General features: G+C 42.1%; 2 protein-coding genes across 2 annotated transcripts; one reads left to right on the plus strand and one right to left on the minus strand.

Moving 5' to 3' along the window:
* Positions 1-9,173: 9,173 nt before the first annotated feature.
* On the plus strand, positions 9,174-10,049 carry LOC148018486 (uncharacterized). Its single transcript, XM_087661575.1, has one exon. The coding sequence runs from the start codon at positions 9,174-9,176 to the stop codon at positions 10,047-10,049; it is 876 nt and encodes a 291-aa protein (XP_087517701.1).
* A 14,494-nt stretch (positions 10,050-24,543) lies between these two features.
* Positions 24,544-46,099, minus strand: LOC148018487 (mitochondrial phosphate carrier protein 1, mitochondrial-like). The gene is made up of 6 exons (XM_087662014.1): positions 45,762-46,099; positions 40,158-40,519; positions 40,007-40,050; positions 38,825-39,039; positions 25,089-25,213; positions 24,544-25,009 (listed from the first exon to the last, which is right to left on the minus strand). Exons 1-6 carry the CDS (start codon positions 45,894-45,896, stop codon positions 24,901-24,903), a joined length of 990 nt encoding a protein of 329 aa, XP_087518140.1. The 5' UTR covers positions 45,897-46,099; the 3' UTR covers positions 24,544-24,900.
* Positions 46,100-144,179: the final 98,080 nt, after the last annotated feature.

The following is a 144,179-nucleotide window of genomic DNA, read 5'->3' on the forward strand; positions in this document are numbered from 1 at the left end:
AGGCTCCCTGGCTTTCCTTCTCGCATCGTATACCGGCACAGGGCGGGATGCACAGTTGCACCATCAAATGCGCACAAGGCATACAACCTTTGCACAAGTGATCGTGAGGATTACATCAATGGGTTTCAGGACATGGCTGCCCTCCTGTATCTATCAATAGAGCATGAGACAGAGGGTGGGCTGAGTGTGACTGGAGTTTCTTCAATCAAATTACCGAGAGGTGAGATTGAGGGACGTTATGACACTTGGAGTTAGGTATGTTTCCGTTTCCCTATGCACCCACGGGATGGGTCTCTACCGTCATCACAAGACACATCACCCTGTTCTGTACACTGCACTGTAAGGCTCCCTTGCCTTCCTCCTTGCACTTATGCCAGATGGGTTGGACGCACTAATGCACCATCAATTGTGCACCCTGGCATACTTCTTCTGTACCATTCCCTTGTCGATTCCTAAACCGGGTACGAGATATGGGTTTCAATCCTTATTCCTCGAGTGATATTAGTCATGGGGCGAGTGACAGTTCTTTCATTTCATTTGAGTGATTGTGAGTGGAGTGCAATATCCATTGCCATCGACAAATTTCCTGCGATTCCTTCAATCAGCTACCTCCCTGGGTGCTGCCGCGTGGTCCTTGCCATGACGGATGTGTGCTGTGAAGATGCCTTGGTCCCTCCAGCGGCCAACAATAACACAGGACATGCCATCGACAATCAACCGTGATCCTCAACAAAATGGGCCAAGTTTTCTAACCCTACAACTTCTGTTTCTCAGTGACGTTTATGTTTTAAGTGTGGGAACGTTAGTGGATGGTCTGTGGCGTGGTTCTAGGTCCCTGTTGTTCGGTTCACCCTATCCGTTAAGGTCTTAAGTGTGGGGACACGTCCCTGCGCGTCTACATTGCATACCCCTCTGCATATGCCTCAACCTGCTAATGCCTCTATGCCATGCCTTGTTGTTACCCTAATGGGGTCCCTTCCCACCCAACCGTTCATGTTCCACCCACCCTTGGGGCTGTTCCCTTGCAGTTTTCCTTCATTCCCTGCTTTTGTGGTCTTGCCATGTGAATGCACACTATGTTTACTGAAGTCCAAATCCAACCTTATAGCCATGTTCCGTTTGAAGTGACCATTTTTCCTTTTTACCTACCTCTGTTCCGGTGCACGGTTTTTGAGTTATTAATTTTTGAAGCATTTTACGCACATTAGCCGGGTTTTCCATGTGAACGCACTTTTCTTGCTTCGGAACCGTGATCTGACATCATAGCCTTGACAATCACTTTCTCCCTGACATTTTTCCTTTTTACTCTGAGTCATTCCGATGCACGGTTTGTCCAATATTAATTTTCTGATTTTTCGAGACTTTTTCGTGCGTCTTTAAGATATTTTTCCATGTGAACCTGCCCTATTTGCATTGGAATTCCAATTTGATTTGACAGCCGTGTCCCCCGTGCCTTCCCCTACCTTTTTCCTTTTTCCTCCACCCTCTTTCGCCTTCTGGATTTTTTATTAATAATTTTTAAATACGTTTCGAGTGTATTTTTGGTGTTTTTCGCATGTGAATCCCTCCTACTTCCACCGAAACTGCGGTTTAACATGACAACCCTGTACCCCCCCTTCCTGCGGACATTTTTCCTTCTTATTGCATGTCATTCTGGCGAACGGTTCGTCCAATATTAATTTTCGATCCCATTTTCGAGTTTGTTTTTTGGGTTTTTTCCACGTGAATGCATCTTATCTTAGTCGAAACTATGTATTTATGTGATAGGATTGTCGGGCATGTCTTTCTGCACATTTTTCCTTTTTCCTGCACCTCGTTCCGATGCATGGATCTTCCGATATTAATGTTTAATGGCATTTTGGACCCGTTTTTTGTGTTTGTTGCACATGAACGCCCTGTCTTTCCCCCGGAACCCTCGCTGCATGTTTTCCCTGTCTTCCCCCTGCCGTCCTGCCCAATTTTTGTTTTTACGCCATTTCGTTTTGACATCTGGATTGGAAATTATTAATTTTTCTTTATTTTTCTGTGTTTTCGCGCGCTCGTCCCGTGCATGAACGCGCCCGTTTTCGATTTTACACGTTTTAACGCGCCTTGGTCGCGTCCGTGTGCCCCGTCCCCGCATTCGGGCGCCCTTTCAATCCCGTCACGACAAATTTTTTTACCCCCGCCTCGCGTACGCGCGCAGGACGGGGGGGTACGCCTCTCCTTTATGGGCCCCCCGCCCATTTTCCCCCTTTGGGCCCCTGCCCATCTTCCCACCCCTACCCTTCCCCGGGCACCCCCAACCCCTACCCCACCCTACCCTACCCCCTGGGCACCCCACCCATTCCCACCCCTAGGTACTCCCCATGGGCTCCCCTATCGGCACCCCCCCTATGACCTAACCCCTACCCCTACCCCTACCCCACACCCTTCCCTATCCCCCACCCTTCTCTCTCCCCGACCCCTCCCCACCCCAACTACCTCCCTCCCTTTCTCCCTTCCCTCTGCCTGCGTGCCCCCCCCTCCATATCCTTCCTCTCCTCCCTTCCTATTCTCCCGCCTGCCCTGCTCCATCTCCTTTTCTTCATCCCCAACTCCTCCTCTCCTTCCACTCCTTCCCCTCCCTCTTCTCCTCGAGCAACGCCGCCACTGCACCCGCCTATGGCCTCACTATGGCCTTCCCCCTCCTCCATGACGCACAACGCCCTCTGCCCGTCCTCAGTCGCGACACCCGCTCCCCACCCTGCTCCAGCCTTGGGCCGCCGTGACGCCGCCGCGCCGCCCACGCCGCCCGCGCCAGCCCCGTAGCCACCCCGTCAGCAGTGCCCCTCGCCCTCTCCTTTCCTGCTTCCCGCTGGCCGTCCTGTAGCGCCCTTTGACCGTGACGACGTCGCCCTCCCGTGCCTCCCGTCCGCCGCCCTCCCGTGCCTCCAGCCCGCCGCCTCGCCCTCCAATCCGACCCGTCGCCCTCTGCCAGTTGCTGGTGCCGTGGACGCTGCCACGTGGCGCCCTCCTGCCCTGCTCCCTGTCGTGAAGCCCGCACTGCCCTGTTGACCTCCCCTCCGCCTTCGTGACCTCGCTGCCACGTGTCCACCTGCACCCTCCACACACCCCCCCTCCCCCCATCCTAGTCCCCATTCCCCCAGCTAACCTATACACCACCCCACCCCCACACTAATCCCCTTTCCCCCTAGTTCACTTACACCACCCACCCCCGACCAGGCCCCCTTTCCCCCCCAGCCAACACACTCCCCACCCACCCCCACACTAATCCCCTTTCCCCCCAGAACACACTTCCCCCATTTCCCCCCACCTAAGCCCCCATTCCCCCCAGAAAAACCCACTACCCCCACCTCCTACCTAGCCCCCATTTCCTCCACTAAGCACAACCCCCCTCTAAGCCCCCTTTTCCCCCCCAGAAACCTGCAGAACCGCTGAACCGCAGCAAACTTCCCGTAAGCCCCGTGTCATCCGCGGAAAACCCTATTTACTCCCCCTTTCCTCTGCGGACAACCAGCAGTCCCACGCAAAACCCACAGATAACCTTTTCCGTCCTTCAACACGCGCGCGGGTGTGTACGCACGTGAATGTTCGTGCGAGTGTGATTGTTCGTGATTGATCGTGCGCGGGTGCGGGACTTTGATCGTTGGTTGCTGACACGCAGCTGCCACGCAGCTTATTTCTGGATATTTTCCCAGATTTTTAATTCAAACACCCGAAACCTTTAAAACACTAAAAAAAAAACAACAAAAAAATAAAAATTAAACAAAAATCAACCTTTAAAATTCTGCCAAAAAAAAAATCTAGAAAAATTCCTATTATTTCTGCAACCCATGGCCATATTTTTCTACACCTGTAAATTTCAAAAAAACACATTTCCGACCATTTTAAAATTCCTCAATCTTTTAAAAATACCCAAAAATTTTGAAAAAAATTCATTAAAAATGCTAAAAATTTCCAAATTAATTTTTAAAAAATTCCTAACACTTCCATTAACATTTTTATTTATTTTTGGCATATTTTTTTAAGCTGTCACAATATTTCATTTCACACCTCAATTCCTTAAAAATAAAAAAGAAACAAATCAATAAAATAACAAAAAACCTTTTTCATCCAACACGAACTAAACATCTAGAAAAACCATCCAGATATTTTTGGATTGAGGAGAGCGCATTCTTTGCATTTACATACATCCACTACCAGGTATTTTTCCTTTTATTTGTTATTTTTTTCAGCTACCCCAAAATCCACGATTAATATAGAAATAAAAAACAAACAAGACAAAAAAACCAACCACACAAACAAACAATAAAAAAAATGAAACCTAAACACCACCATGGCACGCGCATTCGTGCTAAACACACCATTTTTTTAAAAATAAAAATAAACTCGCCGTTCACTTAGCACGCGCTACGTGCGCTAAAGAGGCACTTTAATAATTTTTAATTAAAATGTACAGCCGTCACAAGAGCACGCGCTGGCAAAAAAGCGCTCCACATCACCTTAATTTGTAATCAATGAACTTGCATTTAGAGACCCAGTCTGGGTATCGAAGTCCGGGATTCGACTTAAAGCACCGCTTTAACCTAATAATTGGTAATTAAATTTATAATAAAGAACCGCCGTTTTCTTGCTAAGGTTTATCACTTAATAAAAATTCACCCATTCTTAATAATTTATTAAAATAAACCCTTCATTAAATTAATTCCCCCTCACTTCACTTATTTCCCCTTTTTAACGAACCCGTTTCGTGGGATGGGTATGCGTAGTCTTTGGAGTTGTTTCCATGGTCAAACATTGGTTTATCAAAGTTGTGGTCTTGATATGTGTAGGTTGTTGTGATATTTTGATTTAGTGTCTTTGTTACGGTTAAGGGTACGGTGTGTAGTTTTTTTCTTTATTGCCTGATACAGGGATTTGGGTGTTTGTATGATGCATAGCGTGAAGCTTTCGGTCGCATAAGTCTAGAGGTCATGTCGAATTTTTTCTAAGCTGTGGTTTGTTTGGGGTTAGTTGGTCGAGTCACGTTTTATCGTTTTGGTTGATATCTTATCTTTGGTTTTTGTCTGTTGCTTTGCAGGCATTCTCCTTGATTGTCTGTGTTTGTGGTGTGTGTGTAACCATCTGAATGGCGCCTTCTTACGCTCCTCCTCCTATCAAGTATGTCCCACTCGTCAGTAGGGATTACTCTTCCCTACTCACTTTTGAGCCTCTCACGAAGGCGGGACTCTCGCTGCTTTTGTGGCTACCTCCTTTCCATTGCTTCCAGAGGATCCATCGTTGTGTGACGAGTTTCTGGCCTCCTACAGCAAGAAGTTGAGACTAGTCCAGGGTATTTCTATGACTTTGACACCTCGAGGCCTAGGGAAGGCTCTTTCTCTTCCCTCCAAAGGTGAACCTTTTGTTACCACTCGTCAGCTTTTCTCTAATGAAGATATTCTGAAGCTGTTACAAAAGCAGACAAGGAAAATGCTAGATGTTAAGAAGGTGATAAACTCTTCAGGAGTTTCCTTTTTCATGATCACTGATCCTGTATGGAAGATGGTTTGTAAGTTTCTCCAGGACAGGTTTATGCCTGCCAAAACGCCATCCCAGTACTTGTCCAAAGAGCTTTTCACAGCTTCCAGGATGGTGTTGAAAGGAATTGCTATTGATTGGAGCACTTACCTCCTCACTAAAATGGATCAACATTTCGTCAAAGTCACCAGGGGTAATGTTACCAATGTCACATATGGATCATATTTGTCTGCCTTCTTAACCTATTTAGGTTTATAGAAGACTGTGCCTCCACCTCCTCCATCAGATCTAGTACCTCCTCCTCCACCTTCAGATGAGTCAGAACCTATTGACATAGAAGATGATGATTCTCCACCTCCCCTGGTTATCCAGCGCAAACGCTTGAAGTGGGTAGCGGATAAAGCTCCTTCAGTTCTTCCTTCAGTGCCCATTCCTGCTACCTCTGGCAGTGATCTCCCTGGGTATCTCACTTGTAATAACCTGTTCAGAGCACATCGCGAAGGATCATTGGATATATCAATTCCCTCACTGAATAGTCTAGTCTCGGGGGATGCAATTCCTTTCCTCTGTAAAGACATTTAGAGTTCCATTGAATTGTCAATGATAGCTTGTGTTCAACAACTGTACGCGTCCTTTTATGAAGAACTCATGCAGTCTAAGGACCAGTTGTATAAGGCAACACCGAGTTAGCTTCTGATAAGGATACCCTAGCAGATTTGTTTAAGCAGATGGAACAACAAACCCAACTAGTTGCAACCCAACGAGATGAGATCTCTTCTTTGAAGATCCAATTACTAGAGGCTCAATCAGAGGTTACTAGCCTTTCAGCGGAGAAGGAGAGGATGTCCACAGATACCATGTTGATGTCATACATGTATCTACGAGGAGACTTGTTAATTCCAGATGAGGTGGATATGGCATGGTATGTGGGGGACGTGGTTCTACAAGCTGTTTTGTATGTAAACCATTTGGAGTTGCGCATAGCTGACATGTTTCAGAGTTACTCCTCCAAAGTGGTTGATTGTCCTGATAATTCGTGGCATACCATAATTGATTCTGTGGTCCTGAATCAAAGATAAAACACAACTCCTACCTATGCCCAGAGTACTAATCAACTGAGAGTGGATCTCTTAGCTTATCTTTCAAAACATAATCCGTTTGATTCTACTTTTTTTGATGCCTATCATAGAAGATCTCTCTTAGGACCTTCTGTATTACCAACAAATGGCTCATCGATATGATCTATATCTTTCCCTTTGTCAAACTAATTCCACAACTATTTTACCCATTCTTTTCCAACCTTCATCTTTCCCTCAAATTCCCATTTTTACATACTGTTCCTTTATTGAAGATAGAGTATTTTCCCCTTCTCCACCATGTCCTTCTCCATCCATTCATGTACCTTCCACCTTTCCTATTTATCAGTTAACACCCTTCTTAAGTGATTCCATACAAATTTCTGCCACTCCTTCTTTAAATCATTCTTCATTTTATGACTTTGCCTATCCCTCACTTCATCCACTTTTCCTTATTCCACTACCCTCACCTAACACTTCTATATCTCAACCACCTCAGTTGGTTAGTGACTATGACAGGTTTGATAATCAGATTTCCAAAAGAAGGGGATGGAGTTCGAATGATTCCCTTACAGGACCTCAGATCAATTGGCCAGTAATTCCAGGAGAATGGACAGATGCCAGTCAAGCTTATCAGAACTATGTTCATTTTGCTCAGCAGTATTCACAGTCTGCAGATCCTTCAGTGCGATTAACTGCTCACTTTGCTTGGTACCTGGCGTATATGCATAGGCACTCTCATAATGATTCCAAGCCTATTCCAAAGTTGTGCATGAATGTCAATGTGAGCATTGATTCCCAGCAACTGGATATATTGTATTTTCATGCCCTTTGTTTGCCTAGCAGATACCTGGTCATGTTGGAAAGGATGTGCTGTCTTCAGTTTTTTCAAAATCCTCCCAAAACCTTTGTAGATGAATCCTTGTCTATGGATCATTTCCGAAATCATCAATCTTTCAAGCGGGATCATCTTCATTGATACCTTTCCAATGTATGGTGGATGCTTTTTAATGAAAATCTCTTTTTGGAGGAGTCATTCAGATGGTTGTGTTGTGTGTAGTGTTTGTGTTGTGAGTTCATTTATGTAAAAAGAACATATTGGATTGGATTTCTGTGAGCTAAATTTTTGAAGAATTGTGGTGATGGGGTCGTGGTTGCAGAGTTGAAGCTGATGAAGAAGAAGAAGAAGAAAACTCTTATATCCTTTACAAGTTTGTTGTGATTTCTATTTTGATAAGCAGTGTTAATGTATAAAGGGTTTTTCTTTCGTTGTATTTTTATATTAGATACATGTTATAAGATGGGGTCGTGGTTGGATGGATTGTTTTTGAAGAGATATTGAAGATTAAAGTTGCGCTTTTTACCTGAACTTGTATTCCCTTTTTCCTGGGTCGCGAGGATGCTTCCTTATTAAGTGTGGGGATATGTTGAGTGTTGAAATGACTTGTTTTTTGGCTGATTTTTGTTGTTTTTGAGAGCTAAATGGTTGATTTTATGAGACGATTGATTGGTTTGGAAGTGGTTTGAGAGTGTTTTGGATGATATTGAGTGTGTTTTGGAAGTTCATGATGTTTATCAGTGGTTCTGTGATGTTCTGATAGGTTCTGTATAGCTTCTGTTTTGTTCTGTTTTGTTCTGATTGTCTTCTGTAAGGAGGGATGGAGTATTGATTGATGATGATTGAGATCTTGTGAAAGCTTATTGAATGGTTTTTGAGAGTTTGGAATGGTTTGAGTATGAGTTATGTGGTTTTGATGACCTTCTGTAACCTTCTATAGGTCTTCTGTAGAGCTTCTGTCTCTGTTCTGTTCTGTTCTATACGGTAGCTGTTTTGGTACTATACTGTGACTGTTCTTTATGCTTCTGTATGTGTTCTGATGGATGAGAGTGTAGCTTGGGAAAGTTTTCTAGCCTTGGAAAGAGGTGAATACAAGTGTAAAGGAGCTGAAAGAAGTGAAAGAAGTAGCTGTTGAAGACTCAAGTAAAGACTGAAGTGAAGTGACAGTAGTGAGCTATGAAAAGACACTGTAGTGGCTCTGGTGACTCTTCATATCAGACATACCTCTTGGGAGGGGTATCCACGACCTAAGAAGGATTATTGAGAGTGATTTTGAGAGAATTGTAGTGAGGATATGATGTATTATTGATAGAGAGAGAGAGAGAGAGAGAGAGAGAGAGAGAGAGAGAGAGAGAGAGAGAGAGAGAGAGAGAGAGAGAGAGAGAGAGAGTCAGAGATAGTCAATTCTACTAAAACGGAGTAATTGTATATGAGAGATTGAGAGAGAAGACTATGAAGATATTGAAGATGAATACTATGTGATATATTTCCATTCAAAGATGGTGTATTCCTTTGCTTTCTTTGTTCTATTGATGGATTTTGTGAAGATATTGAAGAATATGGTTGATTCTATCAAATCCGTGGGAGATCTACATGATGCCGTATGAAGATTTGTTGTGCATGGTGTTCTTTTCTTCATTGTGATCATATGAAACATAATAAACAAGCTTGTTGATGTTACAAGATAGATTTTCTTGCAAGAGAATTCCCTTTTCCTTGGTGTTCCTCTTGGGGCTCCATTGTGGGATGAGGCTCCCGTGATGCATATGTATGCATTTGAGGCAATTGATAGAACTTTAAGGGATATTATGAGTTGTAATAAACCATTTGGTGGAAAGGTCACTTTACTTGGAGGTGATTTTAGACAAATCCTTCCTGTCGTGATGAAGGGCTCCTATGAAGATATTGTTAATGTGACACTATGTTACTCTCATTTATGGCAATGTGTTAAGGTGCTAAGGTTGTTTGGGAATATGTGGATGTCAACCGTTGGTGATGTAATCGATAATGGGTTTATTGGTTGGATTCAAGGGATAGGGCATGGAGTGGGTAATACAGAGAATTGTGATAGGTTAGATATTCCATCTGGCATGGTATTAAAAGGACACTCTATTGAAACCTTGGTTGATAGTGTGTATAGTGAAGTATCCACTGTGAAAAACTTTGGACCATATTTCAGCGAGCGTGCTATACTTGCAGCACGGAATATAGAGGTGGCCTCTTTGAATCATCATGCATTGCAATTGATGCATGGAGAGGTTATACAGTACTATAGTGTGGCTTCGATTGCAAAGACAGATGGCAGCTCATTTTTATACTCTGTAGAGTATGTAAATACACTAGATCTTGGAGGTGGGTTTCCTCCCCATCTATTGCTGCTAAAGATGAATGCACCTATTATTCTACTTAGAAACTTAAATTCGAGAAAAGGTTTATGTAATGGTATACAGTTGATATGTAAGGCATTCAATAGAAAGGTGATAGATGCTGAGATAATAACAAGAACAAATGTAGGGGAACGAGTTTTCATTCCTAGGATCACTTTTATTCCTAGTGCTTTGCAATTTCCATTTACTATAAGGCAGATGCAATTTCCTATTCGATTGGCGTTTGCTATGACCATCAATAAGTCATAGGGCCAGACTTTGTCTGTTGTTGGTCTTTACTTGAAGACACCAATATTTACACATGGATAGCTGTATGTTTCATTTTCAAGGGTGAAATCCTCATGTGGTGCGAGAGTCTTGCTAGATGAAAATGGGAGCATTATGAATGTCACAACGAACATTGTATACAAGGATGTGCTTCAGAAGATACAATAAGGTGTATTACTTTTTTGCAAGGATGCATGCAAAGATGTGCTTTTTTGGAGGGTGCAATGGTATGCTTGCTTTTTTGCAGGGATGTATCCATTGAAATTTGATAGCTTTGTAGTCATTGCTTGGATCATATGTGAAATGGCCTTTATGCCATGTTGAGTTGGTATATGCTTTGTAGTAACTAATTATTTCCTACACTATATTTAAGTGTTTACTCCACTTTTGCAGATATCTACTCCATGTTGGGGTTATTATCCAGCTTCTGAGTATCAGAAGGAACTACAATGTATATTGCACGTAGAAACAACGCATGATATTATAAGAAGAATGCTTGCAAGGGTCATGAGTGTTTATATGATTATGTTAATATAGAGATTATACTTCCAATTTTATTGAGGTGGTGCATTGTGGAGAAATTCGGTGTTTTTGAGTGCATATGGGTGAAGCTGAACATGATAAGAGGTTTCGACGATCTCACACTGATAGAATACCAAGGGGGTGGCCGACATATGAATTTAAAGGCCTCGGTTGCATCGTGATGCTACATCAAGCTATGACAATGCCTATTGAGTGGTTTGCAGGTGTTAGGCCAAGTATTGTTATTCTAAAGTTAAGTAATCTCTGTCAATGATTAGATGTGTTTACATTTACATTGTGGCTTTCTAAAAATTTAGGTGCAAGAAAGAGAGAAAAGATTGTCATGTCCCCTATACCAGTGCCAAGGTGAGGAGTGGCAATGGGACTTGCTTCACCTAACCATGTTGTGTTGAAGAGTGGAAATTTTTCCCGTGTTTCCTCAAAGAAAAGAAAGCTTTGTTTTGGTTAGTCTCCCTATGAATTTTTTGGTTTATTTGTTCGCATTGGCGCAATCTCTAAAACAAACTTTGGTTTTTGGCTTTACTTTATCTATATGCATTATTAATACCGAGAGTTTTTTGAAATGCTTGGACACACATAAACTTTGTAATTGTGACATCCAAGGATGATATAGAGGTACTTCTAACTTTTGCGCAAAGCAAGTATGGATACAAGTTTACAAGTTTGGTGCATGGTCATTGCACATATATACGAGTGTTTGTACATCTATGTACAAATGTATTTTTAGCCTTTTATACTTGCATATACGAGAGAGAGAGAGAGAGAGAGAGAGAGAGAGAGAGAGAGAGAGAGAGAGAGAGAGAGAGAGAGAGAGAGAGAGAGAGAGAGAGAGAGAGAGAGTGTGTGTGTGTGTGAAAGGGGGGGAGAGATGTAAAAAGGGTGAGAGATGGAGGGGTTGGGGGTAAAGGAGAGGGGTAAGAAAGGGGAGGGAGGGGGAGAGGTGAAAAAGGGGGCGGAAGGAAGACATAGAGGTTGTAGAGGGAGAAGAGAGATGAAAAGGGAGGAGGGAGGGAATGAGGAGATATGCGAGAGAGAGAGAGAGAGAGAGAGAGAGAGAGAGAGAGAGAGAGAGAGAGAGAGAGAGAGAGAGAGAGAGAGAGAGAGAGAGAGAGAGAGAGAGAGAGAGAGAGAGAGAGAGAGGATGCATTTCGTATGCCTTTTGTTTGTGGTCAAGTGCAATGTTATTTCTAATTGTAACATGCAAAGCAAGTATGGGTAAAGTTTAGAGTTCTAGTGCATAATGAGAGGTGTTGTATACATATATGAGTCTCTATACACCTAAATGCAAGTACATGTCTATCCTTTTGTGCATGCATACGAGAGAGAGAGAGAGAGAGAGAGAGAGAGAGAGAGAGAGAGAGAGAGAGAGAGTAAAAACAAAGGGGAGAGATGCAAATGTGGTGTGAGGGGTTGCAAATAGAGGAGAGGGATAAACGGGAGAGAGAGGGGAGAAGGCTAGAGAGAGAGAGAGAGAGGTAACATATATGTGAGAAAATTCACAAAGACGAGAGGTGTGAAAAGGGTGGGGAGAGAGAGAGATTGGCAATAAGTAGTGAGATAGATTCAAAAAAGACAGAAAATAGTGAGCACACATGTGACCTCTTATGCTCGAGGACGTGCAAAAGAAGAATATGTGTTCATGCTATGGTTGTGCAATTGTACAGATGTTACAACTATATAGATGTTATAGTTGTGCAATAGAAGCAAATTATATGGTGCTTTTACACTCAAGGATGGCAAAGTTACTATGCGATAGGGAAGCGTTGTCCACTTTGTGGCAATGAGGCTATCGTAAAGCGGGATAGCGTTCCTTCGCGCGCAAGGAACGCTAGTATATATTATACAAATAAACATATGTGTTTTTGTGTGAGCCTTTTGCAAGACCGTTCGTATCATCATACAGGCCTTTCATAAGACCTTCCCTATCTCATTATCTCCATAGCAACTTTCTACATCTATGTTGTTACAGAAGCAACATACATTCAAGCTTTACAGCTTCATGAGGCATAGAATGTTGTTGTCAGTCATTATAGTATTCTGAGAGCACTGTAGAATATTGATTTAGCCTGCGAGTGCCACATTTATCATTCACACCATGCCATGGCTTCATGGCCCGCATTTGTGTATCGTGGGGATAGTTCTTAGGATGCATCAATGTGCCAAATAGCAAGTTAAGGACAAAGATGATAGTTCTACACATTGAATATGAATATGGGAGTCGTTTCCGTTAGGAACAATCTTTTTTATTTATAAGTATGTCGGCTTCATTGTGTCATTCTTATTTGAATGGTAAAACATTGGGTGATGACCTATTGATCATCAATTCAAGTGTCATAAACAATTAAACCTTAAGTTATTAGTGCAACCCTTAATTCCAAATCTTAAAATCTCTATTTGTGCAAGCCTTATCTGCCTACATTAAAAACTATATTGCAACCATTACCTTAGGTTGACGAGCAAGGAGTAAAACTTTTGCACATTATAAATCGTGATGTTGATTTTATATATATAATGTCGATATGATCCACACATGTCATTGGATTCAAGTCATGCAACTATTCGTCTCCTAGGTTTCTCGATTCAAAGTTTAGAATGCTAGCACCACTACAACATAGATGCATTTACATATATTAATAGATTAGGTCCATGACCTCTATTCAAACCCATGTCATTGGATTTAAAGTCCAATGTGCTAACTACTACCATAGAATCATTTGATGTCGAGCGGCTTACAACTTTCTCTTTGAATGAATCAACAACATCAACTGCATCACTTGGACAAAAGAGCTATTCAATTGGACTAGGGAACCTCATTTATCACTCTAGAGATCACAGCCATTGTGTTAAGTCCCCAATCATTCCATTGCTCTTAATTTGGTCACGTTCTAGTTTAGCCACATTAGTACACTCTTCCATGAATCCAAGATTTAATTCCAACCCTCTTAGGTTCCAAGACTCACTTAGGTTCCATGAAGTAAAATGCAAGCATTTTGACATTTACAAGCTTGACATTTCAAAAAGTAAAATCCTAGTATCTTCACCTTTAGAACTATTACCTTTAGGTTCCAAGACTCACTTAGGTTCCATGAAGTAAAATGCAAGCATTTTGACCATTATAAGCTTAACATTACAAAAAGTAAAATCCTAATATCTTCACCTTTAGAACTATTTTACCTTTGAGATTGAAACAAAGTAAAAATTGCAAGTATATTACAACTAGTCTTGATGTAGGTATCAAGCTCTACATCTAGCTCACAATACATAATATCCTTACCACTAACATAATTGTTTGTTGGATCCTAAGTCCTACAACTCTTGGTTTTGAGGTTGCCAAAAGCTATTATTAATGTTGATTGACATCTATACTTATGACTAAAGTTAAATGCTTGGTGATTCCTAGCTTTTGCAAGAATTGGTTTTGAGAACTCCAAAAAGCTTCCAAAAAGATGTGATTTTTTGGTGAATCTAATGTCTACAAGTAGTGGCTTTGAGAACTCTAAGGCCAAAACCTTAGGAATGTCGATGGGAATTGATTTTCATGAAAGCACTTTGACATCCAAGGTTACACTCTTTTGTACGTGTACAATTTTTGTCAAGCAATTTTTATAATGTATATGTCCTTTGAGACTATTATATAATAATATAGATTGGTTATTATTTCACACACTCAAGTTCATGTGGATTAAGTTTAAGCAACATGCCTAACAAATAAATCGTACTATGGGATGCCACACATCACCTTTCTTTTACACATTTTCAAAGATGTGCACACACATAACGTCATGTATCTAAAAACTTAAAAGATAAATATAAAGATTAACCCTAATGATACCACATATAATGTATCAATGTAATTAATATATCTAACATGTGTACAAAGTTGTAGACAACACTAGCAAAGTTTAGGGTTTAAATATTTGTAACATTCACTAGTATGTATTTGAAGGTTAATATGTGTATGGCCAAAGCTAAAATTATCTTATCCGTAAATATTGACATTAGTTTTAGTTATTCATGGACACCCTCAATCACATTAACTCTCACCAACAATGACCCTTTGTAGTGTCATTGTTCAAGTGGACCCATATAAGAGAAGTAAGGACATTGGAACCGCCAATTTCAAGCCCCCACAAAATGACAATACAAGGGGGTTGAGATCTATATGGAGTGAATATCATAAGTACCACTAGCCATCTCACTAAGGCTCCCTTTTTGAGAGTGCTTAAGGATATATCTGACAGGTTGTCTTCAATTGCTTCTATTGAGGGCCTCAATAAGAAATGGAAATTGTCTTCCCTACTCTACTTATAGGAGGCAGCAAATGATTTTTTAATTGATTTTTTGAGCGATGCATATATTGCAGTTGCTCATGTACATTGAATTACATTGATGAATAAGGACTTTAGTATGGTTAGTAGACTTAGGTATAAGTTTGACAAAGTTTTGAAGCCTCTGCCAACAACTACTAATCAAAAGGCATTTGAAATCCTCAATATTCCACCCAAGGTGTCTAGAAAACGGAAGGAGCCAAAGGAGTCGCTAGCACCCAAGGTTGAGGATGTTACTCACTCTTATCCTACAAGGGTTGCAAGTCATACCCTTGTGACTACATCACCTTGTTTAAAATGCAAGAATTGTGTATATTATATTATCAAGTAATATTTATAGCTCCTTGAGGGTGCTCTTCTTTGTCTAGTGACCAGTAGATATTTGTAGGGCTTTTTTTGTCAATGCAATGACATTTTCCATCTATGTGACATCATTAATGTCCACTGCACATGCAAAAATCTATTTTCCTACTTCCCCTTGATATCATAGATAGATCTAGAGCAAAAGGTATTTTTTGCATTAGTTTATGAGAGTGCCATGCATAATCTTAATTGTTCTAGTATGGCCCTTCTACCCTACATATATTCTTCTCAATTTACTTTAAGAATAAATTTGGAAATTTGAGTCAGTTTTTATTTACAACTATGTATTTTTGGGAAGGCGTTTTCCCTTCACACATTGTGAAACTTGAGTCAACTCTAGGATGAAGCAAACTTGTCTTTCCCTGAACACTAGGATGTTACAATATGCTAATTAGGCCTAATACACGTTGAGTTGATGGATGTGGTACACCAAAGATTCATGATGGACAATTGTTATTTTAAAGGAAAGCACCTTTCCACCCCTTGAATGTGTATTGATGAGATGGCAAAACCATGGAGGTATATCTAACTAAGTTATGGGTTCAAATTTGCCCATGAGTAAATTGGGGAAAGACCATGCCTTGCAAGGATGGTGAGGTCACGATGGTCCCTTTGGACATCTCACAACTACTTTTTCAAAAGACTCAATCGTGGACAGAGCACGCCCCTCAATGTTTATGGTGGCCTAACCTTAGTTTGATATGGGACCATGGTTGATTACGCTAGAAGAGTGGGTGTGATTGGCACATATACCCTATGCCCCATGCCTATGATGTAAATCTCTCCTTGATAAGAAATCATTTTAAATTTTGCTCCCTATTGAATTTATAATGAAGCCTTGGACCATAGGACCAAAAATTAGTTCAAACTTTAGTTGAAAAATTGAAGGGATTTTTGGATCCAAATGGATGTTCCAATATATGGAATTCTTATTTCGTCTTGTATGCCAACCTTTAGTGGCACTAGAATAAATGCTAGCCCCATATATGATTTGCAACCCAACCTTATCAGAAATCGTATTTAAGGACCTACTCAAATGGGCATATTTTTTATTATCCCAATTCCAAGTTTATCACTACAAGAAATTGGGGGCATTTTCTTTGGGGGTTTAAAATCGGTGGGCATGGCATATGTGGCATAATGTTACAAGTAGCATAGATACAACTAAGTTTTGCGTCACAAATACATAAAAATCTAGCAATGCTTAAACAATATGCCAAGCAACATTGATAAGGACGTGTGCAAATTGAAAAGTGTCACTTATACGATGCTTTACTAGTTGTGTTCCATATGCGACGTTTAGCAATTGTATCCCCAAACAACACTCAGCAGTTGCGTCCCATAAGTGATGCTTAAATAAATTGTGTTGCATAAACGACACTTAGCATTTGTGTCCCATAAGTGACAAACAAATTATGTCAGATAAGTGATGCTCTGAATTTAGAACTGCCACAAGCTCAACTCGTTCTTCTTCTTGTTCTTCTTCTTCTTCTTCTTCTTCTTCTTCTTCTTCTTCTTCTTCTTCTTCTTCTTCTTCTTCATTGTTGGTTGAGGAGCTATGGAGTGAGTGGAGCAAGCATTATCATACCTCAAGCTTCAAGGTAAGGACTCTCTTAAGCACTCTCCAAACCCTACTATTCCTTTTTTTTTCATCACTTTCTTGATATGTTTTCTAAAGCTTTAAGTATGAAGAAGAGAAGATAGGGAGAGAAAGTGAAGAAAGCATAGAGAGGTCAAGAGAGTAGAGACAATGTTTAGAAAGAGAGGGAGAGAGAGAGAGAGAGAGAGAGAGAGAGAGAGAGAGAGAGAGAGAGAGAGAGAGAGAGAGAGAGAGAGAGAGAGAGAGGAGAGAGGGAAGAGAATACTTAGAGAGAGATTAATTGTTGTGACATATAAATTTTTTAAACATTAGCATACAATGTGATTGGTGTGATAGTTAGAAGAGTGCTTCGTTGGAGCATTCATCGTAGAACAAGTGTATCCAAGTATGTAATTTCACTATTTTTAAATTATTAGTCATCAACAAGAGGAAGAGTAAAATGGAGAGGGAGATTAAAGCGTGCGTGCATGCACGTACGCACGCACAGAGAGAGAGAGAGAGAGAGAGAGAGAGAGAGAGAGAGAGAGAGAGAGAGAGAGAGAGAGAGAGAGAGAGAGAGAGAGAGAGAGAGAGAGAGAGAGAGAGAGAGAGAGATGAGAAACATGAGAGAATATTTCGAGAGATATTAATTGTTGTGACATTAATTTTTTTTTAAATATAGAAGGTAGCTAGAAAAGAATTTTGATTAGAGTATTAGTCACCATTAAGCATATCCAAGTATGTAGATTCACTATTTTTAAATTATTAGTTTAACGCAAAATGAATATTACTTATTAGTTTAAAAATTGAAACAAATAATTATTTGTTTAAAATGCAATGCATAAAGAGAATTATTTTTAGATTGTTAATCTAATATGAAATTAATGTTTATTACTGGAGTACATTAAAAAATCTTCCATTTGTTTAATTGAAAATATGTCATATGAATCATTTAAGATGAGTAGAGAGAAGAAAGAGAGAGAGAGAAATAGACACTATAGAGAGGAGAGAAAGAAGAGAAAGGAGAGTAGAGAAAGTGGAGAGAATAGAGGATAGAGAAGAGAGATAGGGGAGAGTAGAGAGGGGAGAGAAAGTAGAGTAGAGAGAGCAAAGAGAAAGTAAAAAGAGGAGAGAATAGAGAGAGAAAAGAAAGGGTATCTAGAGTAGATAGTAGAGAGGAGAGAGTAGAAAGCAAAAAGAGAGGATAGCTAGTGTAGATATTACAGAGAGAGGGAGTAGAGAGAGGAAATAGTAAGGAGTAGGGAGAGAGAGCATGTGAGAAAGAGAAACTAGAAAGAGGAGAGAGAAACTAGAGAGTAGAGATCGAAAAGAGAAAGGAGAGAGAGGAGAGACTAGAGAGAAAAGAGATCGAGTAGCTAAAGGTAGGAGAGAGAGTAGATTGGGGAGATAAAGAGAGAATAGAGAGAGGGAGTAGAGAGAAGAGAGTAATGAATGAAGAGAAAGGCGTAGTGAGTGAAGAGAGGAGAGAGGGAGTAGAGAGAGAGAGAGACATAAGAGTGTAGAGCGAGAAAAGAGGGGGTAGCTAGAGGGAGTAGAGAAAAGAGAGAGAAAGTAGAGTAATAGAGAGGGAGAGAAAGTAGAGAGAGGAGAGAGGAGAGAGGAGATGAAAGAGAGAATAAGGAGCAAAAATAGAGGGTAAGTCGAGTAAATAGTAGAGAGAGAGGAGAGAGTAGAGAGTAGGGAGAGAGAAAATAGAGTAGAGAGTAGGGGGAGAGTGAAAGAGAGAAAGATAAAGAAATTGGAGAGAGGAGAGAGAAACTAAACAGAAGAGAGAGTAAAGAGCAAAAAGAGAAAGTAGAGAGAAGAGAGAGTAGAGATTGAAAAGATAGGATAGCTAAAAGGAGCATAGTAGAGTAATTAAGGAGATAAAAGAGAGGGTAGAGAGAGGAGAGAAAGGAGAGAAAGGAGAGTAGCAAGTAGAGAAGAGTAGAGGGACTAGAGGGAGTAGAGAGAGGAGAGAGAAAATAGAGAGCGAGAGAGAGAGAGAGAGAGAGAGAAGAGATTAAGGAGAGAGATCAAGGTTATCATATCTCATGGTATCCAATTAGTATTGTCCAATACTAGTGCAATATCATATAGCTTTGATGATAGAACATGAATAATTTATAACCACACATATTTGGAGGATTCATCGTGTTTGAATGGAGTTGATCCTGCTACACTATAGTTGGCAACTTGGAATTTACTATACTATGAGTTGTTAGCATTGATGCTATCATATAGGACATGTCGTGAATCAAGAGAAGATGTGGGTTGTTCTGAAAGAAGAATAGTTTACTACTATCTTGAAACAAAAGACTAATATATTGGGCTAATCGGGAATCTTCTTGATCAAATGTAGGGTAAAACAAGAGAATACAAATTGAACAAGAGTAGGAGTGTTCATAAACAAGAACAAAGTGATTCTTGAACAATAAAAACATATAGGGCTATCCATGGGCCACATGCTTGATCTAAACCCAGAGGCATAAAAGAAAAACTTGAAGGAATTTTACTCTCATGCATAGTAGACATAGTAGCATTAATGGAACCCTCATTCTTCCCCATATAAGTCTCAATCTTTGTCTAGAAAATAAAACTTTCTTTTGTGTACCAAGAATGATTACATCCTATTGCTCCTACTCTTTGGATTTCTTGTCGAACCATTGAGAAAAATCATCCCACAATGAGGCATCCATAACATCTATCTTGCTTGTAGCATGTCAATTGCTTATATGCATAATCACTCTTTCCATAATGTATAAGCTACAACTCTTCACCTTGAGCTCCACTTACATCCATCATCACACTCTTGTCCCATTTTCCCTCCTTTAACATATGCATTATGCATACCACTACTTTGACCTTCCCAAAAACTTTTTCTAACATTTGGAAACATGTCAACAAGATGGGCATACAAAGCAACAAGGTAGGATTCATCATACTCTTTTGAATCGTTCTCTTGATCATAAGTTTGTCATGCAATTTCCAACCCAATTTGGGATAGCATTATTTTTTGCAAACCACGAAATACCATAGGTATCTTGAGTGATGGCATCCATCTTGATAATAAGGAACCTTTCTGTAGACCATTTTATGTTATGCTTGTGGAGTGGATCAAGTTGACGGAGCACATATTGATTTCTTATGCTTGTAGGCTACCAAAACTCTAATTGCATAGCTTCTTTGGTACAACAATGTTTTACATCATCATATACAAGATTGAAAACATGACCAACTAATGAATGAGTGAGTTTAAGTTTACCCTGAACCTTCCTTGTCTTTCTTATGATATCTGCTTGGGCTCTATTGCATAAGGATTATTAGACCAATGGCAATTTTGCATAATAGAGAAGGCTAATTTGCAAAAGCTAGGCTCGAGTCATGAGTTTGCATCACTTTATCAAGATGAATAGTGCAATTAAAAAATGGGGTATGTTTCTCATTTGATCATAATTAGCATTTATGGGCTAACTTTGGAGTTGGCTAATCATCATTCTTTGAAGGTGTCAATTTCAATGGGTTATTGCTCCAATCAAGGTCACCAATATCATCGTGATGTTGCTCATGATGCCACATCTTAGTAATCCTCTATGTAATTTGTACTTTGAGGGTACTCTTGAAGGCACTTATGTCTTGGTAACCGTTTATATAATTTGTATATCTTTTTGCATTCAAGATTGCAAATTCTCTATTAACATTCCTCACACATTCCTTACGGCATGTGTAGAACTGACACGTGTAGCTACACCGTTTGTGACTTTAATGCAATGCAAAACAATGTCATTATGACCTACAAATTCTATTAGTGGATCAAGACCCATGTAGACATGAAGCTTTATCATAGTCTATCCCAACTTAATGGATGCATTGATTGACGCACTTAGCCCATTTTCAAGCACATTCCGTAGAGTGACGCAGAACTAGTGAGACCACTAAACTACTTACAAAAGAGAGAAATAAATCAAATGTTACAGGAAATGGTCAAGCTAGTACCTATTCAATCGGCCATAGCCACCATTGCTAGAATTATGCCAACATAGTGAAAGGGTGGAGCCAAGTGGAAGCACAAGCAAAGAAAAAGCAAGAGAGAGATGAGCTATGGAGGAAGGAGCAAGGAGAACAAGAAAGAGACTCAAGATGTAGGAACTCCAATAGTCGCAATTTGTGTGGCATGCCTTCCTTATTCATTAGTCACTGAAAGAATAAAGAATGAAGTGACAGTGATGGGCATCTGCCACCTATAGTGTACAAATGTGCAAGTATTATAAGTGTAGTAAATACATGAGCAGTATATAGGCATAGGTGCCTTTACCTCCAACAATCTCCCACTTAAAGGTAAATATGCCTCTAGTGAGGAGAGAACAAGAAAAAAGTGACAAAGTAAAAATGTACATAGAGTATAGTAGGATTAGGAAAGACGTCATCTCATCCTATGCATGTCATCTTCTTAAGAAAGGTAAAATGTTATAGTAAGGGACTTTTAGCTAGCAGATTTATAGGATTTTGGTCAATTGAGATCTTAACAAGCTCAATGGGCTTGTTCTCAATAACCTCTCTCATAAAGTGGTAATGCATCTCAATGTGCTTTGTCTTCGCATGGAAGACTGGATTCTTAGCCAACTAAATAACACTCATAGAATCTGAATGCAATGTAGGAACCACATTAGTAAGACCAAGTTCTGCCACCAAACAACCTAGCCTGAGAGCCTCCTTGCAAGCCTTAGTGGCTGCAACATACTCTATCTTTACAGTAGATAGAGTTATGCATTTATGCACCTTGGACATCCAAGAAATAGCACTTCGAACAAAGGTGAAGACATAGCCACAGGTGGATTTCCTAATGTCTATATGTCCTACATAATTAGAGTTTGTGTATCCCTCAACTCATGTATCCTAGCCACCACAACATATGTGCATATCTATATTGCTCTTAAGATGTCTCATGATACCCTTATGGCATTCCAATGTTGCCCTACCAAATGTAAGTACATAACATGCCGCAATTCTCACTACAAATGCTATGTCCAAACAAGTGGCTATCATGGTATACAAAGGACAGCCAATAAGCTTAACATCCAACATATGAAACTGATCAAGGACCTTTTGGATGTACTCCTTTTGTGACAAGTAAAGGAGACGCTTAGAGCGATGGCATGTGATGTATATCCTAAGAATATGTGAGGCCTATCCCATGTCCTTTATCTCAAAGCTCTTCTTAACCTAACTTTTCAAGGTATCCAACTTATCATGAGCTCTCCCAACAATCAACATATCATCCACATAGAGCACCAAAATTGTAAGATTGCCATCATGGACCTTTTTTATGTCTAAATACATATCCATATCATTGTGAGTAAATCCTTGTGAATGCATGGAAGTATCAAACTTGTGGTACTGTTCTCTAAGTTCTTACTTAAGGCCATAAATGCTCTTTCTCAACTTGCATAGTAGGTGTTCCGTGCTTTTTTCTTCAAATCCCTTAGTTACTACATATAAATCTTATCATACAAGTCCCCATGTAAGAAAGACGTCTTTATATCCATCTGATAAAGGTCTAGATCTAACTGAGCAACCAAAGCTAGTACCAAGCATAGAGCAGTCATCTTGACTACAAGATAGAAGACTTCATCAAAGTCAACACCATGCCCTTGCTTAAAACCCTTAGCAACCAATCTGACCTTATATGCTTGGGGTGTTCAAGGGTACTCTTCAACTTGTATACCCACTTATGTGGCAAAGCATGCTTTCAATTAGGCAAAGGAACCAAATCCAATGTATGATTTTTTTGCAATGAGTCATACTTTGACTAATGGCCCTCTCCCAAGAGTGACTATCACCTCTGTCCATGGTCTATCATAGATAAGAGGCTTACCAACATTTGCCACCATAACATAGTCCATAGAGGACTTAAACCACTCGAGAGAATGTCTAATCTCTAGTAGAACATCTCAAAGCAAGCTATGGGACCTATGCATCCTATCTAACATCATAATCATTAGCTATGGAGCATTAGTTTGCAAGCTATCTAGTTGATTGTAGACGACTCCTAAAATATTATCCTGCATATCTTAACTAGTGCTCATGTTACTTGTGCATATTCTCCTCATGGAAAACAATGGTATGGTTGTACGAATGAGCTTTCAAGCATGCGAATCCCATAAGTGATATCCCATCTCACCTATATCCCCATAACCAAGAAATATCATTTCATTAACTTAGGATCCATTTTATTGTGCTTGTCCTTGGGAATGTGGCAAAAAGCCCCACAACCAAAAACACGCAAATAAGCATGTGATGGAGGTTTTAAAGACTATACCTCTTCTATAACAACATGATAGCCAATCGTAGTGCATAGGATCTATCAATTCAATGTATGGTAATAGTAATTGTCTCAATCCACAAGCGTTACGGTAAGCCTATGTCTGGCTATAAGCATTATATGAACTCTCTCCTAAATCATCATGTTCGTGTACTTAGCCATATCATTCAAGGGTGAGGTGTACAAGGCAATCGATTGGTGCTTAATGCCCTTCTCATCACAAAACTACTCAAAAGCTTTAGATACATACCCACCTCGATTTTTTGATCATAGGCATTTCAACCTAAACTTAGACTGATTTTCAAAACAAAAGCAAGCCAACGTTGAAATGTAACCAATACTTCCAATTTTTGCTTTATGGCGTATGCCCAAACCTTATGCAAGTAATCATCAGTGAAAGTATTGAAATACTTTGTGCCACCTAATGACTAATAGGCAAAAGTCCACAAACATTAGAATGTACAAGAGTCAAAGGCTCACCCATGCACGTAATACCACACTTCTTATGTGAATTGTGTGTCTACCTACCATAAAGACAATGATAATAAGAATCAAAACATTCATAATCAAGGGACAAAAGATACTACAAAAGATAAGTCTAACATGGTCAATAGACCTAGATATAAGTAAGGAAAAAATAGTGTTAGACTTGGCACCTTGTGCAAGGACAAGATTCCCACATGTAATTTTTTTATGAGAAATCACCAAAAGATTCAAAGTAATCGACATCATCCAATTGTCTAGCAAAGAGTAGGCTTTTGGTCAAAGCCGAAACATGGCATACCTCATGCAAAGTTAAGATGCTACATGAAGCAAAGTATAGTTGTACATCTCCAATACCAACAATATCCAATGCCAAGTCATTATCCATTCGGACAGATCCTATCATGCTATAATAGGAGTGGAACCACTCTCGATGAGGGTTAACATGAAATGAAGCTCCTGACCATGAGGAGATGAGGCACCAAGCAATTGTGAAACATCAAGAGAAGAACAAGTATGTAATTATCATCAAAATTAGTCTACAATACATTAATCTCTTCAATCTTGATGCTGGACTTATTGTGCTAGACAATGCTACAATCATCATTCTTTTCCCAAACTTTTCCCTTTCCCTTTTTCATTGTGCTTTTCATCATGCATTTTATGGTGTTATGGTCGAATATGACATGGCTCCCCATAATAATGACAAGTCAATCAAACATCAGCAGTTTGAAGATGTGATTGTTGTGTTCCAAAGCCTCCAAGAAGCTGCCATGTAAACATCAAATTAAGTATTTGTGCTAGGCCAGTCTGGGTGTTTGTTGATGCTTGTCAAACGAATTCATAATGACATTGAGATTTACTCAAGTAGAACTCCTCCCCTTAGTAATCCAAAATGCAAAGAAAACACCCTCTTATTACAACTTCCTTACCTTTAACCCTAGCAAAGAAGCAACACTGTCCGTTCAAAATTCACTACATATAGAATGACATACAGATCTTGGCTTTAAACATGAGAGACAGCATCAGACAAAAATTTACTCCAGTTGTATCTCACTGTAAGAGGATCAAATAGTTCTTGAACAATGGTGCAGATTCCACTAGTCTCTTGGAGCTGATTATAGAGGAAAAGTGCCAGTCCAAGCAGTGAAGTTGCACAAGCAATTAAATATCTTAACATGTATACAGAACCTTTCATGTGCAGTGTGATTAGTATCACGCAATGGCTGTCTCTACAGCACTGGAGATATCCACCTCTTCGGATCCCAAAACGTCCCTTTTCACAACACTGGATATCTGATGTTCCACGCCACCACTTGTTGGTCTGTTGGTGAAAGTAAAGCATCAAACACATTACCCACTTAAAAACGTGAACCAAGTGATCCTTTGTAACACATACTTACAGGCCAATCAAGACCTTTATTGAGTCATAGGCAAACCACTGCATTGTGACCAATGGACCAACTAACATAATTCGCACAGGCAAGCTTCTTGTGAAGAGCCCTTTTAAACCGATGCTTCTCAGGGCCTGTTAAAAAGACAAAGCACTCACTCTTATCATCCCACAAGAGCTTCAAAACACAAGCCATGATTATTTGCTCAAATATACACTCCAAAGGAAAACCAACAACATATAAACAGTGACCAAACATAACAAACATAGTATCAGTTACTCCAAACCATATGATTTAACAATAACAAGGAGAGCACTTGCTGCTAGAGAAATGTTTGTACGTGCTGCAAATGTTTTGGAAAAAGCAAAAAGAGCATTTGCTGCTCCAGAGGCATTTAAGTTCTTGGCAAGCTAAACAACTAGAATCTGACACTTTCAACAAGATATAAACAGGGCAGTGCAAGATATGGATAAAGTCAAGGGGTGCTTCACTTCAGACTTGCAGGATTGCAATATTTCTCAAAAGTCTGCAAAACATGCAGCTCATGATACCAATCTCCCTTAATTTTATATATAAATCAACCAACTCTAAATAGCGCAGTCATTTGAGACATGTTATCTCGTGCATAAACCTCTTTTTTAAGTCCAGCTCTGATTAAACAGCAGACATTGAGACCTATTGTCTCATGCTCACAGACTCTAACCAATTATCAAGTCACAATTGCTGAAGCAAATAGAACCAACGATTAAGGCTTCGATGTACTTACATCTCACCTTAAATGGTACTGGGCTCATGCAACCCTGATTTGTCTATACTTTTTTTTTCTTTTTGCAAGTAAAATGTGGCTGATTATATTACTAAAAAAAAACTGATTACAACGGAGTGCTCATGCTCAACAAACTAGCTGAAGCTGATGCAAAGTCACAAATACAACATTTATACAAGCCTCTCAAGGCGGTCTGGGGGGGATGGGGGCAAGAAGCCATGGGGGGAGGGCAGGGGGGTGTATCCCCAAATGGAGTTGCCTGCCTGCATCACAAAAAACAGGCCCTGGCCGCCCCAAGTGCACGTGACATGACAATGGAGTTCCTGACGAGCCTTGGAGTCGCCTTGCACCTGATCCCATCAGCCGTGGAGGGAGTGGATGATGGAGGTACAGAGCTCTGCTAAGGTCGTCTGTACTGAAAGTCTCTCTCCGCCGAAAGCCTCCCGACACCACGCCTTCCAGATATGCCATCCAGTAAGACTCCCTTGATCTCCCATACCTTCGAGTGGTCTGCTGTGGACTCCAGTACCTGGCGCATGGGTAGAGTCTCCAAACCGACCACTGCACACGACCCTACCTCGATAATGAATATTGTGTCCTGCATCCCGGCCTCATACAAAAGGTGACGGCCTTGGCTGACTGCCTGCCAACAGAAAGCTCCCTAGGAGATACATCCAAGGCTGGGTGCTATACGGCGAAGGATGCGGCATGCTCCTCTCCACACGAGCTACACCTCCTCACATGACCAAAGGCAGTGCTTGGGGTTTCCAAAGGCTGTTGTTTGCAACGCTTACAAGCTCCCTCCTGCATTTGGGCAAGCCAACTTCCCACCGCCAAGCCTCCATATGCGACTAGTCATAAGAAATACGACACCCTCCTTGGCCTCCAACTATCCCATAGGCGGCGCTAGAAAGTCCGTCGGAACAGCTCCATGATGCTATGCTCTGCCCAGTGCTTGCTACATGACGGTGCCCAATCCATATCCTCTTGCATCAGTACGTGTCTGCCAATCCTGGCAATGTGCTTTAGGAACCTGGGTGGCTTCTTGGCGACCGCAGTGGCTGGCCATATCCACTCTCTTGGATTCCACTCTAGCTCATCAAGTGGTCTGCCCTCCCAGATCCAAAGGCGCCACAGGCGCCACTCCCTAAGCTCCTTCCAAAAAACATAGGGGTCCAGTCGCCATGTCTTCCCCTAAAGGCCCACCACTCAAATCCTTCTCCACGAAAGGGCAGCTATTCCCTCATCCTGCTGTCCTCTATCAAGGGCCAGACACCCCCCTCCTGAGCGGCGAAGAAAGTCCCCTGTGGGGCGCCGCCCACTCTACTTGCCACCTGTAGGGGGATGCCTCCCAACTAGCCCACTTGATATGCGGGTGCTCGCCAATCTATGTCCCTTCCCGATCTTTGACTTGGGGGTTCCAGATCATCGGCTAACGGTCTATCTCCTCCTGGCAGCCTGGGGGGCTCTGGATTAGGGCCTTACAGAGGCCTTGCTACACACAAAGCAAGCTGTGTAGGAAAGGTGATCTTGGGGGGCTGATTTGGGCTAACGTGAAGATCCATCTCAAGGACGGCCTCCACTCACCGCCTAGCCTCGGCCTGCAGTCTTGAAGGCCCTCCTACAATAAGACCTTCCAGGTCTGCCCGCCTGGTGTGAGGCTACGGACAACTAGCTCGCCCAAGAGGGCCATACTCTGATACTCTGGGTCTATGATCCCAAGCCCTCCCTCTGACCGATGCCGTATGATGGTCGCCCACGCCACCTTGGCCTTGGAATCCCTGGAACCATCTGACCCTGACCAAAGGAAATTCCGGACTAGTCGGCAAAGCTGCACTTCGCATGATGAGGAGAAGCACCAACACAAGGCGATGTACCAAGCCATCGCTAGGAGGACCTGGTTAACTACCAGGGCTTGACCAACTAGTGAGAGGTGAGTCCTGCTCCAGTAGGTCAGTTTCCTCCAAATAGAACCAAGGACAGGAAGAAACTGCTGGGAAGGAGTGATGTCCAATCCCACCTGGAACCCTAGGTACCGGACGGTCTTGCTCACCCATCTAAATCCCAGGTGGACGCCCCACTCCATGCTAGAGTCCAGGTCTGTGAGGAAACCAACCGACTTTCGCCAGTTGATTTTTGCTCCCGCTACAGAATAGAACATGTCAAGAGCCAACCTCACTCTCTCCAGCATCAACTCATCGTCCTCTATGTAGAGCGTTATATCATCTGCATGAGTCTAACAACTCAGTCTCCTCTCTCATTGGAAGTCGGAGGCCGCATAATCCGCTCACACGTAACCTGAGGAAGTGAGACATCGCCTCTGCAAAGAGTAGAGACAGGTAAGGGGCTAGGGGGCAGCCTTGTCGAACCGATCTCTCCAGCCGAAACTCCTCCCCTAGCCTTCTGCCTATGAGAACCCTGCTAGTGGCCGATTTGTAAAAGGCGGAGACCCCGGGAATCCAAACCTGGGGAAATCCCAACCTCATCATGGTGCCCTTTAGGAAATCCCAGTCCACCTTGTCATAAGCTTTCTTGAAATCCAAGAGTAGTTTGGTCAGTCTCTGCCCACTCTGCTGAGCCCACTCTGTCGCCTCAAAGAAGGTAAATACGTTGTCTAGGATGCTCCTATCCTAGACAAAGCTTGTCTGTGTGTCATGGATGATGTCTGGAAGCACGGGGCGTAATCGCCTACCAATCATCTTTGCCAATGCCTTAAAGGCCACTGACAATTAGGTGATCGATCTCCACTGGGAAAGCTCCAACCGGTCTCCCCCTTTGGGGAGAAGACTAATAAGGCCTGCCGAAAGACTCCCTCGCATCTGTCCTGAAGTGAAAATCTCCTAGAAGGCCATCAATAGGGGATCCTTCTGTTGGGATGTAAAGGTCCTTTATTCACCTCCGTGTATTTTACACGTGTATTATGTTGTACATGTGAATGCACCCTTACGGGCCCTAAGTATAAATACATTTTATTCTTTGTGTACCAACACATTGTTGGTGCACCCAAAATCGATTCGTCACTCTTACTCTCACTCTCACTCACCTGCTCACTTCCTCTGCTACAAATCTTCACGCTTCCGCTATCCGCGCGCTCCAACAACTGGTATCAGAGCCTACGGTTAAGGTGCTCGCGCTTCTCGGAGTCCGTGCGAGACATCTTCATTGTTCGCTCACGCGAAATACACAGGTCGTTCTTGACCTGGCAGCTCACAGGAGTGGTCGTGTCTGACCAACGGGCTCACACAGGTCGTATTTGACCAGCGACAGCTCACAGGAGTGCAAGCGACAGTTTCTCAGCAGGCGACAGGTCAGTTCGTTGCTTCTCCAGCAGGAGACAGGGCTCGTTCGTCACTTTCTAACCAGGCGAGTGCAGGCGACAGCTCACGAAAGTAGGCGATGACCAGGCGACTGCAAGCGACAGCTCACGCAAGCAGTCGACAGGTCGAAATTGTCAGCCGAAAGTTCACGCAAACAAACGACAGTCAGTTTTGACCTGAAAAATCAGGTCACGACAGTTTTTTTATCTTTTGTGTGATTTTTCACACTTACACAAGCCCCGGTTCATGCGTGCAGGCACAGTTTGCAGATTTGTGTAATTTTTGAGCCTGAAATTTGGGGCTTTTCCCAGTTTTGATGCTATTTATGCTTGACAGTGACATCTATGTCAGAAATTGCAGACATTGTGCGCATTGACCTCAATTAAATTGGGGATTTTTCAAAATTTGTTGGAATTTTGCTCATCCGAGTAAAATTTCTTGGCATTGGACCAAGAAAAATTGGGGCTTTTCATGTATTGATGTAATTTTGCTCAGCTGAGTCAGTTTGGCTGACATTTGCACACATTTGAACCTGGAAATTTGGGATTTTGTGCAGAATTTGATAAATTTCTGCATTATTTGCTTGTGTAGTGGCTGGTTTATGTAAAAAAAAAAACAGCAGAGGATTATTGCTGGTTATGCAAGAACAGCAGTGTATTTGCTGATTTAGCTTATGCTCTTGCAGTTCAGTGCTTTTACACTTGTACTTGTGATAAAATGGCTGCAACTTCTTTCAGTTCTCACATTAAAAGTTTGATGGAAATCAAGCGATTTGATGGTCAGGGCTTTGATCTTTGGAAAGATCGTATGCAAGGCATACTGTTCTTAAAGGATTGTGAGGATGCTTTGCAAATGGATAAACCCGCACAAATGTCTGAAGCGGATTGGGCCAGAGTCAATAAAAAGGCTGTGGCTTATATAAAGATGGGTGTCACTGATGACATTTTGACAGACATTAAGGGTTTAGACACTGGTCATGCAATATGGGAGAAGTTGAAAACTACCTATGAGATCACCACACCTGTTAATCAGGTGCATTTAATGCACAAGTTGGTGAATATGCGGCTGGATGAGTCCAAGCCTGCAGCTGAGCACTTGAGTGCATTTACTGGCATTTCAAATCAGCTCAAGGATGCAAGTTTGGATTTTGATGATAAGTTGAGGGCGATTTTTTTTATCATGACATTGCCTGACTCCTTTGGTTGTTTCTCTCAGTAATAACCCCAATCTCACATATGATGGTGTGAGGGGTTCGATTTTAAATGAAGAAATTAGGCGTAAGTCTAGTGGAGAAGGCAGCAACTCAGCTTATAATGTTAGAGGCAGGGCTGAAAAGAAAAATGCAAATGCTGGACAGAGAAGCAGGAGCAAGAGCAAAGGAAAAGAAAAGAGTGATGTTACATGCTATCAGTGTGGTCGGAAGGGCCATAAGAAGCTTGATTGCAGGTATTACAAGAAGGAACAAGAGAGAAAGAAGAATACAGGAGACAAAAAGAAGAAAGAGGAAAAGTCAGATGCATCTGAGGCAGGCAAAGGCAAGAAAAAGGCCAATGTGGCCTCCAGTGTTGTCATAGAGGAGCTCTCAGATGCAGAGGCTGATGTATTATGTGCAGTGGATTATAATGCCCTTGTATGTCACATGCAGGATATGCAGATCACCAAGGCTGATGTGATTGATGCACTTTTGTCAGTTGATGATGGTGTCACTCAAACTTGGATTGTAGACTCTGGTGCCTCTTTCCATGTGACTCCATGCTTGGAGTGCTTTGCTACTTTTGATGCAGGCTGTTATGGCAAGGTTTACCTTGGAAATAATCATGCTTGCAGCATTGATGGGATTGGTACCATACACTTGTCTTTGGATAATGGGCAAGAACTTGTGTTGAAAGATGTCAGATATGTGCCTGGTATCAAGAAGAGTTTACTATCTGTTGGACAGCTTGACTTGCATGGTTACACCACACTGTTTGGTGGTGGTTTGTGGAAATTAAAAAGGGGTTCCATGCTGATTGCTAAAGGAACAAAGAAGGGCACTTTGTATTGTCTGCACTGTAAAGCGTTGAATGGCAAGTTTCTTGCAGTTGCTGAAATTGGCTGTCATTTGGAGTTATGGCATAAGAGATTAGGCCATATGAGCCAAAAAGGACTTGATGTCCTTACCTCTTTGAAGAGGGTTGATGGAAAAGGCTCTAAACTTGATTTTTGTAATGACTGTCAGTTTGGAAAGCAAATGAAAAATTCCTTTTACTCTGGTGTCTCCCGTAAGTCAAATGTCTTGGACTTAGTGCATTCTGATTTATGTAGCATGCCTTTGAAATCGTTGGGTGGTGCTGCATACTTTGCCTCTTTTATTGATGATTGTTCCAGGAAGATTTGGGTTTATTTGTTGAAAAAGAAAAGTGAAGTGTTTGCTGTTTTTAAAACTTTTCATGCATTTGTGACCACTCAGACAGGTAGAAAGTTGAAATGCTTGAGAACTGATAATGGGGGTGAGTTCACGTCTAATGAATTTAAGTCCTTTTGTGACTTGCATGGGATCAAGAGGGAGCTTACTGCCCCTTACAGCCCTTCTTCAAAAGGTGTGGCTGAAAAATACAATAGGACTCTATGTGAGAGAGTGCGGTGCATGCTGTCCACTGCTAATCTCCCTCATGAATTTTGGGGAGAGGCACTTAAAACCGCGGTTCACATTTGCAACCGCTCTCCAAACAGGTCCTTAAATAATGGCATTCCTGAGGAGGTTTGGTCTGGCAAACCGGCCTCATATGACCATTTACGAATATTTGGCTGTGATGCTTTTGTGCATGTTAGATATGAGCTGAGGAATAAACTTGACCCGAAATCCACCAAAGGCATTTTCATGGGCTATGGTGATGAGGGTGAATTTGGCTATAGAGTGTGGCTATCTCAATCCAAGAAAATCGTTCGCAGCCGTAATGTTGTGTTTAATGAGGCAAAGTTGCTAAAAAGTACTTTAGCCTCTGATGAAGACATGAAAAAGGTCAAATTTCAGAATTCGCAGCCACCTATTACTTCAAATGATGAGCCTCATGGTGCTGTACCACAGGCTGAAACTGATGATCAGCCGGTTATCTTTGAGCCAGATGATGATGGACAGCAAATAGAAGCACAGGGAGGTCATGGACAACAAGATAGACTTGCTGATTATGAAAATGCAGGTGCTGGAAATGAAAATGAAGGTGCTGTACAGCATGAATAGCATGCTGAAAATGGCTTACAGCAGCCAATAAATGCTGAAAATAACATGCCTCCAGATGTAGATCCGATTCCTGAGAATGTAGATCATTGGGTACGCAGGTCTACATGCCTAAGAAGGCAGCCACATAGGTATGACCCCTCTTTGCATTATGTGATGCTCACTGATGAGGGTGAGCCTCTGACATATAAAGAGGCTAAGTCATGCAAATTCAGCAATAAGTGGGAGCTAGCTATGCAGGAAGAGATTAAATCTCTGTATGCTAATGATACTTGGGATCTTGTGTTGTTGCCCAAAGGAAGCAAGCCTCTTCCAAACAAATGGGTTTACAAAGTAAAGACAGTTGAAGGGAAACCCAAGTACAAGGCAAGATTGATTGCCAAAGGGTATGCACAGAAGAAAGGGATTGACTTCCAGGAGGTCTTCTCACCTGTCGTGAAGATGACCACACTACGTGTGCTTTTTGCTCTCACTGCTGTATTGGATTTAGAGCTGTACCAAATGGATGTGAAAACAGCTTTTCTGCATGGTGACATTGATGAGGAGATCTACATAAAACAGCCCGAGGGTTTTGTAGTTCCTAGAAAAGAGCAGTTGGTGTGTAAACTAAAACGCAGCTTATATGGGCTGAAACAAGCACCACGGCAGTGGTACAAAAAGTTTGACACTTTTATGCTCTCACATGGGTTTACATGCAGCCATGCAGATCATTGTTTGTATACGAAAAAGGATACAGATGGCAGCCCTATCATACTTGTTTTATATGTGGATGATATGTTGTTAGCTGGGAAGAGAAAGACTAGCTTGGATGCTCTCAAAGATCAGCTGAAATCAGCTTTTTCCATGAAAGATTTGGGGAATGCAGAGCATATATTGGGCATGAGGATTCATAGGGATAGAACGCAGAAATTGTTGTTCTTATCTCAAGAAAAGTACATTGAAAAGGTACTGGACAGATTTAACATGGCTGAAGCTAAGCCTCTCGGAGTACCCTTACCTCCATACCTTAAGCTTAGTAAAGCCAACAGCCCAAAAGATGACATGGGAGCCAATGCTATGAAAGGAGTCCCTTATGCATCAGCTTGTGGCTCTCTTATGTATGCTATGGTGGCTACTCGTCCAGACATTGCTCATGCAGTGGGAGTTGTCCGCAGGTTTCTGTCAAATCCTGGCAAACCACATTGGGAGGCTGTAAGTGTATTCTTAGATATCTGAAGGGTACACAAAGAAAGTGTATTTGCTATGGGCAGGGTGCACTTACTCTGCAGGGTTATTGTGATGCAAACATGGCAGGTGACTTAGACACTCGCAGGTCCACTAGCAGGTATGTCTTTACAGTTGCTGGAGGGGCCGTCTCTTGGTGCTCCAGGTTGCAGAACATCGTAGCACTGAGTACTACTGAAGCTGAATACATATCAGCTACTGAAGCTTCTAAGGAAGCTATATGGTTGAGCAGACTCGCAGAGGATCTCGGCATGTCTATGAGTACTCCAGTGTTGGGATGTGATAGCCAGAGTGCTATGGATCTGGCTAAAAATGCCATGTATCATTCACGCACAAAGCATATTGATGTACGATATCACTTTATCAGACAGATTTTGGAGGATGGTCTAATCACATTGACCAAGATCAAAACACAAGACAACCCTGCAGATGTTCTCACTAAAAGTCTAGGCAAGGCTCAGCATGAGCATTGCATACGACTAGTGGCAGTTGGCTAAAGGTTCACTCCGGACCTTTAAGTGGGAGGTTGTTGGGATGTAAAGGTCCTTTATTCACCTCTGTGTATTTTACACATGTATTATGTTGTACATGTGAATGCACCCTTACAGACCCCAAGTATAAATACATTTTATTCTTTGTGTACCAACACATTGTTGGTACACCCAAAATCGATTCGTCACTCTTACTCTCACTCTCACTCACCTGCTCACTTCCTCTGCTGCAAATCTTCACGCTTCCGCTACCCGCGCGCTCCAACACCTTCACCACTTCCCAATAGGTAGTGAAGAAGCCCTTAGAGAGGCCATCCTCTCTCGGGCATTTCTACCCATCCTATGAATGGAAAGCCTCCTCTAGTTCCTTCTCTGTGAAGGGGGCTAGGAGGGAGCGTCCCATCTTCTCTGTGACAAGGCACGGGATGTGATCCCAAACCTACTGTCTACATCTCTGTCCTCTAGCTAAAGCTGTCTCCTGCTGGAAAAGGCACATGTAATAGTCGGTAGCAATCTCCATCACCTTGTCTGGGCTAGAACGAGTCCTCCCATACTAATCCCGAAGGCTGCGTATCTACTCTCTTGCGGTGCAAGGCTGGTGCACCTAGAAGAACCACCTGCACATCATGTCCCCCTTCCGCACCCAGAAGGCGGCTGAAGTTTGGAAAGAGAACTCCGAATGCCTGTCCTGTAATAATCTCCTAGTGCCTCATGTAATAATCTTTGCATGGTTACAAGGTCCCGCCAGAGTGCTCTCTCCTCCCAGCTTTGCAGCCTGGCCTGTATGGCTTCCTCTTGGCAAATTCTGCTCGACTCGGCTAGGACCTCTACAACCTTTGCTATCTGGTCTCTCCTGTCCCACTCTCTAGTCCAAATATACTCTATCTGTCTCGTCACCTTCTCCGTCCTATAGATCAAGTCAAGAATCCGACAAGATCGTGTGTCTAGGGCGGATATTGGGGGATCAAGTGTCAGGAGAACCGGGCAATGATCGGACAACGTGGTACGAGCCAACTGCTCAATCTAACCTCCACGAGAGCCTCCCCACTCTCCCACATTAAACTTGTCCAACCACTCCAGTAGGACTCTACCTAGCCGCCTGTATCCCCAAGAGAAGTTCAACGACCTCTCCCTCCTGTGGAAGGCAAGGTCTCTCTAAGCATCACGTGCTCCTACTGCCAACAAAAAGACCTCCCATGCCTCTTGCTCCTCCCCAGCCATGCCCTGGTAGTTTCTGCCTCTGCCTCTGCCCTGCTGGTCCTCCAAAGCCTCCAGGTTGTTGAAGTCTCCTCCAACGATCCAAGAGTCCACCTCTGGGAGTCCATCCGCAATCTCCACCCAGAACCTACTGCGTGCCCTAACCTTCGTAGGGGCATAGACATTGAGGACTCCAATGCAGGAGTCCCCAATATCCAATCTGATCCATAGAACCCTCCCTGCCACTATCGTCCCATGGTCTCGTACACAAGCGGTGAGACTCAGGCCAATAGAGATGCATGCACCTCCACTCCTGCCGTGGGCACCTATAACGTGCTCCCAGTAAGTGTGCGAGCTGCCCGGAAGTACCTTCCCTCCCCGCTAGGCCTGGGTGGGAGTGAGCTTGTGCTCCCATAGAAGTAAGATGTTGATCCGTCCGGCAAGGGCAGGCTGCAGCTCCTGGTGAATAATCAACTTCCTGGAACCATGTGCTATTCACATTCCAGGATGCAAGGTGTAAGCTCATGAGGAAACTTGTGACTGACCAAACAGGCATTTGTTCGGTGTGGAGGTTGCTGATGAGGAGGAGAAACTATGAGGCATGCAAGCACGCTTTGCCGCCAGTTTGGACGGCGAGCTCCAATCGTGGTACTATCAATACATCTATCAGTCGTACTAAGAGTCATGACTCTGTACACTGATAGAAACGGGCCGCCTATGCCAGGGGCCACTCGATCACATCCCTCGGAGCTCTCCATTGTGGAGGGGCTCGAAAGATAATGCTCAAGTGAGAGACCTCGACACCGGCCCACCAGTTAATGTCCATCATGCAACCATGCCACTATTGTGCAAACAGTACTAGTTCGTCTTCTTCCATCCACTGGGAGATGTGGTCTGCCACTTGACTTTTCAACTCCTCTATCTATGTAGTCGTCCACTCCTTTGAGTGAGAGGATTGAAGAAAAAAGGCATAGTTTGGTCCATTTAGTCCATCCGGTGGTGCTAGTAGATGGACCTTGCCCCTCCTTGACTTACAAGCCACAAAGATCCCCATCTCTAGAGATAGTGGAAAATTTCCACGCTCTGCAACTGTCAAGTAGGACCATGGGCCACTGCGGAAGAACTCCTGTGGCAACAACTGTGCCTGTCTCGGGAAAGTGTGATAGGCGGCAGGCGCAGATGAGCCGGTGGCTGTATGGGAGGGGAAAGACTACTAGTGCGAGGAGGATGTAGATGTGTGTGGCTCATCACCTCCTGTGGGAGGAGGGGAGATGGGTCTGGGAGGGGATTACCTGAACCAGGTGCGGATCAGGGCGGGTGCTCTGTAGGGGAGGTGGTGGAGGGGAAGAGGATCAAGGGATGGTGGTATGGGAGAAGGTACATGGTGGGTATGGAGGGGGCTATGGGGCAGGGTCAGTGGGGAGGGGGAGGGGGCGATGGGTGTGGAGACTTTGGGATCTCAGGTGAGGTAGTCCATGGTGCGGGTAGTTGATGTGGAGGGCTCTGGTCCTACCGGGTGAAGCAGGCTGTGGAGTGCTCTGCCGAGGGGGCGTCGCTTGCCCACCCACTCCCTGCTGACGAGGATGGGTCTGAGGGGCTGGTTGTGCCCTCCATGCCGTCTCCCCTTCTATCGTCTCTGGATTCGTATAAGGCCATCAGCGTCCACCTGCGGGCTTATCGATGAAGCTGCCTTGGCTCCGAAACGCGTACAAACTGTTGCCTGATGCCCAAAGTCGTGTCAACGCAGGCACTGCCCTGGTTGCCCAATCACAATGACATGCTACCTAAAGGAGTGCCCACCCACCTCAATCTCTAGGAGCTGTGGGATATTCTTGACCTCTTTCACTGCCACCCGTACCTTTGGAACTCTTGCTGCTGTCACTGCATCCACGAAGGATGCAGGAAGGATAGTGCCAAAGAGCCATCCAAAGTCTTCCACCAACTGGTAATACTCTATCACCATGCCGGGGAAAAGAAGGGTGACTGGGTGCCGAAGAAACCTGTTGTAGAGTGCGAATGCCTCCATAGTAAAGCCACTGTACCAAGGGACCATGTATATGACCCCCTTCGTGGACACATATGGTGAGCTGGCAAAAAACTCGCAAGCTGCGTCTGCCACACTGAGCCAAACTATGAAGATCTCTTGGCCCATTAGGACCGCCTCCACAATCTGTGTTGTGCCGATGCGCAGCGTGGAGTAAAGCCAGTCCTGAAGCTGGGCCTTGGCTGGGGAATGTCCTACTACCTGACCATAAATCGATGTTTCTTTTAGCTCCAGCTCCTTAGCTCAGACGGCTAAGAGCTGCCCCTCAGAGAGGACGATTCCCAAGGTGTTTGACTTGGGGGCACTCGTTGAGTGCGCCGGCATTTGACCAGAGGTTTCCACTACGCGTCCCTTCTGAGAGAACTACCAATCACGTCGTGGTACTACCTGAGGAGGGAAAGTTGCTGCAAATAAAGGGAACAACTGGAGGGTGGTGGAAGCGATGGTTGTTTGGGGGTTGGGGGAAGACGAATTTGTTGGCCGAGTCCGTTGGAGTGGACTGAATCCGTTGGGGCGGGGCTGTAAACGCCCCGAACAACATAGTATGCTTAACAATTATGAAAATCATAATTGTTAAGCATACTACGTTGTTCGGGGCGTTTACAGAGGCCGAAAGCGGGACAGGGCGAATTGTCCAGGCAGGGGGGAGCGACGGCTGACAGGACACAATTGTGAGCCATTGGGGCCCGGGGGTGGGGGGGAGTTGTCAAACTGGGCGCTGACGTTGGTGCAGTTGAGCTGTGGCGGGCACGATCAGACAGAGCGGGGGGCAGCTTGCGACGTGACGGGTTGAGCTTTTTTCCGCAAGTTCAAACTATTGGAGTTGAGAGTGAAATTTGGGAATGATTTGTCTATACATTAACAGTATATGACAGTAGATGTTTTCACTCTCGAGGAAGTAACAACCCTAAAGCTAAGTTATGAGAACCTATTCTTTAGATCCTCTCCACTCCTCAGCATCTTCTAACAATAGCTGAAAACACCAATAGGTTCCACATTTGTGATTGTTACTGTCCACAGACCTGTCTAAAGCAGTTTACAAGGAAAGGTTCTCCAAAGTCTCTTCTTAAAGCATGGAAATTCCAGAATGTGTGACCTTGATAACTGGTGCTGTCTCATAAATGCCACTGCTAGTCAGGAAGCTCATGAAAATCAGATTGCTAAGTGGTTTATCTGAAGCATTGATAGGGATTCAAACCGTCTTCCCATTATTGGCAGCTCTTGTGACCAGTCATTAGAATATTGGGAATTTGGGTCACAAACAATTATCAGGATTCTCAGTTTTCAGAAGTAATATGTTCAAAGAAGAGTATCTAATCCTTGAAATTACAGACCACTCTACATTTCAGAGCATTCTCACACTTCATGATTAACTGAAAACAATGAGACTTTCAAACATTTATCATGTTGAAATTTCTGACATACATGCATCTGTAAGCGGGCGTCAGCCACCTTAGAATCCCAAATAGAAAGCTGAGTTAGATAGAACCTGCAATAAAGACTGATTCTTCTTGCTGTATAGAGATGTAACAACATTATCTGCAGGATTTGACAAGATGCACCCGATTGTACCAGCCATATAACCAGCAACACAAGTGACACCCAGTTGCATTCCCTTAGAGCAATCATTTTTCTGCCTTTTTAGGACACCTTTGTATAGCAAATCTACAGAGTGCTCAAAAGAAGAGAACATAACCATGCTGACTGCCACAGTTATGCAGAGTTAGTGACCAAGATTTGCAGGATATAAGTATGAAGTGTAGAATGAAACACAATAAACTACAGTTTGTACACAGAGATTACAAAACAATGATAGTGAAATATTTCATTCGATGTTTTTCTAGCTTTAAAAGCACACATACAAGGAAAATGTTCAAAATATTGAACTTACCATGGTGATCCCCCCACCCCCCGGGGCCCCCCAAAAAAAAACAAACAAACAAACAAACACTAAAAACAAAACAAAACAAAACAAATTATTTCTGTTGAAAATGATATCCAACACATGGACTGCAGTCCAGGTGAAAATCAACTGGTCATTTTTTCGAGGGAAGTTTACACACAGCTTGGTTACAGAAGACTTCCAATATTGCACATCATATGCAAAGTATCAGAGATGAGACCAAGACACAACTTTAAGGGATTGCCCTATGGCCTAGGAGGTGTGGAGAATAGCCCCTAGGATAGTCTTTCATGGTACAACAGAGACAATTTGGCCTAATCACTTCAGTCTTCAGTCTCCCCAGACTTCAATGTATGTTACTGGCCTTCTTTCTTCCACTTTCTCAAGCTTTTTCCTTCACATGTATGAGTGTTCAGCATGCATCCATTCAAGGCCCTCTGCAGACATGCGTGGCGGGCTACAAGTGTACCTAGAGATACAGCCATGGATACAGAGCTCTAGTGTAATCTTGTCAAAACGAAGAGAGAGAGAACACGTCCCTTCCGCCCAATGAATCCTGACACAGTACAACAGGTGCCTGTGGCACACTGCACTTCTGTCACAGAAAGCAAGATATCCAAATGGCTATAGAAAATAAAGAAGGCACAAAGAAAAATAGAGATCAAGTTCTAAACAATATCAAATTCAGTTTCAATTTTCTAACCCTGGTGCACTTGATTTGTTAAAACACACAGATCAATTAAAGATAAATCATGAGAAGAAACTTACAAGGCAAATTTCTACTCCATAGAGGTAATAGTCCCTTATATAACCTGTCACAAACAAAATATGGTAAACTATTAGACAACCTCCAATCTTCAAACTGCATCCCAGCTCCTTAATCTGTAAGTCCCTACTTTCATGATTCAAGGCACCTCACCCACATACTCCTCCCGACGAATACATTCTGGGTAGACCATCCAGTAAACCTTTTGCAAATCCAGGCTGGGCTTGCACCCTCACTTTAACAGCCTCAAATGGACACAATGCAAGATCAGCAATAACCTGTGCTGATGCACTACTTGCAAGGTATATGAGTGTCTTATAACAGCGAGTATTATCAGGTCCACTAGCATCACAATATGACTTCTTGAAATACTCATATAAGCTAAATCTGCAGGCCCCCTGGGCACTATACCCACAGAGCTTTCCACCCCATCCTTTCCAAAGCCCTGACAACCCATGTTCTGTCCAAAGTACTTGAAAACCCCCAATAATACTTCCATACTTTCTTGGATCAGCCTGATTGCAAGAAAAAAAGACCACAACCAGCACATCAATGAAACTACAAGCACAATAAATAATACTCACAAAAGCTGAAAAGAACACATACTTGTGATGTTGTCTTTCTAATGAAGCATTAACTTGAAAGAGAGAATAAATTCTTTTAGAGATATAAAACAGAATCTATATAAAAACCTTTTGAAAAGCTATCATGCTTATGGGTGCATTGAGCAAACAAAGTCATTAGATGCATTAACATTTAATTGTATTGCATTAATTCCTAATTCTGGTCTCCACTTTTGCCCCAAAAAGGCTTTACTTGCATTTTATGCATTAACTGTACGTGATAGGACAAATGCACCACAAATCCCCTATAAATAGGGTGGTTCTGGTCATGGCTCTCACCCCTTATCATTTCACTCATCCCACACACTTTCATCAAATCTCTTCTTCTTCTTCAGTCCCACAAACCTACCTCAACTGGTGACTTGATCTCAGCCTGGCAACATCAGTGCAGCTGGTTGCAACCTGTTTACTGCCCATCAGTCCTGCATTTCAGTCAGCTGTCCTCGCCACCCAGCATCCCATCATGCTCCCTCAACTGTCACCTTACCTGCAGCATCCGTGTCTGTTTTAACTGCTGCACATGTCAGTCATCTTCATCAGCAGTTGTGACTTCATTGAGGGGCATTCTACTGCTGCATTCTTCTCACCCATAGAAGTGGATTTCACTTTGCCTCCTCCAGCTGGCATTGTTTTGGAGAGGTTCCTATGGAGATATGCTAGGGTTTACAAAAGAAAACACGGAGTGTACGATCACGACTGAACATAGTGAACTCAAACACTAATGCAAAACGCAAAACTCAAAACCCAAAAATGCAAAAATGTAAAATGAAGATAACTGAATAATGAATGAAAATGTACAAAATGCTCAAGGGGAGAGCTGTCCAATAGTTTACAGCTCTCGTGGGAGTGGGCTGAGGGAGGTGTCCATGTGTGTTGTGTTAGTAGTATAGTCAGCTCATGAGTGAGTTTGGGATGTGATTCAGTGGGCCAGATATTTTAGATGTTCTTTGGCATTTTTTAATGTCCATTATTATGAGATTTATGGCATTTATTGCTGGCTGTCCTAATGCATTTATTGCATTACTTTTGGTCTATTTATTTGGCTCCCTCCTCCACAGTCATTCATTCATCATCTAGAGATTCCCATGCAAGCCCTACTGGAGAGAGGGAGCCGGTGCTAGTGCCCACACAGCCAATGACTCACTCTTGTACGCGACTGTTTTATGTTTCAATTAATGTTCTAATCACTCTTCTATTGGACATTAAATTGAAAAAAGTAACATTCTAACCTTTGACAAATAACGTTTCCAACGACCTAGCCATTATCCACATTGCTAATGTAATGCCCAACATGCCCAAAGCTCATGGTAACCACGAAACATGTTTCCCTAGCATCAAAACGCGAAATGCCTAAAACGTTTCTCATTAAAACACAAAATGCCCTTAGTGAAACGGCTAACTAAAACATGAATATTAAATTGAAAAAACATATATTTTTTCTTACTTTTTTGAGATTTTTGGACACTCTGTATATAGGATACACATCATTTGTTGATATGAAAGGACTTGCAATGTATAAATGTGTAAGTTGTAACTCATTGTTTATATAGAAAACCATCTCATATGTATTATTTAACCGTTTCACTTGGAGTTTCGCTTGGGACTTGCCCAAAGGTGAAATGTTTCAAGGGTGAAAGGTTTCACAGTTACCTTGCCAAAGCTAGAAGTAAATTCAAAGAATAGTGTCTATTTATCAAAGAAGCATGAACCTAGATATAGAAGCTCTAGGACAAGATAGTTGAAGGCATGTCTTGCAAGAGGTGATTGACTACCTTGTTTTAAGTAATACTTTTCATGTGTTCAATTTTTGCCAAGCATTAATTTCCTCATGCTCAATGTTTCAAGTTTTGGGAAATGTATTCAACTTGTGGACAGCCACTATCATCCACTGTTTCTTCAATATGGTGTTCAACGAGATAAGCTTTTGATCACTTCCCTATTCTAATTGGTAAGAGGGATCCAACCTTTCTTATGAAAAAACCACCACCTAAAACCTTCTACTGCAAGTTGCAAAGCCTAATCCTTTTAGAATATGGCTTTAAACTTTTAAGTTGTCTGATTGGAAATGTCTTAGGACAAGTCAAGGTTGATTGTCGGCATTTACCCCAAGACAACCCCAAATCTTGTTCTTCTAAAACACCACGATGACAAGGCTGTCAAAAATGGATGCAGTGATGGAAGCATGGAAAACTATTGTAATAGACTGCTGAACACAAGAGACAAAGGAAAGAGAAATAGAAACATTGTAAAAGAAAAGAACACTAACTCAAAAGCAAAAAATTCTCAAAAAATAGAATCCATATACCAAGATATGAGACAGTACAGAACCAATGTGAGTCACCGATTGTGAAAGCACTAGCACCTACTTCTCTCCCTCCACCAAAACCTGTCAGATGATGAATGATAGATGACGCATAATAACTGTGGAAAAGGAGTCTGAATAAATAGGCAAAAATAATGCCATAAATGATGTCAAGTTGGTCAGCAATAAATGCCATAAACACCATCAAAATGACAAATAAAAAATGTCTAAAATATCTAAAATATGCCCAACTTTCTAGCATGTACAGACTGACATAACTGCTAACACTCTCTCAAATCATGGGTGATGTGATGCAATACAATATACAATGATAATGTTTCATCATAGTATATACAACAAGGACCATGGATACCCAAGCAGTGGGTGTGCAAGTCACCACCAAGGTGTCTCCAAGAGAGCCTGATGCCAATATCGGTGTATCAGCTCCTAAAAACAAAGAACGACTCTCAATATCTATCAACAATGTCTCGCAATAGCATATAAGACCATCCTATTAAAAATGCCTCTAAACATATGTGACTATGGATTTAGACCGCTAAAGTGTTCTCTCATGTGAGCTCAAACTGGGAGTCAAACCCACTCTCTGTCAAAGAACCAGCTCATCATGAACCTAGATGTCAATCCCAACTCCAAGATTTGAACCTACCAAACTTCGATCGATGCGTCAGGAAAACTGCTAATGTCTTGTAGTCCTTCCGCAGATAAGGAAGACTTACCAAGAGAGTAGTCACATGTCGTCACCATCCACTCTTGCTCCAACCATAAAGCTGCTAGTGTCCTACAGGCCTTTTGGCGATATCCCATCTTGCCACAATGATAGTACTAAAACTTCTTCTTCCATCAAATGACACCCCTCTCTAAGCCTGGAGCGTTCGAAGCACCAAGAGATAGCATCCTCACAAAAACCTAAAGTTGAACACAACAGATCTCCAACATAACACTTGTAGATGAGTAAATAATGTCAGCATGTTGATCATCAAGAGGAGATTCCATAGGAGCCATGAGAAGGGAGATACAGAGAAAATGAAAAAAAAAAAGACAGGGGATCTTCAAGGAGAAAAGTATGCCAAAAATACAGATTCACAAGGATTGCACGAGTTCAAAGCAATAAAAAAAGCACATAGAGAAAAGATCGCCAATAACCAGACTATAGTGATGTGAACACAACAACTGATGCACATGAACCCTCTCTAAAGCTGAGCAGTGCATCACGAAAGGAAAATACAGACCAAACGCAACCAAAAAATAGCCTAAAACCTTTCGGCCAGCCCTGCACAAAAGCAAAAAAGGCAAAACACATATACTGATGGCAAAGTGCAGTCAGGAACTACAATAAATGTATTCAACCTGCAAGAAAACAAGTCGCCTCAGCCGGCTGTCCCCAACACCCAGATTTGGAAGGGTCAATAACAGGCCCCCAACCCTGAAACATCGCCTGAAAACTGTAAATGCAGATGGCAGACTGCAAAACACTGAGAAAAGAGCAAACAGATAGGCCGAAAATTAGCAAAAGATGGTCGTCTAGGCTGCAAATCGGGTGCAGCAGTTAGAAACAGGTCTAATCCGCAGATGAAAAGTCAAAACTCAAACCTAAAACATTGTAAAACAACAACAAGAACAATGAGCCTACAATCTGATACCATGTCAGAAGTGGATGCAATGATGAAAGCGTAGAAAACTGCTATAATAGGCCGCTGAACACAAGACAAAGGAAAGAGAAAGAGAAACGCTACAAAAGAAAAGAACACTGCACAAAGAACTCAAAAGCAAAGAGATACTTGGGAAAGATCCATGTACTAAGATATAAGACAGTACATAACCAATGTGAGTCACCGGCTATGAAGGCACTAACACTTGCTCCTCTCCCTCCACTAGAACCTGTCAAATGATGGACGACAAATGATGCATAATGCCTGTGGAGGAGCCTAAATAAATGGGCAAAAATAATGCCATAAATGATATCAAGTCGGCCAACATTAAATGCTGGTTGGCCAGCAATAAATTCCATAAACACCATCAAAATGACAAATTAAAAATGCCTAAAATATCTAAAATGTGCCCAACCCTCTCTAGCATGCACAGACTCAACCATGAAATGACATATCTTCTAACAAAGGCAACCTCTTTTGAACTAGATCATCTCAAATTTGCAATGTCAAGGCAGTTCTCTATACAATGAAAGAACAATATAATGATTGCAGTTTCACTCTTATCGATCTCTCGGCCTTTGAATTTACAACTTTCAAGCAAGTTTTGAATTTTGATAGAAGCAAGTCCCCAACCCATCAAATCCTTAGGTAGAGATACTTTTCAGGGATGAAAGCTAGATGTATGGCTTTGTGCTTGATTGACACCAAAACTCCAAATCTAGGCTATACAGACAACATTTCCGAGCTGTCCATTTCTCAATGTTTTTATCACTATCAATGTGCGCTTGGTCCCAATCAATCCCAAAGAGACATCTTTTCTGCAGCTCGTGACCCTGACTACTTCACGATTTTTCCTGGTTAGGACGTTGCTGGTTCAGCTGTATGTCAATAACATTTTGGAGGTACCTTCCGGTGTCAGATACATTTCTGTGTCAGAGCACGTGGCAATCGCCCCATGTGTTCTGCCTATGAGATCGTGGCCTTGCTGCACTTTAAGTCCACGAACATTTCGATCCTAATACTTGACGATATACATCTAAACTTCGCACCACTCAGGCGAGTCGCTCTCTCTCTCTCTCTCTCTCTCTCTCTCTCTCTCTCTCTCTCTCTCTCTCTCTCTCTCTCTCTCTCTCTCTCTCTCTCTCTCGTTAAGGTCTGTAACCTGCATGTTCACTTTGAGCACATCTAAGGGGGTTATGATGAGGTGAGAGGTTCCTGCTGAAAGCATTCCACCGATAGCACAAGCCGCATAGTAGCTGGTGGTGAACAATTGAATACTCTCTCGCCGATCCTCCATCGAGTTGAACAGGGTGACTCGTGGATGGTTGACCTTCGGTCATCGAGGGGGTGCCATCAGCCGTTTCCTCAGAGCTTCATCAAGCTACGTGCTGCCAAATCGCCACCCACCTGCTTTTACTACAGAGAAGCCAAGAACATGCACGATGCCGAATCTTAGGGTTTTGGCCATCGAGAGGTTTAGTCATTTTGGTCCTTAACAAAGGATTTGCTTTTTCGTAGGATAATGTCGGATGGTTAACCATTTTGTAAGGAAACTATCTCGTTGTTTGGATGATTATTAATTTTAATTATGATTAACAATATTATAAAGAAATGGATGTCTGTATAATTAGATTTGGATTATTCTTAATCCAGCTTCCTACTTTCATAGCTTAATTATTCTTTCTTTCTATTTGCATTGGCCTCCCGCTTTCTTTTGCTGCTTCTTTTCATAGTTGAAATACTAGCAAGGAAGCTCTTTGATGCTAGCAAACTATCTGTTTAGAGGAAATTTTGATTTTCTTCAAATCTAAGTCGAGTTGAAGAGGATTCTGTTTCAAATTAAGATGGTGTTGGAGCTCTTAAGGGATGATATCGATTGTCATCTTTCTTTTCTTCAAGTCTATCTTTCTTGAGACAAGATGGTGTACCAAGTCTCTCTATCAAAGTTGGAGGGTCCCTAAATGGTGTCTCTAATCATGCTATCTAATCATTGCTCCCCGTGATTTTCTTCTTTTGTAGTGTGATAACCAACATCAATCTTATACTACCTTAGTTTGCTATTAAATTAGTAATCCAACTATTTCTTTTGTTGATAATGATGATGCTTCCTCTATGTATATGCAAACTATTCATGCAATCCACTAGAGCATTTAGATCAAGCATGCATCATGTTGAGTTGAGATATTCTTCCAAATTCACTATTTTATACATTGATGGTAATCAAGGTATGTATGATGTGATTACAATTGATCATAAGTATGTTCAACTGGTAGTAATATTGTTATATTGAAATACAATTGATTTGGATCATAGAAGAGTTTCAATTGATGCATAGAGGTTTGCATGATGCTTGTCCTTCAAAAATATTTTCTGATGAGGCATTAAAATCCATGTGCATTCTATGCATTTACTATTCAAATATTCAAAGAATTGTGTGAGACAACTAGCATGAACAGAATGGAAGCAAAGCAATGTCACATAAAGAGTGAGCTAGAGGGTGGTTTGTGAGGTGCCCCCTCTATAATTGTTAAGGAGTCCTTGAGTAGTCAACCAAAACCCCGAATGTCCACATCTATCACCATACAGTCCCCGTTAGAGAAACAACAAACTTAGCTGAGTGTAAGAGTTATGGTTCTACTTCACAAAGGAAATGGAGAGGAAATGGTAGATAAGTTACCCTAATAGTAGTCTAACACTCATCTAAGAATGTCACTTTGCACCCAATCAAAGACAGCAATAACTAATACCACACATTGTTCACAGTGAGTGGGGCAATCTTTTGAACTTCCATGGCCTCAAGAATCAGTACTCTACCATACTTTGTACCCCTAAACTAGTGGTAGTAGTAGCTCTATTTAGTATTAAAAATTTCCCAACTTATAGGGCATCCATTTGTAGAAACCAATCATTGAGATTGGAAACTCCCACTTTCCTTGACCTTTTCATTTTCGATTGTCTAAATAGTTTATACTACCACTCTATGAGATATATAAAAAAGTAGTTTCCTTTTATTATCCCCTTAAACAAGGTTCCTTGGCACATTCTCTTAAGCACAAAATAAACACTTCCTCATTCGTGCATTTACTACACTTTACTATAGTTACGATACTCACACACTTGTACACTACAAGTGGCAGATACCCATCATTACCACTTCATTCTTTATTCTTTCAATGACTAAAGAATAAGGAAAGGCTAGTTACACATTATGACTGTTGAAGTTTCCATATCTTGAGTCTCTCTCTCTCTCTCTTGCTCTCTTGCTCCATCCTCCATAGCTTGCACCTCTCTTGCTTCAACTTAGGCTTCTCCCTTCAATTGGTATCAAAGCTGAGATCGAGGAGCTTCACCCATTATTGCTTCAACCTAGTTCAAATACCTATAGTCCATTCATTCATGGTAGCCATGGCTTCACCTTCAAAGGTATGCATTTGATATTTCCCACTTCCCAGCTTTGACCAAGGCTTCTTTAGGGCTTTGTAGGGCTTTATTAAGCTCAACTTGAGCTTCCTCGTGCCACATTTGTGATAAAAAATGCAAGAGAAAGGATGCATTATTAGAGATGGAGCATGGACAAGGAGTAGCATGCTCGCTTCTTCTTCCATTATTCTTCAGTCATGCTCAAACACTTCACTATCAACAATAGAAGAGAATCAAGCTAGGTCTTACTTCCTAACTATAGTTTGCTAACTCTAGTTAATCTAGTTTGCCCACTGACTTATTAATGACACACACATGGCTATTGATAGCTAGGGTCTGCAGTTGTCATATCAGGCTAAGCATCACAACAGATGAGCTTGACTCTCAACACTCCCCTTCAAGCTTAGGGAAGTTGGTCTTCTGTCTTAACATGCAAGAGGTCAACCTTCCTTGCAAGTACCATCTCTCATATGAAGTGATAGTGTACCTCTATATGTTTTGTTTTGGCATGATAAACAGGGTTTGTAGCCAGAAGTACACTACTCACATTATCACAATACATTGTCATTGGAGCATCTACTTGCATATTCAAATCGATCATCAACTTTAGCAACCAAAAGCAGTCTCACAAGCTGCTAATGCAGCACCTTTGTACCCTGCCTCAGTGTTGGAGAGTGCAACTGTTGGTTGCTTCTTGCTACTCCGGCTAATCATGCCACAGCCAAGGTTGAATGCATAACCATTAGTAGACCATCTATCATAAGGAAAACTTGCCCAGTCTGCTACATCAGTATATCCCGTGAGCTTTAGGTCCTTATCTTTCTCACAAAAGAGTCCATACTCTACCGTTGCCTTAACATAATGCATAATTCTTCTCACTACATCCAAATGGGCTTTCCTAGGCTTCTGCATAAACCGACTGATAAGCCCAACTGAGTAGCTAAGATCAAGCCTAGTGATGGTTAAGTAGATAAAACTTCCCACCATCTACCTATACATGGTAACATTTGCAATTTCAGCTCTAATATCCACATCCAACTTGGTGTTTTGATCCAATAGAGTATCCAATGTTTTACAATATGTCAAGCCATACTTCTTTAGCATTTCCAATGCATATTGCCTTTGCATCAGCCAAAGTCCATTGGCTAAATTTACCACTTCGATACCTAAGAAGAATTTTAGCTCACCTAAATATTTCATGTCAAACTTAGTTTTCAACATTGACATTGCATCTTATATACCAATGTCATTATCACATGTAATAATGAGGTCATCTACATAGATGACCAGAACCACAAGTCCTGCTCCTATCTTTTTGGTAAAGAGACTACGATTAGCCTTGCCAACTATAAATCCGAGACTCTACAAGTAACAACCAGCACATTCATTTCCTCATCCATTGCTTTGCACAAGTTCTTATCCATGTCTGCTTCACTAAATGTAGCAGGCTCTTTGTATTCTAGGACCTTAGTCATATATGCATAATGCTTTGCAAAGTATCCATTGAATGCAAGTCTATCAACTAGGTATCTCACTCTTTGTGAGGATCTCAATTGCGGTACACTGCAAGATTCCTCTCTTTCATGAGGTGGTACATATCTGCTATGTCTAACACTAGGATTATACACATATGGAATTCCAAGCTCATTATCCAGAATATCAGCCGAATCATACCTAGATGTCAAAAAACTAGGAGCATCACCAATAGCTTTTTCATTGCCCTTACTTTCTACATCATTTCTCCCCCTCACTAACATAGTGATGTCAATGGACGATGATGCATAACTCCATAATTTATCAATCCAAGGAGATACACTAGGGGAGACATCATCGGTAGGCCCTGACATAGTAGTACTTTGCTAGGGAGTAACAATGGATACATGATTTGAAGGCATATTAGTAGGAACACTAGTCGATGATTCAAACCACAAAGCCAGTTCATCAAAGATAACATCTCTACTGAAGATAGTTTCACGATTCAACAAATCAAGGCATTTTTAGGCCTTGCGCTCCTTAGCATAATGAATGATTACACACTTTTGTGTCTTAGGTTCCAACTTCCACCTTTTCTCATCTAGAATATGTACATATACAATGCAACAAAAGACTTTCAAGTGGCTGATGCTTGATTTGTACCCAGATAACTTCTGGTATGGTGTCATGAATGCATGCGGTCAGAGTTCGATTCAATACATGCATTGCTCTTGTAATAGCTTCAACCCAGTAGTACAGTGGTATGTTATTCTCATTCAGCATTGCATGAGCAGTCTCCATAAGAACTCAGTTCTTTATTTCAACCACTCCATCCTATTGTGGAGTATAACTACATGTGAGCTACCTACAAATGCCATTCTTTGCTAAGTATTTATCGAACTCATTAGATACATACTCACTGCCACTATCAGATCTCAGGCAAGAGATAGGGCAATCAAATACATTTTCAACTTACTATCTAAAGCCCTCAAAGACAGCAAACACCTCATCCCTATGCTTCAAGTTATACACCCATGTATACCTGCTAAAATCATCTACAAATGTCACATAATACCTGGATCTTCCAAGAGATGCATTATGGGCTGGTCCCTATATGCCAGAGTGTATCAACTACAGTGGCCTAGAGTTGTTCCATCCATGTTTCATAAAGGGTAACCATGCTTGCTTGCCGAACTAACACACGTCATAGACATGACCTAACTTAGTATATGCAAACCTTGGCAAACCGACCAGCTGCTTTCTTTGCATAGTCAATAGCCTTTGAATATTCACATGACCAATCCTCTTGTGCCAAATTTCAAGGTCTCCAACAATTCCTTGACCATGTTCAAACATGGTTGACTTCAGTTGAGGCAATGTAGTACTCCAATGTAAACATCCCAACCATGTCTTTTTCCTCGAGCAATTAATTTGTAGCCCTTGCCAAATTCCTCTATAAAACAACCATGCTTATTAAAGTGAACCTTTAAGTTGTGCTTTGTCATCTAACCAATTGACAGTAAATTCTTTGTATAGAGAGCACCTGTAATACATCATGAAGACTTTTTTTCTAGCCATCATGAATTACCAAGGGTACCACACCCTTATGCTCAATACTATATTGAGTATCATCCCCAATACAAACATACCCATGCTTATCTGGAACCATGTCAGTAAACCATTCCCCATGTGGTGTTGTATGATTGGATGCCCTAGATTCAATATACCATACATCATCTGACTTATTCTCTTTAGCAGCACGGTTCCAAACATACGTCATAGTAAACAATCTATCAGTAGTAGCATCCTCAGCATGACTAGACAAAGCATAATGACCATGTTGCTTGCCTTTCTGATTGGCTTGCTTCTTCCAACATTCCTTGGCAATGTGGCCATACTTTCCACAATTAATGGCAATCCTTATCCTTGATTGCATTTTCATGCATAGTCTGTGACTGCCATGATCCTCTACCTCTAGAGTTGGATCTCCCCCTCACTTAGGAGTATCCCACCACCTCTAGCATTCTATCCCTGTTGATTATTTACATTCTAGAATTCATTCGGTTGAGTTCCTCGTCCATGAGAGAACCTTCTGCCACGGCTACCATGGCCTCTTTGATTTGAATAAAAAACTGTATCCCTGCCTTTGGAGCTGCTTGAACCCATAGCTAAACAAAGATTAACCTCTTTGTCATGAACAAGTAAGGCAACCAATTCATTGAACTCAGGCATTTCTGATCGTACCGATATGGATGTATCAAATGACTTATACTCTAGTCTAAGGCCATTTAACTGCAACTAGATCCTTGTCATCAACCTCAGCTCTAATAGATGCTAGCTAATCAGCAATGGTATTTATCTCTGTTACATAAATCTTGTATGGATTGTCCTTTCCTATCCACGGTATTAAACTTCTGCTTCAACAAAATTTTGCATGCATTAGTGATAGTACCATAGTACCGCATCAAAATATCCCATGCATCTTTTGGTGTCTTACAATTCATAATATGCATGACCATTGCATCAAAGATACATAATGAAAGCCAATGTAGGACTCTACAAGCACGTTCAAGCCATGCATGATGTGCTCTCTGCTATTCAACTACGGAATTATGTTTTGGAAGCTTAGATTCAGCTTCTTCACATGTCATCAGATCCCAATAACCTTTTTTTATCAAGAAATTCTCCATACAGAATTTCCATATAGTATAGTTATTATTGTCCAATTTTTCACCCACTATCTGAGTGATGTTGTCAGTCCTGTTAGCATTTGCCATGGTCACAGCTCTATGTGCTCACTGCAGTATTCTAACTATCAATGCCTGACCCCCTACACACAACCGATAATCTTTTCAATGAGTTAATGCTTGCATAACACTCAAGCAAAACTCATATATTCTATACTCTATCTAGTTTAGCTCATTTCAGTCATCAAGCAGCCATCAGTACATCAAAATGTATTCAAGAATTTCAATTGCATATCACCTTAGTAACCTACTTTGCATCTCTAGACATCTGACATGATATCTAGGAATGATATCACGCCCTTGTAGATATGATTTATTGCATAGCCATTCAACATTAGATAAGTTGTTAGTGACATAACACTAATCAATTCTTTGTCATAATTGAGGCATTCTCAGTTTATAAATAGCTCAATGATATCTTGACATGTGCCACTCTCACTGAAACTCAATACACAGGTATATGAGTGTCGATGCTCATACACTTTCCAACCTTCAATTATGCTATAGCTAACCAACAACCTGTCAAACCAGCCTCATATAAGCCAAGATTGAGCATTCAATGCTCACAAACATCCATGGGCCTACCACTAATCATTTAGCACCAATTGCATATAGTCCATTACATGCAAGGAGTAGGTGATCAAAGTTCACCCAAATGCCACCCAGATACATGATTATTTTATCACAAGATCGCTAACATGGACATGAGTGTTTTTCCGCAAGATTGTTAACCATTACATGTTGGATGTGTGTGTCACAAAGCATACACCTGCTGAACTAGAAGACATCTTGAGGCAGCAAGAAAACATGTGCAGATTCACGTTAGCTCGATCTGCTCTTGCTATTGTTTTCTCAATGCTTGATGCAGTTGTTACAAGTCTCCCATAATGCACTTGATGCCTTCCATCTATGCTCAATATTGAGAAGTTGAATCATTGTCAGACACAATGAGCTAGAGTAGTAGACCATTTTCAATAGTTTACACTGATTTCTAGGCTGGTTGGCAAGCACAATCACTGCATCCATGAAAGAAATTATGCACCCCATGACTTGGAGCTACTAGCAATTATTCATGCTCTCACACTTTGGCGACACTATTTGCTTGCTTGTATGATGAGATTTTTATATAGTAGCCTAAGGGCTTTGAGGAAAAAGGAAGGGGATACCTAGTGTGCCAATTGAGAAAGGGCCTTTATGGCCTTAAGTAGGCACCTAGGGAATGGTACCATAAGTTTTATGCTTTCATGCATTCACAGGGATATACTTACAGTGAGGAGACAATGGGACTTAGTGTGACATGTGCATGCTCTCTTCATACTATATGTATGTAGTTGATGCCTACTGGAATGATTTGACTTTTGTTTTGGGTCGGCACCTATTTCTATCATGTTGTTATCAGTTATGTATTCATCCTACATGGCTATGTATTGAGCTTCTGTTGTCATTTCTCAGTTAGTTGTGCCTTTGGCAAGTCTCTTCCGTTATTTGGGAGACCTACTATATGCATGATGGTTATGCCTATGGGATGTATCTCAATCTGACAAATTGACCTTTGATAGTTCTCGATGCTGGTTGCATATTCACTCACAACTAGTTGCAGCTCTTCCCTGGCAATAGTATTTTGCATTTTGAATTTTCTCAATGATAGCTCATACTTGGCTTTGATTTGGTACTAGTATACTCTATTTTCAACATGTTGTAATTGAAATGCACTACACTGTTTACGAGAGGAGTCACCTCCTCTTGACATTCTTTTACTTACAATTTGTGGACATCTCATTACTTTGGAAGTATCTCTCATCTCATGCTTGATTTGGCAGTGGTTTTGGGACTGATTGCCAGAAATTACAGCATCATGTTTTGCCCTTCTCTGCACTTTCTTGGTCTCATTATGGCTAGTGGTTCTCATGACAAATCTATCTTCAAAATCGAAAAACTGGATGGGACCAACTACAGTTATTGAAAAACATTACGGTCAAGGATTGGACTAAGCTAGATGAGATATGTAAGTCCACAATGATTTTATCACTCTCTAAGTAGGTTCACTACAATGTTGTAACTAAAAAATGGACTACATATGAGCTTTGGACATAAATTAAGAATCTTTATGACAAGCAGAGTCTTACATCTCAAATGTATTGTTGAAATAGTTGATGGACCTTTGCATCATGAAGGAAGGGACTTCTATGTTTGCACATTTGAATGAGTTTCACTCCATCATTAGTTATCTAGCTTCTAGGGGATTGAGTTCAAGGATCCTTTGCATCCTTTATTTCTACTTCGTACTCTACTTGAGTCGTGGGACACTTTTCGTACAGCTCTATGTGCGAATACCTCAAAGGATGGGAAAAAAATGCAAGATATTGAGAGTGCTCTCTTGACAGAAGAGGTGAATACAAAGAATGTAGATGCTTCCTATATGTCACATGCATTGACTATGAGAGGTTGGTAGGATGGAAATGGCCGTGGTAGAGACTCTCAAAGGTCTCACTCTAGGACAATGGACAGTCTCGCGCAGTAAGTCTCATGGCTATAAGTTCGGTCTCACTTGTCATTATTGTGGGAAATTGGGTCATATTCAGCTACAGTGCCATAAAATGCATAAGATAAAGCATAAGGAAAAGGGAAAGGGTAAAGTGTAAGGAAAGAATGATGATCGCAACATTGTGCCTAGCAAGTCTAGTGTCAAGATTGAGAAGATTAATGTGGTGCAACCTAATGTATCTAATGATCTCATATTGGTATCCTCTTCCTTGGATGCTTCATAGCGTTGGGATTGATGCTTTGTTAGGATATACTCGGTGTTAGTTGATAGATTTAAGGGCTTTCTTTCATGTGTGTGTGTGTGTGTGTGTGTGTGAGTAAATGGAGCAGAAGACTTAAGAATGAAAATCTAAGGACAAAATCCCACAGACCTGATTCAATAGCCTAAAGACCTAAGAGTGCGAAGATGGAGTGAATCTAAGGATGTGGCCACCATCGCATACATCCACTAGCAAGGATCTACCAGTGAAACACTTGACGAGGTGGTGAGGTAGTCCTAGATGGAGGTGATGTGAAGTGGATGCATAGAGTGCAATGGGATCGGTACTAGCAAACCAATCAACTAATCCTTCAAGAGTAGTGAAAGATATAGGATGTTGAGGTTGTTCATGTGCCACATATCTAATAGGAACTAGAGTAAATGGTATAGTAGCGTGGTTAGGTCGTTTGGTTGCAGATCTTGGTATGCATCTATGACTCCTATATTGCATTCAAATTTTATGAGTGCTATATTCAATTGGCTAATAATTAGATTTTCCATGCGAAGATAAAGCACATTGAGGTGCATTATCACTTCATCAGGCAGGAGGTGGTAGAGGACAAGTCTATTGAGCTTATCAAAATCTCGATAGATGAGAATCTTATAAATCTACTCACTAAAAGTCTGTCACAGCGGAACATATTTCCTTCTTTAGAACGATGATGGATGTAGGATGAGATGATGTCTTTCCTCATCTTGTTTTAGTCTATTAATTTGTTGTATTTTTTCTCTTTTTCTTTCACTCCTTACTGAGGTACGTTCGCCTTTAAGTGGGAGATTGTTGGGGATAAAAATGCATGTGCCTTAGCTACCCTGTATTCATTACACATATTGTACATATACAGCTTTACACTATAGATGGTGGGTGCCCATCATTGTCACTTTATTCTTTATTCTTTCAGTCATTATTGAATAAGGGAAGACTGGTCACACACTGTGAATGTTAGAGTTTCCACATATGATCTCTCTCTCTCTCTCTCTCTCTCTCTCTCTCTCTCTCTCTCTCTCTCTCTCTCTCTCTCTCTCTCTCTCTCTCTCTCTCTCTCTCTCTCTACACACACACACACACACACACACACGACATAGCTCTTCCTTTGCTCTTGCTTCCACTTGTATGCTTCCACTAAGGCTCTACCTTTCGACATTAGCACACTATCAATTTGAACGATGAGAGGGAATCATTGGGTGAGGAGAGAATGATAGTGGTTTTGAATTAGTGTCCTTTTTTAATAAAAATCATTCAAAATTGATCTAACTCTCTCCCCCTTTAACTAAAAACCACTCTTCTTCTTGTAATACCACTAGTGAAAATGGTTTTAGGTTGTCAGCTATTCACAAACCTTTGGCTGAAGTGAATGTTGATTTTATACATTTGCAAGGTCCCTTTCACATACTTCTTTTGGTCAAAGAGAATGATATGGAGGTAGTGAAACCAAGTCTTTGAAAAGAAGACTACTATATAGACCTTTTACTTGGCAGATCATAGGAGGAATCTTGATGTTGATGATGGTAAAGCCTTCAAGATGGATGTATGCCTTTTGTTTGATGTTGATGCACAAACCAATCACCTTGCTCTAATACCAAAGTTGCTTGCCTTTACCATAGAACAACAATTTATTAAACAAAATTGAGAGAATATATAAATCAAATAAGAAAGAAGGAAATTGAGAAAGCATGCACGACACAAGATTGGGTACAATCTCCCCCTATGTATGGATGAGCACAGTCCCCATGCATGTATTTATAATGTTAGATTTAGCTTTTATGTTCAAAATACATTGAAACCATCTTTTTTGCGTTCTTGCTTTTTCTTACCTTGTATGACTTGCTTTTGTGCAAATAAATCAAAACACACTCTATTCTAATAGCTTTACCAAAAAGAAATTTCTCTAATAATTACATCAACATAAATCTATTGCGCATGCTAAGTCCTTTGTGCTAATAGATGCATACAAAATATAATACTTCTGATAATATTTTCCCATGCTGTGAAGTGTATGGATTGCACACATTAAAATGCACACTCCAAAATAATAATTTCACCTACATCTAATTATCTACTCATTATTGGGGGTAAAGGTGCCTCTACCTAACTACCCATGTATTCATTGCACTGATAATACCTGCATACTTGCATTGCAGGTGGCAGGTGCCCATTAATGTCACTTCATTATTTATTCTTTCACTAGCATTTGAATAAGGGAAGACTAGTCACACATTGTGATTGCAGCATGGATTCAAAGCTTCAACTCAAGGTTTCATGGTAGCCATTGTTTGTTTCTCTCGAGGTATGCATTGAGTCCTTCCTTCATCTGGCTTACTCCAACTTGCTCCATGTTTAATAAGGAGATTTAATGAGCCTTGTTGAGTGCTTATTGAGCTAAGGATTAGCCATTTTGTCCATTTTAAGTGGATAGAGAGCATGCTGTAAAAGTCGTGGACAACTATGGTAGCTTGATAGCACTGTCATATTTGGCCATAACTTTTGCTTACAATATCAAATTTAGGCATTCTATAGCTACAAACGAAGAGTGTGATAAGAGCTATAGATTTGGGCACTCACAGAGTTGATTCTATGTAATTTTTTATTCTTTGTTTTACATAGAATAGAACAATTCTAGTTTGGATAGCAAACAATAAATTCCATAATGCATGTTTGATGCTTCGGGGATGCTACATTGACATTTGGATGATATCCTTATGCTTTTGGGATGCTACTTGGATCCTTTAGAGCTTGATTAGCCTAGTTTTGTAGAGCTTTATTATTGCCATAACAATTTGGACAACAAGCATACACGAGTGAGCTTCATGCTTTGAATGCCTATTGTGCCTACATGGTATTTCGAGTATACTACATGTCTATAGTGATGTCTAGCATTGATGTATGAGCCCAGATATGGTTATGACATGCTTTGGAACTTGGATTTGAGTTACATTTGATGTACTTGAGCTTTTATGCTTAGTCACCTACATATATTGAAGTTTCATTTGACACTTATACTCTCGAATGTATTTGCGATATTCTTGGGCTTCTCGGATGCTTTGATATATATATCTTGAGCTTTGCTTGTTCACTTTGCATTCTAGATTCGCTTTCAATGGGAGACACTTGTACTTACTTGGTACAGCTTGGTTCTTTGAGATAGTGGGACACTTCATGTACATGCTCTCTTGATATGTATTGGATGCAATTACCCTACATTGGGCTGATTTGATCACTTACTTTGGACCTAGCACTTATGTATGTCAGTGTGTTGTCAATGATATTTATATGTTTCTAGGTTATGAATTGAGCTTTGCTCAGTGGATTATGCATGTTTACTGCAGCACAGAAGAGCGGAAAAATCGAAGGAGGAGATAACCGAAAGGGCATAGGACAAAGGAAGGAAAAGGCACCCTGGATGGAAGTCAGACCCTGAAAAATTTGAATGATGACCTCTCCAGAAGGCCTCAATGTTGCCTTGAGAAAATAAAAGAGTAAAAGCGCACCATTAATTGTGAAAGCGCTCCCGAATCCTTGTAAAAGAGTGCTAGGCTCACTTTTGTCCAAATTGTATGTACTAGTTGGGAATGGGATAAGTTAGAACAGTGGGAAATAGAAAAAGAGGGCCTAGGCTAATGGCCGGCCATGTAAAAAGTGGGGATGACCGCCCAAAAAGTAGGGTATGTATATAAAGTTCAAAAGTGAATGAGAAGATCATTCTTGTGTGTGGCCAAAGCTTCTTCTTCTTCTTCTTCTCTTGTTTCTTGCCTTCTTGCTTGTGCTTGAGTGAGGGATTGAGGGAGTGGGAGGGAGTGAGGGAGTGAGTGTGTGAGAGTGAGGGATCGTGGAGAAAAAGCTCCCCATCTTCTCCCTTCATCTTCTCTTCTTCTCTTCTCTTCTCTTTTCTCATGCGGCTATGGAGGATGGAGCTTGACGGAGAGGGCTTGAGGTTGCTTGAGCTTGCTGCAAGGATCGTGGAGCTACCAGAGTGCAAGAGAGAGGAGGGAACTCGATCGAGTATCAAGGTAAGCTCACTACACCCGTAAGGTAGGCATTGTGCGTCAGCTATGTTCGAGGTAGCCATGGCCGCTTGGCTTGAAACGCTTGATCAATAAGCGGTCCGTAGGTCTCGGGGTGGAGCTCTATAGCTCCCCTCCATTTTGGTTTCATTGCTGGGACCGACGGAATCAAGCCTTGAGCACCACACACATCGAATCGAGCATAGAAGTAGGGTTTGCAGTCCGAACCGGTGCTCAAGATAGTTAGGAGATTTAGAAGGTTTTAATCCTTAGAGCAAGTAACTATTTTGATTTGCTGTTGAATATTAGAGTAGGACCATCCATCTCCATCTCTGTTTTTGATTTTTGTTGCATTAGGTTAAGATTAAGATAGGAAAAAGAAGGAAAACACAAAGGGTTCTGTTGCTGCCGGAAACAGGGAAATAGGGGCACAGATTCAAATTTTTGGTTGGAAGAGTGTGAGGGATTAGCTTTTGAGGTTACAGCAGGCTCGGATGGGGCAATAAGCGGCCCAGGGAACCAAGAAAAACCACATTTGACATTCTGCTTTGTGAGAAGAGAGTGAGCTTGAGAGCCAGGGAGAGGGAGAGAGAGAAAGAGAGAGAGCTGCAGGGAGATCCTTGGAGTGCCAATCGATTCGAGCACCACAGTGATTCTAGGTATGTCTTGCATTTCCTTGTAGTGGTTTGCACCTATCTGCAAGGCACTAGGTGATTCCATGGAGTAGGCATTGAGCTTGAGGCATTGTGCGCAACTTGCGGGCCATCGTCTGCGCAGTCAGACCAGCCCGTCCGATTCCCAGAATCGAACCACCCAATTTCTGGAGTCCAACCGCCTGATTGCGAGAATCGAACCACCTTGTCCGATCCAATTCTGGGAATCAGACCACTGTGAGAATCGGGCCCAATCCCAAAATCGGACCACGTCTCCTACTCTCAAAATCGGACCAACTGAGATAATCCAACCACTTTTCCTAGTATGAGAATCAGACCAGCCCGGTCCGATTCCCAGAATCAGACCACTTCACAAGAACTTAAAATAGAGGGTTTTTGAACCTGTCTAACAGTCCTGGCCACCCTGTTCACATCTCTCACCCCCCTAGAAACCCAATTTAGCCCTTAGAAGCCAGAGACTAGACATGATAATCGAGGATTCACCCCAAATAGCTAGACACTGAGCGGACTGAATTTAGAACTTGACTCGACTTTCGGTAACCAAACAACCAACCCTGAAGCAGAATAGAGAACGCAACATGGACTTTTAGTAAGACCTTAGATAAGCCAAAACCTGTGCTTAGAGCCATATCAGGCTACGAATGTGAGGGGAAGAGTGGAGTTTGCATTGAGTATTTCTTGCATCTGCACCTCACTTTTGATTTTATCACCAAAGGTGCACTACAAGAAAAGAAAAAGCATGTTTTCGCACTGAGCACTAGAAAGCATAAAGCACAACTTGTGAATAAGATTGATAAAACTGCTTTCAATAACAAGGAACTCATAAGAAGACATAATAACATCAAGGAACCCACTATTAGGAGAAGATCCCAAAACATAGTTGGGTGCCTGAGAGCCCCATCAGTAGAACCTTAAGGGGGACACGAAGATCTAGAAGGCGACAACATAGAGGATCGGATGCTGCCCGAAGCTACTCAAATTGATAGATGACCTTATGGAGCTGGAAGTGGGAGCAATGTCAGGATCACAAGGCAGACAAGGAGAGGACTGACTGGACTTGGGAGAATTTCTAGTCTTAGTGCAGGAGTTAGTCAAAGAGTATGACTTGTTGACTAGGACAGTAGTTCAGGGCAGACCAGCAGAGGAAGTGGTAGCAAGCCTAGAAGAGGAAAGAAAGGCGATTAGAAAGGCGCTAGAGAGCATAATTACCTATAACCACGAGCAGAAGGCTAGGAAAATCCAACAAGATGTAGACATGTACAAAGCTCGGCGTGTGCTAGCCTTGGCTGGTGCAGCCAAAGCAGGGCCAAATGCAGAGAGAGAACGAGCAGTTGAGGTTGACTTATCGTTGAGTGAACTCGTAGCCAAGCGGCTCATGGACAATACGTCCGCTGAGCAGAACACAACGGCCTTAGCCACTGCATTACTCTCGGGATTAGGGTTCACGCAAGGAGCAAAGGGGCAATCTAGAATCCCTATTGTAGCAAAGCAACTAGACAAGTATGAACCTAGCAATGACCCATATAGGTTTGCAGAGCAATTTGAACAAGTTTGCAAAGCAAACGGTTTCACAGACCTTGCACAATACTCTAAAGCTTTCGGTCTGTGCTTAGGTGATAAGGGGAGAATTTGGTACACTAGTCTAGATGCAACTGAGCGCACGAATTTTGCCCGTCTTAAGGACCTCTTTATCAAGAGATTCTCTAAGGCAAGGTACTTTGACAATCTTATCGTCGGGATGAATGTCAGTCAGAGGGAAAAGGAAGACATAAGGGACTATTTCACTCATGTGCGCAGCCTCTTCAAGAGGATCCCTACAAATGAGCGACCTAACGAGAAAGCTGTGTCTACCGTATTTATAAATGGAATTCGAAGCGAGGAGCTCTACAAGGCTTTGGCTAGTAAGTCCACTCTACACCGAGACGTGTTAGCTAGAGTCTTTGAAGAGGCAATAAGGGTAGACGATCAGCTTAGGGAGCAAAGCATGAGGGACATCAGTCGGGACAGTACAAGTCAGAGAGCTCTAGAGCGGTCGACGGCTTCAGGAGAGAGAGAGAACTCTAGCATACAGGATAAGGGAAAGAGTGTTGACCAAGGCCAGGAGCTGGCTGAGGTGAGAATGGAGCTTGCATGATTGTAAGACCAAATGAGGAAACCTATGTGGTCGCATGTGCAGTGTATACACTATGGCGGTAACCACCTCCGAGCCGAGTGCCAAGATCCTAGATCTAGGCCGTGCTCGAACTGCGGTAGGTTCGGTCATGACGCATTACATTGCAAACTGCCAAGGAGATTCCCATATGCGCAGCAATACAACCCTCCATACTTAGGCAACAGGCTGCCTAACCTCTTTGGCAGGGGAGCCCAATTGACACTTCCAGTATCAAATGATGCAAGATCGGCCATTCCTAGGCTAGAGATGAACCCGACAGGCATACCTAGACCACCAGGGCCCTATGTAACCCATCCATCGAACGACGCTCTTGTTCACTATGTGGAAGAACTTAGTGAAGAGGAGACCTACGTGAACCCCTATATATCGTATGATGAGGAAGGCAATCCAGTCCTGATGGACTACTGACTAGTACCGGTGATGGTGCTAGGTAGAGGAAGAGGCAGAGGCTTTGGAGGACCAAGCCAAGATCCAATCTCATGCTGGACTTGTAGTCATCCAGGCCATATTTCATCACGCTGCCCGGAAAGGGAACATGTAAACAAGGACAAAGTTGACCTTCGATGCACCGAGTGTGGAATCACACACCTATTTCCTGACTGCCCTAGACGGAAGCCATCAACTAGTTTTGCCAACGTGCCCTCAATACCCTTGGGACTGTTTGGTGTAGAGACCTTTGACAGTGAGGATACGCCCATCCCACTACATGTCATGACGCGAGCACAGACAAAACAGGCAGGCATCTCATTACTTGGCCAAGTAACCTGGATGTAGCCTCATTGGGAAAGAAAAGCCGGAGGAGAAGGAGAAAGAGAACATATGCAAAGATTACCCTTAAGATTGAGGAAGCTACAACTAGTGATAGGAAAGAGGGTCACTAATGCAGAGGCAAAGACCTTAGCTCTTGAGATTGCAGAACTAGGGAGTGCCAAGGTAGGGGAATAGCCCCACCCCAAGCAACAACTCGAGGCTATAGCCAAAGTCAAGGAGTGGGTCAAGGATGCCCAAGAACACCTTAAGGACGTAGAGCCCATACTGGAAGACCAAATTGAAGACCTCTCTAGTGTGGGTACACCCATTTCACCATCGCGACCTCAATCGGGGAACCCACACCACGTGAGATGCCACTGAGGCAAGACCAGGAAGAAGCATGTCAGTAAGCTAACCAAGACATATGGCCAAAGAGTGATGACCAAGGAGGAAGGCAGCCACCCAGCAACCTCCTCACCACTTTAGTAACCACGCTAGTAACCTTGAGCCTAGGAGATATGCTTCGGCAGCACCCTTCCTTATGGCAAGAATTAAAGCACTGGTGGGTGGAGGGAAAAGAGGGGCACACTGCCGCCGACTTGCAAGAGTAGGATGCAGTCATGCAGATTCCAAGCCTAACGCTACACTCAGTACCAGGGTCACTGCATGTCAATGCTTTCTGGGAAGGCACTGAGATGCATGCAGTCTTACCTATCTTAGCCTTGGGGGATGTAACACGAAAAGGAATCGTAGACACAGGCGCCGGTGTCAATGTCTTGAGCCACACAGTTCTATAGGCTTGGGGAAACCCACCCATGGAAACGGCTAGGTTCAATGTCACATTGGCCAACGGAATGAAGGTCAGAACATTTGGGGTCCTAAAGAACTGGCCAGTGAAGGTCGCACGGGTGCTGTTTTTTGTGAACTTCATTGTCATGAAGGGAGTAGACTACGACATACTGCTAGGCCGACCTTGGATGAGGAATGCTCGAGTTATTGAAGATTGGGGTAACAATCTCATCTTCTTGGGGAATAGAACAGAAGTGATAATAAGGGTTGAGATGGATACCTGGAAGACTACCCCACCTAACCTTGATGCTATCTCAATCATGCTAAAAGGTGATGCACAGGCAAGCAAACCCTATGGGTCATTGACCAAGTACATCCCTTGCCTTGCGGACGAGCGGGATTAAATGCACGTCTTGGCAACCGTTGACCTACCGTTCTCAGATGAGGAAGAGCTATCTAGGCAAGTTGCTAACTCCCCAAGCATGCCAGCAAGGGAGCCCATCATGCCACTGTGCATGGTGGCAAGAAGCTCACGTAACCCAAGGAAACATGTCTCATTCCATATCCCCACCAACAAGCTCGAGCTAGAGAAGATAGCAGGCAAAGAAGCCTACAACTTCCTGGATGGCTTCTCTGGCTATAATCAAGTGCAAGTGCACCTTGACGACAGGCACAAGATTGCCTTCAGCATTGAGTGGGGTGTATTCACCTACATCGTTATGCCCTTTGGGCTAATGAATGCGCCTGTGACGTTTCGACGATTAATGTGCACCATCTTCAAGGATATGCTTAGACACGAGATAGAGGTGTTCGTAGATGACTTATGCATACACTCTAGTTGGGCCGAACACTTAGAAAAGTTGAGAGATGTCTTTGAACGGTGTTGGTCATACAACCTCTCGGTGAACCCCTTAAAGTGCCAGTTCTGGGTGAAGCACGGATGTATCCTAGGACATGTAGTGTCAAGGAATGGCATTGCCACCGACTTCTCAAAAGTCAGGGTCATTATCAACCTACCACCACCCATTAACTGTTGAGAATCAGCAATCACACTCACTAAACAGCCTCTTTGTATGGAGCTTCAGGGTCAAGGATATGCAGGCTAACTTATCCCATATGCACAATGGTGCCTACTGCAGTTTCCTACTTTCCTATAAAGCATTGTACTTGCTTCCTTTTCTTAATGCAATGATAGTACTCTTTTCTTTTCAGTGAAGTGTCAATGTCATTGTCCAAAATACACAAGATTGTGTTTATGAGTCCAAGTCTCAATCTTGGAACCTAATTCACTTGTGTAACAAAGGTGTCCTTGTCTTCTCCATCATGAGTCCACACTTCTCATTTCATCCTCCATAGCTTCTGGTTTTGCCATGCTCTAGATCCCGCATTTCTCACATGGTATCAGAGCCCAGTTGGGCATGGAATTTCTTCTCTAGCCTCTCTTGATTCCTCTCAACCTCAATCTAGCTCAATGTCAGCTCATGACTTCATCTCCCAACTCTACTCTCACTGAAGCTTCCATGGCAGCCATACCCAGCAGCACCCTGTCAGATTGAGATGCTTATATCTCACTCCACAGGTCAAATCTCTTGGAGCTTCCTTCTAGAAAAGTATTCCCCAACTCACAAAGCTTCCCTATATCACATCAATCTAGGACATTGGACCATCTGGAGCTCAGCATTGTGAAAATCCTCAATCTCTGCTCTGTGTTTGCCATAGCCAGATAGGAGTTGTTCCTCTGCTCAAGGCACTTCATCCTGGCACGAGAATCGATGTCATTACTATGCCTTGACTCTAGCATTGCGGAAATCGCGGAAATCTGTCAGAATTGCGCCTGCTTACGTTCGAGTTGCTGCCGCCATCGCTACAGGTCGCGATGTTGACGACCATGATAGGGCATTGATAGCCCATCACTCAAGCTTCATTTTGATAAAAAAGTTTTGAAAATGATCCACTGTAGCTCTTGCAATCAGCAAAAAACCAGGCTGCCCCCGAAACCCTAATGCAGAAGCCATAGCCAAAGCTTCAAAATTCTGACATTTTTCACCGTTTCTCTCACTGAAGTTATCAACAGTGATTTTAATCACTGAGCAATACTCTCTGAAGTTCATTAAAGTACTGTCACTCAGATTTGAAGGTATTAGCATCAAATCAAGAAGGGGAAGATTACACTTGGATTTAAAAAGAGTAAAGGACTTTGCAGATTTGATATTCATTGACACTCAGATAGTGTTTTTTAGCACTTGTGTCTCTCAACCAACTCTTCTGCTGCTCAAATCTAATAAGTCTAAAGTTGATTTGCTACTGTTCTCGTAAGTCTAACATGGGCAAAGACTCTCCAAATGCTCGATTCAAAGGAGTCGGGTTCCACACCTAGCAAACCCGCATCAAGCTCATCTTGATGAAAAAGGGTCTCTGGGCCATCACAAATGGCAAAGAGAAGAAACCTCGAGACGCGGACCTTGCAACTACTTGGCAAAAGAATGATGACAGAGCCCAGGCCATTATCAAACTGGAGCTAGACGACAGTTATATCCACCATGTGGATAACTGTGAGACCTCACAGGATACATGGAAAAGACTTGACACCCTGTTCGGTGCACAATCTAAATCATCAAAGTATGGTCTCCTGATTGAGTTCTTCAGACTTGAAATGAAGTCTAGTACATCACTTGCCACACATCTCAATTACATGGAAGGACTCCTAACCCGACTTGCAGGAATCAACATTAAAATGGATGAAGATGTCTGCATCGGTGTTCTACTTAAGAGCTTGCCTCCTGAATATAATAATGTATCAACAACTTTAATCAACATGCCAAATCCTGAACTTGTTGATATCCAGGCATCACTGTTAGAAGAGGAAAAGAAGCTAAAAACTAAGGAAGAACCAAGTACCTCTAGAGATGAGCATCCATTATATGTTGGCAACAGGTACAAAGGCAAGAAGGATCAGCTCTTCTATGACCTCTGCAAAAGGACCGGACACATCGAGAAGTTCTGCCACGCAAGAAAGAGATCCCAAAAGGCCTATCTAGTCGCAGTCAAAGAAGAAGAAGAAAATGGAGCAAAGGAAGAAGAAGATGAAGATGAAGACCACCAGGATCGGAAGGACAAGACTCATCAGTCCTTGTACTCTCATAATTCTGATAGACTGTTTTAAAAGCCTTGTACTTCCTTGCCCTAATGCTTCCTGCCATAAGCTTTGTAAACTCCTTATGTAACTTGGCATTACAGTCCCTGTACACTTTGTGAGGCCCCTGTTACAGCCTCTGGATGTCCACCATGTTTATGGTACCCACACTTAGCTTTTTTTGCGATAGCCTCTGGTGTTTTGCCATGTCTGTGGTATGCCCACACTTTGCAAGTGGTTCTCATTACAGCCTCTACACACTTTGTGCCTTTTCTAGTTGTGATTGAGGAGGGGTGTTGAGAATCAGCAATCACACTCACTAAACAGCCTCTTTGTATGGAGCTTCAGGGTCAAGGATATACAGGCTAACTTATCCCATATGCACAATGGTGCCTACTGCAGTTTCCTACTTTCCTATAAAGCATTGTACTTGCTTCCTTTTCTTAATGCAATGATAGTACTCTTTTCTTTTCAGTGAAGTGTTAATGTCATTGTCCACATACACAAGATTGTGTTTATGAGTCCAAGTCTCAATCTTGGAACCTAATTCACTTGTGTAACAAAAGTGTCCTTGTCTTCTCCATCATGAGTCCACACTTCTCATTTCATCCTCCATAGCTTCCGGTTTTGTCATGCTCTAGATCCCGCATTTCTCACATTAACTACAAGGGCGTTCAGTGTTTCTTAGGCCATACGGGATACTATCGACACTTTGTATTGAATTACGCAATGATTGCTAGACCATTGTACAAGCTACTGATCGTATTCGAGTGGAATGAGGAATGCCAGCGTGCATATGAAGAGTTGAAGAAGGCTCTCACCACTGCACCAATCTTACGAGCCCCAGACTAGAGCATAACATTTCTTGTACACATAGATGCCTCTAAGTTTGCTATTGGAGCTATTCTATGCCATCCTGGTGAGCATAACCTAGATTACCTTGTGAGTTTTGCCAGCAGGCAGCTCATTGAAACGGAGATGAACTATTCCACTACAGAAAGGGAAGGGTTAGCCATGGTGTTTGTTGTAAAGAAATTTAGGCATTATCTGTTGGCCATCCCCTTCGTCTTTTTCGTTGACCACCATCAAGCCTTGCTTTATCTCATGAACAAGCCGTGCACTATAGGTCGCATAGCTAAATGGTTACTTCTCTTGTTGGAATTCGATTTCTCTGTGGTTGTACATAAGGGAAAGCAGCACTACATGGCTGACCACATGTCCCGCATACCCACAGGAGAAGCTGCTAGACAAGGCATACCTGACGACCTACCGGATGCTCATCTCTTTGGCCTATCTAGCGAAAGAGACTTGTTTAGAGCCAATCTGATGCCACATTGGGCCGATGATGTAGTTCAAGTGCTAGAGAACGGTCTACCTGAGAGACCTATTGAGAAAGCCAGGCTAAAAAGACTTATCTTAAAGATCCAGCCATACCAATTGATCGCCGGCCAACTCTATAGGCTAGGACAATACAGTTTATTCTGTAGATGTGTGTGTGAGCACGAGATGCACAATGTATTGAGATACAACAACCCGTAAGGTGCTAGAATCCCAACTATGGTGGCCCACCCTATTTCATGATGCTGCTAAATTTGTAAAACACTGCAATGAGTGCCAGAGGACTAAGGTGCCTGTGCGCAAGGATAAGATGGAGTTGACCCCCGTAATAGCATGACAGCCCTTCGAAAAATGGGGCATTGACTTCATTGGACCTATCAATCCTGCAGCACAGTACTCCCAGGCACGCTATATCATTGTGGCAACCAATTACATGACAAAGCGGGCAGAGGCAAGAGCCACTAGAAAGAACGATGCTAGAACCACTGCAAAGTTCTTATGGGAGCAAGTCCTTTCATGTTTTGGTTGTCCAATTGAACTAGTAAGTGATCAGGGCATGCACTTCAATAATGAAGTGATATTCCACCTGCTCTCGACCTTCCTAATCATTCACAGAAGGTCCTTGCCCTACTACCCTCAAGCAAATGGCCAAGCAGAATCCACAAATAAAATCCTTGTCAACGTGCTTACGAAAATAGTATCCACATCACGAAGTGACTGGGATAACAAATTAATGGTGGCCTTGTGGGCCTATCGTACAACTTATAAGACGGCTGTAGAATAGATGCCTTTTAGGCTAAATTATGGAACGGAGGCCATTCTACCATTAGAGTTCTTTGTCCCTAGCTTAAGGATAGTAGCCCAGGAGCATTGGGAGGAAAGAGAGGCTTGGACCAACCGCTTGGTGGAGTTAGAGCATCTCATGGAGACTCGACTCTTAGCCACCCACGCTCTGATTTGTGAGAAGGCACAAAGAAAGATGTGGTTTGACAAGCATGTCAAACAGTGCAACTTTGATTAGGGGGACCTCGTTCTACTATACTCTGTGAAAGGTCATGAACAGAAAATGAAATTTTGAGGACTAGGACCTTTCTGAGTATGTATAATTAGTAGAACATGCAATGTTGAATTGGAGACGCTCGAAGGTGAATGAATAGGATTTTTCAATGGCAGTCGCATGAAAAAGTCCTATCCTCCTTCCCATCCGTTGCACGAGCCACCTATGCTTGAAGCCCCTATCAGCGTCTGCATGGCCACTATTACCGAACTAACATTTCAGAAGGAAGCAGTAGTGGCACCCGCCTACCTACGAATCATCGTCACTACAGAATAGACATATTCTTTTGATGCCTTGATCGATGAAGGAGCCGACTATAATATCTTGAAATATGACCATTGGACATGCATTGGTCAACCTAAATTACAACTCACAAACACTAAACTTAGCCCATTTGGGGGGAACACTTACTCACTCTTAGGAAAATGCAAAGTGGTTGTCTCTATCGAGTCTGAAAGTATACCAGTCTTCTTTTATGTGTTGCCAAACACTAAAGGGGCCAGTAATAAGTCACTACTAGGTCGCAATTTTAAAAAGCAGACGAACTGCAATGTGGACTATAACCTAGATTGCATCCATCTCGCTATAGGCAATGTGCGCATAGTGACTACTTTAAGCAAGGGTTATCTTGATCCTTCTACAATTCAAAGCCACCGCTAGAGACCCCTATGACCACGCCTATGACCAAGCCTAGGGAGAAGGACTGTGATACCTCACCCCATGCTCAAACTGCTAGAACCAAGCCCACCAAGGCCATTCACAAGGCCAAGGAGTCCACGCTCATATGGGTGCCAAAACGACAAGGGCCACCTCCTTGTAAATCGCAGAAATGTGCTTCTAAACGCAAAAACTATCAGTCACAGCCTAAGAGGCAGCTTCGACGCTATCGACGTAGGCGCACGACCATGCCGCAATGGGTTCCCAAAGATCTCTTGCGAGCACAAGAATACTATGAGGGCAACCCTTGGATATGGGTGCCTAAGAGTGGACATTCAAGAGGCTCAACTCTAAGCAACCTCACTCCAGCTAGAGAGGCTTGCACATACGGAGCCCAGGCTGCAAAGCAAGCTAGACCAGCATCGGGTGTGATTAATGAATCCCAACTCATTTATCGTCCAAAGCTAGATGCCCCAGAATTATCCAAGTCCGAGGAGTTGAGCACCCCCATGCCGGCTCAGATAGAACGCATCACACCTCCTATGCCATTGGAGCCCCTGCAGCATCTCAATGTGCTTTTGAGTGCAAAGTCCCATCTGTGACGCCATCAATGGAGTCACCACTGTCTAGCCCAATCGCACCATCACCACCAGCAGGTCTTAGGCCTCTGTATGCAAGACGATCTTTCCTTTCAGTGGTTGGCCAAGGATCTTGTTGAGACCTCGGGAGATGACATAGTGACATGCATCAAGGAGTTAGATAACACCTTCACCACATTCGCTAGGAGCTATGAGAGGCTTGACCTAGGACTTCTCGATGAACCCCTTGCTTCTGATGTTTGTGCATTGCCATGCACTTGGGAAGACTCCGAATTTATGATAGTCAAATTTTCCAAAATTGCCGTTGAATTAATCGCTAATGGAGAAATCTCAAAGGAGCAAGCCATTCTCAGAAGACTAATTACCTCCTACCACAAGCCTGCTCACTTTGCACTTGAACAAGAAGTTGAGGAGCTTACGCAGCTTTCTAGCTCTGATTCTTTGTTCTTACAACTGTGGTATGCCTTGTGACTCCAATGGGAGAAAAAAGGCTACCGCATCATGACCAATGCCAAGCAAATAAGGGCAATCAAAACAATTGAACATGACCCTACTTATGTGGCACCTATTTTGTTTAGAGTTTTGGCCATTACACGCAACATACACTTAGATGACCATGTGTTAGCCCACCCTTACATTGACCAATTCCTTACGGAAGAGGAACTACACGTTGCTAGCTACCTCAACTCCGGGGACATCTTTCATGATGTCTTGACCTATATCACCCAAGCCTCCATATGACCATGTGAACTTGATCGTCATGTCCAACTTGAATATAACCCTAACCTCTATACTTGGCTGTTGACCAAGTAACTCGCCCCACAAAGTCCATGTGAGCCCTCCTTCTTCCCTTGCTAATCCTGGAAGGATTCCTTTAAAACTTAAGGGGGGGGGGGGGGGGGGGGGGAGGGGGCAAAGTGAGAGCCAAGTGATGTAGCAAGGTGTAGTGATGGATGAAAATGATCAACTGAATTTAATTAGGAAAGAATGCAAGGAGGAAATAGATGTTGCTTTTGAATTATTTCTAAGTTTCATACCTCTGAAGTAGCATGACAAATTGTCACATGCATTCTTTCTTGGGTTTTTGTTAGTGATGAGTCAATTCATAATGCTAATATGGGCCTAGTGTAATGACAGGCACCTACCATGGCAGGACAAGAAAAGGGGGGTAAACTTCCATTCATCGAAGAGAAGCTGACAAAGTATGGGATTAGTGTTGAGACACATGGATTTAACTAGTTCACGTTCAAACATACCATGAATTTAGACGATGCCATCCTGGAAGAGCCAACAGTGAAGGAGTTGGTGGATAAATGCAACCTTCGAAAGTATGTGGAAAAGGTCGGACAGGCTGTAGATTACAGCATGTGCACTGACTTTTTTAGGAGCTTTGATGAAGGTAGGAGCTATGGCACAGTCATAGTAAGTACTAGTGACCACGAAAGAAGGGTGCAAGTGCCCCTTAATGCAGCTATCATCGAGAAAGCCCTGGGGCTTGTGTCCAAGAAGGAGAGGTGCCCAAGAAGAGATGTATATACCATGATGGGAGTCAAAAAAGAGGACATGCACACAGTGGATGGAATCGGTTTGCTTGATATTCCAGACCCCACAACAAGGATGCAAGCTAAAATTGTCCATGCCCTTTTCTCATGACAGAGATACAATGCTTTAATGAATAGAATCGGGATGCCATTACTAGAAAGCATCGCTATAGATGAAGAGCAAGTTGTGCATCAAAGCTCACCTCACCGCGAGGAAGAAGGCTCGAGTGAAAGGACAATAAGCAACAAAGGAGAGCCGAAGGTACCACCTACTCAAGTGGCTTAACCATGGGAGCAAAAGAAGAGTGACAAGAGCTAGAAGGAGAAGAAAGAAAGACTAAGAAAAGAAGAGCGAGCGGAGATGAAGAGGGCTCAAAGAGAGTCAAGAAGGGTGGAGGAGGAACGAAGGAAGAAAGAAGAGGAAGAACTCGAAAGAATTAGAGAAGAATCAAAGAGGGCAGAAGAAGAGAGGCAAAGAAGGGTTGAGGAGGAAGCCGAAGAGCTAAGAACTGAGTTGGCAGAGGCCACTCGTAGATCTGTTGAAGAAACCCATGGGGAAGGAGAGATTGATCCTTTGAGTCCTCACCATGAAGCTGAAGCAAGTGGGAGTGTGGAAGCGGCCCCAGTGGTTGTAGGCAAGGGTAAGTCCCTGCTGCACCCCCTGCCTTCCTCCTTTGTGACAGTACCAACCAACACCACAATCACAACCACCAGCTGATGAGGATGATGCAGCTACTTGCTAGTAAAGTGACTGAAATTGTACCAAAAGACAGAGCAAAAAGGCCCATTGCCGCCGTAGATGCTGAGTCTAGGCAAGATCCAAAACGATAGAAGCTAGAGGCATCAACCACTACAGCCCCTACTCCCATGCCACCTGGTGCCAACTACGATGCTTATGTGGCTGAGCTTCTAGCACAATTGGACAAGGCAAAAGAAGAAAAGAAGATGGCCCTGGTGGAGTTAGAGAAATAAAATGAAACTTTGGCATCCTTAAGGCTAGAAGTTTCAAAGCAGGGAGCTGACCGAAGAAGGGAGGTGAAAGTGCTACAAGATCAGCTGGAAGCAAGGACCAAGGAAGCCCAAGACAATGAGAGCCACCTAAGACAAAGGCTGGAAGATGAAGAGCAAAACCTGGTGGCAAAGCAGCGAAGCTTGAAGTTCCTAGTGCAGTAGTATGCTGACTTGGAAAAGAGAACTGCCAAATTGAAAAGGTACGGACATATGAAGCTCAGGAGGGCAAGCCAAGTGAGCAACAAGAAGATGCCATAGCTTTCTAGCTATGGTATGGACTTGAAGAAGAAGACAGATTGGAGAGGGAAATAGAGGTCCTAAAGCAGAAAAGGCCGGAGTCCTCGCAATAGAAGCACAAAGGCTGCAAAATGAGGCACAATGACCGTAAGATGCATTGGAGATTGCCAAGGGAGACATAGAGGCCCTCATGGCCATGGCCTTCACCCAAAGAAGATTGCACCTTGCAGAGATCCAAAGTCACGAGCAGCTTGTGCAAGAAAAGTTAGAGCTACTTACTGAGGCAGAAAAAAGATTCAGCATTGCAAATCAGGCAAAAGAAATTGCTGCAGAATAACTGGCTTGAAAATCTAATGAAAGGAACCAACTCTGATTCTTAACGAATGAGCAGCAGCAGGTTGTGACAACCTTGGCAAGTGAGCTGGAGGAGGGAAGAAAGAAGATGGACAAGAGATCTAGTGAGTGGGAAAGAAACAAATTTGAAAGAGTTAGGGACTTAACAGAACACTTGGCGGTGGCTGAGTGCGAGAGAGTGCTTGCGGAGTCCAGGGTAGAAGCTGCTGATGTATGTGCCAACACACAAAGGCAAGCCTTCCTCAGCACAGTACTACACGTCACCCATGTAGAGGTAATGATTTAGTGGAGAAGGTAAGAAGGAAGCTAGCACTGACCACCCGAGCACTAAAGTATGGGCTTCAAGAACGGGAGCTTCCAACATGCACAGGAATCACAAAAGAGCAGCAATTTCACTACCTACGCCATGCCAACCTATCCACTGTTGAGCTTAAGGAACTTGGGTTCGAAGAGCATGAGCAGCCACCACCACCACCACAAGCGGTTCCATGAGTTGCCAAGTAGAATGTCGAAGAGGGTCCGGACTTTGAGCATGATGCTGAAGAAGAGCAACAAAGAATGCCCAGTCCGCCTCTACCAGACCTCCCGCCTGAAGAGCCCGAAGATGCCCATATGCGTGAGCACATTGTGACAGCCAGAAGAAGAAGACAAGAACTAGCAAAGGAAGCCAAACACAGAGCACGATCACTGCCAAGACAATTCCCTGAAGAGCTTGTGCCACTACGGGGGGATCCCCATCCTATTGATTGGCCTCAAGAATTGGTCATATGGCGTGAATGGGAGTTCCAGACAAGGCCATTTTAACTTTCATTTGCTTATCCATGCTCTCTGGACCGTGCCTTGCCTCTAGGTATTCTAGCCAAGATCAAGGATCTGGCTAATGATCTTGCAAACATGTGGATAGAGGAAAGAAGCCTCATAATAACCTGATGGAGGCAAGAGCCTGAAGATTACTGGCAAGACAAAGTAAATAGGATTCCCAAAATCGTCCAAGGCTACAAGGCACAGCCAAAGTGGCAGAGGAGGATTTGATATACCAATTTTGACGCGTAGACCACCTTCTGTAGTTCGCTCCTTGAAGAACGCAATGAGCCCATCTACATGCCCTACCCCCATAGGCATGGAGTTGATTATGATCAAAATATTCATGGGTATTTTGACTTTCCTAAGATATATAACGTTAATGATTGCAGCCCCGAGGAATGCCTAGTCCTTAGGTTAGAGGATCTCCTCCCATCTATCAACTGCTTCCTTGCGGATTAATGCAGAGGCTCACAGTCGAGGAAGCCCACCTCCCTCCACTCTTTTTTGACATCAACCTAGGGATAGATAGTAGAGCCATGACTAGATTAATAATGAGGGCAACTCTGCTTCTCTCCTTTTGCCTAGAAATCTTAGAGGATATGAGTGATACCCCCTTCACGAGGTGCAATCATCCTTTCTTGTCATCCATACCCCTGAAGGCCCAGGCCGGTATTAAAGAATATCTACAAAGATACGCATTCCTATCCTAATGCTTGCAACCGCCTCGTACTCCAGCTGAAGGTGATAGGCATTAGCCAGGACATCTTTCTTGTATGCAATTCTTCAAAAAAAAAAGAGAAAAAAGAAAAACTAAAAGAGAAAGAAAAGAAAAAAAAAAGGGAGAGAAAAGAAAAAAAGCACGAGGGCTCACTTCATTCACTACACCTAGGGTTTACACCTAGCCCCTCCCTCACTTCACGCTTAGGGCACATCAAGAGGAGGACTTCCAGACCTGTCACCCTAAGTTTTGCACTGCACCTCCAACAACACACGAACTGGGTCCTCAAGTGTGGGACATTACCAAGGGCTTACCCAAGGTTAGACCCATCTCCCAGCTCCACTACACATGCACTTACACCACACTGTGAGACAGACACACCCCTTAGGGAGTGCATAACTTTCTCTTGCAAGCTATGATCGTGACTTAGTGAATGGCTACCCAGCTAAAGAAGATCATCCATGACATGCGCTAATGACCAAGAAATTTTCCCTGAGTCGGACAGGACACCACTACAGCAGCTTCAGGAGCTTTTGCATATTCCGATGGTTGGATGGACCAACATGCTTGATGTAGCCGACCATCTACCTGTTGATGGCTACCATGACTGAACCAAATCAAGTAGAAGGAAAAATCGGTGATGGACCCACCATTGGCATAGATTTTGGAACCTCATATTCTCCAAATGATTAGAGATGCCCATGCAAAACCTTTATCAGCCATTGCAAAATGGGAGCTACAACTGTGTGAGAAATGTCGAGCATCTTCATGAAGTCTAAAGCACGCTAGAATCTCTCTCGGTCATCATTAATCAAACTCCATCACCTCTCATTCACAACATCACCTTTTGATTGTGGTCATCTACCCACCAATTCCACTTAGCAACAACCCCAACTATCCCACTACTCCCCACCACAGCACCATGGGACTGACACTCAGCTAGGAGGGGGGTAATGTTTACCGTAGCAAAGAGGAGCGGGAAAATGGAAGAAGGAGATAACCGAAAGGGCACAAGACAAATGAAGGAAAAGGCACCCCGGATGGAAGTCAGATCTACCCTGAAAAATTTGAATGAAGAGTTCTCCAGAAGGCCTCAATGTCGCCTCAAGAAAAGAAAAGAGTAAAAGCGCACCATTAATTGTGAAAGCGCTCCCGAATCCTTGTAAAAGAGTGCCAGGCTCACTCCTGTCCAAAGTGTATGTACTAGTTGGGAATGGGATAAGTTAGAACGGTGGGAAATAGGAAAAGAGGGCCTAGGTTAATGGCAGGCCATGTAAAAAGTGGGGATGACCGCCCAAAAAGTAGGGCATGTAAATAAAGTTCAAAAGTGAATGAGAAGATCATTCTTGTGTGTGGCCAAAGCTTCTTCTTCTTCTTCTTCTCTTGTTTCTTGCCTTCTTGCTTCTGCTTGAGTGAGGGATTGAGGGAGTGGGAGGGAGTGAGGGAGTGAGTGTGTGACAGTGAGGGATCGTGGAGAAGAAGCTCCCCATCTTCTCCCTTCATCTTCTCTTCTTCTCTTCTCTTCTCTTTTCTCACATAGCTATGGAGGATGGAGCTTGATGGAGAGGGCTTGAGGTTGCTTGAACTTGCCGCAAGGATTGTGGAGCTACCGAGTGCAAGAGAGAGGAGGGAACTCGATCGAGCATCAAGGTAAGCTCACTACACCCGTAAGATAGGCATTGCGCGTCGGCTATGCGAGAGGTAGCCATGGCCGCTTGGCTTGAAATGCTTGATCAATAAGCAGTCCGTAGGTCTCGGGGTGGAGCTCCGTAGCTCCCCTCCAATGCATTTGAAAGTTCTTTTCTCTTTACCTTGAGATCTCTTGTGTGCATGATGTCTATGCCTACCGCATATATGGTTACCGACATATTGCAGTTGTGGTAGCCTTCAGTGCAAGTTGTTCCTGGTCTTTTTTTGTTGGTTGCTCACACCTAATTGTTGGCATATTAGTGCAGTTTATTATAGCAACCTTTTATTTCAATTTGATGCATTCTATCTAAGGGTAGTCACTTGGATTTGACAGTACCTTGAATAGTTAATGGATAGCTCATCCTTCTAGTGGTTTCTCTTGTTCAACCCTTGATTTGAATGTGATTTTGGGACTATTTTGCTATAATTTACAGTACCTTGTTTGTCTTGGATTTTGTGCTTTCATCTCTTACATTATGGCTAGTGGGTTAAATGACATTGTTATCTTTAACATTGAGAAGTTGTATGGCACAAAATTACAACCATTAGAAGGTGCAAATCTGGTAGGTTATAGTGCAAAAATTACAAATTAAGCCATTGAGACATGAGGGTGTAAAGCTTGAAAACTTTGATGCAGAGGATTGAGCTGAACTAGATGAGTTATGTAAATCTACAATCATTTTGACACTCTCTAAGCAAGTCTACTACAATGTTATCTTTGATGGGCAGGCCACATAGGAGTTATGGGATAATATTTACAATGTCTATGACAAGCAGTGCCCTGCTTTTCAGATGTATTAGTTGAAGCAACTCATGGACCTTCGTATGAAGGAGGGGGCCTCCATGTCCACCCACTTGAATGAGTTTCATTTTATTTTCAACCACATGTCTTTGCAGGGAATTGAATTTAAGGACAATCTTCCCCTGTTGTTCTTGCTGGTTACATTGCCTAAGTCATGGGACATGCAATTTTACCTTTTTGCTTTGATTTGGGACAGTATGGCTGGTCATTTGAAAGACACATCTCTCTTTAACATTTCCAAGTTGGATGGTACCAACTATGGGTATTGGAAGTCCCAAATATGGCAGGTTTTGGTGCAGAAGTTGCAAATTAAACCCTTGCATTTCAAAGGTGTCAGACCTGAGGATATGGATGATGATGTTTGGATGGAAGTTGATGAGCTATGCAAGTTTACCATTATTTTCTCACTCTCAGAAGAGGTCCATCATAATGTTGTTGAAGATGAGAATCTGAGTGCATGGGATTTATGGGAGAAGATTCAGGAGCTCTATGCGCACCAAAGTCTTGCGTCACAAATGTATTGGTTGAAGTAGTTAATGGACCTTCGCATGAAGGAGGGGACCTCCCTTTCATCTCATTTCAGTCAGTTTCATGCTATCAACAAGAGTCTGTTGTCACAGGGTATTGAGTTCAAAGACAACTTGCACCCATTGTTTTTGCTTGGCACCTTGCCTGAATCGTGGGATGTCTTTCGTACTGCCATATGCATGAACAAGCTTGATGGGCTGAAAATCAAAGATGTTGAGAGTGCTTTATTGACTGAGGAAATCAACAGGAGAAACAATGATGCTTCCTGCTCTTCACATGCATTGACCATTAGAGGTGGCAGACGTGACATGCATGATAATGATCATAAGGGCAGGGACTCTCAGAAGTCTAGGTCCAAGTCAAGTGGTCCCAGTAAGTCCCATGGATGGAAGTCTAATCTTACCTGTTATTATTGTCGGAAAGCAGGACTCATTAGGCCGTAGTGCCATAAAATGCATGATGATAAGCGTAAGGAAAAGGGAAAAGAAAAAGTGCAGGAAAAGTCTTCTGAGCGCAATATTGTACATGCAAAGTCTACTGTGAAGATAGAAGAGGTTAATGTCACGCAGGCCACTGATTCAGATGATGATTACACATACTTGGAGCTTCTTCATGCGATGCCTCACAGACTTCTGAGATACACTCTATATATGTGTAGTGCTGGCTCTTGGATTCGGGTGCATCATTTCATGTGACACCTTGTAGAGATTGGTTTCATACCTATCATACTATGTCTGGTTCTGTGCACCTTGGTGATGACAGGTCTCTTGACATTGTGGGCATTGGAGATGTTAGGTTGCAATTTCCTTCTGGCAGCTCTTTTGTTTTGCATGATGTACGCCTTGTACCTGCATTGACTTGCAACCTTATGTCAGCTGAACAACTTGATGATGTAGGGTATTTTGTGTCTTTTGGAGACTCTGCATGGAAGATTACTCATGGCAGGCTTGTACTTGCAAGAGGTGCCAAGTCTAGCAGCCTCTATCCCTTACTTGTATCAGGAGCTACATTGGATCATGTTTTGTCTGTGGGTTCTATTCCCCATGTATCCTTTTGGCATGCTCGTTTGGGGCATATGTCTCTTAAAGGAATGAAAATGCTTCGTGCTTTGCAGTATCTTTCGCCTTTTGACTCTTCGCATTTTGATTCTTGTGATCATTGTTTGTATGGCAGGCAGACTAGAAATATGCATAAAAAGTCTGGTAAGAAACACATGGGTGAGCCCTTGGCTCTTGTGCACTCAGATGTATGTGGGCCCAGGCCTTGTCAGTCTCTTGGTGGGGCAAAGTACTTTGTTACTTTCATAGATGATTCCTCACGTAAGGTTTGGGATTATCCCATAAAGATAAAATTTGATGTCTTAGACACATTTCAGTGTTGGCTTGCATTGGCAGAAAACCAGTTTGGGAAAAGGCTAAAATGCCTAAGATTAGATAATGGGGTTGAGTATGTATCACGTGCTTTTGAGCAGTTTTGTGATGAGCGCGGTATTAAGGGTCAACTGACTGCCCCTTACACCCCACCCCAGAATGGTATGGCTGAACGCATGAATAGGACCATTCAGGAAAGGGTCTGTAGCATGCTTAGCCAGGCTGGCTTACCGCATCACTTTTGGGCTGAGGCAGTTACTACTACAGTGAATCTCATTAACATGTCGCCTAGCAGTGGCATTGATTTTTAGGTTGCAGAGGAGGTATGGGCAGGCAAACCCCCCTCTTATGATCATTTGCGTGTCTTTGGCTGTGAGGCCTTCTGCCATGTGCCCAAGGACAAATGCAATAAGCTGGATCCTAAGAGTATCAAATGCATTTTCATTGGCTATGGAGATGCAATAGAGATAGGTTACTGTCTATGGGATCCGAGGTGCAGAAAGTGATCCGCAGCCATGATGTCATCTTTCATGAGGACAAAATGCATATGCAGCCTGAAAAAGTGGTTGAGGTATGTAGAGTTATCTTTCAGGAGGAGCCACGTGCTCTTGTTCAGCCCACCAGCTAGATAGCGTGTAGCATCACCTGATGCTCATGACCCAGATGTTAGACATGCTGATGTTAGACAGGATGTCAGTTAGGCAACAGAGCCTGGATTGAGGTGTTGTACTAGAGATAGACGACCTCTTAACCGTTTTGCACCCTCTATGGATTATGTACTAGTTACAGATGTAGGAGAGCCTCTCACTTATGATGAGGCTATGTGCCGAGGTGATTGTCACTCTTGGGAGAGGGCTATGCAGTCTGAGCTTGACTCATTGCATAAGAATCAGACTTGGGATTTGGTTTCCTTGCCTCAAGGTAAGAAGGCTTTGCCATGCAAGTGGGTGTACAAGCTAAAAAGTACCCTTGGACACCCCAAGGCGGCATACAAGGCTCAATTGGTTGCTAAGGGTTTTAAGCAGGAGCATGGTGTTGACTTTGATGAAGCCTTTTCTCTTGTGCTCAAGATGACCACCCTACACTTAGTCTTGGCCTTGGTTGCACAGCTTGACCTGGACTTGTATCAGATGGATATCAAGATGGCTTTTTTACATGGGGACTTGCATGATGAGATTTACATGGAGCAACCTAAGGGCTTTGCAGACCCTGGCTAGGGAACACCTAGTGTGCAAGCTAAAGAAGAGTCTATATGGCTTAAAGCAGGCACCTAGGAAATGATACCATAAGTTTGATGCATTCATGCAATCATAGGGTTACAGCTGCAGTGCTATGGATCCGTGCTTGTACAGGAAGAAAGCAGGTGACAGTTCTTTATTGATTTTGGTACTCTATGTGGATGACATGCTTTTAGCAGGGACATCTCATGAGGAGCTCGATGCTCTTAAGGCTTAGCTCAAGAAGAGCTTTGAGATGAAAGATCTGGGGCAGGCCTCTCATATACTTGGTATGCGCATCACACACGATAGGTCTCAGGGACTCCTCTATCTATCACAGAGGGAGTACGTACATAAAGTCCTCGAGCACTTCTGCATGTAGGATGTTAAGCCTATTGGCTATCCATTACCTTCTCATGTGAAGGTTTCACAGGCCGATTGTCTGTAGACTGATGAGTAGAGGGCCGAGATGACCAAGATTCCCTATGCATCAGCCGTGGGCAGTCTTATGTAGGCCATGATAGCCACCCATCCAGATATTGCTTTTGTAGTTGGGGTTGTGGCACATTATATGGCTACACCTGGCAAGAAACATTGGGATGCCGTGAAGGGTATCATGAGGTACTTGAAAGGCACAATAGATATGTGTCTTTGTTATGGCAGCCAAGATACATGAGTCGTGGGGTACACTGACTCTGATTATGCAGGACATGCAGATAGTAGAAAGTCCACTTTTGGGTATGGGTTCACTTATGCTGGAGGGGCTATCTCTTGGATGTCCAGGGCGCAAAAGTGTACTGCCCTTTCTACTACAGAGTCTGAGTATATTGTAGCCACAGAGGCTTGCAAAGAGGCTATCTGGTTAGGCCGTTTGATTGTAGACCTTGGTATGACAGATGCTATGCCTATACTGCATTTGGATTCTATGAGTGCCATTCAATTGGCCAAGAATCCGGTCTTCCATGTGAAGACGAAACATATTGAGGTGAGGTATCACTTCATTCGTGAGGTCATTGAGGACAGGTTTGTTGACCTTGTCAAGATTCTAAGTGAGTAGAATCCTGCAGACTTGCTTATGAAAAGCCTCACTACCGAGCACTTTGCCGTCCTTAGGAGATTAATGGGCATTGGATGAGATGAGGTCTTTTTCCTCATCCTATTGTACATGTGTATATGTTGTACTGTCTTTTCTTTTCTCTCTCTCACTGGGGCAGATTCACCTTTAAGTGGGAGGTTTTTGGGGGTAAAGGTGCCTCCGCCTAGTTGCCTGTGTATTACTACACTAACAGTACCCGTCACTGCACTACTGCAGGTGGTGGGTGCCCGCCACAGTCACTTATTCTTTATTCTTTTAGTGATAGCTTGAATAAAGGAAGGCCCAGCCATACATTGTGGTTGTTGGAGTTCCCATTTCTTGTCTCTCTGTTTCTTGCTCTTGCTCTCCCACCATAGCTCTCACGTGCAAGCTTCGATCCTTCTCACCTTTCAGGCTAGCTCGTAACTTGCATAAGAAGTTTGGAATTACACGCATGGGTAAGCCTTTGGCTCTTGTTCATTCTCATGTTTGTGGACCTATGCTCTACAAGTTGCTAGGAGGTGTGAAGTATTTCCTTACTTTCATTGATGATTACTCGTATAAGTTTTGGGCATACCCCATAAAGTAGAAATCAAAACTCTTGGCTACCTTTTAGCATTGGCTTGCTTTTATTGAGAACCAGTTTGAATATAGGTTGAAATGTCTATGATCTAATAATGGGGGTGAGTATGTATCTATTAAAGCCATTGAGTAGTTTTGTGATAAGAGGGGTATTAAGATTCAGTTGACTGCCTCATACACCCCACCCCAAAATGGTATGGCTAAGTACATGAATGGGACAACTCATGAGAAAATTCATAGTATGCTTAGCTAGGCAGGCTTATTGCAACATTTTTGGATTGAGGGAGTTACTACTATCGTACATTTGATTAATTGATCCCTATGCACTACCCTTGACTCTTAGGTTGCAAAGGAGATATGGTTTGAAAAACCTCCATCATATGCTCATTTACATGCCTTTGGCTAATGAGGCTTTCTGCCATGTTTCCAAGGACAAATGCAATAAGCTAGATCATGAGTCCATGAAATGCATCTTTCTTAATTACAAGGATGTAGGTGAGATGGGCTATCACGTATGATGGGATCCATAGGCTTGGGAGGCTATCCGCAACTTTCTATGAGGAGAAAATGCATAAACAACCTAAGTAGCTCGTTGAGGTATGCAGGGTGATATTTCAAGATGAGCCTCCTATTATTGTATATCCAACTAGATAGTCTACAACAACTGATGCTTCAGTGACCCAGGATGATGATGTTAGACAGGAGGTATAGGCTCCACAACTTATTTTGTGGTAGTCTACTAGAGATAGATGTTAGCCTAATCGATTTGCACTCTCCATCGATTATGTTATAGTGACAGATGCTCATGAGCCTCTTACCTATGATGAGGCCATGCGCAGTGGTGATAGTCACTCTTGGGAGAGGGCCATATAGTTAGAGTATGCCTCAATGTAGAAAAATCATAAAGTAGGATCTGATTCCTTTGCCTAGTGGAAAAAATGCTTTGCATGCAAGTGGGTGTACAAGTTGAAGAGTATCCCTGGATGGCCCAATTGAGCCTATAAGGCTAGATTGATTGTCAAAGGTTTTAAGCAGGAGCATGGTGTTGACTTCGATGAAGTCTTCTCTCATGCCATAAACATGATTATCCTACACTTGGTTTTGGCTTTGGTTGTAGAGCTCAATCTTGGACCTTTATTAAATGGATGTTAAGACAGCTTTCTTATATGGAGACTTTCATGATGAGATTTATATGCAGCAGCCTAAGGGATTTGAGAAAAAAGGCAAGGAACAGCTAGTGTGCAAGTTGAGAAAGAGCCTTTATGGCCCTAAGTAGGTACCTAGCAAATGGTACCACAAGTTTGATGCTTTCATGCATTGCCAAGGATATACCCATAGTGATATGGATCTGTGTTTATACACGAAAAAGGCTCGTGATGGCAGCCTTATGATTTTGGTACTATATATTAATGATATATTGATGGCTAGGAGTGCTCATGATGAGCTAGATACCCTTGAAAAATCAACTCAATAAGAGTTTTGAGATGAAGGACATGGGATAGGCCTTACATATTCTTGGGATACACATTACATACTCCTTTACTTATTGCAAAAGGAGTACATCTAGAAGGTCCTTGAATGGTTTCATATGTAGGATGTTAAGCCTAATGGCTATTCTTTACCTTCTCATGTGAGGGTTAGTCAGGTTGATTGTCCACAATCTAATGAGCAGAAGGTTGAGATGGCCAAGATTCCTTATGCATCTGCAGTGGGTAGTTTAATGTATGCAATGATAGCTACTCATCTTAACATAGCATTTACAATAGGAGTTGTGGCACGCCATATGGCTACATCTGGCAAGGGGCATTGGGATGCAGTGAAGGGTATCATGAGGTATCTTAAGGGCATTATAGATATGCACATATGTTATGCTCACCAGGATACATGAATCATGCAATACACCGACCTTGATTATGTAGGACATGTAGACAGTAGGAAGTCTACCTCTCACTATGTCTTCACCTTTGCTGGAGGCGCTATTTCTTGGATGTCCAAGGTGCAAAAATGCACGGTTCTATTCAATACAAAGGTAGAGTATGTTGTAGCCACCATTGAGGCTTGCAAGGAGGCTCTCTAGTTAGGCCATTTGGTTGGGCAAACCTTTGGTATTATTGATGTGGTCCCTATAGTACATTCAAATCCTACGAGTGCCATTCAATTGGCTAAGAATCTAGTCTTCCATGCAAAGACAAAGCACATTGAGATGCGCTATCACTTCATTAGGGAGGTGGTAGAGGAAAAGTTTGTTGAGGTTTTCAAAATCTCGACTAACAAGAATCCTATAAATTTGCTCACTAAAAGTCTTTCTGCAAAACATTTTGCTTTCCTTAGGAAGATGATGAGCATGGGATGAGATAACATCTATTCCTCATCCTGTTATTTTTTATGTACATTTGAACTTCGTCACTTTTTTCTTGTTCTCTCCTCATTAGGGACACATTCATCTTTAAGTGGGAGGTTATTGGGGATAAAGGCACCTTTGCCTAACCACTCGTGTATTCATTACACTGACAATACATGCACACCCGCACACTCTAGGTGGTAGGTACCCATCACTATCACTTCCATTATTTATTCTTTTAGTGACATTTGAATAAGGGAAAGCTGGTCACACATTGTGATTGTTGGAGTTTCCATGTACACACACACACACACACACACACACACACACACTCTCTCTCTCTCTCTCTCTCTCTCTCTCTCTCTCTCTCTCTCTCTCTCTCTCTCTCTCTCTCTCTCTCTCTCTCTCTCTCTCTCTCCATTTGCTATAGCTCTTTCTTTCACTTGTGCGCTTCTACTTGGGCTCTACCTTTCACTCACCACAACACAAAACACATTAGTCTCCTTCCTTATATCAACCAGACATAATGCAACCAAACCATAAGCACATATTCACACAATAAGTCACAGATTATGCGGCAAATAGAGAAAATATACAATAATAAAAGTCAATAAATATAAATCCATAACAATACCAATGATCCACAATCACTTAGATATAGAGACAAAGAAGATGCAATGAGAATTGTATAAGTGCCTCCACGAAGGTATTGACTATTGAGAAACAAACGAGCAATACAACAATCCATATATGAATGTTATTACTATATCATTTTGACACACATTGCTTAGTTTTACAATAAAAATAAAATTTTGTAATAAAAAATTTGTCTACTTTTAATGAGCACATAATGCGTCTAACATAAGAGATTTATAAAAAGGATACATGAACATGCAATAATGATATGAATATTAATAGCAATAATACTCTTAACATTGATTGCTTTTATATCACATGAACATGCATATACACATGTGTATACATTATATACACATACTTATATTGTAATGTACATAATTAGCTTACATTGTAATTCACATGTAATTTACATTGTAATATACTTAATTGTAATTTATTTATATTATAAGGTACATATATACATGTTTGTTGCATCCTTCAGGCTACTTTAAGTGATAATTCACATAAAGTGATATAAAATTATAATTTACGTAATATATTTACATTTTAGTTCACTTATATTATAATTCACATAAGTAATTTATGTATACAACTTGTAAGCAACGAAGATAACATTAAAGCACATATTTTAGCTAATGACAAACACTAATGAACTAATTAGTTTCACTGAAGGACAACATGGTCCAAATAGCATTAGACAATAATCATACCATCAAATAACATTACCCAAGCTAGGATGTTAGCCCATTGAAAAAACTTCACACATGTTTGATTGTTATTGTCTGATCCAATGCTTCATATCTAGGATACCTATAGCCATGAGAGGACCAAATACCCAATATATAAAGAACTTTGTGATTGCTCCAATGTTTATTCAAAAACAAGAACCAAAACTAGTAAACAATCAAGGATTACCTTTTGCTCTCACAAGAAGAAGTAACCTAATCTTATTCGCACATGCTTTGGTTCCTTGTCTTTAAGTATCTCTATGCAAATGAATCTAAATTCTCAAAATTGTCCACTCGATACACAAGATACTCTCAAGGTTGTCCCATAAGAGAGTTCTTCACCAAGAAGGATGCACTCCCTAGAGACTCACCCATAAGGGAGAATTGCAATGGGGGCCATCTATTTATAGTGAATTTTCAAGGGTTTTAAGCCTATTGAGTTTTGTATATATCCCGACAGGCATGCCAACTTTTATAAAATCCCATGGTGGGCTCATCGAGAATGCACAAAAATCTCTTCAAGACAACCAACATAGTAAGTTTCACTTAGCTAACATTATTAATGTAAAATTGTAGAGTTAATGATGTGTTATTATTACGAGATCTCAAAAACATAATCACATCATCACAATCCTTGATCTTGTCTCTAACTAAGCAACATGGTAGTCAAGATCCTTCTTCTTTCCTCTTGAAAATTTAGATGCCTAAAATTTGGGATTTTGTAGTGGTAGCTAAGACATTATCCTTGTTTTGGTTCCAATACCCAAAGGATTCAAACCAATTGACTTTGTACAAGAGGGCCAAAGAGAATAGTAACTATCATAAGGACATCTTGAATTCTTTTCCTCAATTCATCAGGAGAGGTTTGAACATCAATTGTGGGTTCAAGGTCAGCATCTTGTCCTAATGCACTTGTGGATGACACATCCTTCTCTACTACATCATCCTTTGGAACCCTTCCTTCAGTTTGATGTTCACAATTTCCAACTTGTAGAAAATGCTGCATTTCCCTCCTTAAATACTCTCTCCATTGTTGTGATTGAGTCCTTGTGACAATCCAATCCCCATGGTGAGGATGTTGTCTAGACATAAATGTTGCCCCACATAGGCACTTCAACCTTCATTACCACCATCAACATCCTACCCTTATACATTCTAATTTTCTTTCTTCCAGGCCCGATGCTTAAATCATGGGTATATTACATCATGAACTAGGTACGATCACCAAAGTATATTGGCCTATTCTACTAGACATCACAACCAAGAATAACAATCAACATAGAAACTTGCATGAATACATGCAAAAATTCATAATTCAATCCATAGGTTTTTTGAACAAGAAAGAGATAGAGAACAACAATTAACCTTTAAGAAAATGACATAAGATCTTAGGTAGCATCAAAGATTATCGAAAGATGATGTTGACCCAAACATATTGCATTATGATAGAATCAAGAAACCATATATCACATTTGGTTGCATAAGGGCAACCTCCTTTCTAGTGAAATACATAGGATGCTTTACACCTCTCATTCATATACCTAAAAACTAAGGTTATATAGTGGTAATTCAAGTCCTAACAAAGCAAGGAGGGAGAGAAGTACTAGAGGGAAGAGAGAGAAGTACTAGAGGGAGAGAAGTGCTAGAGAGGAGAGAGAGAAGTACCAGAGGGAAGGAAAGAAGAATAGGAAGAGAAAGAGAGAAGAGAAAGAGGATAGGGTTAAAGAGAAATGATAGTGAAAGGAAGAGTGAGGACATAGACCAGGAGAGAGTATACCGCCATCCTCTCACAACACTTTGGAGACCTAATATTCCTCCTTAGTTTTGATAACCTTGGCCTACATGATTAAGAGAAGACATAAAAATATAGAAGTGTTACGAGATATTTGAGCACTATCTAGTGCAAGAAGGGGATCCCCACAAATTTGAAGTGACAACATCCAACATCTCCAAGAATGATGGTGGCAAACCATTCCCAAGCCACACCTCCAAGTGTGCTATCCAATATGTCACTTTTTATTTGGATACTTAGGTATAATGGATGCTTTTATTTTTTGGGGATAATAATGTGTTGTATCATAGACTTGTTTAGAGGACAATGATAAGATCTATTTATTGTACAATAGTAAGGAGGCTAGAACTTGCATTTATATACACTAATGAGTACCTTAGTGAATTGTGCTTTAAATGACTCTAAGAGAGAGTCCTTGAAATTGTGTAGGGCATGACCAATCTAAGGGGAAGATACTCAAGTTTAGGCTAATGAATTATTACCCTTTTCTAAAAAATAGATTGAAAGGTGAGAAGGATCGAAGCTTGCACTCAAGAGCTATGGCGGGAGAGCAAGAGCAAGAAAGAGAGAGACAAGAAATGGGAACTCCAACAGTCACAATGTGTGACTGGGCCTTCCTTTATTCAAACTATCACTAAAAGAATAAAGAATAAAGTGATGGTGATGGGCACCCGCCACCTACAGTGTGCAGTGGCGGTGACTGTCCATTGCTTATTGGCAGTCTTATGTATGCCATGATAGCCACTCATCCAGATATTGCTTTTGCAGTTGGTGTTGTGGCACACTATATGGCTACACCTGGCAAGAAGCATTGGGATGCCGTGAAGGGTATCATGAGGTACCTGAAGGGCACTGCACACTGACAGCACCATGACAGCCACCAACACCGAATAAAGAATAAAGTGACGGTGATGGGCGCCCGCCACCTACAGTGTGCAGTGGTGGTGATTGGCTATCATGGCTTTACGTCCTGCATGCGGAAGCGCTCAAGGACTTTATGAATGTACTCCCTTTGTGACAACTAGAGGAGTCCTTGATGCCTGTCGCGTCTAATGGGCATACCAAGCATGTGAGCGGCCTGTCCCAGATCTTTCATCTCAAAGCTCTTCTTGAGCTGAGCCTTAAGAGCATCTAGCTCATCATGAGCTTTCCCTGCTATCAACATATCATCCACATAGAGTACCAAAATCAATAAAAACCATCACGGGATTTCTTTGTGTAAAGACACAGATCCATAGCACTCCTGCTGTAGCCCTGTGACTGCATAAAGGCATCAAACTTATGATACCACTCCCTAGGTGCTTGCTTCAAGCCATAAAGACTTTTCTTCAATTTGCACACTAGGTGCTCCCTGCCAGATTCTGCAAAGCCCTTAGGTTGCTCCATATAAATCTCATCATGCAAGTCCCCATGTAAGAAAGCCATCTTGACATCCATCTGGTATAAATCCAAGTCAAGCTGAGCAACCAAAGACAAGACTAAGTGCAGGGTGGTCATCTTAACCATAGCAGAAAAGACCTCATCAAAGTCCACACCATGCTCGTGCTTAAAACCCTTTGCTACCAATCTAACCTTGTATGCCGGCTTGGGGTGTCCAGGGGTACTTTTCAGCTTGTACACCCACTTGCATGGCAAAGCCTTCTTGTCCCTAGGAAAGGAAACCAAATCCCAAGTGTCATTTTTATGTAAGGAGTCTATCTCAGACTGCATAGCCCTCTCCTAGGAGTGACTATCACCCCTGTGCATAGCCTCATCATAAGTGAAAGGCTCTCCTGCATCTGTAACTAAGACATAATGCATCGAGGGCTGAAATCTATCAGGTGGAAGTCCATCTCTAATAGACTATCTCACGGCAGGCTCTACTGCCTGCCCAGCTGCCTGTTCAACACCCTGACCATGAGCATCTGCTAGAGCTGTAGGCTGTCCAACTGGCTGTGTGGGAGCTCTCAGCTCCTCCTAAAATATGACCCTGCGGATCTCAACAACTCTCTCAGGCTGTCGATGCATCTTGTCTTCATGGAAGCCTACATCATGACTGCGGATGACTTTCCGCACCTGCGGATCTGAGAGATGGTAACCCATCTTGCATGCATCCCCATAACCAAGGAAAATGCATTACACTCTTAGGATCTAGCTTACTTCTCTTGTCCCTGGGCACATGGCAAAATGCCTCACATCCAAAGACATGGATATGTGCATAAGAGGGAGGTTTTCCAGTCCATACCTCCTTTGCAACCTGGAAATCCAAACCACTAGAGGGTGATCTGTTTATGACATGCATATCTATACTAACCGACTCAGTCCAAAAGCTCTGTGGTAGGCCTACATGGCTAAGCATACTGTGTACACACTCCTGGATGGTTCTATTCATCCGCTCAGCCAAACCATTCTGGGGGGGGTGTAGGGGGCGGTCAACTGATGCTTAATACCTCTCTCATCACATAACTGCTCAAAAGCACGTGAGACATACTCACCCCCATTATCTATCCTTAGGCATTTGAGACTATACCCAGACTGGTTCTCAACCAATGCAAGCCATATCTAAAACACAGCCAATACATTGGATTTCAGCTTAATGGGATAAGCCCAAAATTTTCGTGAAAAATCATCTATGAACATAACAAAATACTTTGCACCACCCATAGATTGACAAGGTATGGGCCCACAGACATCCGAATGTACCAATGCCAAGGGCTCACTCATGCGTGGCCTACCGGACTTCTTATGCGTAGACCTAGTCTGCCTGCCATAAAGACAATGCTCACATAAATCAAAACATGTATAATCAAACTAGAAAACATTTTCATTCCCTTCAAAGACATATGGCCCAAACGGGCATGCCAAAGAGATACATGTGGGATAGAACCCAGAGACAAAACATGATCAAGGGAAGAAGCAGATAAAATCAAGGGATAGAGGCTGCCAATCTTGGCACCTCTCGCAATCACAAGTCTGCCACGAGTGATCTTCCATGCAGAGTCTCCAAAAGATACATGATAACCTACGTCATCAAGCTGTCCAGCTGACATGAGACTGTGTGTCAAAGCAGGTACATGACGTACATCCTGCATAACAAAACTGCTGCCAGAAGGAAACTACAGCCTAACATCACTAATGGCCACAATATCAAGAGACCTGTCATTACCCAAGTGCACAGAAACGGAAATAGTATGGTATGAACTAAACCACTCTCGGCAAGATGTCACATGAAAGGACACACCTGAGTCCAAGAGCCAACACTGTGCATACATAGAGTGTTTCTTTGTCATCTGCGAAGCACTAGAAGAAGTTGCAAGGATGTAATCATCATCATCAACATCCTCAGGCTGCATAACATTGATCTCTTCAATTTTAACATTGGACTTTGCCAGGCACTATGCTACGATCAGAAGACTTATCCTGCACTTTGTCTTTCCCCTTATCTTTGCGCCTTTCATTGCGCAATTCATGGCATTGTGTCCTGATATGGCCCTTTTTCCCACAATGGTGACAAGTAACATCTGCATTCCTGCCATGGGATTTGCTACGTGACTTCCCACGAGACTTGGATCGAGATTTTTGAGAATCCCATCCACGACCACTGCCACTGCCATGCTTTCCATATCCATCATTCCTGCCTCTAATTGTCATAGCATGCGACACACGAGAGGAATCCAAATTCTTACGGTTAATCTTTTCTTACAGAAGAGCACTCTCAACATCAGATAATTTCAAGGTAGCAGTAGAGGCACATAATGCAGTGCGGAATACATCCCATGACTCATTAAGAGTACCAAGCAAGAAAAGAGGAGTGACATCCTTTGCAAAAGTGATGTCCAACGAAGTCAAGTTCTTGAGTATAGCATGGAACTGACTCAAGTGAGCAGACATAGTCACATTCTCCTTTATGCGTAGATCCATAAGCTGCTTTAGCCAATACATATGACTCGATGGACTTTTCTCGTCACAGAGATTCTTGCTTTTATCCCACAAATGCCATGCACTCTGTTCTTTCTCAAATACATTGTAATGAACCTATTCTGTGAGAGATAATACAATAGTGGACTTGCATAACTCATCAAGCTCAAGCCATTCCTCATCTGGCATAGTTGCAGGCGAATGCCCGCTCAACCTCAATGGTTTGATCTGCGATTTCTGCACCAACACATGCCAAATCTAGCTCTTCCAATAAGAGAAACTCATACCATCAAGCTTAATGATGTTGAAAATAGCATGATCAGTGGACAAACTCGCCATAATGCAGGCTGGAAGATTGTAGAAAGCTCAAAATTGCTTGCTGGTTATTGTAGACAATGATTAAAAAATCACAAAAATCGAGAGAAAATGGCGAGAAAAGTGTAACCAAAGCTGTTGCCCACCAAGTACTAGTGGAAGTACATCATTTCAGAATATTTCAGCATGAAAAATCCATGTCAATCCGGAGTTATATGCTTGCTGTAATAAATGACATCATGGTACTGTGAGAGTCAATTTCTGACCAAGTCACTGCACCAAGTCAATAAATAACAATCAAGACATGACTAGCCATAAACATGCATAAATCAGCACAAAAAAATCATCAAGACCCTGAGCAAATACCCAAACATGTCACCAAAGCATCCATTAGTGAGTAGACATACCCCCTGGAGAATAGGGCAAAGTATACATAACACTGGCAAGACCTGACACCAGTAGGTGTATGCTCACAAGAGTGCAAAGCCCAAGCTCAGTCAAAAGCAACTCCAAGATATCAGTGCATGGACCATACATCATTTAAGTGTAAGAGATTCCAAAGTCTCAAGTATCTGCAAAATGCTCAAAATAGCATAAACTTCTTGCTCAATGTCGATCAAGCATACAAGATGCTCCCACTAACATAAAATGTGAATAAACAAGCTCAACAGCTCAATCAAACCAAGTCAGAGTACCAAAGACAGGTAACCAAGACAATGCCTCAATAGCATCCCAAGAGCATGACGGCTACAAAGCAACTGTAGGTAGCATCCATGAGCAAGACATACATCCCAATAAATATCTTTGACAACCAAAATAACAGCCAATACAAAATTTCGGAATAGCAAATGAGAATCCAAGCCAAGTCTTCAAAGAGCACTAAAGCTCAACAAGTACATGGTACACTATGCCAAGACAAATGCATCAAGCCGTAGGCGTCGGTAAGCATGTACCCAAATAGCATATAACTGTCAAAGCACTGACCACTATCAAGCATAGACCAATTTCAATAAGTGCGTGCTGAAATACGCTCAAGCTCTTCCAAAAGCATCTGGATCCAATGACAAGCTCGAAGTCATCCATCGATGATCAATACATCATAGCATAACCCAAGACATACATTCGGAACCAATAGGCATATGTCAAAGCATGAAAGATAGCTTCAGTCCAAGAGTATTTAGCATGCATTTATTGTTATAAATTGAGCATTTCTAGCCCTACAATCAGGCCAAAATCATAGCATTACATGTAGCTTCAATCCCCTAATCAATTGACATTAGTAGAAGTATCACATAAGCCATAGGCATACAAATACATGCTATCTTAGATCTGAAATCTGTTGCAAAATATTCTATCATTAGAATTTTGCAAATCCGACATTGCCATCGCATTCGGAGCATGCCAAAACCCCAACTTAGACTCTTACCTTGCCTGAATCAGGTTCCGAATGCTCGAGATATGACAAAAATAGTGATTTTTGGGCCAGATTTTAAAACAGGCGCAAAAAAAAAGTGAGTTGGCTGGGGAGGTTTGTTGTCCCACGTGTCAACAATGGGGCCCAAAGGGGGCACAAATGGGGGCCAAAGAAGGCCTACACCAAGCCTTAGAAGCATTGACTCGGGAAGCCGGGGAGTGATGGGAGCTCAAGAGAATGAGCTATGGCTGCTGGGAAGGAGACCCAATGCAAGTGGGGAGTCGATGGGAAGTTGAGAATGCCACGAGCCAAGCTCAAGAGTTGGGAATCCGTGCTTTGATACCAATTGAAAGGTGAGAAGGATCGAAGCTTGCACTCGAGAGCTATGGTGGGAGAGCAAGAGCAAGAAAGAGAAAGACAAGAAATGGGAACTCCAATAGTCACAATGTGTGATGGGGCCTTCCTTTATTCAAACTGTCACTAAAATAATAAATAATAAAGTGACGATGATGGGTGCCTGCCACCTGCAGTGTGCAGTGGTGGTGACTGTCAGTGTAGTAATACACGGGCGGCTAGGCGGAGGCGCCTTTACCCCCAACAGAATGTTCATGGTGGGTAGGCAATAAAGGATAACTTAAAAGATGGGTTGAGTTTCCTTGAGTTAGTGGAAATGGCTAAGACAAGAAGAGTATATAAGAGAGTATTGTTTTCTTGAATAGTACCTGTTGTCGGTATAGATGCACCTTGTATTAAGACAAGAATCGTGCAATGGCAACAACTTGAAGTGTTTTAATCATCAAGAGTTACTTGGAAGTAAACTTGATGTTTGAAAGAAATGTTTTGATATGATTGTTCTTGGTTGTGATTGGTAGTATGATCTATGATGGATTTGGAATATGTTAATCAAGAATAAAAAATAAAGATAACTTTGAGTAAATGTTTATTTTCAATTGTTTTTGTGTTGTGCCTAAAGGATGTCCTATGAACCTTGTGTGATGGGATAATTAAGGAAGTTATTTTTATATGTCCTCGTGGCATTATAGGACTTTAATTAAATAATAAAAGCAATGGGTGGATTAGACAAAAGTAGGTGGAGAGTTGTCATAACAACTCTCTCCTACTGATGGGTAGACCCAATAAGTCTAGTGCTTTCCTAAACAAAATTTATAAGAATAGAGTTGCTTACTAACTACTTAGGGTTGAGTCTTAGAACATGACTAGCATCATCTTAGGGGGCTAGAGTGAGATTATGCCAAGGTAAAGGGGTTGATGCTCAACTCTCTCTTGTCTCTTACTCTCTTTGAATCAAGTGTGGTTCTAGTCCACTTGCGGTTTTGATTGGTTACAAAGTGACTTTTCTTACCTGAGTATTAAATTTCTCATAGAGACCAAGAAGTCATAGGAACTTTAGGTCGATCCTAGTGGATCAAGGTCATGGCAATCTGCTCTACAAGGTATACTTGGAGCAACTTGATCAATTGAGTCAATGAATCATATGAAGTTTGAATGGTGCTAGTCAAGAAAGGCATTCGAGTGATATCAAATGTCACTTTCCCTAGCTTAGCAAGGGGTGGGAAGGTTACACGATCCTTGCACTTTAATGCCATAGTTTTTTCCATAACCTAAAGCACATGTGCAAATACCCTCAAAGCACATTGAGGCTTGAACAAATCTAGCACACATGCAAGTGCATGATTCATATGCATGAACAACGGCAAGGGTAGTCAATTGATTAAAAAGGTTAGTTAGAGAGTTAGCAAGATTAGTAATTCATTAACTTAGTTATAGTTAGTTAGTTATCTAAGTATGAAAAGTTAGTTTAAATAAATTAACTAATAACAATTATAATAAAAATGAAAAAAAGGTTAATAAGGTTACAAGGGGGAGGGGGATTAATGGGAGGTGTGGTGACCTATACATGCCATTGTATGTGACCCCCTCCCTTCCACTGTATCACCCCTACCTACCCCTAGCCAACTACCCCTAGCCAATGGCTTTTCATTATCCCCCCCCCCCCCCTCTCCCCTTCCTTCTCTATCAATATTCATCCACCCCCACCTCCATCCCCATCCTCATTCTCCTCCACTCCCATGACAACATGCAACCCTCCCCCTCCCTGTGAAAAGTACACAACCCCCACCCATCTTGATTTATAATAATAATAATAATAATAATAACAAGCACCCCCTTTTTCAAAGATACAGGGGCACTTAGTGAGATTTTTTTGAAGAAGAAGATAGGGGGAGAGAGAGAAGGAAGAGAGAGTGTGTAGGAAGAGAGAGAGAGAGAGGGAGAGAGAGAGAAGGAAGAGAGTGTGTAGAGAGAGAGAGAGAGAGAGAGAGAGAGAGAGAGAGAGAGAGAGAGAGAGAGAGAGAGAGAGAGAGAGAGAGAGAGAGAGAGAGAGAGAGGGGGGGGATTAGAGGAAAATAAGGAGATAGAGATGAGTAGAGAGGGAGAATAGGGAGGGGAAAGAGGGAGAGAGAGTGAGTGAGAGAGTGAGAGAGGAAAAAAGATAGAGAGAAAGTTCTCCATCGTCCCCCTTGACTTAGTGCTCTATGTTGGAGCCCTTGTCACCACCATCTCTATCAACATCAAGGCAATCCATAATAGTTCCATGGTACTTCTCGAGAAATGTTGAAAGTGGAAAAAGACTGAAATTTTGACTGATTTTTGTTGTTTTTGAGGACTGAATGATTGATTTTTGATGGATTTAGAGTGATGTATGATTGTTAATGGAAGTATTTGAGAGTGTTTTGGATGATATTGATTATGTTTTGGAAGTTCATGATGATTCTCAGTGGAGATATGAGGTTCTGTGATGTTCTGATAGGTTGTGATTGGTTATGTATACCTTCTGTATAGCTTCTGTTTTGTTCTGATTATCTTCTGTATGAAGCATGGATTGATGATTGATGAGGATTGAGATCTTTTGAAAGCTTATTGAATAGCTTTTGATAGTTTGGAATGGTTTGAGTATGAGTTATGAGGTTCCGATAACCTTCTGTAGACCCTTTGTAGAGCCTCTGTCTCTGCTCTGTCTCTGTACTGTAACTGTACTGTAGTTGTTCTGGTGCTGTACTGTGACTGTTCTGTAGACCTTCTGTAGGTGTTTTGTAGAATGTATGTGTGACTTTGGAAAAGTTTTCTAACCTTTGGAAAGGATGAATCTAAGTTCAAAAGAGCTAAAACAAGTGGAAGAAGCAGCTGCTGAAGACTGAAGAGAAGACTAAGTGACAGTGACAGTAGTGAGTTGTGAAAAGACACTGTAGTGGCTCTAGTTACTCTTCATATCAGACATACCTCTTGGGAGGTGCTTCCACGACCTAATAAGGATTATTGAGGGTTATTATGAGAGCATTGTAGTGAGGATATGATGTACTATTGATAGAGAGAGAGAGAGAGAGAGAGAGAGAGAGAGAGAGAGAGAGAGAGAGAGAGAGAGAGAGAGAGAGAGAGATAGTTAAATCTATCAAAACAGTGTACCTGTATATGAGAGATTGAGAGAGAGAACTATAAGATATTGAAGATGAATAATATGTGATTTATTTCCATTGAAAGATGGTGTATTCCTTTGTATTCTTTGTTATATTGAAGAATTTTATGAAGATGTTGAAGATTATGGTTGATTCTATCAAATCCGTGGGAGATATCTATTATGATGCTGTGTGAAGAATTGCTGTTTTCTTTGTGTTGATGATCAAAAGAATGAAATAAAAGCTTGTTGATGTTACAAGATAGATTTTCTTGCAAGAGAATTCCCTTTTCCTTGGTGTTCCTCTTGGGGCTCCATGTTTTTGGTGTGCAGCCGGGGAAGCTTGCCATCAACAAGCACCAGAAGAGGCTGAAAATGAAGGAAATGGCATTGCCAAAAAGAGAAGAATTCAATGGATGTTTGTAAAGTTCCTTCTTCCACTGAAGAGTTGGAATTTCTCATAATCAAAGCCACTTTCCACAAGAATTTCATCCCACAATGGTGGAAACATATCACCATCATGATGTATGCTCTATGTGGTGGACTGTTTCTTCTTTCTGTTGAAGCAACAGAAACTTGCATCTTGGTGGCAAACTATTTGGGAACAAACTGAAGAGCAAAAATAGAGAGAATGTCCATCCATGGAAGATTTGGCATTCATTGAGAAGTTTCCAGACATCATCAAGTGGGAGATTGTGAAGAAGCTTCAGGAGTCTTGGTTTGTGGAGGTTCACGAAGACAAGAAGGAAAAGAGTTGGATTTGTTCGTGGATGATCAACAGTAAGATACATGGGATGCTTGGTACACTGAGAATCTCCTATTTGTTCAATTAGTAACCCACTGGAAGTTGGTAGATAGAGTGTTTTTCACAACATATACTGTTGAAACCCTCAGAAGCTGGCATTATTATAATGACGCAACAACAATCCTAAGAAGAATGAGTTTTGATACTTTTAGAACAGAATATCTTCCCCTCTGTAGTGGCTTGAAAGCTGAATGCAGAGATGTTGAGAAGAAGGAAGTAGAAGAGATGTTGGCCAGAGAATCTATCAGAGAGACTGAAGTCCCCTCTAATACTATCCTGTTGAGTCCAGACCAATTGGTTGAAGCCAACCCCTTGATGAATGACACAATAAAGAGGCAAGCGTTAGAACGAGTCCAGAGGTACGCGAGAAGAGAGAAGGCAAAAATCAAAGCTAAGAACGAGCTCGCAGCAGAAGCCTCCTTTGATACCCTAAAAGCACTCTTTACAGAAGTCCCCATGGCGACTCAAGGTCCCTTTCCTAGTCAAATTCGTCCTGGAAATATTGATGATAGGCCAGCAAATGTAGTCCTATTGCCAGTTTTTAAGGGAGAGCACAATGAAGACCCTGATCTTCATGTAGCAGAGTTCATGGTAGCATGTGTGGCTAACAATGCCAAAACCCCTGAGCATTGGTTAGCAATCTTCCTCGCCACTTTCAAGGGCGTGGCGTTTCAGTGGTATGAGAGATAAGCAGCAAGAACTTTTGGCACATGGGACGACCTAAAGTTGGCATTCCTCACTAAATTTAGACGTGAAGATTTTGAAGAGCGGATGCGAGAGGAGTTCATGAAGCTAAGTCAGTCCTCTGGAGAAAAAGTAGAAGCTTATGTCTCGCGAATGAAATCCATCCTGAAGAGATGGACTAATCATCATTTGGACGAAGGAATCCAAAAAGGAGTGTTTCTCAGGGGCCTACAACCAGAAGTTCTCAAGTTCGTAGAATTGAGAAGACCAGAGTCAATTCCAAGCTGCAGTGGAAGGTACAAGATTGTATGACGAAGTTGAAGCAAGGATATTAATGACTCCAGGAAGAGGAGTCTTACCCCCTCATATGCCTGGAATGGTATACCCATCAAATGTAGTCCCAGGGATAGTTCCCTACCTTTATCCCCAAATGCAAACAGTGCCGCAGTATAATGCACCTAATCCAGTGTGGTCACCGCAGACGACAGTGCCTCAAATGATGGTTCAACCACAACAACAATGGCCTCAAACATTTCCTCTAATGGCGAATCAACAACAGTGGAATCCTACCAAGTGGAATCAACAACCCCAAGTCTCAACAGGAGCTCTGAATCAAAGCTAGAACAGAGGACCTTCTGGATCTACCCAACCAGTGTATGCAGTAATTACAAAAGCTTCCCAAAACCCTACAACAAGTACTTCAGGAGGTGAAAATATGAAGGATTATTTATCCAACTCAGTTGCAAGTATCAAGAAAGAGCTTCTGGATGTGATTACAGAGCAGCTACAGACACTGAAGGTGAATACCGCCAATATATCCACTCCTGCAAGAACTGGAAGAGATGTGATGAGCTCTAATACATGGTGTGGAAAGTGTCATCAAGCGGGACATTTAGCCACTGAATGTATCTGAAAATCAACCATTCCTGGAGCCTTCTGTTCCTACTGTTTGGGGAAGAACCATACAAAGGATATTTGCTCTCTGAAAGAGATGCATGAACAAAGATAGAAGGATGAAAATGTAAGATTCAACTTGCTAGAATCCGAAATGACAACACAGGGTATTGGACCAAAGCCTAGGGAATTTGGTCCTAATTTTGGTCCAAGGAGGTTTCCCTCTCAAAGTTATAGAGGACGACAGTCTGGCGGTGGTCAGAGATCAGAGGTGGAATGTTATAGGTGTGGAGAAAAGGGACATATCTCCCCAAATTGTCCAAACCCTAGACGATCTGTGGATTACAAGCCCTTATGCAGCTGATGCAAAGGTGAAGGCCACACCGCAAAGGACTGTCCCAGTCCAGCCCCTGTAAAGGCCAATGCCATTGATAGCCAACAGAAGGTACAAGAACCTACTTCCAATTTGGTCGAGTTGGAAGTTGCCGCTATTACGCACACCAAGAAGAAGGAACCAGTGGTTCAGAATGAAAATGACTCTCCTGCCAAGACTGTGAAGTTCAACCTACCTACAGAGGGACAGTGTAGTACAGAATAGAACAGTACAGTACAGAGCACTACAGTACCACAGAAGGCTACAGAAACAGTCCCAGAGACAGGACCAGAGGCCCAAGAGATAGATGATACAGAATCACTTCCAGAAATAGAAGAAGTGCCGATGTTGCAATTGTTAGAAGAAAAAGGAAAGATGAAAATGGGTGTAGCCCCATTCCCCAGCCGGCTAGAGAAGCCTGTGGATCCTATTAAAGATTATGACTTGGTCAAGGACCTAGACACTTTTAAACCAAACTTAACATTCCGGCATTGCTGATGCTGTCTCCTAGCTATCGAAAGAGATTCAAAAGCATCTTGACACGAAGGTGTGGACTAAGGATCACTCCTTCAACAGCGACCAAGACCAATAAGGCCCCGGAGCCTGTAAAGGAAGTAGATGTGGCTAATGCCTTCCTAGATCCTGGAACCCCAGAGATTAGTGTATGGATAGAAGGATGTTTCATTTCAGATGCATTGATTGATGGAGGCTCATCAGTAAACATAGTGACGAATGTCACAATGAATGACTTAGGGTTACAAGGAATTCAACCTACACAGTGGCTTATCAGATTGGCAGACCAAAGTAGAGTCAAACCGTTGGGCATCCTCCCATATGTAAAAACAACCCTTGCAGGAAGAGACTATTGGCTGACATATTTGGTGGTCAAACCAAATTCTTATGGGACTTCATACCCTCTGCTATTGGGAATACCTTGGCTTTTTGAAGCAAGAGCCAGGATAGATTGGTTCAAAGGAACCCTAACCCTAGAAAGAGGACCCAACAAAGCGGTGTTAAAGCTGTATGGGTTGCAAAAAGGCAATGGATCCACATCCATTGAAGTCATAACTGACTCCTCTAACGAGGCAACAGATGGTACATCAGGAGATGAAGAAGCTGTTAAGCAAATCTTTCCTAAGAAAACAGAGGCACAGTCCCTAATAGTGGGCATTGTAAGCCAACTGCCAAGGGAAGTAAAATCCTTGTCCATAGGAGAATATTTCCTGTCTCAATTAGAATTAACTTCTGAAATCACCTCTGACAGTGAAATAGAAGCATGGATGTACTGTTCTCCCTATTACATGACAGTCGCAGAGATAGAGCAGAGACAGTACAGTTATAGAGCAGAGATAAAACAGAGGCAGAATAGATACAGAGCGGCTACAAAACAGAGACAGAGCAGATACAGAGACAGTTATAGAGACAGTAACAGATACAGAGCCAGAGCCGAGGCAGAAGCCGAGTCAGAATTGGTGACAGAAGCAGAAGCAGATGTAGAGGTAGAAGATCTGTTCTTCTCCTACAGAGTCTCTACAGAAGCAGAGTCAGAGCCGCCAGAGGATGAGGATGAAAATGATGGAGAAGAAAATAAAGCAGGTTATGAACGTGCAGATGAAAAATTCCCTCTGATAGAGGATGATTTGGTTGATGTCCCTACAGAGACCTCAGAGGCCAAATCTCTCAGGGTACTGGATGGAATGACCATGATTCCATTTGGGTTGATCAATGGACCACAAAGTATGCAGAATCTGTATAAGCAATGGATTAAAATCATAAAAATTAAGTTCACCAGTGGCTCTTGTCGCCCTGACTGTTCAGTCCAAAGAAAAGATGATGATAATGCCTCCTGCCAACAAAAGCCCAAGCCCTCAAAGCCACGGCCTCTAGCAGGTTCGTGCTATGTGACATTTTTGGACGCATCCTCCGAAGATGAAGCCTTGAGTCCTGAAGAGGTCACCACTCAAACAAAAGAAAACAAAGCTCTGATACCCTTCCAGCAACTTAAATGGACAAATGAGTCATCTGTTCAGAAGGAGGACACTGGTTCTAGTGGGACATCAGATGGGGATACGACTCTCTTGAAAGAGTCAGACCTCTACCTAGAAGCAATGTGTGGGACATTTATCCGCGAAGTGGAACGTGAAAGACAAGTAACATTCCTGGATGCTGAGGGTACTGAACGTCACCTGAAAGTGGGTCTCAATCTTCCAGAAGAAGAACTGGTGGTCTTGCAAGACCTATTAAAGGAGAACTTAGACATGTTAGCTTGGTCCTATAAAGACCTAAAGGGGATTGATCCCACAGTATGTCAACAACATTGATCTAGAGCCCGATGCCAAACCTATAAGGCAAAGACAAAGACGGATGAATCCTAATTACTCTGCTCTGGTGAAGGCTGAATTATTGAAACTTCTCGAAGCAGAGTTCATTTATCCCATGGCTAATAGTGAATGGGTTTCACCCATTGTGGTAGCACCCAAGAAGAACGGGAAACTTCGAATATGTGTCGACTTTCGAAAGCTCAATTCGAAGACAAAGAAGGATCATTTCCCCATCCCTTTTACAGACCAATTGTTGAACACAGTGGCAGGCCATGAGTTGTATTCCCTCTTGGATGGATTCAGTGGATATAACCAAGTCCAAATCGCAGAAGAGGACCAATCTAAAACAACCTTCACCACAGAATGGGGGATCTATGTCTACAGAGTGATGCCATTCGGACTCTGTAATGCTCCTGCCACCTTCCAACGAGTAATGATGGCTGCCTTCCAGAATCATCTGCATGATTTCATTGAGGTGTATCTTGATGGCTTTTGTGTCTATAGTTTGATCCGTGAGCACTGGGGACACCTAGAGCAATGTTTTGACAGATGTCGAGAGTATGGGATTTCTCTCAACCCCGACAAATGTGTCTTTGGCGTCTCCTCAGGAGTGCTTTTGGGCCATATTATCTTGGCACAAGGGATTGCAACAGACCCGGCAAAGATTGAAAAGATTGCCGCCTTAACAGCACCAACAAACCTCAAGCAATTGAGAAGATTTATTGCACATTTTGCAACCAAGGCAGCCCCTCTGCACAAGCTCCTGAGAAAAGAAGCTGATTTCCTTTGGACGGATGACTGTGAAAAAGCCTTTAATATCCTAAAACAGTGCCTGATCCAAGCACCTATTTTGCAGCCTCCTGATTGGACGAACGAGTTCCATGTGCACACAGATGCATTAGTTGAAGGGCTAGGTGCTGTCCTATGTCAAAAGGGCCCCTCGAAATTAGATCAACCGATATATTATGCAAGCCAAAAGGTCACTGATAGGGAACAAAACTACACAGTGACAGAGCTTGAGTGCTTGGCAACGGTGTTTGTGCTGGAGAAGTTTCGACACTATCTACTGTCAACACATTTCAAGTTCTATGTGGATCATGAAGCCCTGTCATTCTTGATGAACAAAGCAGATGTTAAAGGACGATTGATGAGATGGTTGCTCCTATTCCAGGAGTTCGACTTTGAAGTAGTCACTAAGCCTGGCCGTTCCCATGTCTTAGCCGATCATCTATCACAGATCCCTCAAACAGAAGAAGAGGAACAGGATGATCCAGACCTTCCTGATGCTTCCTTGTTTCTAGTTGAAACAGTTACTCCTTGGTATGCAGACATAGCCAACCTCTTGGCATCTCAAGTTGTGAGAGAAAGAAGCTTTTGTTAGAATCAGCCCCCTACACTTTGCTAGGCGGTGCACTGTACAAGAAAGGCAAAGATGAAGTGCTGCGAAGATGTGTTACAGGGGATGAAATTGGCATAGTATTGAAAGCATGCCATGACGAACCATGTGGTGGACACTTCGCAGGAGAAGCGACAGCTAGGAAGGCTCTATTAGTAGGATACTGGTGGCTGACCCTCCACAAGGATGCATATGATTACTGTAAGAGATGTGATGCTTGTCAGCGAATGGGGAAACCCACCAAAACAAGTGCCATGCCACTGCAACCCATTCTTCCCCTAAAGTCATTCAAGAAGTGGGGGATTGATTTTGTGGGTCCCATTGATCCACCCACCAGACGGAAGCAAAACAGATACATCCTAGTATGTATGGATTATATCACAAAGTAGTGTGAAGCTAAAGCCCTGAAGTGGGATGATGGTAACAGTGTAGCCTTGTTCATGTATGAGAATATTATCACCCGTTTTGGCAGTGCCCTCGAGCTGGTAAGTGACAGAGGTACTCATTTCCTTAACAAAATCATGGAGGAGCTGATGGAACTGTATAAGATCCACCATTGTAAGTCCACTCCCTATTACCCCAGAGCCAATGGCCAAGTTGAAGTCACCAATCGCATCCTTTGCTCGATTCTGACAAGAACGATTGCTGCACATCGTCGCGACTGGGACGATCGACTTACAGAGGCCCTTTGGGCGTACAGAACCTCCCATAAGGCAGCTACAGGACAGACCCCTTTCTAGCTAGTATTGTACAGAAGCCGTCTTCCCTGTTGAGCTGGAATTGCCCTCCTTGCGAGTGGTAGTTAAAGAACGCTTGGAGATAGTGAGACACTGCAACATCGTCTCCTGCACTTGGAATGCTTGGATGAGATACGGCGGATGGCCCTACAGTGCATGGAAACCACTCAAGCGCAACGCAAGGCCTATCATGACAGTTTCATCAAACACAAGGAGTTCACAGAAGGTGATCTTGATCTAGCCTATGATTCGAGATTTGGCAATTTTCATGGCAAGCTCCAACAACGGTGGATGGGCCTGTACAAGGTACTGGCCATCAATCCTAATGGCTCTGTTTAGGTGCAGACCGTTGATGCCTTTGATGATCCTTTCTTGATCAATGGATATCGCCTGAAGAAGTACTTCTCTCCTTGGGGATCTTGACAATCACAGTCGACCTACCCTTTCCCTTTTGGGCATCACACTGTCCTTCTTGTCGTGCTTTTGATAGCCATGATGATTCTCCTCATGAGGCGGTCTCGTTTTGCTATCCCCTTGCAAAAACATCTTAATTCGACATTGTTCTCTTCTCGTCTGATCCAACAACGGTGCCGAGGTTGATCCTGATATATGGTATTTCTACCATTCCCTTTATTAAGAAATAAAAAAGAAAAAAAAGAAAATAAAAGAAAAAAAAATACAACAAAAAAGGAGAAAAGAAAAAGCACAAGAAAAAACAAAACAAACGAAACTGTTATGAGAGAAAAGGAAGAAATTCCCTGTCATAATAGGCCTCGTTCCAAGAAAAGGTGGAAACACCCTTGGGCAAGAAGCTGACTGTGGAAAAGGTGGTAACACCCTATAGTTCAGGATAGCTGACTCATCACCAACAGAACCTCTTCAGCAAGCAATTTGAAGCCACCTCCCTTGGTGCGTTGTCTCTACAATATCAATCCGTCTACCCTTCTTAATAGACGACTCTTCTTACCAATCATTGAAGTACGAGATTTGTAGGCTGCCTCCCTCGGTACGCCTCGTCTTCAAGATCCTGATGACACCAACCGTCGACACGATCTTCACCACCAACCCCTTCAGTGATGTGAGCTTTCATCCTAACAGGATGGGGATGTGAGTATGGGCTGCCCTCTATATCTATTAGAGAGTGAGACAGAGGGTGGGGTGAGTGACCAATCTTTCCCTTCAAATCCAATGAGAGGTGAGAAGTGTGAATCGAGTGTTGCACGCACGGGAAGGGCCTCTCAATGCACAAAGCACGATTTGTTCTTGTACACTGCACTATAAGGTTCCTTGGCCTTCCTTCTTGCACTATATGCCGGCACTGGGCAGGATGCACATTTGCACCATCAAATGTGCACAAGGCATACATACAACCTTTGTACAAGTGACCGTGAGGATTACATCAATGGGTTTTAGGACATGGTTGCTTTCTGTATCTTTCAACAGAGCGTGAGACAGAGGGTGGGCTGATTGTGACTAGAGTTTCTTTAAACAATTACCGAGAGGTGAGGATTGAGGGATGTTACGACCTTTGGAGTCAGGTACATTCCCATTTCCCTATGCACCCATGGGCTAGGTTTCTGCCATCAACACATGACACATCATTCTATTCTACACACTGCACTACAAGGCTCCCTTGCCTTTCTCCTTGCACCTATGCCAGACGGGTTGGACGCACTGATGCACCATTAATTGTGCACCTTGGCATACTCCCCCTACACTATTCCTTTGTCGATTCCTAAATCGGGTGTGAGCTCTGGGTTTTCATCCTGATTTCCTCGAGTGCTATTAGTCATGGGGCGAGTGACTGCTCTTTCATTTCATATGAGTGATTGTGAGTTGAGTGTAATATTCCTCATCATCGACGAATTTCTTGCGATTCCTTCAACAATCTACCTCCCAAGGTGCTACCGTGTAGTCCCTGCCACGAAGGATATATGCTGTGAAGATGCCTTGGTACCTCCTGCAAGCCGACAACGACAGTGGACATGCCATTGACAGTCAACCTTGATTCTCGACAACATGGGCCAAGTTTTTCTAACCCTACACCTTCTGTTGTCAGTGACGGTCATGTTTTAAGTGTGGGGACGTTAACAGATGGTCTGTTGTGTGGTACTAGGTCCATGTTGCTCAGTCAACCCTATCCGTTAAGGTTTTAAGTGTGGGGACGCGTCCCTGCGTGTCTACATTGCATACCCCTCTGCATTTGCCTCAACCTGATAATGCATCTATGCTTGCCCTACTTTTACCCTGATGGGTTCCCTTCCCCACCCACCGTCCATTTTCAACCCACGCTTGGGGCCGTTCCCTTGCAATTTTCCTTCATTCCTTGATTTTGCTGTCCTTCCATGTGAACGTACCCTATGTTCACCGAAATTCCAATCCCAACTTATAACGCTGTTTATCCCTTTGAACTGACCATTTTTCCTTTTTACCGACCCCTGTTCCAATAGACAATTCTCAAGTGATTAATTTTTGAAGTATTTTGCGTAAATTGGATAGTTTTCCATGTGAACATGCCTTCCTTGCTTTGGAACCCTCATCTGATGAGTCAAGCCTTCTCCCTGACATTTTTCCTTTTTACTCTGTGTCGTTTCGATGTACGGTTCATTCGTTATTAATTTTTGCGGGTTTTCGAGTCTTTTTCGTGCTTATTTTTCACAATTTTCCATGTGAACCTGCCCTATTTTCACCAGAATTCCAGTTTGATTTGACAACCATGTCTTGCCAGCCTTTCCCCCACGTTTTTCTTTTTCCTCCCTCCTTTTTCGACTGCCAAATTTTTAGTTATTAATTTTTCGGAGCTTTTTTTAATGTATTTTTCGTGTTTTTTGCATGTGAATCCCTCCTAGTTCCCCCGGAACTCAGTTTTGATGTGACAGTCTTGTGCCCCCCTTCCCTCGCACATTTTTACTTTTTTCTACCCTCTGTTCCGGTGAACTAATTTTTTGTTATTAATTTTCGACCTTGTTTGCGTGTGTTATTTTTTCGTTTTTCCCATGTGAAGGTGTCCTATCTCGGTCGAAACTGTGTTTTGACATGGTAGGGTTGTTGGGCACATTCTTCTGCACCTTTTTCCTTCTTTTTGCCCTGCATTCCGACGAGCGGATTATTCGATATTAATCCCCGTATGTGTTTTTGGGCTTTTTTTTGCATTTTTTCCATGTGAACGCCCTCATTTTCCTCCGGACACCCCGTCTTACTTTTCCATCATTTTCCCCTCCTCTCTCGACTCACCTTTCCTTTTTACGAATTTTCGTTTCGACGAACGGTTTATGAGTTATTAATTTTTCTTTGTTTTTTTGTGTTCTCGCGTGCCTTGCCTTGCGCATGAACGCGTGCGTTTTCGTTTTTCTGTGTCTGGAGACTCTGCCATCGCGTCTGCAACTTGCGTGTTGACGTCCCCGCCCTGTCGGGTCCCCCCAACGCAAACTTTTTTACCCCTGCCCTGTGCATGCGCGCGGGACGGGGGCATGCCCCCTTTCCCTCTCTTTTCTTTTTCCCTTAATTCATTTCTTTATTAATTCATTAATTTTATTATTTATTATTTTTTTGAAAAAATAAACCCCCCAACAGTCACCTCCCCATCTCTTTCTTCTTCTCTTTCTTCTTCTTCTTCTTCTTCTTCTTCTTCTTCTTTCTCTCTCCTACCCCTCTTTCTCTCTCCCCGACCCTCCCCCACCATCTCCCCCACCTTCTACTCCTCCTGCCCCTCCCTTCCCCTCCCTCTCTTCTTCCTCCCCTCCCTTCATCCCTCTACCTCCCTTCTTCCCCTCCCTCCCCTCCTCGGGCCCCCAACGGCCGCCTCCCTCGCTTTGCCTTTTTGGCCTCTCCCCTCCGCAGCCTCCCGCCGCATGCTCCGACCGCGCCGCCCAGGCTCCACCCGCGCCCCGGTTCTGCAACCTCACCCTCCTGCACCACCGGCCACCACCTCCTCTCCGTCTGTCTTGCCAACTGGCCTCCACTCCCTCCCCTCCTCTCCCGGCCGGCCGCGCTGCCCCTTAGTGGCATTCCCTCCCGTCTTCCCTCGGCGCCTCCGACCGCGCCGCCCAGGCTCCGCCCGCACCTCGGCTCTGCAACTCCGCCCGCGCGCCCCACCGACGCTCCTCTCCTCCTGTAGCCGCCGGCCTCGCCTGCACCGCCCTGGCTCGCCACCTCCTCTCTTCCTCCGCCGCCGCCCTCGCCACCAACTTCCCTCCTCCTCCTCCTCTTCCCTATAACTACAGGTTAGTCAACTAACTCCACCTCAGTTAACTAACCACAATTCACTTACCTAACCTTAATTAACTTAATTAACCCTAGTTAAGTTAGGTTAACCTTACTTAAGTTAGTCTAACCCTACCCTAGTTCGGTTAACCCTACTTAGGTTAACTAACCCCCCTAGTTACATTAACCCCCCTAGGTTAACTAACCCCTCCCTAGTTAGGTTAACCCTCCTTAGGTTAAACTAACCCTACCCTAGTTAGACTAACCCTACTTAGGTTACCTAACCCTACCCTAGTTAAACTAACTTTAGCCTAGTTACACTAACCCACCTTAGGTTAGTCCCCACCTTAACCTAACTAACCCTAGGTTAGTTAGAATTTGACTTAGTCTACCTAACTGACTTTGACTAACCCAGACTAACCTTTGACTAACCTGAATTGACTTAGTCTGACTTACATGATTTACACAGACTAACAGGACTTACCTGACTTGATTTGCCCTACTTACCCAACTAACCTGATTTTTTTGATTTAATTAATTTATAAATTCATTTCCACTCAGAAAAATTTTAAAAAATTTTCTTAAAATTCCCCCATATTTTTGCCAATATTTGGAAATTTGTCACATGGAAAATTCCACCCCCAAAATTAAAAAAAATTAAATATTTGCTAATTTATTCAAAATTACTTACAAAAATGCAAAAAATTCATTTTAAATTAGTAAAAAATACAAAAAAAGATTCTAGAAAATTCAACCCACCCCCTGACCTTTTTCCATTCATTTTCCACTTTAAAATATTTTCATATAAGGCACCAATCTTTAAAAAAAAAACCACACAAAAAACCAAAAAAACAAACAAACATAACACATTAAACATAAAAATCCAAATCTTATTTTCCTAACATAAATTGTGGATATTTCCTAACTGGTTGCCATTTTATTTTTCCTTTACCACATCTCCATATTTACTTATTATTCCTTTTGAAAATTCAAAAAAAAAAAAATCAACCACATACAATTTCTTAACAAACACAAAACAATAACTCCAACCACCACACATAATACCCCCTAAAATACCAAAAAAACAAAATATAAAATTAACAAAATAATAATAATAAATCATAATACAATAAAAACAAAATTATCATAACAATCAACAAACCCACTAAGGTTTTTTCTTTGTTGTTCAGTCAGTGGTCTTTACTTTTCTTTTACTAGATTCATTACTTTTGGAGGACTCTTCGGTGCGCCTTCAGGTCATTGCATACACACCCCTTCTAGGTATTTATTTTATGTGCTTTATTTATTTTTATTTTTCCCTTAATCACAAATTAATTGTTAAAATGAATTATTTATTCACCTACATTTTCCACACGCATTCGCGCTCAACACACAATTTAATAATTTAAAAATCAACTAGCTGTTCACTTTGCATGCGCTACGTGCGCTTAAGAGGCACTTTAATTTGTAATAAAAATGAACCAGCCGTCACAAGAGCACGCGCTGGCAAAAAAGGGCTCCATATCACTCTTAATTTTTAATTAAGAAATTTGCATTTAGAGACCCAGTCTGGGCATCGTAGTTCAGGTTGCGTTAACACATTGTTTCAACTTAATAATTTGTAATTAAAATTTTAAGAAGGAACCACCATTTTTTAATTAAGGTTTATCACCTAATAAAATGTCACCCATTGTTAATAATTTATTAAAATGAACCCTTCATTAAAATAATTCCCCCTCACTACACTTCTTTTTTCCCTTTTTTAATAAACTTGCTTTGTGGGATGGGCGCGTAAAAGTCTATTAGTTGACACTGATAGTCAAGTTATGGTTGAGCCTTCAAGTACATTTTTATGGTAGTCTGATTTGTCCATGTGTTACGATTACGGGTACGGTGTGTGGTTTTTTCTTTCTTGCCTAATACGGGGATTTGGGTGCTTGCATGTTGCATGGCATGAAGCTTTCGGTCGCATATGTGTAGAGGTCATGCCGAAATTTTTCTAGGCTGTGTATTGTCTGGGATGGTACTTGGGTTAGTTACGTCTATGTTTGTATGTGTATCCTTCTTTTTTGATTGATTCCTTTTTTATAGCCCTTTGGTTGTTTTGCAGTCATTCTTTGTGACTGTCCGTGTTGTGGTGTGTGTGTTTACCATCTGAATGGCGCCTCACGCTCCTCCCCCTATCCAGTATGTCTCATTGGTCAGTCGGGATTACTCTTCCCTACTCACTTTTGAGCCTCTCACAAAGGCGGGACTTGTGACTTTCATGGCTGCCTCCTTTCCCTTGCTTCTAGAGGATCCATCCATGTGTGATGAGTTCCTGGCCTCATACAGCAAGAAGTCGGGACTGGTCTATGGTACTTCCATGACTTTGACACCTCGCGGATTAGGGAAGGCTTTGTCTCTTCCCTACAAAGGTGAACCCTTTGTTACAGCTCGCTAGCTCTTCTCTAACGATGAGATTTTGAAGCTGTTACAAAAACAGACCAAGGAAATTCTGGATGTCAAGAAGGTGATCAACGCTTCAGGAGTCTCCTTTTCCATGATCACTGATCCTGTGTAAAAGTTGGTCTACTAGTTTCTCCAAGACAGGTTTATGCTTGCAAAAACGCCATCCCATTACTTGTCCAAAGAGCTCTTTACAGCTTCACGGATGGTGTTAAAAGGAGTAGCTATTGATTGGAGCACTTACCTACTCACCAAGATGGATCAACATTTCATTAAAGTAACCAGGGGCAATGTTACCAATGTCACCTATGGATCCTACTTGTCTGCCTTCTTGACCTATTCAGGTTTACAGAAGAGTGTGCCTTCACCTCCTCCATCTGATCCAGTACCTCCTCCACCTTTAGATGAGTCAGGACCAATTGATATCGAGGATCTGGATTCTCCTCCTCCCCTGGTCATACAGCGCAAATGCTTGAAGCGCGTAGCAGATAAAGCTCCTTCAGTTCTTTCTTCAGTGACAATTCCTGCTACCTCTGGCAATGATCTCCTTGCTTATCTCACATGTAACAACCTCTTCAGAGGACATAGAGAAGGTTCCTTGGACATATCAGTCCCTTCACTGAACAGTCTAGTCTCGGGAGATGCCATTCCTTTCCTATGTAAAGACATTCAGAGTTCCATTGAACTGTCAGTGATAGCCTGTGTTCAATAGCTGTATGCTTCCTTTTATGAGGAACTGATGCAGTCTAAAGACCAGTTGCATAAGGCAACATCCGAGTTAGCCTCTGCTAAAGATACACTGGCAGATCTGTTTAAGCAGATGGAACAACAAACCCAATTGATTGAAACCCAACGAGATGAGATATCTTCTTTGAAGATTCGGTTAACAGAGGCTCAATTAGAGGTCACTAGAATCTCAAAGGAGAAGGAGAGGATGTCCAACGAAGTGCAAGAGTTTCAAACTCTCTTAGATGTCAAACTTTCAACCTTACAGACTGCTAATGATACAGTGGAATCACAAGCTTCCCAAATCAAGCAGTTGCAAGACCAGCTGGCACATTCACGGTCTGTTCCTCCAAGCCCGAATGTTCCTTTGATCCCTTCTCTCTCACAGCAAGACTTGGCAGTTTTCCAGAGATAGGCTACCTTATGTCCTCTATTCCAAGATAAAGTGGAAAGATTGCAATCCAGGATGGATCTCCTATGGTCTACCTTTGAGCAATTCCAGGAATATGTTCCTCTGGACCATTCTTTCTTTGTCCACTATCAACTACACAAGTTGGCCTTCTACATGAAGCTTTTAACGATGGATCTTCCTCTTCCAAAGGATGGTAGGAGTGGGGCTTGTGGTCTCCTGAGTTGCTGACAGAAGTGGTCTGTATGGTGTTTGAAGATTCTGTCACGATAGATACCATGTTGATATCATATATGTATCTATGGGGAGACTTGTTGATTCCAGATGAAGTAGATATGGCCTGGTATGTGGGAGATGTGGTTTTACAAGATATTTTGTATGTCAATTATTTGGAGTTGCGAATAGATGACATGTTCCAGAGTTACTCCTCAAAAGTGGCTACTTGCCCTAATAATTCCTAGCACTCCATGATTGATTCTGTGGTCCTAAATCAACGACAGAACACAGCTTCTACCTATGTACAGAGCACTAACCAACTGAGGGTGGATCTCTTAGCTCATCCTTCCAAAAATAATCCATTTGATTCCCCCTTTTTTGATGCCTATCAGAGAAGATCTATCTTAGGTCCCTCTGTTCCTAGCCTACTGTATTACCAACAAATGTCTCACCGTTATGATATATATCTATCCCTCTATCAAACCAATTCCACAGCCATCTTACCCCTTCTTTTCCAACCTCAATCTTTTCCTCAAATTCCCATATTTACATACTGCTTTTTTATCGAAGATAGAGTATTTTCCCCTTCTCCACCATGCCCTTCTCCATCCATTCATGTACCTTCTACCTTTTCTAATTATCAGCCACTCCTTCTTTAACCTATTCCTCCTTTTATGATTTTGCTTACCCATCTCTTCATCCACTTTTCCTTATTCCACTTCCATCTCCTGCCACTTCTATCTCTCAACCCTCTCAATTGGTTAGTGAATATGAAGGGTTTGATCAGTAGATTCCCCAAAGAAGAGGATGGAGCTCGAGTGATTCTCTTACAGGACCTCAGATAAACTGGCTAATAATTCCAGGAGATTGGACAATTGCCAGTCAAGCATACCAGAACTACATTCATTTTGCTCACCAATATTCACAATCTCTGGATCCTTTGGTGAGATTGATAGCTCATTTTGCTTGGTATCTAGCATACATGCATAGGCATTCCCATAATGATCAAAAGGCCATTCCAAAACTTTGTATGAATGTCAATGTGAATGTTGACTCCCACCAGTTGGATGTCTTGTATTTTCATGCCCTATGTCTCCCTAGCAGATACCTTGTCTTGCTCGAAAGGATGTGCTGCTTGCAGTTCTTTCAAAATCCTCCAAAGACATTTGTAGATGAATCCTTCTCCATGGATTGCTTCCGAAACCACAAAGCCTTTAAAAGGGATCATCTTCATTGATGCCTTTGCAATGTATCTTGGATGATTCTTAATGATATATCTCTTTTTGGAGATGTCATTCAGATGGTTGTGTTAGTGTTTGTGTGTGTTGTCTTAATTATATGTGATGAGTTCGTGTTGATTGCGAATAACTTGTTCAAGAGCTCTTTTCAAAATATTGCTGGTGGATGAAAAGCCTATGGTAGAAAGTTGAAGAGAACCTCTTATATCCTTTAAAAATTTGTTATGGTTTTTAAATGATTAATCCGATGAGTTAATGAATAATGGAAGTTTTCCTTTAGTAGTATTTTCTATCAGATACAGGTGATAAGTTGGGGTCGTGTTTTGGCAAGATTATTGACGATTTGACAGAAGATAACATTGAGCTCTTTAGTGAACTTATATTATTCTTTTTCCTTAGGTCACGAGGACGCTTCCTTTCTAAGTGTGGGGATATGTTGAGAGTGGAAAAAGACTGATTTTTTGACTGATTTTTGTTGTTTTCAAGGATTGAATGATTGATTTTTGATGGATTTAGAGTGATGTATGATTTTTAATGGAAGTATTTGAGAGTGTTTTGGATTATATTGATTATGTTTTGGAATTTCATGATAATTATCAGTGGAGATATGAGGTTCTGTGATGTTCTGATAGGTTCTATATACCTTCTGTATAGCTTCTGTTTTGTTCTGATTATCTTCTGTATGAAGCATGGATTGATGATTGGTGAAGATTGAGATCTTTTGAAAGCTTATTGAATAGATTTTGATAGTTTGGAATGGTTTGAGTATGAGTTATGAGGTTCCGATAACCTTCTGTAGACCCTTTGTAGAGCCTCTATCTCTGCTCTGTCTCTGTACTGTAACTGTACTGTAGCTGTTCTGGTGCTGTACTGTGACTGTTCTGTAGACCTTCTGTAGGTGTTCTGTAGAATGTATGTGTGACTTTGGGAAAGTTTTCTAACCTTTGGAAAGTATGAATCTAAGTTCAAAAGAGCTAAAACAAGTGGAAGAAGCAGCTGCTGAAGACCGAATAGAAGACTAAGTGACTGTGACAGTAGTGAGCTGTGAAAAGACACTATAGTGGCTCTAGTGACTCTTCATATCAGACATACCTCTTGGGAGGTGCATCCACGACCTAATAAGGATTATTGAGGGTTATTATGAGAGCATTGTAATGAGGATATGATGTACTAAAGAGAGAGAGAGAGAGAGAGAGAGAGAGAGAGAGAGAGAGAGAGAGAGAGAGAGAGAGAGAGAGAGAGAGAGAGAGAGAGAGAGAGAGAGAGAGAGAGAGAGAGAGAGTCAAAGATAGTCAAATCTATCAAAACAGTGTACCTGTATATGAGAGATTGAGAGAGAGAACTATGAAGATATTGAAGATGAATAATATGTGATTTATTTCCATTGAAAGATGGTGTATTCCTTTGTGTTCTTTGTTATATTGAAGAATTTTATGAAGATGTTGAAGATTATGGTTGATTCTATCAAATCCGTGGGAGATATCTATTATGATGCTGTGTGAAGAATTGCTGTTTTCTTTGTGCTGATGATCAAAAGAATGAAATAAAAGCTTGTTGATGTTACAAGATAGATTTTCTTGCAAGAGAATTCCCTTTTCCTTGGTGTTCCTCTTGGGGCTCCAAGAAAATAAGAACTCAAGTCACCAACTTGGGCAATGCATTGTGAGCGGAAATGGCACCCAAGGGGCACATGACAAGTACCTCCCCAATAAACACTCCATTCACGCTAAATCATCACCCAAGTAGTTGAAACCTAAACTCTAATTTTAGTATTTGGTCATGCATCATTTTGCATCATAGGATAAGTCGTGAAAAGGGATAGCACGAGTCAATAGAAGTTGCCAAACATAAAGGTAGAAATTGTACTAAAGACCTTTTTATCCCCAAGATATCTCCAAGGTAATACATGGATTAAACGCTAGGCATATTACACTTAGTCATACTTGGCGTTTCCTCGAAACCCTCTTGGGTAAAGTATTAGAAATGTTAGAATGAGGCTTATAAAGGGAATGTAACTTAAGCCTAGTACCATAGAAAATCCAAATAATTTTATATTGATGGACTATTTCTTATCAAAGTAGAGGATTGCTCGTAATTATACAGTGAAAGATGCTTAAGAATATTTTGTAGGAGATGCTTTGCTTGATTAGCACCTAAGTGCTTTTTTTATTGCATTTTTTCAAAGCTAGGGATCATGCAATGGTATCAACAAGAAAATGTTTACCTTGTGCTTGTATGGATGCATTGTTATTGAAGATAGGGATCATGCAATGGTATCAACTTGAAAATATTATGAATGCAAGTGGATTGTTTAAAATGGAATAATTGTTTGGTAGTAATACTTGTACCTTGATATGTCTATTTGTGGATGTCATTGAAAAGAACCATCGTGGTTTTGAAATATATAAATCAAGAAGAATTTTTCTAACATTGTCCTTTCCCCTAAAACTTATTGGATTTCTCACCCATCGGATTTATTATCACCTAGAATATGAAGACCTGCACCTAGGATGATATGGTAATCCATTAAAGAAATGTTCTCCTATGGTGACATGAGGTTAGATAGGGGCTCTGGTTGTGTCAATGTTAAACCTAGGCCAATCCAATGATAAGAGAAGAAATCTTCAATGAGCACGATGTATGAGAGGAAATATTTAGTGTTGACCTTTATCCTTCAACTTCTAGTCTTTTACTTGATTATTTTTTGCCTTCTTTTGACCTTAGCCACGAGCATCCTCCTTGGTCTCCACTTGACCCACTTAACTTCCATCCGTATCCACACTAAAGCTTATCTTTAGTCTTGATCTTCCTCTATTAACCCTACTAGACATTCATGGGACACTACCACTTACACATATTGAGTTGTAGTTGCATACACTGAGTCTTTTGGCATCATGTCGCACTTACAGAAATGGAAGAATGGCAAAATAAAACGTTAACATGACATTGACTAAGAGCATTGAAATCTTGCGTAACAATAATCCTCATCAGGTTTTCGTAAGTGGACATGTAGCTCCATGACATAGTACATTCTTAAACAAATAAGTGGGAGAAATAATGGAGAGAGAGAGAGAGAGAGAGAGAGAGAGAGAGAGAGAGAGAGAGAGAGAGAGAGAGAGAGAGAGAGAGAGAGAGAGATGGGAAAAATCAATGAGAGGATAAAGAAACCTATGAAAGAGAGAGGAGAGAGAATGGATACAAATTTCTAAATGATAAAACATGCACTTACATATATGCATGCATACACATGCACACATATATGTACACAGCATGCACATATATGAGGTGAAAAAAGATAAGAGACAAGGGACTCGAGAGAAAAAAAGAAAGGAGATGAGAGAAAAATGATGAGGGAGAGAGAGAGAGCACACTTAAGAGACCATAAAAATGGAAATACACATATTAAATACAGACATGCATATGTGCATACATATGCACAAAAATATGCATTATTAATATAGATTTAAAACTAATATAATTATATTAACATATTATTATTATTTTATATGTGTTCCTAGTCCATTGTTGTAGGCTGCACACACACAGAGAGAGAGAGAGAGAGAGAGAGAGAGAGAGAGAGAGAGAGAGAGAGTATTATCGTCCATGGAAGGCCAAATTATGACACATGGGACCTTTCCAGATATACAATGATTCTCCTCTCCCGTGGTAGGAAAGGGTAGCTACGGTGAATCATGCGGGTTCTCCCGAAAGCGTAACATGCGAGTGATGAGAGCCCCTAGCTTTGATATAGTAGTGGTCAGAAACTGGTGAAGTGGCACCTGTAAAAGGATATCAAAGTCAACCCATATGTGTACATATGTTGGGCATGTCATAATCATGTGATCCTCTAATTCTACACTTTGTAGTCCACACAGCTTGCATAACCTCGTCTCTCTTGCCTATCCACTCCATGCACCTGTCTCAATCAATAAAGTGTGTGATCGAGTTCGAAGTCCATCTAAATACCACTAAGAGCGGGTTGGCTATGTATGGCTGCGTGTGTGCCTTTGCTTGTATGTAGGATTCCCAACATGAAGGATAGATATGCATACTATAATAATAAGCAAGTTTGCCATTTGCTCCCTTGCTTTGATGTTTTGCTTGATATGCTCGTAAGAGGTTGAAATGTGTCCATGCATATATCTTTGGATGCCATATCTATATATCTATCCACTCCCCACCGTTTAAACCATTTTTGCATATCCAACACCCATCTTGTTGAGAGCACTTTACTTTTCCACGTTTTTTGTAGGCGTGTGCTAGCATCCCATGCCCATTTGGGGAGCCTACTGTCATCCATTTGACGTACTTGGGTGACATATCTCAGTACTTGGATCATAGCATGTACCTCAATTGGCCAACGGCCAGTTTCCAAAAGTATAAGTACATATGGTGTGGTGCTTTTGATGCCCAAATGTCTACGAATAAAAGCTTTTTGCAGCTTCTCAATGTCGTTCCATATAGATGAGATGCTCCCCCCCCCCCCCCCCCCCCCCCCCCCCCCCCACCACCCCCACACTTCCACTCCATATAATTACCATATGTAGAACATATGCATAAACAATCATACAGGATATTTTTCAGCATTTAGTATCTCTATGGCTGCAGTCATTTTCAAAGTGATAATACTTGCTTTTCCCTGCCGCTAATCGCCGCTCCACACATGTATGCCATCTGTGGTCTGCACGTATCGCAATCCCCAAGTATTTGAAAGTAGATACTACCTCTAGACTGTCTCCCATAATGTACTTTTGGTGGGGTCTTTGATTGCTTGGTGCACACAGCCATTAGCTTTGTTTTTTATACATTCGCCATCAAATCACTATCTTGACAAAACCGTTGAAGAATCCCCATGAACTGATGCATACGTTCCCGAATATATGTAAAGAAGACCACATCATTTGCATAAAGCAAGAGAAAGATGGCAAACATACCAATATGCGGGCTTTTGGCTTCCTCTTCATTCATAGCCGTGAGAAGTATTTCCTCTAGCTTATCAATGCATAAACCAAATAATGTAGGGGAGACTAGGCAACCTTGTTTGACTCCCATATTACTCTCAAATACTTGTGACAACCCATTGTGACCTCTGAGGCGGCACACCACTCGTTGATAAATCTTGTAAATTCCCATGCATAGATCATTTGGGACCCCTAATTCTTGCATTCGTTGCCATGAGCCAACCCTTGGTATGATATCAAAAGCCTTCTTAAAATCCACAAAATAGCAATACAAGGGTGCTCCCTCAAACCGACTCTCATCCATAAGCACACGTAAAGTAACCAAATGGTCTATGGTGTTATGACCAAGGCAAAAACCTGCTTGTCCATAAGCTCATTTGTTATTACTTTTTGCCCATTTACTCAATTGCATTTCCAAGATAGTGTTGAATAGCTTTGCAATGGCTGAACTGACCATAATCATGCGGTAGTTTGTGAGTAAATTGCGATCTCCTCCCTTATACAATGGTTGTATCCAATTATCCTACCATTCTTGGGAAAAACCATATGCAAAAGCATGATGTATCACATGCAACATAAATAGTCTCGTCTCCTTGTCCATTTCAACATCTTCGCATTCAACAGCAAAGTATCACATACTTTTCCATTAGCCATCTTGTTGAGGGCTGCCTCCAATGTTTCTAAAGTGAATAGAGCACTAAATGGATGTGTATGTATATCACATTTAATGGGATATACCCCTTTATGCATGTAAAGTTCTGTAACATACGATAGCATGTCAGCATTTGTAAAATCCCCCATAACATTTGACCTTTTGGTTTGCAATTTTATCCATGCTTGCCTTGGACATTTCTCAAAATCCCTAGCATCTTCACTTTCTTTGGCCACTACATATCATCGTCACTTTTTACGCATGAGAGCATTATATTGTTTTTCCACCTCACTTCATTCTTGTCCCTTAGGGAGGATTTTTAGCTTTCTACGTGTAGCCTTACATTTAGCATCAAACCATTTCTTGCATGGGAATCCTTTGACATTTTTGTGACTACTCTTTGGTTTCCCAAAATCCTCTATAGCCGTATTTAACGTTGCATCTCTTAGATCATCCCATGTGCTCCTAATAAGATTGCTCATAAGACTATCTAGGTGACCAACATATGCTTGTTTCTTGTCTACATCAATACAGAATGCACTAGTACCTATTGTGTCCCCTGCATGTCCTACATAGTGGCAAATATCAAGTATCAAGCCCAAAGCTACATGATCCAATTCTGGATGTTTTTCTCCTAACCAAAACTCTCTGATCATGCATAAATCATTCATGTGTACCATTGCATAGTCTACCACATTGGAACCTCCACTAGTTGAGTAGCATGTGCATTCTTCAGTATCGGGGAAACAATTGATACAATTCAATATCGGCATGTGCAAACCATTAATCATATCCATCAAAGCACGTCCATGAGCATTAATGTCTATATCCTCAGACTGTCTACACCAATGTCCATTTACATCCACAACCTCTTCCTTGTCTAGCTCATCACTCGCTATGGGCTAAAATTTCATATGTCCAATACGCACATGTAAGTCACTTAAGATCATCACATATCCTTGTCGCATATATGTGCATGTATCCATACTCAAATCTTCAAAAGGTTCTTGCGAATCCACTTCATGTCGTGCATAGAAGGGGGACTCCTTATGTGGAATATAACATCCCGCAATGTACGTCTGTGTAGTGTGCTTGAGCATAATCCATATGTACCGCTTATGTCAGTCTACTTTACATACATCAATCATTCCTTCCAAATGACATTTGGATATGCATGCAAGTCCTCCTTGCCCTCTTTTTCCTACATGTGGCTGATATGCACTATGAATTATGTACCCTGGGATATCCAGAATTCTACATGTCTCCGGCTCCCATGTCTTCGCAAGGAACATAATGTCAGCATCACCAACCATAGCATTAATGCTTTCACCTTTATGCCATGGAAACCCTCTACAATTCCAAACCAACACCTTTATAAGCACACAGCTCCTATTCCTTGAGGTATACTCAACTACTGTCTAAAAGTATAGTTCTCTTACGTGCATCCAATAGAGTGCATACAATGGCTCTTGCCTTCCCATCATCTTTCTTCTTGCCCATACGTCGAGCACCAAAGATAGATGTACCAAAGAAAGGTACATTTGCCATGGCAAAATGCTTATAAAAAACTCTGTGACTTCCATAGTAAGACATAGTGCAGTCTCATCATCTGTTTCGGGCAATCCCCAAATAACCAGGTTTTGGGGTTGCATTTCTCTTTCTTTATGTTCACATAATCCACATCATCTACCACTGCATCACCACCCTTTGCATGACGTACATGCATGTCTCCATTTGGGGGAGTATGTGCTACTACTCCGGCCCATGTTTTTGGTGTTTCCATGCATGTGTGTGCCGCCATTCTTGTTTCCAAGTCTGTGATTCTCTTGGCCTATTCCTCCATAGTCTGTTCCTATTGTGTATTCTTTCTTTCTAACGCTTGACACTCGAGATCTAAGCACAAAGAGAGAGAGAGAGAGAGAGAGAGAGAGAGAGAGAGAGAGAGAGAGAGAGAGAGAGAGAGAGAGAGAGAGAGAGAGAGAGAGAGAGAGAGAGAGAGAGAGAGAGAGAGAGAGAGAGAGAGAGAGAGAGAGAGAGAGAGAGTGTGTGTGTGTGTGTGTGTGTGTGTATGCTTGTCATGTGAAGCATACCTTAGGATGTGACGTGTCCTAATTTTTACTAAAACCAATGCAAAGCACCGATCATTCTCCAAGTTCTTCGCATGTAGAAGCAGGAGTGAGAGAATAAGAGTATATCATTAAAAGAAAGAATAGATGAGAGATCAATTAAGTTTTATGATGTGTATCACACACACACACACACACACACACACACATATTACACAATGTGTGATATAATAAAATTATTACATTATGCATGGTTTCTTCCAATAGCTTTTGTGTGATTTAGAGTATAGATATAAAACTAATAATATGATGCTTATGTGAGAAACCTCTTGTTACTAGAAGTGTATCTTGGAATGCGAAACATTCCAAACACACCAGTGCAAAGCATTAGGAGCATCTAGGTGTGTAGCACCTAGTCTTTGATATACATATATATTTGCACACCATTGGATGCGCTTTACATGCATGAATATGTAAGCTATAGTTCCATAAATCTATTCACTAAGCATCCATGATTTGAAGAGTGGATGCTTGCAATTATTAATCACTCTTCTCTATGTACCTTTGTATATGATATTTACAAGCATGAAATGAGAATTTGAGCAAGATGCATATAAGATAAGATTAGTACTTGTGAGAGTTCTACACACATTAACAAATAGGTAAGAGCCTTTATTCTATTTGTATTTTGAGCATGGATATAGTTCAACTTCAAAATTTTTATCAAATGGCTAAAGCAACCACTTTTGTTGAAAAAGAAAGATAATGCGAGTGTTGTTGCTTGGCTGTAGTGTTGAGATGACAAGCTCAACACATGCGGACATTGATGATGGACCGCCTCATTAGATGGGTCCACACATCTACACTTAGCACATTGGTGGTCATTATGACTCTCACATGGCTAGTGACTCATTACTTATTATATACAGGTTGTTACACCTATTTACAGTTGGCATAGTTATAGCGCCAGTCGACTAGTGTAGTCGGTTATGCATTGTTTGACTTAGTAGGCCACTTTCCTTTATGTTATATCTTGTCTATACTTTGTGTACATTGTAAAGTGTGTGAATTCTGTGTGTGTTCGGCGCAACATCTTGAGCAAGTCCCCCCACCACACGATTCTTGACATGGTATCAGAGCCGCGCCACTGAGAGAGGCTTATTTCGAAGGCTGAAGTGAAGGAGAAGAAGCAAGGTTCGAGCAAGGTTCGAGCAAGCAAGCCTCGAGTAAGAAGCTCTCCCATTCTTTCACTCTTTCTCTTGGACAGTGCCTGTGAAGGCACCAGAAGCAGGGCAGAGCAAAAAATCTCAGATTGCAATGAGATTTGATGTGCGCGAAGAGCGCTGTGTATTCTGCAAATCAGCCCTTTAGGGCTATCTTGCAGTTATTTTGGGCATCTGAGGCTGTTTCAGGCCCGTTTTAGAGCCACAAGGTTGCGGACAACAGTTTTAGGGTACACTGTGATTTCGGCTGTTTTGACCGAAAGTGGGTGCGCAGGTTATAGATTGCAAATCTGTAATTCTTAAGGTGTTTGCAGGAAGCAAACATAAGGTTTATCTGCAAACAGGTTGCAGATTGCATGTATTGTTGAGCAGACAGTGAAAAAGGCTGTCTGGTGTATTGTTGTGCACTACAGGTCGAGGGTTGCAGAAGATTTGCTTGCTGTTTGGTATTAGTTTTTGTTGACAATAATATGCTGGGACATATTAGAAATGCAGAGAATTCATATGTAGCTTGGACCATACTTGAAAATATGTTTTTCGTAAATACAAAGGCACGAAAGATTCAACTCAAGCAAGAGTTAAATACATTGAAGAAAGGGAAGATGTCTATCAATGAGTATGCATTGAAGGTAAGGAGCATTGCAGATGCATTAGCAGCGATTGATGCAATGCCCGAGGATGATGATTTAGTGTCGTCTACCTTGGGTGGACTTAACAATGAAAAGGCTTGGAAGTCTTTTGTAACTTCGGTATATGTCAAAAAGCCATTTTCAAATTTCGATGAGTTGGTCTCCCTTATGATCACTGAAGAGATCAACATGCAGAGTGAGACATCTGAAAGAAGTGGTGAATAGGTCCAAGCTTTCTACTTCAGTTCAGGAATGGGACGTGGCTGGTTCTCTTCAAGAGGCCATGGTACAGGACATGGTAGGGACAACCAACAAAACAGATTGAATTAGCAATTTGGCGATATGCAGGTTTCAGGAGGTCTTTGGTAACTTTAGAGGCAGGGGGAGCTTTATAGGAAGAGATGGATGGCAAAATAGAGGTTCTAACAACTCTGGTATTGTGTGTTACTACTGTGGCAAAACAGGTCATATTGCAGCCCAATGTTATGCTAAGAAAGATGATATTTGCAGTGGTAAGTTGCAGCAAGGAAACTATGCATCGTCTTCACGACAGAATGAAGACAAAAATGAACGTCTGTTTGTTATGCAGCATATGCTGAATGTTGTTATAGGAAAGGGAGCACATGGTGATGTTTGGTATATTGATTCACGTGCATCCAATCATATGACCAACCATGCAGAATGGTTTGGAGAGATGCAGGATTTGCAAAATGCAGGTTATGTGCAGACGGGTGATGATTCTCATGCCACCCAATTTCACATATTGGAAAAGTTCCCTTGTCCTTGCATGATGGTAATACAAAGAGTCTTTCAGATGTATTACATGTGCCATCTATTACAAAGAACTTGATATCAGTCGGTCAAATGGTAGAGCAAGGGCTGCAAGTCAGATTTAATGCAAAGGGCTGCTTTGTAGAAGACTTCAATGACAAGTGCAGGTTGGTAGCAAAGGGAAGTAGAGTTGGACGTATGTTTACTCTGGATGCTGGAATTCCTACTATGAATGCTGTTATGTATGCTAAAGGAAAAGGTGTTGTTGCAGATATTGAAATTTGGCACAAACGCATTGGACATGCAAATGTACAAGGGCTGAAATTAATGCATCCAAAGGGTCAAGTTTGCCTAAATTTAGAGTTGCAGAATTTCATAAGGTATGCGAAGCATGTCAGTTTGGTAAGCAGGCAAGACAACCCTTTTCACATGATAGAGATGTAAGCAGAAATATCCTTGATGCTGTGCATACAGACATTTGGGGGCCTACACAAAATGCATCTCTTGGAGGCAGTTCATACTTTGTCACATTCATTGATGATTGTTCTAGAAAGCTGTGGGTATATTTTATGAAGGAAAAGAGTGAAGCGTTTGAGTACTTTAGAACTTTCAAGGCTATAGTTGAAAGAGAAACATGCTTGAAAGTAAAGTGCTTGAGGTCAGATGGAGGGGGAGAGTACCTGTCGAATGAGTTCAGTGATTTTCTAAGGTCTCATGGGATAAAGAGACAGTTCACATGCAGATATACCCCATAGCAAAATGGGGTTGTAGAAAGGAAGAACATGCATACTGCAGAAGTTGCACGCGCTTTGATGGCTGAAAAGAATATGCCTAAGCATTTTTGGTTTGAGGCTATTCATACTGCTATTTATATTATGAACAGAACTCCCACAGCTGCAGTTCATGGGATGACTCCTGAAGAATGCTTTACTGGCAAGAAACCTGATGTATCGCACTTGAAGGTATTTGGTTGTGTTGCATACGTTCATGTGCCAGATGAGCTACGGAAGAAGCTTGATCCAAAGGTAGAACAATGTGTTTTGTTTGGTTACTCTTTAGAGCAGAAAGGATATCGCTGTTATAGCCCTGTCACATGTAAGTTCAGAGTGAGCAGGGATGTCATCTTTGATGAAATGAGCAGTTGATATGCATCTACTGGTGATGCATTGGATGATGATGATGATCATGACACTCATGTGCAGGCTAAAAAGTAAGAATCACGGACTCTTAGTGGACCAGAGACATCATATGGTAGTCCTTGGTCTGGGAGACTAAGGAGTACCTCCACATCTTCAGGTGCATCTAGCAACACTACATGTAAAGAAAAAGGAAAGAATAAAGTGTCAGATGGTATTGATGCAGTACTTGATGGAGACTCCAGTGGCTCAGAGAGCTTAGATGATGAGCTTGGTATTCCTTCTGTTAGGACACCAGGTGTACAGAGAGCTCACAGTAATGTAAAGGCTCCATTGAGTGATTCGGTGGTACATAGATCTAGCAAGGTCAGATACCCTGTTTTAAAAGATTTGGTTTTGAAGGTTATGCAGCTCACCATTATGCTTATATGGTGAAACTAGTTGAGGATGTTGAGCCCACATGTTTTGAGGTGGCTGTTGGTCATGCTCATTGGGATGCAGCAATGGATGAGGAGATGGTTGCATTAGAGGCCAATAAGACTTGGGATCTAGTATCATTACTGAAGGGCAAGAAAGCTATTGGATGTAAGTGGGTTTATAAGATTAAGCACAATGCAGATGGTTCTATTAGTAGGTACAAAGCTAGGCTGGTTGCAAAAGGCTATGCCCAGACATATGGCATAGATTATGAAGAAACCTTCAGTCTAGTTGCTAGGATGGCAACTGTCAGATGTGTGATTACTTTGGCAGTAGCCAAATGTTGCAGTAAATGGATGTGAAGAGTGCCTTCTTGCATGGTGATTTGCAGGAAGAAGTGTATATGGATCAACCAGCAGGTTATGAAGATTTAGAGCATCCCACGTATGTGTGCAGGTTGAAGAAGGCGCTCTATGGGCTCAAGCAAGCACCTAGAGTATGGTCTGACAAGATCAGATAGTATCTTGTCAATATTGGCTTTTATGTTTCTGATGCTGATCACTCACTTTATGTGAGAAAGGGAGATGCAGGTTTGGTCATCATAGTCATCTATGTGGATGACTTGATTATTACAGGTGATAGTGATAGTGGGATTGCTGAAGTCAAGGATTTTTTTAAAAGAAGTTTGAGATGAAGGATTTAGGTGAGCTAAGGTACTTCCTTGGCATTGAGGTGATCAAATGTGATGATGGTATATGGCTATCCCAAAGACAGTATGGCTTGGATATGTTGTCCAAGTATGGTATGACAGCATGCAAACCACTTTCAATCCCATTGGAGCAGAATGTAAAGTTGAGTGCTGATGTTGGGGATGAGATAGAAGACCCTACTATGTTCAGGAGGATAGTGGGGAGTTTGATCTACATGACCATTACAAGGCCAGACTTGAGCTACGTTGTTGGTCTTGTGAGTCAGTTTATGCAAGTACCTAGAAAGCCACATTTGGATGCAGTCAGACGCATATTGAGATATGTGAAGTCCACATTACATTATGAAATTTTCTATGAGGCAGGTACAGAGCTACAGATGTTTGGATACACAGATGCAGATTGGGCTGGTAGTATGTCTGATAGAAGATCTACCAGCAGATACATGTTCTCTCTTGGTAGTGCAGCAGTTGCTTGGAGCAGCAAATGCAGTCAGACGCATATTGAGATATGTGAAGTCCACATTACATTATGAAATTTTCTATGAGGCAGGTACAGAGCTACAGATGTTTGGATACACAGATGCAGATTGGGCTGGTAGTATGTCTGATAGAAGATCTACCAGCAGATACATGTTCTCTCTTGGTAGTGCAGCAGTTGCTTGGAGCAGCAAAAAGCAATCTACAGTTGCTTTGTCGAGTACAGAGGCTGAGTATAGAGGTGCTGTTGTTGCAGCATGTGAGGTAGTATGGCTACAAAAGTTAATGGCTGATTTGGATGTGCAGGTGGAAGGTCCAATTGTCGTTTATTGTGACAACATGAGTAGTATACAATTGGCTAGGAACCCTGTGTTCCATGCCAGGACAAAACATATTGAGGTACACTACCACTTTGTGAGAGAGAAGGTACTAGCAGGTGAGATTGACTTGGTGTATGTCAGCACATAGGATCAGATAGCTGACATCTTCACGAAGGCATTGGGTACATAGAAGCTTCAAAAGTTTCGAAGCTTACTTGGAGTTGCAGAGATGTAGTTGAGCTTGAGGGGGAGTGTTGAGATGACAAGCTCAACACATGCGGACATTCATGATGGACCACATGGTTAGATGGGTCCACACGTCTATACTTAGCACGTCGGTGGTCATTATGACTCTCACATGGCCACTGACTCATTACTTATTATATTCAGGTCATTACACCTGTTTATAGCTGGCATAGTTATAGCGCTAGTCAACTAGTATAGTCGGTTATGCATTGTTTGACTTAGTAGGCCACTTTTCTTTATGTTATATCTTATCTATACTTTGTGTACATTGTAAAGTGTGTGAAAGAAGAAGAAAAAAAACAAGCAAGAAAACGTTTTGGCCTCCATTTCTCTTCTGGTCTCTTGAGTGAGCTTCTCCTTGTGCATTTTGTGTGTGTTCAGTGCAGCATCTTGAGCAAGTCCCCCCACCACGCGATTCTTGACATGTAGGTGTGGAAATTATCGTGCAAATTTGGACAAAATATGCTTTTGGCTAGGTCACTACATGCCAACAAACTAGCATTCCTTGCGTAAGGAACGTTATCTTGCTTTGCAGCAACTTCGTTGCCGCAAAGCGGGGCAACAAGGAACGGAATGTGCTGTGCTATTGCACAACAGCTTTGTTTCCCTATCGCACAATAACATTGCCATCATTGAGTGTAAAAACACCATACAATTTTCTTCCATTAACATCTATACATTTGTAACATCTACACAATTGCACAACCATAACATAAACACATACTCTTCTTTTGCACCTGACCACAAACTGAAGATATACGAAATGCATATTTTGTATCCTTGAGTGCAAGAAACCACATGCTTTCTCACTATCTTCTCTCTCTCTCTCTCTCTCTCTCTCTCATATCTTCTCCTCGTTCCCTCTCTCCTTCCTTTTCATCTCTCTTCTCCATCTGTAACCTCTATCTCTTCCTTCCGCCCCCTTTTTCACCTCTCCCCCTCCCTCCCCTTTCTTATCCCTCTCCTCTACCCCCAACTCCTTTATCTCTCACACTCTTTACATCTTCCCCCCTCTTTTCACACACACACTCTCTCTCTCTCTCTCTCTCTCTCTCTCTTCCTCTCTCTTGTATATGCATGTATAAAAGGCCAAACATGCATTTGTATCTAGGTGTACATACACTCATATATATGTGCAATGACCATGCACCAAACTTGTAAACTCATATCCATACTTGCTCTATGCAATAGTAAGAAGTACCTCTATATTATCCTTGGATGTCACAATTACAAAGTCTAAGCATATCCAAGCATTATAAACAAACTCTCAGTGTTAATAATACACATAGGTGAAGTAGAGCCTGAAACCAAAATTTGTTTCTAGAAACTTTGCCAATAACTTTGCACTACAAAGTCAAGCATCAACAAACCACAAAGCGCTACTCCTTGATTGTGCCTATACATTTGTATCCAACTGTTACAAAAAGGACCCCAATGTAAATTAAAAAATAAAAAATTTCACATGTAGCCTAACCGAAATAAAGCTTTCTTTTCTTCAAGGAATCACTGGCTGTAATAAGGCATAAATGCCTAGCATAAATGCCTTAGTCTAGGGTAAGTATAAAAGGTGGAGGTGTTATGTGTAGCATCTTTTTGCCATTTTACAAACATTACTTGTTTGAGGTCTCAACCTCCCACCATCTAAGAGGGTGAATACTCTTGGCCACCATAGCTTGGGGTGCATACCTTGCTATAGCCTCTCATCATTTGATTCTCAACCAATATTGGTAATGCCATTTCTTGCCAAGCCATCTTGGCTATGGCTTCCTGGCATTTTATGTCTATTTCTTGTTTTTTCAGCTCAAAAGCTTGCTGTGGAATTTAGCTTTATTACATTGGTATCAAAGCATCGATTTTGATCCATGGGAAGAGTCATTTTCATGGTGAATCTGGTTATAGTTTAGGCACAGAGTAACTGGAGGACAAGAGTTAGTTACATGATTTGATTTAGTTAAAACCGTGACTAGTTAAGGTCTCTGCAGTAAATCGTGACTAAATTTGATGGTCTTGAAGAATGTCTCTCCTTGTTGACTAAACCATTTTTTTGGTGCTCCTTGCTGGCTGGTTATTCAGCAATCTCCTTCATCACTGAGCTTCTCCTTCATTTGATGGATCATTGGCACTACTGACATGAAGTACCTACACTCTATTGCTTGATCTTTCACTCTGCTTCACCCCTGAAGCTTTCTTCACAACCCTAGCTATGGTAAATTTCAAGATAACAATGATTTTCTTGGAATTTCTTCAATGAATCAAATGGCTTTTACTCTAACAAGTATCCTGGAGCTTCCTCAACACTCAAGGGACCAATATTGAAGCCTTCTTGGACATGAAGCTTCAAAATATGGTGGCTATGGAGTCAAAACAGGGCAACAAGCTTCAAGAATCCAATTCTTGGATTATCTTCTTCAATTTCATGGGGCTTTTGTTGGCAACCCCTGGAAGGTTCAATTGAAGGTATTCCTCAAATATTGGGCTTACATTGAAGAATTTCTTCAAGTTTGAAGGCATTTTCAGTCTCTTGAACATGGCCATGTCTGAAAATTCATGGAATCCATGATTCTAATGAAAATTTACACTCATTAAAGCGCAAAGGATCTTCTCCAACAAGCTATTGAAGACTTCTATTAAATCATTGGCTTCTTTTGATTGCATTGGAGGAATCTTATTGTTCGGGAGCTGTAGATTACTTGGGAGCAATCATATTGGACAAATTCTTCTTGAATATTGGTCTTATTGATTTAAATCTTGGTCTATTGATGGTGTCTTATGCTGAAGGTTGATTGATTGGATTCATCCACTACTTCCCATTAGCATTAAAGAGGTAATTCTAGTACTTTTAGCTTAATCTCTCTTTTATCCAATTATTGAACCAGTCCTATTGTTCATAAGAGAGATTAAGTATAGTAGAACCTCTTAATTCCTATTGAAGGCATGTAGAATTCAGCCCAGGACTGATTATGATTGTTTGATGAGTTCTTTTCTGCCCATTCAAATGTTGAAGCTCAATTGATTATATAAATGCTACTCACTGCCTACTTGACTTGGATTTTTGTTGGATGGTTGAGCATTGATGCTATAGGATTGAAATAATGATGAAAATGGTAAGTGGGAACATTGTAAAAGAAGTGAGTCACTGCAAAAGGGTAATGCCCTATCCATAGCCTTTTCAATTCAGTCATTTCCCAATATCCACTTACATTTCATTAAAAGTTCAAAGGCTTTTTCCAGCAAATGCATAGCATCCTTGTTTGATTAGCCATTAGAATGTACTTGCATGTTGGTTCCCGCAAGGAAAAGCGGATGCCAGACGAGTCAGGAAGACAAAAGAGAGGTGACCCTCCCTTCCCGATTAAGACCCTGAAGGGGTGCACAACCCGGCTTGAGGTGAAACTTTGTACACCCCTCTCGGAGCCCATGCTATTTTCAAATTTAGGTGCATGTACATTTCCATTATTAGAGTTTGGTCCAAGTACAACATTGATAAGCAATAATTAGGGTTCTATAAGTGGTTGATGAACCATTGGAAGTGGGGCAGAGCATCTTCTATTTTCAGGACACCTACAGGTGTTTGAAAGATAAAACAGCAGGTATATACCCACCTATAGGTTTTTCTTGAGCCCTACAGGTGCCCTATAACCCTCTCCTAGTTGCTATAGTGGTTTACAAGGGTTTCCTTCACTCAGGGTATTCCGACAGGGTTAAATAGGGTTTCCACAAGGTGTTAGCAGGTTGTAGGAATTCTCTGGACAGGTACACAATTCCTATTACACAAAATTTTGTTGTGATATGATTTGGGATCTCAATAGCTTGATTCGAAGAGGAGATCCTAATATTTGATTTGAATTAAAAAAATTGTAATTCCAACATTGGGAACAAAAGTTATGGCCAATTTTCTGACAGGGGGTCTAGTGGATTGCACCTAAACAAGCTGTCTGGAATACACTATTTGAGTTCAATCGACCTATATACCCTATTGCAAGTTGAGATATTATTAAATCTGGTATATCCCCATATAATAAGCTTTCCATAGAGCTATTAAGGATTGGTATTGGTGCCATATTTAGAGAGAAACAAGGGGTTTAGTGACAAACTGTCTACTATTACAACAGTGTTTCCTAATGGCCAGGAATAAGAAGAAAGACCCTATTATTGAGGCATTGAATGATGGTGTCAGAGACTTCCAAGAGGATCAACATTACATGACTGAAGCCCATAATGTTGATCAAGTAGATGAAGAATTAAGAATTGGGATTTCTCATAGCACACATCAAGGACAACAGGACATACATGAAGAGCATGCAGGGAACGATTATCTCCTACTATCAAAAGAGCTGGGACATGTCAATGAAGGCCTTTCTAAGGATTTGAAGGTTTTGAATGAAGGTTTAACCCATATAAATCAAGGTTTGTTGCAAGGGATGGCACATATACATCAAGGAATCTCTGATTTGCAGCAAAGTAATAAATTCTTATTCCAAGAGCTCATCTCAGCCATAAAGGAAATCCGAAGCAAACCACAAAGTGAACCTCAAAATATTGAAGACTCCCATGCGATTTCCTTTGTTGGTAATCCTTCCCATCCAAACAAAGAAAAGTCTCAGCCAGTAATGCACACCTTTGAAAAGGGAGAGCCATCTAGAGTCAGGGGCAACCATCATCCTTCACAAATTCATGGTATTCATACCCCAAGGCCTCAGTTTAGCAGTCCAAAGGATAATCATAGATAGGACAATACTCGATGGGACAGTGATTATCATGGATGTGACCCCTTCTACAAGAATTTTTATCATCAGCCCTCAACTGCACAAAAAAAAATGTAGTCAACAATCAAGTTCATGAAGGTGGAAGGCAGGATGAGCAAAGATCAGCCCATGACATCCTAAACTAAGAGCATGTTTTAAATGGACAGCCCTCATCTCATGGTTTTGGGCCACCTACTTTTAGACAAAATTCATGGAATAAAGATTCATGGAGACAATAATCTCATGGGCAGCCATCTTATAATGAAAAAGAATATAAAGAGAATATCAATATCACTAATTTCAAAGGAGATAATGCATCACCCTCAGAATGGGAGGAGTGTATCAACAAGCTTGAATTGTAATTCACGCTTTACCCTAGAAGTGAAGAGACCAAAATTTATTTTGTGGCCCTTCATCTTGAAGGTTATGCCCATACTTGGTGGTGTTACATGTAAAAGATTGGGCAAAGTTTTGACTCTCAGGAGGAGTCCAAGTAAGCGATGATTGATGTCTTTGTGTCTCCTTTGGAAAAAGAAAGGCTTCAAAGAAGATGGTATGTGTGCGCTCAAAGAGGAATGTCCGTTAGAGACTATTCCAATGCCTACTTGAATCTTTCCATGTATGTTGTAGGTATTTTAGATTTTGCTAAGCTGAACAAATACATTTTTGGTCTTGACCCTGCCTTATTATCGGAGGTAGGAGCTCAACAACCAAAAACATTACATGAGGCCATACAATTGGCTAAAAGATACTCTTTCAAGTACAAAAGAGATTCATGAAATTTTCAGCAAAGAAGTATGGGCAATAATGTTTCCAATCAATCTACAAAGTATGAGCAAGTTTTTAGCCAATCAAGAGACTCTTTTAGACAAGAAAATAGAGGTTACAATAGTCCAAACAATTATAACAACAAAGAGCCAACATTTTCCACTGTTTATGCCTCTAAACATGGTGGAAATTTTGTAGAAAAATAGGGGCAAACTTTCAGAAATGTGGATCAGCCAAGAGGTACTTTTTCAAGAGCTAAAAATGCTCCTAAACTGCTCCAAAACAATTCTAACATCAACTTCCTTCCTCATGACAAGCTTAGGGAAATGCATGCAAAAGGATTATGCTTCAAATGTGGGGAGAAGTGGTCACAAGATTATAAGCTTAAGTGTAAAGCTAAGAACTCAAAAATCAACATGGTGATCACTCAGGAAGTGGAAGTTGAAGAAAAAGAAGATCAAGAGGGAAACTTAATGCATGTTAATGCACACCCAATGGTTGAAGAGATTCATGAAGAGGAGCATGCTATCAATGAAGAATTCTATGATCCCATGGATGGGTTTCCTTTTGATCCAGGTGGTAATCATGATTCTCATGTTTCCTTGTATACCATCTCACATGATGCATGGACCAGTTGCAAAGGGGAAAATACACTTAGACTCAAAGGTTTCATAAATGGCAAGGTTACACATATTCTAGTGGATATGGGCATCACTCATAGCTTTGTCAACCCAAATCTTTGAATGGGCTGAAGTTTCTACCCATTGATATGGATTCTTCCTTGATGCAGATACAAGTTGCCAACAGTGCATATGAGTCCAGTAAAGAAGTGTGTCCATGTACCTCCATTGAGTTATCACCCTCTTGCACAATAAAAGTGGATTTGATCACTTTGGATATGGGGCCTATTGATATTGTCATTGGTTGTAATTAGCTGAAAACACTTGGAAAATTTACCTGGGACTTGGAGCAAATGGTAATTGAATTTAATTGGTGAGGACAACACATAGAGTTAAAAGGCATAGACCACAAACAAATAGAACTTATCTCCATGAAGAAATTACAAAAAGAAATCAATGCAAAGTCATGCATCTTCACTCTTTTGCTTGCGAAAGTAGATGAAAGACAATCAACAAATAAGCCATCTTCTTCTACAAAGGAAAGGGATCCAAGATTAGAAGAACTATTAGAGGAGTACAAGGATTTATTTCAGCCGCCATCATCTTTACCTCCAAAGCGAGAGGTTGACCATCTTATTGACTTGTTGCTCAATACAAAACCCATCAATAAACCTCCCTATTGTTTGTCCAAGTTTGAAAGGGAAGAAGTAGAGAGTCAAGTCAAGGAATTGTTGCAAATGGGTTTAATTCAGCAAAGTTAATCACCTTTTGCCTCTCCCATGCTCTTAGTCAAAAAGAAGGATGGATCATTTTGCATGTGTATTGATTATCGGGATTTGAACAAGTCAATGGTTAAGAATAGGTATCCTATTCCCGGAATTAATAATCTTTTGGATGAGCTTAAAGATGCAAAGGTCTTCACCAAAATAGATCTTCGATCAAGTTATCATAAAATCCTAATGAAGGAAGGAGATGAGTTCAAAACAACCTTTAGAATTGAAAGAGGGTTATAGCACTTCTTGGTTAGGCCATTTGGACTTTCCAATGCACCTGCTACTTTTCAAGCCGTCATGAATAAAATATTATAGCCCTTCTTGTTCAAAACAGTTCTTGTTTTTTTTAATGATATCCTAATCTATATTAAATCCAAGGATGAGCATTTGAAGTATATGAGAGAGGTCTTTGACACTTTACGAAGACACACACTCTTTGCCAAGTTGACGAAGTGTTCTTTCATAGAAGATGAAGTTGAATACTTAGGTCATGTTGTGGGAGAACAAGGGATTAGAGTGGACCCCAATAAGATAAAATGTGTCAAAGAATGGCCTACTCCTACGAATGCAACCTCTTTGAGAGGATTCCTTGGGTTGTCATCCTTATATAGAAGGTTCATCAAGAATTATACTCATGTGGAGGCTCCATTGGCGGATAGGCTAAAAAAGGAAGCTTTCTTTTGGGACTCCATCGCGCCGATCAAAGTTTCAATGAGTTGAAATCTCTTCTAATTTCAGCACCCATCCTTGTATGTCCGAATCTCTCTAAGGAGTTTATTATATGTGCGGATGCTAGTGGAAGAGGAATTGGGACTGTTTTATGTCAAGATCATGGAGTCATAGCTTATGAGAGCCGAAAGCTTCATGACAAGGAGCGTCAATTACATGTTTATGAGCAAGAGATGTTGGCAATATTGCATGCTATCAAAAAGTGGCATCATTACATTTATGGCAGCCATTTCAAGGTCAAAAGCGATCATCGTGTGTTGAAATATTTTCTTTCACAACCAAATTTATCTCCCAAGCAACGAAGATGGTTAGCTACTCTTCAAGGATACGACTTCGAAATATCTTACATGGTTGGAAAAGACAATGTGGTGGCAGATGTCTTATCAAGAATGTGGGCATGTTCCGTTTCTACCATTTCAACAGTGCATAAGGATTGGGTCCATGATATCCAAGAGGAGTATTTGCTTGATGAGTAAGCATTAAAGATGATGAAGGAATTTCAGCAAGGCAAAGGAGAAGAATATCCAAATTTCAAATGGCACAATGGTCTTTTATGGTATCGTGGTAGAGTATTCTTGACACCACAATCTTCTTTCAAAGACTGTATCTTACATGAGATGCACTCTTCACCCTTAGTGGGACACCATGGGTTGTTCAAAACATTTGACAATATCCATAAGAGTTTCTATTGGAATGGCATTTGGGGGGATGTTAAGGATTATGTTATGCAATGTCTTCCGTGTCAACAAAATAAAGATTCCTCTCTTCTACCCAGTGGTTTACTTCAGCCACTTCCTATTCCTCAAGGCAAGTGGACTGATATTACAATGGATTTTATTGTGGGTTTATCTACAATAAAGCATGGGTGGAATAGCATTTATGTGGTGGTGGACCGACTGACTAAATCAGCTCATTTTATCCCTACCAAGACGGCTCAATTTACAACAAAGCAAGTGGGTGAACAATTCATGGAATGTGTTTTTAAGCTTCATGGTATGTCGTTGAAGATAGTATCCGATCGTGATACTAAGTTCATGGAAAGCTTTTGGAGGATTTTATTCACTTCTATGGGAATAATTTTGACTCCTAGCACGGCATATCATCCCCAAACCGATGGCCAAATGGAGTGTGTCAATAAATGGTTAGAAGTCTATCTTTGTCATTTTTGCCATGACACTCAAGCTTTGTGGGATCATTGGTTACATCTTATTGAATTCTGTTATAATAATACTCATCATATGAGCATTGGCATGTCTCCATTTGAAGCGCTTTTTTATGGATGCAAAGTGCAAATACCTTCAGCCCTTTTTCGTGAAGACGTGGATCCACAAGCCAAGGCTGAAGTTGAGAAAATGGAAGCTCTTTTGCATCAATGCAAGGAAAACATTCGAAAGGCACAAGATGTTATGAAGGCTTATGCTGATGAAAAGCAGAGACCTTTGGAGTTTGAAGAAGGGGATTGGGTATTCCTCAAAGTGTCTAAATCTAGGTATGTTTCTCTCAAAGGCGGTCATAATAAGTTGGCTCATCGTTACTATGGCCCTTATCTAATCCTCAAACAAGTTGGTGAGCTTGCATAAAATCTTGATTTGCCTTCTTCAACAAGGATTGATTCTACCTTCCATGTTTCCCAACTTAAGAGATATGTGGGTCCATCCATAAAGGTTTTAGAAGAGTTACCTCCCATGGATGAAGATGGTCTTATCATTTATGAGCTTGAAAAGGTTATTGGCAAAAGAGAAAAGGTTTTAAGGAACTGTTCGCTGCTGGAGTACCTTATTAAATGGAGAGGTTTGCCCGTGGAGGAGTCTACTTGGAAACCATCATCATACCTTGATTCTTTTCCATGGCTTTTGCAAGAAACAGAGTAATATCTGAACAGGACAGCTTGCTGTATTAAATTTCTGTCATAAAAATAATTGCTCTATGGTAATCAAAATTGGATTTTTATGGCATGGTTGGATACTAGGGATTGTCTTCTACATTTCTGTAGCTCATCCATGATGATTGGACATTCCTTCTTCAACTTATGGCCATTTTTGTACAACAGCCTATTTTGGACAGTTTTCAGTAGTATATTCAAATTTCATACCTATACTTCGTTGATATATGAGATCTTCTTCAGCTTGGAGTTTCATTCAGCATGGATTCATCACTTACAAGCTATTCTTATAATCTTTCTTCATCAATTGTCCCAATTCTAGCTTTGAGGACAAAGCTCTTTTAGACTGGGATGGCTTGTAATAAAGCATAAATGCCTTAGTCTAGGGTAAGTATAAAAGGTGGAGGTGTAGCATGTGTAGCATCTTTTTGCCATTTTACAAACATTACTTGTTTGAGGTCTCAACCTCCCACCATCTAAGAGGGTGAATACTCTTGGCCACCATAGCTTGGGGTGCATACCTTGCTGCAGCCTCTCATCATTTGATTCTCAACCAATATTGGTAATACCATTTCTTGCCAAGCCACCTTGGCTATGGCTTCCTGGCATTTTATGTCTATTTCTTGTATTTTCAGTTTAAAAGATTGTTGTGGAATTTAGTTGTATTACACTGGCACAATTTCCATTCTTCAATACAACATGGTTAGGCGAAGGAAGTCTTGTTGCCACTCCTTACCTTGGCGATGGTACAGGGGACATGACAGTCTTTCCTCCCTTTCTTGCACATACAATTTTAGAAAGCCACAATGTAAACGTAAATACATCTAAAGATTAACAAAGATTATTTAATGTTAAAATAACAATACCTAGGCTAACACCTACAAACCACTCAGTAGGCATTGTCATAGCTTGAAGTAGCGTTACAAAGCAACCGAGGTCTTTAATTCATACATTGGCCACCCCTTGGTATTCTATATGTGGAGGGAGCTCATGCTCAACCGCCAAGACCCACGGACCGCTTATTGCTTCAAGCGTTTCAAGTAAGCTCTAATGGCTATCTGTTACCTAGCCAACTCATCGTCAATCCTACGAGTGTAGCGAGTTACCTTGATGCCGAAGTGAGTTGCCTCCTCTCTCACACACATCGGTAGCTCCACGATCCTAGATGCTAGCTCAAGCATCCTCAAGCCTCCTCCATCTCCAAGCTCCATCCACCATAGCCGTGTGTGCAAGAAAAGAGAAGAGAAGAGAAGAGAATAAGAGAAGAGGAGATGGTGAAGAGCTTCACCCTCTTGATCCCTCACTCCCACACACTCACTCCCTCACACTCTCATGCTCCCTCTCTCAAGAGCACACACAAGCAAGGAGAAGAAAAGATGAGAAGAAGAAGAGAAATCTTGCTAGACACACACCAAATAATGAGCTCTCCTTCACTTTTTGAATTTTATATACAAAACCCTAAGTTTCCATGGGCACCCATCCCTTTTTTATATGACCGGCCATTGTGGCAAGGTCCTTTCTCTATTTCCCTCTTCTAGCCTTATGCCTCTAGTCTACACCCATCTAATATTTTATAATTGGCACAGGATGGAGCTTGGCACTCTTTTACGAGAGTTTTTAGAGCTTTTTAAGGCGCCTTTCATTTAAAATTGCACTTTTTGCCCCATCTTAGCTTTAGAGGTTGTCTGCATGTCTTTGCTCTTTTTCCATCGTTTTTTCACATTTTCCTTCCTTTTTCTGCCATCTTTCTCTGCCATCTCAACTTGGGTTAACATTACCCCCCTCCGAGACGGGTGCCAGTCCCATGGCACTTCTGGCTGCTGTTGGGGAATGGTAGGAAGTTGGCAAATTGTTCGGGTGAGGGTAGGGCCACATGTAGACTCAAATGCTTGTGGAGGCTTGGTAATGATGTCTGTCGGAGAAGCCAATTGGATGCCAAGTGGATGATGGGGATCTCCGAAGTTGGTGGTTTTTCGCTTTTTGTAATGCCTGAAAGGAGAAGGTGCGGTGCACTACCTAAGGGGAGTGTCTACCTTATTTTGTGGTGCATCGTGCTCGTGCTCGTGCTAGTGGAATGGGGAGGTGGATCTAACCACAGGCAACAAGCCTGGGTGACGTCCCACACTTAAGGACCCCATTCGTGCAAAGGGAGGTGTGGTGCAAGTAGCTTAGGGTGACAGGTCTAACCATAGGTGAGTGTTACCTCCCTAAGTATGTCCTGCCCTTGATGGGCCCTAAGCATGAAGTGGGGGAGCAAAAGGGCTAGGGGGTTAGGAGCAGAGCTGGCCGACCGAAGCCACCAGGCATGCCTAACTTGAGGATCCCTAGGTGCAGTGAGCGTGTTTTATGTGGTGCTAAGTGCTTCTTCAAGTGAGTCATTTTTTCCATGTCCTTGAGTGATGTTCCTCTTGCTTTTTCTTTCACGCTTCTCTTTTTCTTCTTTTGCTTCTTCTTCCTCTTCTTCTTCCTTTTTTTTTTTGGTATAAGTATTACACTAGTAGGATGACAGCTAGCTCCTAATTCTCATCGTTTGAATTCGGTGGAGAAGGGGGTCGAATGGTTTTGATAAAAAATTGCCAGCTCTGCATGTATCCTTTAAGATTCGTGCGAACGTGGAGTGAAGTGGTGGAGAGAAAGGGATGATTACATCTGGTGAACTGGCTCTCATTCATGTCTTCCAGGAGAGCTAGGCAAAAAGAAGAGAGGAGGCTAGCCCTCATCATCAGGCACGCCATGGCACAACTGTCGATGGAGTTAGGATCAAAGAAGAGGGGAGGCAAGCCATGTTCGTGCAGAGTCAAGTCCTACTTAAGTAATAATCTAAGAAGCCTAAGATAATTACATGTAGTTATGAAAGCTGGATCAGGGCAAGAGGAGAAGTCGGCGAGGAAGTGAGTCATGGAGTCATCCAAGCTTTCCGAGTTGAAGATGAAGGCGTGTTTAAAAGAGACAACATTAGAGTTGTAGATAATGGGAAAATCATATCACCCGTGGAGAGGGGCAGCAAAATCCACTCCTACCCTACAAGGGTAAGCCATAAACATGGGGTTGTTCCTCTCGTAGGGCAAGGTGTTGCAAAAAGCCATCCAGGTGAGCATGCTAATGTCGCACACTCACCTCCTCCATAGGGGCTAGCAGTCATAACCTTGCACGGAATGCGGCACTTCAAACACTTTATTTTGCCAGAACTTGGCTTCTTCAGTTCCCCAAAGAGTGGGGTTCTTCTCTCTTTCTTTCCGCCACTTTTGTCCTAGTCGGCTACCAATCCCAATCACCTCCTCCATCACCTTGAGTGGTAAGACCCTCCATAGGCTGTTGGGCATGAGGAAGCTAAAAGTGAATGGCTCTTTTTCTCTTTCCTGTCACTCCCAAACTACCAGTTCTGCGCGAAATCCTGCGAGAATGTCCTCAGGGCATGGTGGGAGGGGCGCGGATGGTTGGCTTGGCCCTTACTTGCTTTCTAGTTTCTTCTATTAATTTTTTCCTTCTTTCCCTGAGCGCGGCTTGTCTTTCCGCAGATGTGTCGACCGGTTGTTGCTCTTGGGAATGCGGCAAGGGGGGTTGTGAGATCACCTCTTCTCTAAACCTTCCCATATCGAATTGAAGTTTAGCTTTATCCCCCTGCCAGTCTTCTTGTTGTGTTCCCTCTTCAAACCCTATCGCATCAATCTCTTGGGGGGTTAGGCTGGCCAGTAACAAGTACTTTCATTGATAATCCAGGCTCAACTTAACCTCCGTAGGTTGGGGTGGCATGTGCAGCCCTACCTACAGAGCTCTGCATGCGATACTGAGTTTCTTCTTAACCACCTCCAATGACTCTCCTTCGTCTGGGTGGGTGGTGTCCATCAGTGTATCTAGGAAGGCCTTTTGCTGGGTATTAAAGGCTACATGGGCGGCTTTTGCTTTTCTCTCTGCAAGGATCTTCTCTTTCTCTACCAGAGCCAGGCGCTGCGCCAGTGTCTTCACCCTTCTTCCATTTTGTTGGCCCACTCCTCGGGCCCATCCTCGGCTCTCTTCTTCATCTCTTCCATGCTTTCACCCTACCTCTGGACCAGGGACATGAGTTTTTGCTCCTGGTCCTTTAGCTCATTCTCATGGTTTCCTATTTTTTCTTTCCTTGGTCCAGCTTGTCGGTCGATCTCTTTTTGCTATAGCTCTAACTCCTGCTTTCTTTCCTCGTCCCTGGCGGTAAACTCAGCCATAAGCTTTTCGATCTGATCAATTTTTGCAGTCAACTCCTCAAGTTGTACGATCAGGAGCTTGTATTTTCTTTGCATCTTCACGAGTTCTTGTGTTTCATTCTCCAGCAGCAGCTGCCTCCAACCCTCTTCCCTGTCATCCCTAACCTTCAGCTCCTGTTTGAGATCAGAGATCTCCCTTTGCTGCATAGCTATTATTTGGGTCTTTTCGAGCTGAAATGTAGCCACCGACTCCTTTTCTGCCGCCAACTCAACCATAGCTATCTTCCTTTCCTCCTTAGCCTTCTCCAATTGTGAGAGCAGCTCGGCGACGTACTCGTCGTAATTAGCTGGTGGTGTCATTGTTGTGTGGATGGGAGTGGTTGAGGCCTTCACTTTCTGGTGCTTCGCATCCTACCTTGACTCGGTGTCCATGGCTGGCCTTTTCTACCCTATGGCTGTGGTCTTGGTGCTCTTCCCTTGGGCTAGTTCTTTGTTAATAAAGTACTGCATCCAAGTCACGAAGCTTGAGACATCTGCGCTGGTGGGGATGCTTGGGGTGAGGGTTGTTGCTTCGGTGGGAGGCACCAGAAGGGTCGGAATAGGGTGAATGGGAGCCTTGCCTTTGCCTTCATTCGGTCGATGATACAATTTCTGGCACCTGTGTGCTGGAATCGAGCCCCTCCTCTTTGGGCGGGCTCATAGCCCCCAGGTCATCTGCCCTATTTTGTTGTTCGATTGACCGATGTGTGGCTTCGACCAAGTCTTCCTCCTTCCTTCTTGGCTCCTCCTCTTCTTCAGCAGCTCTTTTCTCCCTCTCTTTCTCTATTTTCCTAGACTCTTCTTCTAATCTATCTGTTTCTTGTTTTTTCTTCTTCTCCCTCTCTTTGGCCTCCTTGAGGAATTCCCTCTTTGCCCTCTCTAAATCCTCTTTCTATTTTTTCCGGCCTTCGTCCTGCTTCTTCTTTTGTGTCATCCTTTTAACAAGTTTCTTTGTTGTCTTCTTGCTCCTTTGTTCCTTCTGTTCTTCCCCTTTTTCTTCACTCTCAGTTCTGTCACTAGATAACTCTTTATCCTAGTGAGGGGGCAATCTCTCAGGCGTTTCTCCTTCTCCTTCCTTTGCATCCTGAGGCTGTTTTATTGCCTCCTAAATGAGGGCAGTCAAAATGCTTTTGTAGCCAATGACTGAGGCTTTGGATGAGGCCTTTTTTCTTTCTGTGGTCTTGGACACTAGGGAATCCCCACCTGCTGGTTTACTGCCCAAAGCTAGCGCTTTTGCCGCCTGGTGATTGGTCTTACGTACATAGCCATTCCAATCGACTTCGTCCAAGGTGCGAGCTGCCACATTCTCTAGCACAGGCATGCTGATTCAATGCATCAAGGAGTTGTAGCGCTGGTTGGAGAAGAGCGCATTCACTAGCTTTGCTTGTAGATGGGCTTCTACGCCAAGAATGTCCTGGATGCTGATGTCGTCATTGGTCAGCACTTCTTCCTTCTTCATCTTAAGCATGGCATAAACATCTCTATTATGCTTTTTCTCTACCTTTGGCTCCAACCCCAATGCCTTCTCCACCAAGGCTGGGTTTAAGTGTACCTGCACCTGCTTGGCCTTGTCTCCCCTTCCCACCATCACGATGCCGCACTCCTGGTCTGGGTTGTACGTCTTGAGGAACTCCACACACTTCGTGTAGTCAGGCTCCTGTGCAAACTTCTCAAGGTAATATGTGAGGTTGCACTACTCAACAACTCTCTTGGCTGTTTCCTCCTTGGCCACCACACCCTCAATGTTATGGATGGTTCGAAATTTGAGTTGGTTGTAGGCGGGTTTTCTAGGGTGATGTGATATTGCATCCTTTCCTCCTCCGTGAACGGGAGTCGGTGGGCATGGTCTTGTTGCGACATCTTTCGTTCTTGTCATGAACCCAGGTTTTCATTAGTGCTTCCAAAATAATAATTTGCTGGAAAAGAAAGACTCTATGTGTTTATTGAATGAAGTTCTCGTTCTATTTTTCCTACCTCACTCGTTTTTTACATGTTTATACGTTTGCTTGATTTTCCTTGGCTTTTGTTTGATTCACCTTACGCCCCTCCTCTTCCAGCTTGAGAAGAATCCTTCCTAGGATTGAAAGTTTAGGAGGTCAAGGGCATTCTTCCTAGGATTTACTCACGTAGGAGCCAAGTATAGAAATTGGGATGGTACTCTAACTAAGCTTCGTAGTCTAGAGCAAAGGGTCGAATGCCGACTTGTGTGATGTATATGAGAACATCTGTTAGTAAGTCACCGGAATCGACATGGCTAGCAATATGTAACTCTTCCTCAGTCAATAGGCGATCGAGGTAGGGGTGTCTTTTGATGTGCGCTTCCATGGGTCGGCCATGAAGAGTGGTTAACACTCTATACGAGGTTGGCGAGATGCAAGTGGGGTCATACTCCGCTGTTTTGTTTGCGTTGCGCTGCTCAACGTGCATTGGTCATTATTTGGCATCCTTCAACTTTCCATTGCAATTGAAGAGTCTACCAATGCCTTAAGAACGGGAATTCATTATTAGCAAGTTTTGATAATTCTGCGATTTCTTGGCCACTAATGGCGGAAGTGGTTCGTTTATCATAGGACATGATGAGGCACTGTTTGATGGCTTACTCTTTGGATATCTCGCTGATGAGCAATTCAGCAGTGGAGTTAGAGGTTTTTGTGAATGCAAATTCAAACGTTTCCCAAGAACAAGGCATGGTTCGAACTTCATTTGCAAAGGGTTCTTGGAGTAGGCCTTAATCCAAGAAATCATAGCTCAAAGCTAATGACATGAAAGTGGTATCGAGTTGTCTAATGCAATCAACCACATCCTCCTCTGTGTCCTCAGCCAGGCAGATCGGCGGCCAGTGTTAAGAATGATTTCCGCTCATAAGGGGGTCGAAGGCCTGTGGGCAGTTGGGGTTTGATAGAACTAGAGACTTTGACAACAAATAGTTGCGGTTGGACCTCTTGAATTAGGGCAGGGGCAGTAGCAATGACGTCTGACAAACTGCTGCCTTTGGTATGAATCAAGGAGGTGTGAGCGGCTCTATTGGGTGTTGAGTCATGTGACAGTATTTGTCGTTTGGGCCGATAGGCTTGTTCGACTTTCTTGGGCGTATGTGCGGATGAGCTTGATGGATATGGGTCTTGAAAGCACTGCGGCTTCTGGATTTGAGGTTTTATGGGGCTTGGTGTAATTAACCTTGAGGGTGGCATGCGAGTAGTTCCTTCAAGCATGCAGGCCTTAGGGATCCATACCCAAGCATTTCCCTCATAGTAGCCTTGCACATGCAAGAGGGCTTTAGGGACCCATCTTGACTTGATCATGCGTCGATTTCTGTAATTGCGCCTTGGTGTCCTAGGTTTAGAGTTTATAGTATCATGAGGACATCAACGTTGACTCCTAGGCAGCGGTTGCAGTTGTTTGGGCCTCCATTGAAGCCTAGGCTGTTGGACCTTAGCCTTTGCTATTGTGAGTGATGATTCTAGAGATTCGGTGGGTGGTGGCCGAGCACTACCCCCCTCCTTAGACTTGGCTGCTAACATCTCTACCGGTGGTTTTGCGGACTTTGATGAGGTCACGTAGCCCTTGCTGAAGGTTGTAACAATGCGAACGTTGCCTATGGCGAGGTGGATACGCTGCGATTCATAATTGACATTGTAGTGAGTT

The sequence above is a fragment of the Lygodium microphyllum genome, chromosome 21, assembly GCF_053477565.2.
Source record: "Lygodium microphyllum isolate KBCC chromosome 21, Lygodium_microphyllum_v1.1.10, whole genome shotgun sequence".
NCBI lineage: Eukaryota > Viridiplantae > Streptophyta > Polypodiopsida > Schizaeales > Lygodiaceae > Lygodium > Lygodium microphyllum.

Excerpts from the sequence above, each read along its gene's own strand:
- LOC148018486 (XM_087661575.1), top strand. The coding sequence starts at position 9,174 with ATGCATATGTATGCATTTGAGGCAATTGATAGAACTTTAAGGGATATT.
- LOC148018487 (XM_087662014.1), bottom strand. The coding sequence starts at position 45,896 with ATGGAGGATCGGCGAGAGAGTATTCAATTGTTCACCACCAGCTACTAT. Across the intron at positions 40,051-40,157 it reads TCGTCGGGAGGAGTATGTGG|GTTATATAAGGGACTATTAC; the intron begins GTGAGGTGCCTT and ends TGTTTGTGACAG. Across the intron at positions 25,010-25,088 it reads ATAAAGGTCTTGATTGGCCT|ACCAACAAGTGGTGGCGTGG; the intron begins GTAAGTATGTGT and ends TTTCACCAACAG.